The sequence below is a fragment of the Strongylocentrotus purpuratus genome, unplaced genomic scaffold (genome assembly GCF_000002235.5).
Source record: "Strongylocentrotus purpuratus isolate Spur 01 unplaced genomic scaffold, Spur_5.0 spur5_scaffold_16, whole genome shotgun sequence".
NCBI lineage: Eukaryota > Metazoa > Echinodermata > Echinoidea > Camarodonta > Strongylocentrotidae > Strongylocentrotus > Strongylocentrotus purpuratus.
The window spans coordinates 18,636,502-18,738,919 of NW_022145601.1; the positions used below are offsets into that span (position 1 = coordinate 18,636,502).

Sequence of the window (102,418 nt, forward strand, 5' to 3'; positions counted from 1 at the left end):
GCACTACTTGCAGCTACTTGCGCCCTCTATATAACAATGCCTAATCGGTGACCATTGCTCCCCCATGATCCTCTTTTTCTTATGTTAACTGAGAGCTGAGTTGATGAGATAACCACCTGTCCAGTGACCTTGCAGGGCAGTCTAATCCCTCCTATAAACTACGGCAGATAAGCTTTAAGGAGAGCGGTAAGATTGGTTTTCATGCAGAATGTTTAGCGATTGTTTTTGTTCAGCTTTCTGTGTGCCGATCAAAATATACACGTTACAATACCAACATGTAATATTCACATTGCATTTCCTTTTAATTTGGCAAGGGTTAAGAAATCTATCAGTTTTCTTGACACAAGTTATATTGTTACCCATTTAGTCTAGTTAAGGCATCAACAGTAACAAGAGGATAACATAATATGTCATATTTGGTAGACTTATGAAATACCTGGGCAGTTTTAATTTCCTCAACATTTTTCTCACTGCAAATCCTGATCTGTAAATCCAAGTCCAGAAATCCAGCTCTCTAAATGCTGCAAATCCCAATCTGCTTTGCTTATCTGTCAATCTGGTATCCCTAATCTGCAATGATGATCTTGAACTGCAAGTCCTAGTTGATCTGCATATCCTGATCGGTGTGGATCCTGATTTAAAAAAGTACGGAAAAAGAATGTAATTTTATGATACATTGTTAATTCACAGAGAATATCACACACTATCCAATAACATTGAAATTACTGTGTAAACTACCTTTGTCTGTTTTCCTGTTTCATTTCTTACATCAATTCCCATCCTCGACTTCATTTTTTCTTTTACAATTTTTTACATTGTGGACCATTAAAGCTCATCTGTACTAGTTTATAGGAGGGATTATAACACCCTGCAATGTCACTGGACAGGTGGTTATCTCATCAACTCAGCTCTCAATTAACATAAGAAAAAGAGGATCATGGGGGACCAGTGGTCACCGATTAGACATTTTTTTCTATATAGAGGGAGCAAGTAGCTACAATACAAGTACAGTACCTAGTACAGTGTGGCTTTAAGATATACAATAGATAGAATACCCCCTCCCCTGCAAACATTCTGATTTCAACTCAAACCTTTATTTAAATGCATAATCATTAATGTTCAATTGGAACTTGTTTTCAAACTAATTTATTTCAGTTCACTTACTTACCTTTTGATAACTTTTCATCACAATTTGGACAGCCATGATCACTAATCTTCTCGGTCAGGTCCGCAATCTAAAGAGGGGGCATTTATGAAAAGAAAATGATATAATATTTTTACACTTTTGGAGTACAACATTTTAATGCTGCTTGTAAGTGTCGGCGTGCATGGTGATGTAGATATACAGTAGGCTAGCTTGCGGATGCACCGTGCACTCCTGACGACGGATAGTCAACCTGTTCGAAACGTTGAGCCACTCATCCTCTCCAAGCGCTATAGTTCTCCTTATAACTGAGCCAAGAAAGATAACAGACAGTCCTTTTCAGGACTACACACCCCCAAGAAAGATTACCGAGTCAGAGTCCTTTCCAGGACTCCTCAACCCTCCTCTCTCTCTCTCACATGGTGCACCCGCAAGACTACTGTATAACATTTTATAAGGATATAAACATGGTCACTGACAGGTGGTTATTTCATCAAATAAGCTCTCAATTAACATAAGAAAAAGGGGATCATGGGGGACTAATGGTCACCGATTACCGGTAAGCATTGTTTGCTATAGAGGGCACAAGTAGCATTAACTTAGTGCAGTGGGGCTTTAAGGTAGATATGGGCCGGTGCTGCCTCCCTCCCCACCCAAAAAAAAATAATAATAATAATTATAATAATAATAATAATAAATAAATAAATAAATTTAAAATAAATCAATCAATCAAAAGGTGAATACAACTGCTACAATCTATACAATCTAAATGCAATTAATGATGCACATCATTTGTCAATGAACAACAATTTTACTCGTGATCGTGTCCATCTTTCATTCATAAATCAAATGAAGACATAACATGTTTGAAAATAGAAATGATTTTTCATACAAGAAAAAAAAGGGAAATTTGCCATAGCATCACCCGCAAACTAAAGTTGTCAATCCCTCAAGTATATACAATTTTGTGCAGAGGCCTTGCTTGGTTTCAGCAGCTTTGTCGCACATGTCTCTTGAAGTGAGTCAAGTGAGTTGGATCCACCTGTTTCAACAGCTCCCTTCTCCGATGTACCGCAGTGCGGCGGATTTCTCGGCGCCCAATTCTCGAAGAGACATAGTCTATGTCGTCTGCAATAAATTGAAAAGACGATTAGCGATGATCGATATTCATCTGTAAACTATCATGATTCCTGTTTCACATGATATTACACATACTTCACAATCAGTTCACATTGTCATGTCCACTTCGTTTTCTTTCGTGTCAACTTCCAACGATAACGGATAACGAGTACTTTCAGGGACTTTCAGTTGACTCGAGACAATCGCACCAATATTCAATAAATATCGTACTGCGGGTCCTACATGTTCAAATTCAACTGCGTACTCCTTTGACAAATGCATAGTAACGAACTATTTCATGCACCTGTTTCACGTTATTGAATTTCAATGTGTAGATTACATGCATCTAGTCACTCAAGCCAAATTGCTTGTCCGACCTCTAACAAAATAGTTCCTAATTCTAATATGATTATGCTACCGTCATTTTATTGATTTACAATAACTTGTAAATATGAATATAATTTACAAAATTGACCAATTAATGCGAGCGAGTATAGATGTACTTTTTCGTCGCCCTAGTCCAAAGGCATGAAGGGTTCAATACCTCGATCAAATGCCTACGAGACCGAGCTGTCATTTTTTTTAAATTTCCCTATATGAATGTTCTTTTTTTTTTTTTATTTCTTTCTGTCCTTATACATTATCTTTGATTATCTTCTTCCACTTATCGTAAGTACTTATGTTTTTTGGTCTAACTTTGTTTTTTTTTACTTTTTTTTCCTTCTTTCCTTTTCTCATAATTTGTTGAGTTCCCACTTTCAATTTATCTTCTGCATTTCTTTCATTTTCTTGTTTTCCTCCGCTATTTCTATGTAAAGTGTTATTTTTGTTTAACTGTATATACTTCTTTATACATTATCCCTTCTTTCATCTTTTATTTTCCTCCTTCTCATTGTTCATTCTCCCTTCTTCCTTTACTTTACTGATCTCTGAGACTGAGAAGTGTCTAACTTTGGCCCAAACATTGTCGAGCATGTGTGCTATATCAAATATCTTTTGGATTGGATTGGATTCCTTAAAAATGCTTTCTCTCATAATAATATTTATAAATAGCTTACCACTAAAGTCTCTATGCGCTATAATTATATATAAGAAACAAAATACAATGATAAACAATTACATATTAAACAAAACAAAAAATAATTAAAATACAAATTAAAATACATATGAAATATACATCAATGTGAACAGAGTAAGTTGAGCATTAAAATCAATTTTGAATAAATGTGTCTTGAGACTAGTTTTGAATTGTTTGACGGTCTGACAGTTTTTGACATGTAAAGGTAGTTTAATTTGTTCCAAAGTTCAGCAGAAGCTTTGCAAAAAAATCGATGACCATAAGAAAGAGTTTACTTCAAAGTACACGAGGTTTAATTTTGAAGATGACTTTAGATAGCATGAGGGCTTGTATTCCTGGAATACATATATAAGTTAAAACCAAGATGTTTGTACATAATGCGGTATCTATCACCGGCTTTCAACCATCCTTTTCTTCCTTTTCCCCCGCCTTTTCCTCATCTTTCTTCTCTTTCTCCTTCTTGTTCTTAACATTCCTCTTATTGGTTCCTCCGCCTCCTTTAATCATGAAGTTTCTTGCAGAGTATTTAAATGAAAACACCTCAATTCAAAACACTTCTCAGACACCCATCAAATAAAAGACTTGAAATCAATTAATTACAATAAGTAACTTACTAGTCATATCCGTGTCCGCAAGGTGCCATACCGGGCAAGGTGCGGCCTCGACAAATCTACGTTTGACGACCTCCTTCTTAGGTGTCCGAGAGTTGCAATGATAAGAACCGGGAAAAGATACCCCGAAAAATCTTCTTAAATCTTCTCCAGGACCAAATCACTAAAGCTATATCCTTCCACCTTCTAATGAATATTCATAACATAGACCATTTTCGTAAACGCATTCCAATTTTTTAATGTAACCAAATTTAATGCACAATCTTTGTTAAGTGGTTACAAATTATTTCATTCACCTGTTACGAATAAATGTATTTCAATAGTCAAAATGGGAATTGCATACATTACGTGTTGTTGGCGAGGACAAGTCATAATGTTTGTCCAACCCAGCAATAATCAATGCCATGCAATTCGCATTCTGACTATTGAAATACAATTATTTGTAGGTACAGGTGAATGAAATAATTTGTAACACGGCACTTAACAAAGATTTATACATTACATTTGATTACATTACGAAAATGATTTATTTGCAACTTCCTCCCCCCCCCCCCCCCCCCGGCCCCCCCACTCAGGTTTCAAAATGACCGCATGCGTGTTGCCAAAATGTCCTTTTCGTAACAAAAGAAAAAGGTCGAGCCGTATTGACTTTACACACCGGACTTTTGCTGAAAAGGGGGGGATGCTGAAAAAGGCTCGTATACAAAAGAAAAAGGTCGAGCCGTATTGACTTTACACACCGGACTTTTGCTGAAAAGGGGGGGTCGGTTGGAACACGCATATGCGTACCCTAAATAACACTGAGTGGGGGGCCGGGCCTCCCCCATATGGTTCAAAAGAACTCCCGAATCAATCGTTCATTTTATCATGGACCTATTACGGATGGACATTCATCGTGATTCTTTCTTTGATCCTATGATAGTCACCGCCTTCTGATTATGTGCATCTTAATGAGAACATTCAGCTGTTTTAACATTAACGACTGCGTAAGCATTTTCGGTCATTGACAAAGGAGCAGTTTCGTTCTCTTGGGTTTTGTTTGGATGATGTGGTCTGTAAGAGTGTGTCTTTAATAAAAGGATTACCAAAGCAAAGTTGAAAGCAGACGATTTTGGTGATATGAAATACTGATTCGCAAACATTCGCACACACCCATGGCCTTATAAAACAATTAGAGGGCCATGATCTTTATAAGCTCTATGCGTTGTAGATCTGGAATATTATGGGGAAATTGGGGAAAAGGGGATTTTAAATCACAAACAATCCAAACATAACCTACCTGGTAATATCAACATGTTTTTCAAAAATAGAACACAGTACATGGAACAACAATTTCCAATTATTAACCAGAACTGCACATCGATTTCCCATGATTTAAGCGATTTATTATCTTCTGCGCATGTATATTAAAATGTTTAAAATCATTATCTTGATTCTGTTCCGGCTCATTGGCGGTGACCCTCATGAGATCAAAGTGAAGAAACATGAACGGAATGTTATTGAAACGACATTGACGGAGACAATCACAATGAATTCGTTAAGAAAACGATGAATGTCCATTCGTAATAGGTCCATGATTTTATACAACTCGAACATGCTTTATTATATTTCTTCATCAGGTTCCGAGCGACATATTATTATGTCCACCTGTTTATTCTTGTAATTTCGTTTCTATATTCAGAATGTTAATTGCAAACGTGAGTATTAGGTCGGACAAACTTGGCTGACCTTACAAGTATTTAATTTATATTTTGGAATGTTTAAAATGTAATACATCGGATCAGGTGCATGCGATAACATATATTGTCACCTGACACGCCTACGATGAATGAAATACCTTTCCCCAAAATGGCGTATGTCTGCTCGACATAAAAAATATATAACTATTATACGTTTGAAACTTTTCATCCTCCAGTGAGCAGTGAATCCGAAAATTTTGGATCACCAACGTCTCTCTAGCTCATCCTCCTCCTTATTTTTCTTCGACATGTACATCTTCTTCTTCTTCTATTTCTTCATCTTCCCCTTTTTAAACTTTTCTTTTCCTTCATTCTATTTTCTACCTTGTTTTGTTGTGTTGTGTTGTTTTTGTTTGTTTTTTTGTTGTCCGTTTTTTTTATTCATCTAATTTTCATGCGAAATTCAGTTTTCTAATATAAACAGATCAGTTCGTTTTAATAATCAATTTATCCAAATTAATCTAAGAATTAAAGCTCGTCTGCACTAGTTTGGCCAGGAGGGATTAAAGGGATTAGCGTGGTCACTGACAGGTGGTTATCTCATCAACTCAGCTCTCAATTAACATAAGAAAAAGAGGATCATGGGGGACCAACAGGCACCACTTAGGCATTGTTTTCTATAAAGATGGAGCAAGTAGCTACAAGTAGTACAGTGGGGCTTTAAGTGTACCTCGCACAGTAGTAAAAATTCTGTCAAAGAAAGTGCCAAAATACCATTTTCGTAAAGTTATACAGCGCTCGCCAACGGACGAAATATTGCATTCACCATTATGCTAGGTATTGTAGGCTATGGTATGTGAATTGTCAGAATACAAATTGCAAACATAAGTTGTTGCTAAGTTATACAAATATTATGGCTTGTCTGACCTCGCAACACATGAATGCAATCTGCACTGTGACTGAAATACATAGCAGGCTCATAACAGGTGAGTGAAATAGTTTGTCATTAGATACTTGACAAAGAGGTATGCGTTTAACTCATCACGGAAAAGGCCTTTTCGATGGCACATTTCCCCTTTAAGCCCTCTTTTTTTAGTGACCCTTCATTTGATTAAATCAGTCACAAAATATAGGGAAATGATTACTAGACCAGGGAGGTGAAAGAAAGGAGTGGAAACTCTTTATTCAAACGCAGTCGTGAGATTCTAAAGCATAACAATGGGATGTGTAACATTCCTCTTGGCTTTGAAATTCCATGCTCCGAGCCGCGCTTCCACTGCAATTTTTCAAATTGAGTACTCCGCCCTTCCAATAATTTGTGTGCCAGAGTTGGTAAAAGAAAAATTAGATCCTGACAAAACCCAATATTTTAGGATAATGCGCTAAATTTTGCACGTTTTAATGTCCCTTTATTTAATCCATGATTTACAATCTTCGATAACTTTCAGTTTGCTATTGTATTTTCGCAGTTGGAAAAAAGGATGAAATTACACAAGTTTGTGTTCGCTTGTTCTACTCATTACACATTCAACAATTGATGAGAAATCATTGAAAGGGACAGCGAACAGTTGCAGTGATACCATTTTCTGATGTAGGAATTCTAAATCCTGAAATTTCATGCGCTCTTTTATCTCACCACCTGGTCAACAGTTGCAGATTAGCGCATAACTTTTCGGCGGCTTGGAGCATGGGGTCAAAGGATAGCGGCTTGATTCCCTCCTTTCACTGTGAATATGACGAACAAAGAAAGCGGACAAAATATACAGTTCCTCAGGTAGACAAAGGAACTGCACTGCACTTCACTGCTATTATGTAAAAATGTGTAGAACAGGTGAATATGCATGTGACACCTGTTCTACACATTTGTACATAATAGCAGTGAAGGGATGTTCATTTATCTACCTGAGGAACTGTATTTTTTGTCCGCTTTCTTTGTCCGTCATGTTTATAGTGTTTCTTTCACCTCCCTGACTAGACCTATTATTTTCTGGCTCTGAATCGAGAACATTCTCCTTCTTCTTCTCCTCCCCCTCCTTCTTCTTCTTCTCCTTCTCCTCCTTCTTCTTCATTTTCTCCTCTTCTTCTTCATTTCTCCTCCTTCTTCTTCTTCTTCTTCCTCTTCTCCTTCTTTCCCACCTTCTTTTCCACCTTATTTTCCTTCTCTTTCTTCTCCTTTTTCTCTCCCTCTCTATCAACATCATTACCATCATTTCCTTTGAAATATGCCATATGATTTTAACAAAAAATTTAACAAAAAAGAGTTTAAAAATCAGTTTAACTAATGAATAAAACGAAATACGAAGTCCAATTGAAGTCCAATTGAATTGCAATTAAAATATATTTTGATTGACAGTGCAAGTAACATTATGCAAACATATATAATAGTGGTAATAGTTTTAGCATTTCATAAGCATCATAAATGCAATGCCCATGTACAGTACAGCATTGTACATAACACATTAAAGTACTTACTGAACTTATAAACAGTATTGATAAGTGATAGAAAGATTAATTACTGAACAAATAAATTAAGCTAAAACGAAATAACATCATAAACGATGACGAACTTTCTTCTAACAACTAATAATTACTATCTCCATATATTTATTTCTTGTTTTTAAGGAATGTTCACTGTTTTGTATCAAAATTAAACATACATGTGTGGAATTACACAAAATCCTAAATATGGCATAAAATATATCATGCAATTAAAAGAAAATTAGGAGGGACAAAATATAATTACTGGCTTACTGCATTTTTTCAGTGAAGACGCTATTGTTGAGACAATGCTGTATTAGTCAAAATCCTCTTTTGGCCCCAACAAAATTGTTTGGCATTTATCGTCAATACTGTGATCTCCAAAATAAAATCCCTAAAATACAATCCCTAAATTGTGATCAAAATGCAATCTAAAGTGCAATCCCCCAAAATGAGATTTTCGGAATAAGATTCCCAGAATGCAATCCGGAATGCCATCCCCAAAATGTGATCCAAAATGCCACCCTCTAAATGTAATCAAAATGCGATCTAAAATGCAATCAAAATGTGATCTAAAATCCTATCAAAATGTGATCTAAAATGCAATCTGAAGTTCCATCCCCAAAATGTGATCTAAAATGCCACCCTCTAAATGCAATCAAAATGCAATCTAAAATGCAATCAAAATGTGATCTAAAATCCTATCAAAATGTGATCTAAAATGCAATCTGAAGTTCCATCCCCAAAAAGATATCCCCGAAATACCATCCCTAAAATTCCATCCTAAAAATGTGATCCCCAACTCTAGATGAACAAAAGGCAAGATTTTATAGTTTTCATAGGAGTATCAATAAAATATATACACGTATTGATGCAATACAATGCATGACTAATCCCTACAAGGACCTTAAAATACATCTGAGTCAATCATTTATACATTTGAAGTGATGTTTTCATTGTATAGTACATTTAGAATGCAGGTTAAATGATGACAGTAATATACAGCAACAAATTTTGATCATTGAAGCAATGCTCTCAATACATTGCACTTTGTAAATGTGGATTGTTCTGATAAAAAGGCTAAGAAAGGCTAAGAAATCAAAATAGTGTGATGACAGGAATGAAAATAATAATAATAATAATAATAATAATATTTCTGCTTATACAGTGTTTAATACATCACCAATGTACAAGTTTTTAAGCTCTTTACAGATACCCTGGTCATCGGATTCTGGCTTGCCCGCACACAATATATGCACTTGCTCCACTCCATGGGGAGCATTCCAGCACAAGCTACTAGGCTCCAATTGCTATTGGCTTTTGCATCCTACGGGGTACCCATTCAACACCTGGGTGGAGAGTCGCAAATGTAGATCAATGTCTTGCCAAAGGACATTAGTGCTGCAGTGGGATTCTAACCGCAGACCTTGTGATCGACAGTTCAGTGATGTATCCACTCGACCACGACACCTCTACAAAATACATGGTGTGGGAACAAATTCGTCACATGACCTAAACATATAATTGATTGTTAATATCACAATTATGAGCAAGAATGTAAATATTGCATGGTGGCATAAATAATCGCCAGAACTTTTAATGAAAGTTTTAAAACAAGCATTCTTTTTTCCAAAAGGGCAAGTGCTATTTTAACATGAAGATGAAGACGACTTTGATACAAATGGAAATGAAAATGGTTACAGCAGTCACCCAAAGAAAGTTCACAACAACTGATAATCATGGACAAATTATATATGGATGGAAAGATTTTCTCTTAAAAACACGAATAATTTGCTGAAACTACAGATATCATGGAAAGGCGTAAAATGCAATTTTGTGGCTAGCTGTGTCTCGCATGTGACTTCACGAATCTTAACGCTCTACAGAGGACCGCTGAAGGCAGAAAATCTGGATCTCAAAATTAACATTTTTGAGAGATGATTACTGCGGGCCCCAAACATATTTTGAAGAGGGAAGTTCTTACATTTGATCAGTACGGCTTGCCCTTCGCAATGATATGAATTTTGCATCAATTCAAAACCCTTTTGATTCTTTGGGTGACTACTTTTACATGACAAAACAGGGTGACAAAATCAGAGGGTACAGACACTTCATGTGTCATTGATAAATAATAGCACAACAATATAATTCACGAGTACTGTACACTTACATAGGTGAAGTAATGATTTTAAAAACATATATACATATCCTTACAAAGTTTCATCTACGTCAATATCTTTTAATAGCAAGTCAGATTGCTAAATTTTACGAGTAGAAAAAAAAGAAGAAAATACTGATAAAACAGTATTCTTATTTCTTTAATTCTACAATTGAGAGTAGAAAAGATATCAATATATCTACAGATGTTCAAGTAATTAAAACAACATTTCAGTGATTATTACAAACAATGCAAATTTGTAACAATAAATCTAACCTAGACCACGTATATTGAAGTCTATGATTTGCGACAATACACAATGAAGTGAACCTTAAATTAACCATACAGCTAAAATAAGGTGTAAAATTATTTTTTAAAGATTTTCACTAATGAGCTGTAATTAGGGCATACAATAGACACTTTATGTAGAGAATGCAACAAAAGTGATTTCCTTTACGAAACACATTACATATTCCAGCCTCCTTAGCTAGTAACGCCCAAATGAAGAACATGCAGATGAAAAAAGAAAAATTAATTTGTTAGTATACAACAAACCATGGGAGAGTTGACTGTAAATATGCCACTATCCAGTGCCTACCAGTACATTGCCAATTTGAGATTAGGATTAGTGATTTCATGTTTTGACAATTCAGACGTAGCTATTTATTTGTTAAATTTATTTCAGACTTACGCCAATTTTTTCTCTTTTTTTCCAGCTTACAAACATATTAACTTATTACAGAGGATAGATTGTCCAATTTTGGCAAGTAAAATGCTGAGATAATGCAGTTACAATGTTGAGCAAGTAAAAAATGAGCAAGTAAAATAATGAGGATTCTGATGAGTCCTAAAAAAGACCTAGTTTTGGCAAGTATTAAAATAATGTAACAATAGTTTTCCTCCTCTCACACAAAACATTTTCATTTTGCTTACATATTCATGAGATGTTTTAATGTGCACTGTGCGGATATCAATTTCTAAAACTGTATCCCTTCTGTATACAGTGGAAACTCCATAAAGAACTCTGATATATAAACGAGCTACCTGATACAGGTATCTTTTGCTGGTCCCATCTCTTTGCATTTTTTAATTTGTAAACCCGAAAAAAGAAGGCAATTTTTAACCATGCCCCTTAAAGAGATCTGGTAACTTTGTCTCAGATTCTGAAACAAAAGTCTGGATTTAGCCCATGCTGCAATGATAATTATAAACCTTTAGGTCAGTCAGGAACCCCATGACTTTTACAAGCTGATCGCCTGTCTGATTATCAAGATATTTATGATTGGAATTACAAATTTTGAAAACCGTTTACTAAACGGTTTTCATAACACTACAGTTTATTGTGGAAAACGAGTATGGTAAAACCGGTCACTCAAAGATATTTACTTTTTTGAGGCACTTCTTGATCATTTTGAAGCGCAATTTTTTTAGGGCTTCAATATTACATCATAAGACATATCACAAACACTGATAACACGTAGAGCCGCGTATCTCAGATTTAACATTGTCAGACGATCTCTTTAAAGAGAAGGTTGAGTTCTGGGAAGAGGTGAAAAATAATTTTGAGCGTTATCATTGTATTATGGAAGCGTGAAAGAACATCAGATAAAAAATGTTCCCTGAAAAGCATGGCTCTTCAAATGCATTAATATTCTAAATATGGCATGTACCATCATAAAATTTGGGACGGATTTTTATGCCACATGAACGTGTAGTCTCATATACATCTTTCTGTGTACATGCATGTAACTTTACCAAAACTGGGCCAAATTTCTTATCATTTTGATGAATCCTGGGAACAAATAAAATTTGTTTTTAAACCTTACTCCATATGTTTGTAAAGTCCAGGGGGTGTTTCACAAAGATTGTAAGTCGATCCTCTAAGTTTGACTTAAATATTATGGAGACCCATTTGTAGCCTAAAATGAAGTATATTCAAAAGCGGAAATTTAAGTACTTTATACTCTTTATAAATTCCACATTAAGAGCAAGAAATCTCCTCCATAATAGAAATACAAATCATTGGAATCAACATTTTATGTCTTTCAAAATAACTTTTACAAAATAGTTTCAAAGATGTGGCTATCAGCTTTGTAATTTTTAAATCCATCTTAGAGTTAAGTTCGACTTAGGATCTTTGTCAACACCCCCCAGGACTCTGTCCTCAGGTAAGAAGGTTTGTAAGTTTGAGTACTATTTCTTGAAATGACTATGAATCGAAATACTCCGATGTTCTCTGTCTCTCCAATTAAAAATGGACTATAAAGTTTTTTTTATTGCTGGTTTGGTCAAAAAGTTCTAGTACATGTTTCTCCAAAGCATTCTAGAAATAGAAATACATGTATGCCATGTTCTTTATCCGGTAAAATGAAACAGGGCCTGAGAAGTTGATTTTATGGTCACTTTGGTCAGTAACTTCTCATACAAGCATCTTGAAATGATTCTGAAAAGAAATAGTCTGTGACATAAAGGGTTGTACGGTTGGTTCCTTTCGCTAGTTTGGTTCAGTAAGTTCTGGTACAAGCATCTCGATAAGATTCTGAATAGAAATATTCCATGTTCTCTTTCTCTACGAAGGACACAAGCGCTGAGAACGGACAAAGGCCGTCTGCCGTCATTTTACCCTTACAGAATTGAACCTTGTCTGTTTGATCCTTGCCGTATGCCAAGACGCGAAGGAAATGTTCCTTCGACGTTGCTCTCCCCCACAGCTCAAAGACAACCCGGGATGCGTAGTGTGGCCAGCCTGGACTGGAGAGCTTGAGACCATCGACAATAGGTCGTATCGTGATGTCGTGACCCGAGTTGAAGACGAAACGGGGCTTGCTGACACCTTGGGTGATCTTGTACATGGTTCGGAGCATGTCGGTGAGCAGCGGTTGGATGAACATCCGCCCGACCTTCTCGTACGTGCCATCCTTGACGTGGGACTGTGAAACCCACGTTTCCTCCAGGAGTTTATGGTAGACGGCATGCTGTATGGGAGTAATGGTACCCGATGATCCGTAAGGATATGGCATGTTGTGGCAGACCAGTGTCGTAAGAATCTCTGCTACCTGGTTGATCCCTGGTAGTGTCGTTATCAGCGTCGTCCCGTAAAGGGTTTGCGCTACACTTCTCATCACATTCATGAACTTGGGGTTGCCTCGCATCAGCTTGGCGTGCTGCGCTTCCTTGTCCTTGATCAAGTGGTCCAAAGCCGGACAGGCGCACATATCCAACGGGCAGAAGTTGACGTTCGGTACCGTCTTAATCCGTATCGTATCGTTCAAGGTGGCTTTCTCAAAGAAACCATACATGAAAGCAAATGCGCTCTGCTGCGTCCGCAAGTTCATGGTGCTTTGAAAATTACTGACATCCCGAAGCAACTCCTGGTTCTGGACCAAAGTTCTCCCGTAGGCCTTCCTGAAGAACGTCCCCAGCTCCAAGTGCTGTAGCCATCCGATTGGCGTGAGTTGCGATTTCTTACATATGCCGTTATGATTGACCGGCAAGTTCTTGAAGGTACCTAATGCCCCTGTCATATCGCCTTTGATGATTTCAGCCTGCATTTGATCGACAAATCGCTTGAGAGTGTCGGAGGTGATCGTCTTGGAGGCCTGTTTGAGATCACAGTTCCACTGTGGATGCCAGTTGCTGTTGGGAATGTCTGCGAACTCTTGCATCGGTGTCCTGTCGCCATGGCGAGCTACCACGTAAGCAGCTTTCAAGTTGAACCCTGGCTTGAATTTACCTACAAGAACAAAAAATATTAACATAAGTACATAACGTCTCTGGTTTTCTTTCAGTTTACAACAGTGGCAGTCGAATAGGTCAGGTATCCCGACAGGATTTTGTTCACCCAATATCGAAAGTTCGGGCTATACTGCATAGCAACATCCCAGGAGGGGGGGGGCTAGGGTTTTGTATCCTTGTTGGGGAATGTGCCCCTGGCTTTATTTATTCTAAAATCCCCCACACTTGGTATTAGATCAATAATTGTGATGCTCTGAACTCTATATGCAGGGGAGCGTTTCACAAAGACTAAGATCGACTTTAAGTTAGACTTAAATATGGCAGGCTGTTAATGCCACTGTTTGCTCTCGCCATTTACTTGCATTTGTCAAGGGACGTACGAATGATGGTCACAAATCTACAGATTTGATTTTTTGATAATTCATTATCATAATGGTGAGAGCAAACACTGGCATGAATGGCCTCCCATATTTAAGTCCAACTTAAAGTCCATCTTAGTCTTTATAAAACATACCCCAGATAAGTTAATTCCCATTATATGACTATATCTATGGACGACCTGTGGGTTTTAAGTTGGTAATTGTGCTGCATGTAGACTAGAAATGTGAACCTGTCTTTTTTTTAATCATCAGTTGCAATGTTAGATAAGGGGAAAGTTTCCTAACCTTCTTCTCCAGTTATCTCTCTATCTGGTGGATTACAATATCCTGTTTTGATATTCTCCTTGATCCATCGCTCTGCCTCCTCCTCTTTCATTCCGAGATCCTTTACCTCTACCTCCTCGTATTTCGTTTTTTCTTTGTTCTTCTTCTTGGACTTATTTGGCTTGGAATCACCTGAGGGGAAATTCAAATGAAAGAACTATTAAAAGTATGAAATATTCATTGTATAGAATATAACGTTTGAATCATATACCCTTATTCTAGTTCCACAATGAAATTCAATGATAATAATAAAATAATAATAATTATTATTACGGTATTCGCCAATGAGAGCCTCATCAGTGACAGTACTGTTTAAAATAGTGGTCTTCTTGAGGGTCTGGCAATTATTATCAATTTCAATTTCAATTTCTACTATATTCCAGCAAACGCAAATATACATGCAAACCATATGAAAAGACATCTATATTTTCAATAAAATACACACACATAAAATAAGTGGAATGTATAGAATTAAGTTCATGTAAAATGTAATTTAAGAACAAAATCAATTGCCAGGTACCCATTTAAATCTGGGTGGAGAGTGGCAAATGAAGTGTGGATTGGGCTAATTTCTCTACATCAGAATTTAGAAGGCAATTTATTTTTTAAACTCAGGTAAATGAAGACAAGCCTACTAAGATGGAGCAAAGAGCTCCTAATGCCTAAGAACTACACTTCCATTCATCTCACCTGTTTTCTTTCCTCTTCCGTCCCCTCCCACCCCGTGTCCAGGGTAATGTTTTCCCTTCCCCTCCTCCTCTCCATCCTGCATCACCAAGACTCCACCGGGGTGATGCTGAACTCCACCGGAGTGATGAGCTTGAGCATTGGTCTCAACATCGGGGATGATCTTGGCATGGAACCATCTCGCCTCCGGATTCTCGTTGCTTGGAGTCCTGCCTTGTTCAAGCGTCAGCCCTTCATGGGTGAATTAGAAGGTTGGGAGAAAAGTAAAGGAATCCTTTTTTTTTTTTTTTTGGCCAAGTTCCACAGATAAATTATTGTTTCAGATTCCCCATGGCAAAACTAAAGTAACTCTTGGGGACCGTGCTTTTGCTATTGCTGCCCCCAAACTATGGAATAGCTTGCCAATAGAAATAAGAAGCACTCCATCTCTCAATGTTTTTAAATCCAATTTAAAAACTTATTTGTTCAACTGAGTGATCTTATTTTGTAGAATTTAGTAAAAAGGAGCTCTTAACCAGCGCAGCTGAATATATTTTTGTATAAAAGCTGTGCTATATAAATTTATTATTATTATTATTATTATTATTTAAACCGTTCAAAATTAATGAACTGTTTTCAGTGCAAGATTGATCTGTACCGTTCTTAACGAGGTTGTCATGGATAAAACGGGTGATTCTATAAAAGTAAAAAACCATAGTGTTGCACAAAGCAATCCTTTTTTTTTGGGGCCAAGTTAGAACTGAAAATCCATAATTTCACCTTTTTAATCAATAGATGGCTACATGTACTTTCCTCTGAGTTCAAATCATATGATGCATTTTTTAACTCTTTGCCTCAATATAATGCAATAATGGTACAGGAGATATATAATTTACACAATCACTCTCAAAAAGTTTGGCCCAAACACATTTCTTTCCCATTTTTCCTACTATTCCCCCCCTTTTTACAGGGTTTTTTATACTCACATAGGATGATGGCAACACAACAGCACACCAGCACGAGGCAGACGCGTGTCCTTGGCAACGATCTCATCACACCGGAGGGCTGCCTTGATTGGCTACGATTCTGAGAAGGCATGTCACCTGACTGTGTCACCTGACCATGTCACCTGACCATTGTTTGTATATTGCTTGGCTTATGTGTTTTCGAGGAGAGGCCTTGACACTACCTCATTTCATGCCCTGCATTAACAAACGAGAAAAACAGTCAGTTACATTAAAGGTACTATGTACCTTTTGCAGCCAACCTCAAATTCTGTAGAACTTTGCAGGAATTATGAATATGTCATGTATGTCCTATCTGTGACATTTAAACGTTAGCAGTGTCCTCATATTCAATTTATGCAAGGAAACCCGTTTACTTGCTAGACTTCACTATCAGACACTATTGAGTGACTGACTGGCTTTTTTTCTTCTTTGGGAATAACATACATGAAAAGAGTTGTAAAAGGTACATGAGCATTTGTCTACATCAATAACCCACTTCTTGTGATGGCCAAGATTAAACTGATTGAATCTTTGCGCAGCATAAAACGTATGACCATTCGGTACAATTGTCTGAAAATCAAGACCATTACTTTTGGGTTCTATAGCCCTAAAGTCAATTTGACAACTAATAGTCATTATTTTCCCACTTGAAGACATTTTCAAGCCCCACCTTTTTTTAGGGAAGTTCTAAATTAGTATTATCTTTCAAATGCAGTTGGAATTTAACTTTTTCATTTTTTGGGCCTGCAAATGGGACATAGTACCTTTAAAAGAAGAAAAAAGAGAATAATTAAAGAAGCTATTGCTCAAGATTTGCAGGCAAAAATTACAGGCTTGGCATCACAGAAAATATAATCTCTACATTTATTTCATATACCGTTATTTTTGTAGTCATTGGATTGTTGCTTCTCATTCAATTTTAAAACTTAAAATATAATATCGCTGGTGGTCAAAAGATTTCAATGTATTTCAGTCACATAAATATGGACATATGGACACCAAAAGGAGGCCTATCATTTGCATTTCCATTCTCACAAAGGTTTTAAAGGTCACAGTAGGGTCCAGCCCATACTACCTGTCATACCTGAAACAAATAAAAGCATCAGGAAAGTTGTACGTGATCTAAACAGTCTTTTAAAGCATCAAGTGGTTACTTTAATCAGAAAAATCAACCACAAGAAGATATCCACAGGAAATTGCTGTTTACAAGATTCTTTGAAATTATTAAGCTATTCACAATGAAAAGGATGACTAAAAAGGATGACTAATACTGAACAATAACTACGTGAATGAAGAGGTGGTCTACACGTTCAAGAGATCCCGATCCTGAGGGGGGGGGGGGTATTTATTGTATTATGTTCCTTTGGATATGACGTTAAACCATACATCAAATTCTTGGTACCCTACAAAACTTGCTTTATACTACCACACACAAGATTGCCATAAGGCAGGGGGCAGCCACATTTTAGAGGGATTTGAATTTCTGCAATGCATTAATATTCCTTTTTATTACACCCAAAATTGTATTATGTTCCTTTGGATATGACGTTAAACCATACATCAAATTCTTGGTACCCTAAAAAACTTGCTTTATACTACCACACACAAGATTGCCATAAGGCAGGGGGCAGCCACATTTCAGAGGGATTTGAATTTCTGCAATGCATAAATATTACTTTTTATTACACCCAAATGTTTCAAGGTCCTTACTATTAGAGAGGAGCCAGCCAGCCCCCCCCCCCCCCCCATCACCCTCATTTACTCAACTCCCTTGTGAAGTGCCCCTCATTTTTATGATTTGTCATTGTAAACACTTTTATATGATATATCTCATTTACAAGGTCGATAATTATAAAAACCAGTTTGATCATAAAAAGCTCTATTACAAGGGAAAACATATTCTAAGAGCAGTTACGTGTAATTTAAACATGAACATGAAATGGAACCACTTCATGAATGTGGTACCAACTAAATACCTGTCATGTAATTTTAGTTGGGTGGGGCACAGGGTGCAAGACTTGGAAAGCAATACATCGCAACCTGACAGCAGTCAAATGTCCTTGGCTTGCTCTAAAAACATGTCATAGAAACCCTAGTGTGGACAAAATTAATCTTTAGGAACAAAAAGGCTTAAAAAAAAAGGAAACAAATTTTGACACAGAGGAGTAAAGAATCATAAGATGGGACAAAATTTCGATTTTTCATTAAATCAGGTCAATGGTAGTTTTTTTAAACTTTAAACACCAAAATTATAGTCTTACTTCAAAGGAATATCCTGGATATAGTACAAACAGGACCATGAAATTCAACTTTTGACAAACATGCAATATCAATAAACATGTTTACGAGGTCAAACTTCACGAATTAGCAGCTTAGGTGATCGATACATAAAAAAATAATGTGCCCCGTCTACATAAAGTATTTGTACTCCTTTACTAAATTGTAAATGTTAAAGGCACCTAACATCATACATGGGAACGGCCGCTTGGACCAGGACAGCTAGAGACAGAAGAGAATGGAAATTTCATGAGGAGGGCTTTGTCCAACGTCTGGATGAACTATAGCCTGATAGATAGATAGATAGATAGAAAGGCACCTTAAAACTTTGATTTCCTTTCTTTCTTTCTTTCTTTTCAGGAGGGGGTGGGGGGGGCAGGGTTGCTTACACGCTTATTTGACACAGATTGTCAGAAATTATCTAAATTTGTTCCACTCCATCCCCTCCCCCCCCCCACCCCCCCCCCCTTAACTTTGATCAGAATCCTGCTTCCGCCCCTTGGTTGAAATAGGACATGAACGTCATGAAGCCACACAACAGTTTAATTAAAGGTCAGTGCAAATGTACCAATTCCATTATCGTTTTTACTGACAGCATAAATGGGTTGGGCTAGTTTGCTTGATCGTTTGTCAGGGATTTCAGGATTTGTCTGGAATTTTTCCCAATTTTGCTTCCAATCCCCCCCCCCCCCTTTTTTTTTTTTCTTCTTTCTTCTAGTATCCTGGATCTACCCCTGGGTGGCATTAGGACATGAAGCCACACACCTACTAGACAAAAGGTCAATGCAAACTACGTCATTAGGCCTGTTCTCATCAGCTTGAGATATCCCGCTATTTGAACTATCCCGATCGCAAATTATCCAGTTAATTTGGGTCCTCATCCGCCCAAAGTGCAATTAGCGGGATATTTGGTCGAGATAATCATCCCAAGATATCTTGGGCTAGTTTACAAAATATCCTGCTATATGTCTGGTGCATCTTCACCAGCCCGAAGACTCCAACTATGCGCGAACGCTGAGCAAAATATCTAGAGCTCGAGTTTCGAGCTGATGAAGACGCGATTTGTAACTGCAGAATTATTTCCCAAATCAGAAATAGCGGGCTATTTGGCAATCTGGAGCTGATGAGGACAGGCCGTTTACGTCACATCGATCCTCCCACATTGACCGCATACCTATCATCTAAATGCCGAGGTAATTAAGCTCACTCTAGCTCTCACGTGTCTCTGGACTCACATGGCAACATGGGTCACGTGACCATGTGCGCTAGTTGCTGCCAAGTTTTCCCAATGTAAATAAGACCTTACCCCTGCTGCCCTACATGTACTTGAACTATAATATTACCAAAGTTAATTTGTTATGTACGTTTTATCTTGCTGACATTACCGTGTACTTTGGACTGAGTTGTACTCGAGAAATAATATGGAGCATCATTTTTTTTTTTAAATCAACAATTCCCCCCCCCCCCCAAACCCCTTGTTTGTACAAGGGTGCTATGCAGACAGGTGGTAGGTAAATTCGTCTGTGGATGAATCAAGACAAGTTTTTTCTAATGACATCCATCTAAAAAAAGACCAATATACACAAAAGTGTACAGGTCATACATGTAGGTCAATCTAGGCATTGTTTGCAAAAAGGCATTGTTTCTTGAATTATAAACACATTCTAAGGGCTAGTGTTGAATATATAGATTGTCAATGTCAAATAGAGAATTATTAACATGTGTTGTGGAAAAAAAAAGTGAAAATAAAAAATGTTGGTACTTTAAAGTAGTCAATATCGACTTGGGGGCCATAAGGACATTCACTCTGTGCTATTGAGTTGACTTTGTGGCTGCAGACCATATGGATGACTTGATATAATATCACATTGTAGAAATAGGACTCACATAGAGAGGCCAATATTCATGGGTTTAGTACTTTAGTACTTGGAAAAAATGCAGTTTTCAATCATAATAAGGCACGAGAACTGCGATTTTTCTGGCCTGAGAAAATCTATAGAAATTAGATTAAGAAGATTATATTGCTACCAGTACAAAGATCAGAAGAACTCACTGTGCTCAGTAGGCTTACCAGGACAAGGAACAGAAATCAATTTAAGAGCTTATTGTGCTCAGATATTTCGTGTAATACAGGCTACAGATGCAATAGCTAATATTTCAAAGCTTAGGGAGCAAATCACCCTTAGCTCAATCTTCTTTCCCGGTTGTGTATTTCAGGATTTCAGTATGAGTGTGGAAGGTGATTTGCTAAAACCCTCGATCTCATGGTTTAATCTTTTGTACATTTACACTGTTTCGATCCTAAATCCCTTAATAAAAAATAAAGTGTAAACATTGTAATTAATAAAATGAGCAGTAATGTAGCACAGTTCAGTTCATTAACTTGACTTTTTAGAGGCATCGACACCCAATGTCTTTCCTGGACCAAAGATTTGAACATGTACATGTACATGTACATGCATGAAGCCACTGATTGTTAGTTCCTTTCTTGCTGTCCCTCTCATACTTAATCCAATGTATACTTTGTTATTAATTTTTCTTGTGAATTTTACCCTTTGTATTATGTTGATTTATGAATGTTCGCATGTGTTTTCTGGATTTTTATGAGCAAATAAATTGAAATTGAATTGAATACAAGATATGCCTCGAGATTAAGCCAAATGTTATCATCAGCAAAAGTTTAAGGAACTTTTCCAAACGGAGGCGGGGGGGGGGGGGGGGGGGGGACTAAAACTAATCACTAACAGTATGGAATGCATGAAGACATTGATTGTTTAATTAATAAAAGATATGCCTCACAACAAAGCAAAATGTTATCATAAAAAAGTTCAAGGAACTGTGCCGAATGGGGGACTATAGCTAATCTCTAATAATCAAACAATACATACATTTACATTGATTCTGTTATCATATTACTAAGACTCTTGATATGCAATGACACAGATAATAAACAACAGAACCCTTTAATATCTGACTTAAGTAGCTCTAGTTCGTGATTGCCATGATGCAACAGCCACAACAACAAAATGAAGCAGAGACCTGTTTACTAACATATTTCAATTCCGCATGTTTTTTGGATTACTTCGAATGATCGGGCCCTCGCGTCCGGTTGGGTGATCGCATTACACAACCTTTCATGAAACAAAAGCGGAAGATGACGCAACCTTTTATAGATCTGCTATAGAATTTTCACAAAGCGTCAGGTAAATCGGACCAGACCATTTGTAGATGAGGGTTTGTTTCACAAAATTACTCCCGACATTCGTGCCTCACACATACATGCAGTGCTAGAGGTCAATACGTATCAGCATCGACTCTCATTGCTTTGCTGGAGTGATAAACAGTGAGCTGAGTAAATTAAGGAACACAAATTATTTTTCTTTCTTTGTTTAAATTTGTAATCCATGGCATTAAACACACAATTTTTAAACTAGACCTCTAGATTCTGTATCTTACATTGGAGTGTGAAGTTACGAAATCCTGAAACAACACAAATGAAAATGACCAAATAGTCAGCTTGTTGATTGCCATCATACTCATACTTTCTCCCTTTTCTTTCCCTTTTCGGCATTTTTTTTGTTGGGGACCCTCCGTTTAGCGTTTAAACTTAAAGCGCCCCCTTCAAAGTTCAAGTCCCGCTCATGATACATGCCATCCTCCCCTAGTAGATACCTCACTGCTCTTTGGAGCTACATTGTAGCCACAATCGAACAGAAACACTCACAATTCACGTCATATTAACTCATACATAGTCATAGATTCATTCAGAACTTTTAATTTAAAGACTTCTTACATTACGTGATTATGAACACATGGGACTGCACTTTATCAAATAAATTTTTAAAAAATAGAATATTTAACAGTTATCCATTAAGGCTGTGGCTACTCTCTTCAGAAAATTACACACAAAAATTGTACTTTCATTATTCTTAGTTGCACAGCAAGGAAATTAGTTTACGATTTAATTACTCACTCTCAAATTGATGACAAAGCTTTTTATCGCTAAAAATACAACAGTCTACACGTCAGCTTACGTATTACTATTATTAGCAGACAAAGAATGATTCCCCATTTCGGTTTGGTATAGCGCCATCTCTCATCATATCACTGTACTTGTTCGTTTTCCATTCCCCCAATACATTCAAAGAGCTCTCCAAATTTGAAATGGGAAATGGCCAATATGAAAACAGTTTTTAGAAGGAAATCCATGGTATTTTGAGTATCATATAGTCTCCAGACATTATTTATGGCACATCAGAATATAACATGATAATGTTTACGTAATTCACATCCTCATAAAAGTTAATTAATACCGAGAAAGAAGAGTGTCCTTGATGTCCTAAGTGTAAACAGATAAAATGCCCTTTTACATTTTATTCCGTTCAGCAAAACTACAAGGGCTAAAAAGGCTGTAGCTCTCACTTACAAATACCCTTTCCTCTGTGTTTACATCAAGTAAGTTTTGAGGCCTTAATTTCTTCTTTATAATTTTGTTTGAATAAGTCACTGTAAATGATTTGGCTAGTATGCTAATATTGTAAAATTAGACTGCGCTTGCCAATGATTGCGAAAGGTATGTAACAAATTTTTGTGAAATGGGTCATATCTCAATTTCCCTTTCATACTTTTTATCGTTCTACCAATTTCAACCTTTGGGTTCAATGTCATTTCCTCTCTTTCTTCCTCTCTTCTCTATCTCTCTCTCTCTTTAAAGATATATATATTACTCTCACTATAACCTCTCACACTTCCCTCTTCCTTTCTCTCCCACTTTCTTCTCTCTCTCACTCTCTCCATCACAACATCCTTTCATTCTCTGTACAGAATTAACATGTAGTCATGTACATAATCCTTTCATTAGAATTAATTTCACCACAGTACGATGTCTCCTGCAAAGAACACCCCTGTAGCAGTGGCAAGACGAGTAAGAAAGTGACTAAAGTTTGATATATCAAAACACAAAGACAAATATTTCAATTTTCACATGTTTTCCATTATTCCTTTATTGCCATAAAAACACATTCTCTTCTCATGAAGAAATATTCTTCTTTCTTCATACTCTTCATACAATAGAACAAATGTACAACTTGTTATAATACAAACATGCTTTGCATTGACAAGCAGAAGATCACTCACTGGGGCAACACCCGAGACAAAATGCTGATAATACAACCCCAGTTTGAAAGTTTTATCCACGAAACATCCAAGCACAATTTATTTTGTATTTCTTTCATAAAAACAGATAATTCCAGTATGTTTACTGGAACTATCTAATATGGAAGCTCAAACAGTAATCTTTTCTTGTCAAAAAATAAACAAACGATAGTTGATAATCAGAAAAATATTTTTTCGCTTGATTTGGGATTTTCAATGATCATTATTTACTGTACATGTCGGGGGATCAAACATATTCTTATAGGGTAAACATGCAAGAAAAAGTTATTGTCTACTAAATGCTTTACAAAAGGTCTTACTATATCAACACATATGTACATGTACATATGTCTTCAAGTTATGTGGCTCTAATGATGTGTTTATTATGGGGTAAACAGTGTGAAATAAACAAATGGTACAGCTATGCCTTCCGTATACCTAGACTTAAAATTTATCATCAGTAAAAATAGGATTGCAAGGATATTTAAAGGTTAAAGCATGATACCCCGTCACCTTAATGAAGTGAATGCACCAAAATCATGAGGTATCACACATGTTTGTAAAAAAATGGAGATTTAACAAGAGTGAATAATTACATGCCTATAAATATATAACCCGACATTCCCTATCTTTGAATATTAGAACACGAAATCATTGATATTTCCATGGTTCATTGAAAAACAATTACGGAAAATCAAAAGGCACTTAGTATGGACATGTACTTTAACAAATGAAATTCTCATTTAAAACTTCCATCAGATGTATATTATCATCCCTCATTTAAGTCCTGAAAATCTGAAATGGCATCGCTTAAAACTTGGCATGATCTTTCAAAACAATTGTTGTTGTAGCTTGACTAGTTGTAGCGTTTCAACCTTCAACCTAAAGATTTATGTCTTCCATCTAGACTCGTTTCTAAAATAAAAAGATCTGCAGTGATATCATAATTGGAGCAGAACAGTGAACAATCCTAAATATGTATTGCGGAGAAACAGGCCATAACAGCCCAAGGCAGTATAACAATGCAGACTGTTAAAATACCCAACACTACATGTATAGCCCTTCGACTGACCTTGCATTTTAGACCCCCCCCCCCCCCCCCCCCCCCCCCCCCGAATGGTCACCATTTCCTTTTAACCACATCAGCTGATCAATTTCCTATGTGGTGATTAAAGGTGGTTTTGGCAGTAAGCAATTAGTCAGCCAGGTAGCCAAATTAATGCCAAAACGAGCGAGGCCGTTATTATAAATGATGGGCAGAGTATTGTGCAGAGTATTGTGCAGAGTTCGTGATACCCTTTCACCGATACCCAAGTACATTGTAAACTGAATGTATGGAAATATATACACTGTCATTGATGCTGAATACATGTATAATGATCTTACGTGCCAACTCTCATAAGCGCTACTTGTAAACTTCCACCAAAATGTACAAATACAGTATACTATACTATGGACAATATTAAGTAAACAAATAATACATCTCTGTTCAATTTCATGCAAAGCCGTATGGCCATGCACAACAGCAAAATGTAGAAAAATAAACTTATTTCAGAAAAATTACAGATGCAATGTAATATACATGTAAAGGACCCAAGAAAAAAAAGCTGATATGAAAGTTGAAACACATTCATATTATGTTACATTTGAAATTTTGAATGCACTTAATACTGACAATATTTTTAACCTCCAATGGTCTATTCATCTCACTTACAAGGGTACATGTTGGCCGTTTTCCTTAATCCTATGGTACAAGTTTCTCCTTACAGTTTAGTTTTGCCAGGTTTCAAAAGTCAAAACTAAAAACTCTACAGTACACTTTGTTTTCTTCCTCTCTCTTTCTCTCTTTCTTATTTCTTATCTTTTTTGCTACCTGAAGAGGTAGACATGTATAAAGAAAGAAAGCAGTCTTGGATTTCAATAATCATTAGAAATAGGAAAGGGACGAAACTACACGACCCCAAATGATAAACATGGTGCAAATATATGTTGAAATGTTTGATAAAATCAACAATAATGATGCATGCATTGCACGCACGTAAACGTGTATCTCATTCCAGCATAGTTTTCTGATAATGAACAAGCAGACGACACAGTTTGTTCCTTTGTATGTCAAGAGCACTGATTCCCACCAGTTCTTACAAGAAACTGCCAGGAAAGAACGATTTCGAAATAAACAAACCCAGGACTTTCATAAAATATGAATGGGAGCAACTGAGAGAAATTTTGAAGAAAAAAAACAACCATCAACAAAAACATACACGCTTTAGTTTGTCTAAAACTGGAGGAACGTTCTGTTCTAAGAACTTACACAAATTGCAGATACACATTTTCTGGCATTTACTTCCTTTGGTATGAATAAATTTTCATTATTGTATTAAAGAGAGGAAAGTAAAAACGGGTAACAAATGGACATTTTGTTTAAACATTACAAAATTTCATTTATTAAAAAGTACACTCCTAACATGATAGTTTCTTGGGAAGGGGGGGGGGGGGGGGGGGAAGCTGCATTGATTTCAATTCATAGTACTGATGGAAAATGTTCCAAAGTCTGTGAAAAAAACTATCACGTTTGTTTTGAGGTGTGACAAATTTCAAGCTGATGACATATTTCCTGTTTAGAATCCAACATTTTGAGAAAGATTTGCAAGTCCCAACATTGTAATCTCTTTGGATAAACAGCCAGATATCTGTCGGTTGTCAATGGCCGAGGTCAACGCTTAATTAAAAAGTGGAAAACAAACTGTCAAATACTGTTTTAATCATGTTTCTCCTTATCTGCAGCACTTGCATTATAATACACCGGTATACCCAACATATAAATGTGAATGGAAGGCTCAAATGAAGCAATGAGTTGCCTATATATAACATGTTTGTGCCCTATATATAAATTTGAAATAGAGTACAATAATACCATGTTGGACGTAACCAGATAAGACTCCCTCACCAATCCACGTTTAGTCCATTTTGTATAATATTCACATCAAGGCATCGTATGAAAAGGATGATAAAATCTCTTCAAACTATAGTTCTTTCAAGTCTTATTTCATTGTTCTTTTCTCAGTTTCTGATGTTTGGGAAAGCTCTTATTCCACTCTTGAGCCAGCCATGGATCCGAAATGATAACTTGGTGGTGCAAGGGCATTCCTCGACTTCAAAGACACCAGATCTACATGTAAATCCAATCCATGCCCACTTGGGGGCACTTCTACATGTATGTATCTCTCCATGCTGTCCAAGATCTTTCAGTGTAGAGAGCGATACTCGAGAGCACATCTTGGATTTGAACAAGGGTCGACTGAACTCGGCCACGATAGTTTCCAGGATGCTATTAGCTTGTAGCCAGATTGTTCGGCTGAATAGCTCTCCAATTCTCTACTGTCAACTTTCGCCGATTTATGCAGTCCGCCACTGTACGCGATGATATCCATGATGATCTCCATGATGATATCCACGAAGCAGCAGCGATCCTGCAATGTTCATCTTCCTTGCTCCATTCTTTCTTGCGGTTCCAGCCTTGTTCATTTCTGTCACTCAGAAAAATGCTGCAGAACCGGCAGAAACACGAGGAGAGATGCAGGGCCTCTATTGCACATGAATCCCTTGTTACGATGCTCGCGTCTGTTTTCCGCTCAACATCGGTTGAAAAGGTAGACGACGAACTCGTAAGTGGCCATGATGATGGCGGTGTTGGGGATCTGTCGGACGAGGTGCGTGCCGAGACCCCCGTAGAGCCCCCTGTACCTCTCTTCCTTGAAGATTGTGATTAAGGTCTGGAAGAATGTCCTGTACTTGTTCCCTTCTTGCCTTAACCTTGTCCTCGCGACCTCTGTGAGAAAACAAAACCAATACAAGAGAAGATGATAGTAATGACTTAAGAGAGAGAGAGAGAGAGCACCTATGTCTGTTGTAAACACTAAAAAAGAAGGTCGCAACTACACCATATCTTCTTTGTGACACAACAATTGAAGCACCAATGAAAATGTTGTTTACCTGGAGCCACAAGAGCAATAATTCTTTAACAATATACATCGAGTTAATGCCTTTGTGGCTCCACACGATAAAAGGAAAGCATATTATTTTCAATAAGGTTCCAATACATAAAGTGTTGTATTTATAACCTATGAAATCGGAATCTATAGATCTTCCATCCCTTGAAACAATGACTTCATGACACTTTTACCCAATGGATATAACCCAACCTGCTAGATACCATCATAATCAAAGAGCCTCAAGACCTAAGGTGCTTACCGTGAGGATAGGCCAACGTTGAGGCAATCGTCTTGGACGTAGCTGCCGCCCCCATGAAGCAGACAAAGTCCCAGGGTCTGCGGTCGCTGGAAGTACTGTAGTTTTGGGCCTGGATGAGCTGCTTGATCTTCTCGTATATCACAAAGTGGATCATCGTTTCTGAAAGCCCGGCGTAAGAGGCGGTGACACCCCGGTAGAAACCTCGCAGACCCTCTGTTTGGTAGACGTGCTTTGCGCACTTGAGCATGTTGTTGTAGGCAGGCCCCTTCCTGTTATATAGAAAAACAAACAATATTTACTATCATGCTGGAATATTGATCAAACTTGAATGGAATGCAGTATATCCTGAACTTTTGTGTGGTTTTCTTGAAATATCTGCAATTCTATAATATTCATAATTCAGAGGGTACATATCATTTAACATATATGCAACAATAAGCAACTACTTTCATGTACTTTTAAGGCATTTCTTTTAAAACCAACGACTTGTATCAACTAAAAGTCATAATGTAAACCAAATTTTCATCATTCTCAGACAAATTGATCAGCATCTTGTTAATTGAACAAAACACAATAGTGTGAGGATTAAATCAATAAAATGACCTTAATCAGCTGATCAACAGAATAAATTGACCTCAATCGGTTGATCACGTAAATAAAATGTCACGGAAGTAAATGATGCTTGCGAGTGCTCTCGACCACGCTAAAGCTTTAAATCGCCAGATGTTTCCCAGTATCACAACATATTGCAATCATCCTCCATGCAGCTCTACCACCCTGCTATTTGCCCCCTCAGACCTAGAGTGCGTAAACAGACTCTTATTCTGACACTTAAGACTCTCCATTACATTTTAAGATTGACAAGGGATTTTGGCTGCTGAAACTAACAACAGATCTAACACAAAATTACATTACTACAAATGCCTGTTGAAACTTGAAACCAACAACCAACCCAACATAAAATTACATTTCTACTAATGCCTGAGTTATTGGTTGATTTGTAGTCGGTTTATTGGTGGTCCTACTGGGTCATTGCCCAGCTGGGGGGGGGGGGGGGGCGAGTCATTGCCCTGGTTGGGAGATCAATAACATGATAAATAATGTACGTACCTTTCATCCAACTGCATCCTGGTTTTTACCATCCAGATGGGGTTTGTTAATGAACATGAGATGAAACCTGGAAGAGGAAAAAGAAGAAATAAAATATTTTACTCTACTCCATGATTAACAATTAAAAAAAAAAACATCTGTTCAGAGCCAGAAGGGTGTTAACTCTGTGTAAAATGATAAGTCAATGTCCTTCCCACTCTTAACATACAACCTATGTACTGAAAAATAATTCCATGTACAATCCCTATCCTCTAAGTTTCAAAAAGCTGGCCATCACTATAGACTATAGATACAAAGAATTATTGATTTTCTGTTCCAATTTAAGCTCTCCTTCTTGTTAATGATTTTCAGTCATACACTTGATACAAGCCTTTGAAGATTCTATTTTTATCATTCAACCATTGCCACAAATACAATGCTGCTAAGCCTCTCTGCTACTAAGAAGAGATTGAAGAGTATTGATGGAAGAAAGACTCGATAGGCTTACCTGCGGAACCTGCAGATAAGAGATGTACCAGGGATGACTCTGGGGTCAGACGGGAGTTGAGGAAGCTCTTTGTGTTGGCGTAAGCACCAAAGTAGATGGCCCTGCATAAAGATACAACCAAAAGAACATGCATGAAATATTCAGTCTGTATTTGTTTTAATTTGTATTATCATCAGGAAGTATTTTCCGTTATATTGACAGCAGTGGACACTTGACCGGGTAGAGATCTAGTAAATCAATAAAACACAATATATTATTTCAAATCTTACGTAATTTAATGGTGTCTTTAATTCATCACACTGTACTGTGTCATTAACTCAGTATACATTGTAGTGGACTGGTGTGTACATGTTTATGGTTGCATGTGAATCGTATTTCAAGGGGATTGTTTATCATAAACCTATTTAGAATTCATTTCACAATGATCGAGTATGTGGAGTAAACCAATTCAAGATTCTTTTTCAATAAACTTCATTCAATGCTTCATGAGAAAAAAGTTCATGCAGCAAGCTATAGGCCTCTAGGAATTTATTCCACCCCTTCATGTTGTAATACAATAACAGAGTATTTTGTTTTTAAAGCGATTATAAAAGTCTGAATAGTTTATATATTTATATACAATTTTTCTTTTATTGACCTACATTACTTCACATGACAGATTCTACAAGTTTGAAAAAGTTTGAAAAGTTCAATCTTTCCAAATCTAAGTTTGGAAAATTTCAAGGTATAACTATCGATAACAACAATGTAGGCCTACAGTGGACTCTCGCCTCTTATCTTATTTACACACAGCGTAAACACAACCCTGAATATTGAAAACAATCAAGTCAAGGATATCAAGGTAAAGTACATTTTAGTTTAATTAAAACTCTATAATTCTCTATCAGCGTGTATCTGAAAATAATACAGATAGCATCGAGTTGTTTGTTGACAATGTAGGTACATGTAGTTTGCAGGCACAAACCCTTGTCACTAGCAGTGCATAACAGTGTCTGCACTGTGCGACTATGCTGAGAGCATACTGCATTGGCTCTGTACTTTAGCTGACACAGTCAGAGACTGAGAGAGCTAATGTACATGTAGTCTAGAGAGAGTATGACCCTACTTTAGGCTTTGGATTGGTGGCAAGTATCAAATTAGAGTCTGTGCCACAGCAGACTACAGTAGTTCTCAGGCTTTAGGAATTGTGGTCAAGCATCAAATTAGAGTCTGTGCCTTGCAGACTAGGCTATAGGCCTCCACCCACAGATACTCCCCAGTGCGTAATGGAAGAAAAGTCCCATGCCCGCCTGCACACTGGCAAGGTGATATTCATGCACGCTAGCAAACACACTGAAGGACAGAGCTAGCTCGCACACACACCCTCAGCACCCTCTCCATTGGCTAACCTTGTCCATGCATAGCCTGCATGCCAGGGCTGGCTGTATAGATACCAGGGCCTTGCGCATGAGTGCACCGATTCAAAAACACTAATCAATAGCAAACTATTTATAAGAATTACATTGTGTGGGATGGCCGATGGAATGGAGGGTTATGTCACGTGGGCCTGCGTAGGGGGCCTTATGAATGGAATAATAAGCAATGAAATATGCAATGAGTGAAATGTACAGGGATGCTTTCATGTGTAAGAGAATGCGCATCATTCCATGATCACTCATAGTAATGATTAGTCAATAACAATCATGGCAATCATGATGGAATATTACACTGTACTGCCGACATGTGCTGTGAATCATAGGAAGAGAAAGGAAAAGGATGCATAAAGATATATAGAGAGAATTAAAAAGAGAGAGAGAGAGAGAGAGAGAGAGAGAGAGTGGGAGAGAGATAGAGAGGGAGAGAGAGAGAGCGAAAGAGAGAGCAAAAGATAAAGAAAGAGAGAGAGAAAGAGAGAGAGAGAGAGAGAGAGAGAAGGGGGAGGGGACAACAAAGACAGTAAGGAAAAGAGAAAGGGAGTGGAAAGGGGTGTGATGGAATATTACAGTGCACTGCTGCCAAGGGTGTTACAGATCCATGGAAGAAAAAAGAGAAAGAGAAAGGATAGATACTGAGGGTGGAGAGAGAGGGAGAGAAAGAGAGAGGGAGAGAAAGAGACAGAGAGAAATGGAGAGTGATAGAATATTACAATGGACATGTTTGCTGTCATTGTATGAATCACAGCAAGCTTTCTCAGAATCAGGGAATAATTTTCCTCAAATTTTTTGATTAGCAATTTCAGCCGATGAATAAATATTTCAAATGAGATTCTGTACATTTCTATGGAAGAAAATTGCTACACAAAAGATATTTTGTATAGCAGTCATGCAAAAATGCATAGCAAATTGCGATGCGATACCAGGAAAATTATTCCCTGAGAATGATAAGAATGGAAAAGGATGGCAATAGATTTTTAAAAAAGGGTGGGAGGTCAAACTAGAAGAATGGTGTCCACTAGTGAGGAGAAAAGAAAAAAACTTTCCAGGAAGACCTTTACAGTTGCCTAGTCAGAGTCGGATGTTATTCTTATAAACTAGAGCCTAATGGCTGAAACAGTTGGGACCCTGATGCCTGGTAAATCTCTACACATTGGAAAACTATGATAACATTGCATCAACTTTGTCCAAACCTTAAAGTTGTATACATGTAGTCATATTTTAAAATATACATGTACATGTACGTAATGCATACCTGCCAACATTTGAAAATGAGAATTAAGAATTTTTAGTGCGGTATGTCTTCGAAAATAAGAAATCTGTACACTTAACAGGCGTTCGCACATGCAGCGGCAGTGTATAACTGGCAATACGCGGTAAATCTGTGCAAAAAAAGCGAATTTAATCATGCAGCCCTTCAACGCACGCAATACGTGAACTCTAACATCACGTCAAAGGATAAAACAAGCTTAATTTGGCTTAAGCAACAACACCAAAAAAAAAAAAAAAAATAAAAAAAAAAAAAAAAAAAAAAAAAAAAAAAAAAAAAAATCGAAATTTTGAAAAAAAACAGAATATTCCGGATTTTGGGGTCTTAAAAATCCAGAAAATGGAATATTCCGGATTATTCGGAAGGGTTGGCAGGTACGCTGAATTCAATTCGGTGTAGCGATTGTCCAACACAGCTCAGTTACGGCAACATTTGACATGCATCGATCAAACTATACACAGTACATGTACGGTACGGCCTCGCCATCGCTGCCCCACTCCACTGGCACCGACTCACCTCCGGTACCGCACTGCAGCGTGCGTTCACTCTGTATACCATAGTTCCGACACACTTCTTCCAAATACTGGATTAGACAATTGAAAAGTTAGTACGGTACGGTAAACTCCATGAATCCATCAAGCAAGCGTATTCCTTGGGATTGGAAGACATTATAAGTAAAACTGACAAACTTTTGCAAGTTTAGTAACCATTCACGATCACACGTCGAAGCTAACCCGTTCGCTCAAAATTTATCGCACGTGAAGCGTGCATGTTCTTGTACATCGCTTGTATGGGTGTGTGTGTGTGTGTACGTGTATGGAAAGTACATGCCAGGCCAGACGCTACACACACACACACACATAATGCTGATCTCTACGCTATCGGTGGCACAAATACGCTGCAAAACCGTCATTACAAGCCAAATGAGCTTCTGCGGCCATCAACACACACACAGTATACTATACGAGAGCTTTCACACAAATCGCGGCAAATGGTAATACAAGCCCAATTTGGCTTAAATTTCCAAAATGCGGAATCTCCCGCATTTTAAGGTCCTAAAATTCCAGAAATGCGGAATATCCCGGAAAATGCGGGAGGGTTGGCAGGTATGCGTAATGTATCTGTGCTTCCAAAGGACTATGAACAAGAAACTTTGTTCAGGTAGATCAAAAATGGGGGCTAGTATTTCAAAAGAGTGAATTCTCAGTGGTTTTCTTCTCAAACATTTACTTTTTATGTTTACGAGATCGCCAACAGTCATTTTGTTCTCCAAAGAGTCCTCCTTTATCCACTATTTATATTTGTGCCTTAACTGCGCAGGTTTTTACACTGCAAAGAAACCAGAGGGATCCAGTTTGTCAGTTACAATACTCAAGCAATAATAACACCCCCAAAACTTCCCCTGCTAGTACGATTCAGCACAATATTCATTGTTAAAATATAGTCCTGTTGTAGCTGTATGTAGACCTTGATATTGTATTCACAATTGTGCTCTGACTCTGAACACACTGCCAGCACACTGTATTGTAGGCATACATGTAACATACTGCAAAGCAGCATCCAGTTACATGATATTTTTAGAGCCATAGAGTTATGGACCTGCATGGCTACACCAGGTATGCAAGATCAACTGCTTGCCAAGTTTTCCCTCGTTATGTACCTGTACTGTGCTTATATGTCCTTTACTAGTCTGTAAGCACCAAACCCAATATTGGATGCTCTATCGCAACAATTAAATACAATGGTAATGAGTCTTGAATAAAGCCTAACCCAGTCCCTATTGGTTATATCACAGCTCCAGTACAGGGCCTGTGGACGGCAGTCTCTGTCTTTGTAGTCTACGAGCTCAGACCTTCTGTAATGCATTACGACTGGCAAGAGTTTGTGCCTGCAAACTAGTGCGGTACACTGCACTGTAGTGATATCATGACATCATTAAGGTCAATGGCTAGTTCAGGTCAGCTTACAACAAGCAGCGGCCTGGAATCCGAGGTAAACAACTTCAGAAGTGGCATCTCTTTGTCAAGAAGTCAATGCTAAAAGGCTGTAACGAGAGCTTATTTCAATTTAAACAAGCAAGATAGGCTAAATACATGTGCTGTTTGAGTAACCTTCCCCTACTTCAGAAATTCACCCAACATAATCGGGTGTAAACAAGCATCAACTCCATTACAGTGGTGTTAATCATCATTACCCCAATCATCAGGTGATTCTTGTAAGTCTAGGGCCCTGATGTAAAAGTCCAGGGCAGTAGCTGTTTGTTCTACTCTTTGGAGAGGAATAAAAGCCTAGAAAATCAATACTTTGATATGGGGCACAGAGTATCTGGGCTAAATGCCAATCCAATCCATAGAATTTAGCAGTGTATGTTGTTTTGAAAATCGCTACCACAGGCCTTACAAATGAAGAGGTATAATCATGCAATTGCATAATTTAGGAATGCATTTAGCCTATTAAAGCATGTATAATTAAGTCATTAAAGTGATATATTATCTACTTCACCTGTTTAAAATTAGTTCATTTTCATATTTAAAAAAAAAAGTTTTATATCAATTGCTACTATAATGAAAATAACAAATATATAAGCCTCTGCATGCGTGCATCAATCATAAAATTTGACTCCGAGCATAAGCTTCATGAGAGACAGGCAGGGGGAAATAGACAAAAACAAATATAGGAGATAGTGGGATACAAAGGTGGGGATGAAGAAAGAAAGAGAGAGAGAGAGAGAGAGAGAGAGAGAGACAGAAACAGAGAGACAGAAAGAGAGACAGACAGAGGCAGAGAGAATGTGAGAGATGTCAGGGATAGATGGGAGGAGGAAAACAAGAAAGGGGGAGAGATGAAAAGAGAAAAGAGGGGAGAGGGAAAACAAGAGAAAAATTTGGTACATGTAGAGGGGAATTGTAGACAAGAGGAAATGGGGGGGGGGGGAGACAGAATGGAGAGGGAGCATTGGACAGGCGGGCACTCATTATTGGCAAGTTCCTGCCTTCAGAGGAGATATTGCTGTTAGAGATTCCGCTGATAATCCGATATATACAAAAAAGCTATTTCAGACTCGGCCTCATACGCAAGTGTAAGCTTTGCGCTTCCTTCATCATAAACTGGAGAATGACGAGGCTGTGATGCATGGACAACAACAAACAGCTACGCCTATACATAATAATGTTTATTATGTCTTTCGAGATTACTGATAATCAATCTGGACACTTTACCTTGGGACACATTGGATGTTATAATCTTATCCAGCTTGGAAGATAAACAGAGCTAAGAAATCATATCATGGTCAATTACTCAATTTGAAGATTAGCTTATGAGTGATTGTTCAAAATGTTTGTATTTCTCAGAGGAAACATACAATGCCCATGTAGCCTCAAAACATCTACGTCTATACCTAATAATGTTTATTATGTCTTTCGAGATTACTGATAATCAATCTGGACACTTTACCTTGGGACACATTGGATGTTATAACCTTATCCAGCTAGAAAGATAAACAGAACTATTTAAGAAATCAGATTTGCTTATGAACGATTGTTCAAAATGTTTGTATTTCTCAGAGAAAATATACAATGCCCATATGCCTCAAAACAGTTGCTCCTGCCGAGAAGATAATAAACAAATGTACTTTTTATCTACTTTGCAATCAAATTGGATCCAAAAGAAAATACAGGCAAATTACAAGGTCTTCCTATACAGTTCGACGTCCCTTGATTTCCCAGCAAGACAAAAAGTAAAACAATGGACTGCTGTTGACAAACTAAAGACACATACACTGGGACCTCTGCTCAACATAATACATGGCGCTATTCCAGTCTCCATGTTGTTGTGAGACAAAAACAAAAATAGACTGTAAGTACTCTTTGGAGGATGTAACGGGATGCTTCTACAAGTGGGATTTCGTGCAGGGTCAAGGGTCATGGAGACTTGTTACTAGCAAGACCTGGATTAACAAACATCTCCTCCAATAACACACAAGACTGTATGTCAATAGTTAATATACATCAGCAGGGGAGGGGGGATTTTGTGCTAAGAATATGATTGGGGGGGGGGGGGGTGGCATGAATGACCTCCCTTGACCCTCGCTGTGACTACAAAAATGGAGGGCCTACAAATGTACAGTACATGTACACTGTCAGCCTGCACAATGCAATGCTAGTATGTAGCCTACCGTATGTTCACGAGTTGTCGCTAAATGCGAGAAGTAGGGTGGATTTTAACCTCACATCAGCTTGGTCCCTGGAAATCAGTTTGGATTGTGTCCAACTCTGGAATGGCGCATGCAGATTTGAGGGGAAAAGGAAAGAGGAAGTTGCGTTTCCACTGTAGTAGCCATTAGGCCAATATACCATTATCTATCAACGTGATTCACATTGCGATTCTTGGTCTAACTTTTCAAAACACGTGACAATATACATGCAGTGGGGTCAGTTGAGCACTTCCTTCCATTGTACACTGTCTGAGGTATCTAAACTTTAAATTCACTTAAAAACATGCATGTACTTTCTCAGTGGTTCTTTTTCTCTTCACTTTGAATTTTCAACCACATAAGCTGATATTTTTAAAAGGCCAGTGGATTTCTAATAACAGCACATACTTCTTGTCACCACCAAGGTCCTAAACCGCTCTATTTTACATTATTCTGCCTGTGTCAAGTTGAGTCAATTCATCTGATCCCTCGATTGTTTACATCCATTTTGACATAACCCCAAGCTTCAAACGTTATCAGATTTTTGAAGGTAGGCAAGCAAATCTGCGCAATCAGAGAGGCCATACACACAAACACACAAAACAAAAAATTAATCATGCAATAGCAAATGGGTATCGCTGTTAATCGCTACAGTGGCCTTCAGCATTGTCATTTTGATCACAACATTGCAGTCATTGAAATGGTCACTATAGCAAATGCCAGTACGTAATCAGTGACCTTTACTGCTACATGTATGTATTCCATAGTAATTAGTAGCCCACAATCGTACTAAAATCAGATAAATCAAACAGCGATTAAAGGCCTGCAATGACGCAGTCCCACAGTATATTACGGCTTTAGTTTCTAACGATTATCAGGCGCCTTGAGCTTTGGCGTAATAATAATCTTAGACTTCCTTACCTGGACGGGGCGACTCCCACAAGAGTTGGTCCCAGGCCTTTGAATAATGCCGTCGCTCCTTCCGCTTCGATGATTTGCCTGAAACAAAAAGTTGTAAAGGCAATTAATTCTCGGGTCAGTGTCAACAAATTACAATTCATTTCCAAAACTGGTTTAATTATAGATTTACAAGGCATTTTTTTTGGCACATGTGAGTCTAATCTAGTGCTGTAACATCACGGATATCTCCAATTCCGTTTAACCGCCAGTCAAAACCGGACGGTTTTCGGTTAAACGATTTAAAAAAAAAAAAAAAAAAATTTTTTTTTTTTTTTTTTTTTTTTTTTACCGACTCTGTCGGCAACTCTCATTTAACTCTTATCGTGCCACAGGGCTAATCCCCGTTGTGCCAGGTTGTTTTGGAGATAATCTGATTAACGCGATGGTTCTATGAATGGCGAGTGCGAAACACACAGCATAGCCCAAAAGAAATGAACAATAACTGCTATTACGAAAGCGCCCTTGCACCCACATGGCACTCAATAGGAAGCGTGCATGCAGCCTCATGGCAGGCTATGAGTTGCGAGGTGCATTTAAAGGGGCCGATTTGTGCTTGTGAACTTGTCACAAATAATAGTAACAATGTTGTTTTTAGAAGAATGTGTAAGATCATTAATGTAAATTAAAAACAGTAGAGGACCTAGGACAGAACCTTGTGTAAAAGTTGGATGAATTATTATTATAAACTACATATTGAGATGATGAGATCTATTACAAAGATTACTTTCAAACCAAGATGACAGACAAATTGGAGTGTTGTTCTAGTTTTGGAGTGGTGAGTCAACACACAGATTACTGAGCTGGGAGACATTGCCAGGCATAGTGCCAGGTGGAGGGGCATAAATCGAAACTTTAAAAAAAAATATTAAAAAAAAAAAAAAAAAAAAATTATTAAAAAAAAAAAAAAAAAAAAAAATCGGGAAAACGAAACCGTCCAATTGAAAACGGAATCCGCCATGGGCGGTCGGATACCGGACGGTTAAACGTTTGACTACAGCACTAGTCTAATCTACCCTTGTATTGTATCGATAATAGTCATGGGTGTTATTTTTATTTGTATTCACATCTAATAGTTGAAAAGTTATCTTATTGTTTTCATTATTTTCCTTTCATTTTTCAACAGCTCTATTTCAGATGTGAAAAGCTAATTTATCGGAGGTCGGGGGGTTTCTTGGGTGGGGTATATTTTCGCCCTCATCACTTTTACAGCTACAGAAAATGATTTCCCAATGCTTCAGTTGTTACCTTAAATTATTACAATGCGAGGAAAATCCCAGGTCATAGACATCAAAGTAAATCTCAAACTAGATACAAACTAGTACAGGGTGTTAATACATTGACAAGGGTCCCATGTACACCCCTTTCCCTTCTGAACTTGTTGTATACTGCACACAGCCCCCAAATTGTCGCTTTCAACCCCAGAAAATTATAGTAAATATCATACTAATAGGAGCTCCAACTACTGTATTTACTTACTTGATACATTTTACTATGCTACCAGTTCTCCTTCCGCAGTCTTCGACATGGATGATACTGCCCCCTGTTGACACGGAGATGCCACCGGCCGGAAGCGGTCTTAACGTGGTGGTGGACGACTGGAGCCGGGTCTTAACAATTTCTAGAGGACATGTTATGACAGCTCCGACAGTACCACCAACCCTGTAATGATAGAAAAATAAGGAAGAACAAATTGTCGTTAAATATCAAGTCTTTGGTACCAATTTTTTTGAGAAAAGGGGCATTGACAATCAAATAAATCTGGCAAGAGATAATAGGGTAGTGACTTTAGTAGTTATGTGCATTTATAAATGCACTGCAAGTATCATCACCATCACCATTAACATTACAATTGCCATCATCGTCGTCATCATCACCACCACCACCATCATCGTTATCATCTTCATTATTATCAATTTAAAACATTTTCAAATTGGACATCAAGGACAACATGTCTGCAATGAGCAAGTACATGGAGTTTTGTATGTATTCGAGAAAGCAATTTCGATCGACACTAAAAAAAAAGATCTTTGATGAAACCATAAAGCTCAAAAAGCCCTAAAGTCCTTCAAAAAGGATTTTCAAAATTGAATACAGGGAACAAAGGTAAGCAAATGGATGTACACATGTAGTTTGATTTTAGAGAAACCACACTTGATGTAAGAGCTTTGAATAAAACCATGAAATCATAAACTTTGGTTACAACATCTTTGCAGACTTCTAGCGCATTTGCGTCACAATTAATCTAGGGCAAGTGTGATAAGACTTTATTGTATGTTAAGTGGTTCTAAAGTTCTAAACCTCATTTATCTCCCATGTCAGTTTTTATCTCAATTCTCATCTCACACTCAAAAGTCAACAGTTTATATTTTACACAAATATTGACAAGACACTTGGTGGATTGGTCCTTCATTATGTAGGATAGGTATTTTTTTTCTTCCAGGGGTGGGTAAACTGGTGGGGCAATTTCAAACATAAGTTAAAAATCCAGCATGTTTGTATTAAAAAGACAATTAGGTCTACCAGTTAACACTGATATTTCATAAATATTTTTGGTTGAGCTTGAACATTGTCATCTTGACATTAGCCATTAACTTGTTGCTGAATGCTGATTTTCAAACTTGTAAGATCCAGATGATCCCCTAAATACAGTCAAAATTCAAACTTGTACATAGATTTTCTAGACATGATAGACAGTTGTACTCTGTACTAAATAACTAACCACTGTCCGTAGTCGTAGACTGTACCCCGTAGTCTGTACTAGTGTAGCTGATTTTCAAATCTGTCTACAATTTACAAATACAATCAGATTCAAAATTTAAAACTGTCGCTATTACCTTGATGATTGATCATGAAATGCATGTTTAAAGTTAAACCCACTGTGTACCAAATGGTAACTAGTAGACTGGAGTCTCGTATACTTTCATAAATTCATTACAGCTGTGAAATGAAATATCAATTTTGAAATTGTTGATTTTTTGCAATTTGTTACAATTTCCTTCATTTTTTTTTTTTATAGGTCTAGGGGGTCTAGATCTAGATCTACTTCCAGTTCCACCAAAAAATCTGGGGTTATCGTGTTAGATGTCCACCATCACTCGGATCATAGACAGTGCACCACTCACTTAAACTAGACCTAGTGTCAGTTCCACATTTCATCACTAGAATCACACAGACGACTAGCAAGAAACACCCACTTGCACTGCATATCCATCCAGTGATCCACACATGCATCCATCCACTCATTGATGATGTCGTGATGACATGCATCCACACATTCAACATCATTGTTTTTAATCTCTCAACTAGTTCTAGATCTAGGCACTCCCCTTACTATTAATTTATTGCCTTAATCCTTTTTGATTTCTATAACTCTAGTACAAATCAAGCACATGGTTAAAGTAAACCGACTAGCCTGGCCTACACGCGCCTGAGCTCCGGCGCGGCAAGCCAGGCCAGCGCGCTACCCTGGAATTATTCGAGCACTCACCCTCCTGCGACTACATGAGTCATGTGTGGGGAAATGGTTGGTCGATGCATCGTTTCAGTTTCAGGCATAAGATACAAATTTCCCAAAGGTTTCTTCCAATAATCTGTCAATCTGTTCTTGAGAAAAAGTAGTCCGATGTCAGTGCTGGTGTTCCTTCTAAATGGTGAAACTAAGAATGATATAACGAAATCTGATCAATGTCGCAATAACACACACGATTTCAATCCAACGAGACTCGACTCGACTGCAAGTTGTACACAAAATTACAATGCATTGCAAATTCGTGTACGCTTCAATGGGAATGTTTTGATCATCACTGGCAAAGTTCACGTAGCACATGGGAGAAATATTCCGTCGCGCTGATTGGACGATCGTCGGTAATGACGAACAGCATGCACAAGGTTGTCTGTGATCACGCGGTAACTTGCTTCTGATTGGTCAAGCCATTGCTTTAGATACGTAGGGGTAGTGATTCTCCGAGGCTCTTTGCATGTTTCGCGGGTTCCTCCTAACTGAATTATGTGGACCATTCGTTCAAGGTTTGTTTACCAACATAATATGAATGAGTAAAAGTCGTTGAAGAAATCGCATTGCGAAGATGGAAAAGTTATTTATGGAAAAAACGTTCGTTAAACCGTTATTTCCATAGATAATGACGTTGAACGTTCTGATCGCGATTTGCATAATTGTCAAGTTGACTCATTTGTTTTGGTGATTGTGATTCATTTTTAATAAGGTGTGAATGACGGCTATATGCATTGAGGAATAATTAGAAATAGATCTTGACCGCTATGCTAAAATATGTCTGGGAAATCTTCTATTTTTATAGTTTATTGGTGCATTACATGTTTAGGAATCATTCTTGGGATCGTTTCGTTTTTAAGTTTATTAACGCACGGCTAGAAAATTTGAATCCCGGGCTTCAGCGAGAGGAGCGAGAGTAGATTCCACTATTTTCTAATAGTTTGGGTTTCAACTCCAAAACGAAGTTATCCTTAAATATGAAATTAAACTAAAAGAGAAAATTGCCACTCCCAAGCAGAAAATTAATTTTTATCTCGAAAGATGGGCTGTGCTATGAGACTTCCGTTGGGATTCACTACCGCACCTAACCCCCGACCTAACCGCAAGGGGGTTGAGACGGTGGACATGGATATGGATGTGACATGGGTGTGTGAGGGGTGTGTCTGCTGGGGGAGGGAGGGGGTGAGGATCTAGGGCTGAGGGAGTAAGAGGGGTAGGGAGAGGATGGGCCGGAGAAGAAATAGGAGGAGGAGGGGGATTAAGGAGGGGAAAATGAAAAGGAAGGAGTGAGGAAGAAGCTTAGGGCAGAAGAACTTTTTAAATGAGGATGATCAGGGGGAAGAAAAAGCCAAGAAGATGAAGTGAAGGAGGAGCCTTGAGACTGAAGAGGAAGAAGAAGCCTAGAGGAGAAATATGAGGAGGAAGGAAAATAGGAAGAAGATCAAGAAGAAAATAAGGAGGTTCGCAGGGGTTGAAGCAGAAGAAGAATTGAGATCAGAGGGAGGAGTTGGAAGAGAAAACAGTGGCTGGAAAAAGAAGGGGCAGAATGACTTACTTGAAAAGAGGCCAAGGAACTTGAAGGAGAAGTTGAAGAAAAAGAAGTAAAGGAGGAGGACATTATGTGGAAGAGATGAAAGAATAAGAAGAAGGAAGAAAAAGAAGAAGAAGCAAAGGCATGCAGGATGGAGATGAGGAGGAAGAAAAAGAGGAAGATGAACGCCCTTGAAGAAAAGGAAGAAGAAAGAGAAGAAGAAAGGAAGAAGAAAAGATGATGAAGGGTATGGGTATAACAACAGTTTAAATAACTGATTAGTACAATCATAGCGGATCCAGTGCGCACAGGGGAGGTGGCTCGACGTAAACAGCAAGTCCACCCCCCCCCCCCCCCCTCTTTAATATATGCAGTGCGTCCCAAAAAAGAACGAACCGGGAATTATCGATGTTATATAACTTGATCACAATTATATTTAGTAATTAATGACACCGTTTGTAAAGATTAGATCCTCCTCTTTTATTTAATGCAACTCATATGATGCATATTTTATGCATCAGAGTGATTAAAATCAATTTAAAGAATGGGTACCAAAAAGTCATTTTGCGACCGGTATCCGAAATTCACATTTCCGGCCAGAGAGTTCATTTTTTGCCCTTTTCCCTTTCATAATTATGACACTTCAGGAAAAATGAGCCAGGCATAACAAAATTCTTTTTTGTTTTTAAATTAATGCTTGTATTTCCATAATTTTCATTAAACGAATTTGTTTTCACTGGCTGCCTGCCGTAACAACAAAAGAGTTGACAAAAACTTAATGTATGCATGGCTGATCGTCAACGAAACGGAGTGGTGAGTAAAAATGATAAAAGCTACTAATTGCTAGTCTTTCGTCTTCTTTGTTGTACCACTGAGTTGCATCAAGTGAAAAAGGAGGTAAGCTTTACAGGTATATAAATGATTGGTAGTTATGATAAAACATCGATATTTCTCGGTTTCGTTTTTCTCGTACGCACTGTATATAATAATTATATATTACGCAATAATAAATAAAAGGGGAAAAGGGAGGAAACTGAACTAATTAGGCTACCCTTTTTTCTCGCTTGCTTGTCACAAAATTTACGGATTTGTGCCCCCTTCTGCTTGGGTCCTACGGTACCACTTTTAACTTCACCATGATAAACAAATTATAATACCAAACGAACAACAACAACATGTACAGAAAGATCCAGGGACTTTATTCACCAGCTGGCTGAACGCGGTGGGGGAAGATTATGGCCGAGAGATGGCGCTCTCTCAGTCACTGTAGAGCTTTTGGAAAACTACATGGGGTATGGACTATGTTGCGTGTTAACTAGTAATCCCACATAATTCCTTTTTTAATTAAACTACTAAAAAGCAGTATCCCTCTAGACAATAAAACACTTAATAAATGATCACATCCAGACAAATTGCTTATGGTTAAAAACTGGTTCTATATTCTATAATTTCACATAAGAAACAATGATTACAGAATTATCAGAAACCTCTTCTGTCTATCTTAACAGTGACAGACAATTAAACTATCACTAGGCCCTTGGTAGTTACTATTAATAATCAAACATAGACAACTTCCAACAGCACATTAATGTAAAGGAGACTCAACTTATAGGCACTATGGTATTAATGATTACCGCTTAATACAAGTCTCGAAATATCAGGAGTCCTGTTCAGTACAACTTAAGACAGTACTAAAACAAGTCAGTTAAATATCATTCACCCTGCATGAATAATAACAGTAAAGAAAATACTAGGGCCTTTAATCTAAGCTAGACAGCGTTTAGATTTACTTACATAGGCACGAAATATTGTGGTTCAAGAAACCACTAAACAAATCTCTACTTGCGTAGATCTATGTGTACGGAATGCACAACACGAGAATACAACAATATATCGGTGGATCTAGACTATAGCAGATCTAGATCAGTAGACCAGGTATAGGCCTAGAACTAGTGCAATTATAAACATGTAAAATATGTGTTAGTAAGCGTACGTACGCACTCAACAACAGGCACTCAGTCAGTCAAAATAAGGCATCACAATGAAAAACAATGCAAAGCATCAATCACAATATAATTAACGTTACGTGAGTCATCGGAGTTGAATTCAGAGTAGATCTTCTTCAAGTTCTAGATAGATGTAGAAACTAGCTAGTCGAAAACGGTGGTCGATGAGCTGGTTGTCGATCGCGTAGAAAATGCAGACGATGATCGACGCTAGATGAACGATAACGATGATGCATGAAGACGATGACTACGTCTACGGTGATGAAGACAATGATGGTGCAGATGATGATGAAGACAACGATGATGAAGACAACGATGATGAAGACAACGATGATGAAGACAGCGATGATGAAGACAACGCTGGTGAAGGCGATGATGTTGATGATGATGATGAGACAGTCAATCGAATACAATTGTAACAGGTCAGAATTGAACTGTTTTATAGTGAAAAATATATATCTATTTCTAATCAATATCTCCTCAGGAGGAAAGTAAGAAGTTTATATGTTTACAAACTTTGTACTTCAAAGAAGTATGACTCACACATATTCTGAGTAGAATTTGGCCAAAACATGACATTCCACAGCTATGAGAGAGTTAATGATGTATGGTCACTTGGTCAAAGGTTGGTAACTCGACCCCCCCCCCCCCCTTCCAGAACACTTGTAATAACTTAGCCAAACAAACCCCTAATTGTATACATGGATAAAGAACCCCCAAAACAAAAGACTTCCTGTTTCCCTCCCAATGATAAGACCCTTTCTCGGAACAGATTGTGTATAGCTAGAACACTGTGAGAGTGTAACTGTTATAAAGGAAGGCAGAGGTATTTGACAGATTCACTCCTGCATCTGCACCCCCATCCATGGGGCAGGCAGGGAGGTCGACTCTGCAATCTTTTGGTGTAACATGTCATTATATAGGTAAGAAGATTATTCTTTTGTTAAGTTGGATAATTATTGAGATAATTAGTACTTTTGTAGATGTATTCTGATGTTAGTTAATAACCTTGGTATCGTTTTAACGATATAGTTTGTGTTGAACTAATATGCATTATGTAAGGTGTGGCATATTATTTGTTTAATCATCAGTATAGGTTGATTTCGTTAGTGAGTTAAGCACTAGATTAAGATTTGGTAATAGTAATTTGAGATGATTTGAATATTACTATGTTATCGGTTATATTACTTGTAATCTTTAGGAGTTTTAGTTATATAATGTGTTGTTGAGGTTAACTCTGGATAATCGTATTTTGCAAGACAGTTGTAATTTAAAGTAATGTTTTAGGAGTTAACAGTTAGCGGATATAGTCTGAATCTTTTTCAGTTTTCTGTTGTGGAATATAATTCACAATGATTTGTATTGATTATTATTCCTTCAGGTGTTGACAAATTACAATCAACATGTGAGAAGTGCGAACGAGAGGAAACGGTCCTCTAGGCCAGATTGCCAGGGTGAGTGGGTTATCATATTCAATGTATAAACCACTAATTCAATGTAGTTTTAATTGGGAAATTATGTATGATTGTTTGACAAAGTTCACTTGATGGTTGTATTCATTTATTTGTTGGGAAAGTTATCCATAAAGATGGAAGAACTTTATTTGTGATTAGATACTTGTTATTTTCATGCGATATTGATTAAGTTTTAATGAATGGAATATAAACAACCTGTTTATCATTTATTATCATGAGTCGGCTTGACGTCATATTGTTGGAATGCGTATCTTGGATTCATGAACGAATATTATGTTTATCGCTATTATGTGTGTTTTTCAAACATGTCCTCATTTCTATTTTAATTGTTTTAACTTTGTTTATTGGTTCAGGCTTTTACTTTGCACCTGAAATAAAAAGAACCGCAACACAACGAATGGTGTGATCGAGTATTTTCTACCAGTTTCTGCGTGTGATCGGCGTGTTACAAATGGCGTAATCGGCAGGATTTCATCACTGCAAGTGCAAGCCCTGGCTTTCTGTGGAGCTCGATAGTTTTGGGACAACTTGATCGGACATGGACGTCTGGAAACGTGTAAATATGGATGTAGATTTAAGTTGTAGCGATTGTGTGTATTGTATGAGTGTTGTAGCTAATTAGCCAGTGTGCTGTTTAATTATAAGGGGCTACATTGTGTTTGTTTAGGGTAATTTTATTGAAATTATCTCGTAATGGAATACTTTAATGTATTCAGTTTAAATTGTTTTGGGAAAATTAAGGAATAATACTATTCATATGTTGTGCAGACTGTCGTGATACTGTGTTTGGAACAATCCATACCCCCTTTCGTATTTAATTTTGGCTGGTTGGATGGAGCCTCAAATTAAGGGAAGGCATACAAAGACACCGGTATTTTATAATATTGATAGGAGGGATAGCAGTACATGTAGGTGTAGAGCAGGTATGAAGCTCTAGCTTTATCCCTTATGAATAGTTGGAATATTCCTTTATTTGAACTTGTAAATTGTTGAGATTTTAAGTTGGTCTTGAGATTCGTTAAAGTTTCGGTAACTTAAGGATAAGTTAGGTTTAGGTTGTAGTGTATGTATATCACATTTATTGAATTGATATGCATGATGTATATTTGTTAGTTTAAGGACTGCTTTTGAAAAAAGCAGGGGAGCCCATGAACGTGAAATGTTGTTTCAGTTTGGGTCAGCAATTGTTCAGAGTAACTATGTGCGTGTGTTGTGTAATGGATATTGTATTGTTTTATACCGAGATTTCTGGAATGTAACTGGGATTTGGCTGGAATTACTGTTGGACTTAGTCGGGATAGAGTATTTAATGTTTATTCCGAAAACCTCGACACGAGACCGGAATCATTCATGGTAGAAATACTGGGGCGACTTTTAGGAACAGTAGGGTTTATCTCTCTACCTTTGTTTTCTGTTAACCTTGTAGAGAGGCCGGAAATGGCACATTGGTAGCGGAGAGGATTAGTCAAAAGTTATAAGATTTCTTTGTACATTTCAATGTTGAATGTTTGTATCTTAATTAGGAGTTTATTGAGATGTGAAAGGAATATCCGTAGGGCAAGGTTGTTACGAAATATAGTTGATAGTTTTACTGCTGTATTTGCTAGAGTGTGTAAATTAGGTACTATAAGGACGATTATTGTTTTTGTGTGTTTAGAATGACACAGGGTAGAATAATTGGGTATACATATACCATGAAAATCATCTGGCTTGTTGGAGATGCCTGTAATATGAAGATTAATGTTGATAACTAAGGTTTGGCAGTAGAGACTCTGGAACTGTTAGGATCAGTTGGGTAGCACTTAGATAATGTGAATGCTAGGAGCCTCGACATGAGACCAGTATTACATAATAAGGGGTGCTAGAATGACTGAAACAGTTGAGTTTTTGCACTAGATATGTTTTCTGTGATTCTCGTCATGAGACCAGAAAGTTCGTATTAGTGGTGCGCGTTGGCCAATAATGTGTTATGATTTCAATTTTTATATTCTGTATTATGCAAAAAGATTTTTAATCACATGGTTAATTTTGATTTGCGTATTGGTAATTAGGCATCGGTATTAGGATCAGGAAACAGCCATGATGGGCAGAAGGTATAGTGGGAATTTAATATAATTTTTGTTGTAGTCTGAGTGTCGGGACGACACTCAATTAAGCAGGGGAGTGTGTAACAGGTCAGAATTGAACTGTTTTATAGTGAAAAATATATATCTATTTCTAATCAATATCTCCTCAGGAGGAAAGTAAGAAGTTTATATGTTTACAAATTGTGTACTTCAAAGAAGTATGACTCACACATATTCCGAGTAGAAGCTATCAATTTGGCCAAAACATGACATTCCACAGCTATGAGAGAGTTAATGATGTACGATCACTTGGGCAAAGGTTAGTAACTCGACCCCCCCCCCCCTTCCAGAACACTTGTAATAACTTAGCCAAACAAACCCCTAATTGTATACATGGATAAAGAACCCCCAAAACAAAAGACTTCCTGTTTCCCTCCCAATGATAAGACCCTTTCTCGGAACAGATTGTGTATAGCTAGAACACTGTGAGAGTGTAACTGTTATAAAGGAAGGCAGAGGTATTTGACAGATTCACTCCTGCATCTGCACCCCCATCCATGGGGCAGGCAGGGAGGTCGACTCTGCAATCTTTTGGTGTAACATGTCATTATATAGGTAAGAAGATTATTCTTTTGTTAAGTTGGATAATTATTGAGATAATTAGTACTTTTGTAGATGTATTCTGATGTTAGTTAATAACCTTGGTATCGTTTTAACGATATAGTTTGTGTTGAACTAATATGCATTATGTAAGGTGTGGCATATTATTTGTTTAATCATCAGTATAGGTTGATTTCGTTAGTGAGTTAAGCACTAGATTAAGATTTGGTAATAGTAATTTGAGATGATTTGAATATTACTATGTTATCGGTTATATTACTTGTAATCTTTAGGAGTTTTAGTTATATAATGTGTTGTTGAGGTTAACTCTGGATAATCGTATTTTGCAAGACAGTTGTAATTTAAAGTAATGTTTTAGGAGTTAACAGTTAGCGGATATAGTCTGAATCTTTTTCAGTTTTCTGTTGTGGAATATAATTCACAATGATTTGTATTGATTATTATTCCTTCAGGTGTTGACAAATTACAATCAACATGTGAGAAGTGCGAACGAGAGGAAACGGTCCTCTAGGCCAGATTGCCAGGGTGAGTGGGTTATCATATTCAATGTATAAACCACTAATTCAATGTAGTTTTAATTGGGAAATTATGTATGATTGTTTGACAAAGTTCACTTGATGGTTGTATTCATTTATTTGTTGGGAAAGTTATCCATAAAGATGGAAGAACTTTATTTGTGATTAGATACTTGTTATTTTCATGCGATATTGATTAAGTTTTAATGAATGGAATATAAACAACCTGTTTATCATTTATTATCATGAGTCGGCTTGACGTCATATTGTTGGAATGCGTATCTTGGATTCATGAACGAATATTATGTTTATCGCTATTATGTGTGTTTTTCAAACATGTCCTCATTTCTATTTTAATTGTTTTAACTTTGTTTATTGGTTCAGGCTTTTACTTTGCACCTGAAATAAAAAGAACCGCAACACAACGAATGGTGTGATCGAGTATTTTCTACCAGTTTCTGCGTGTGATCGGCGTGTTACACAATAATGATGCAGTCGAGGTCAATAGATCAACTTGCGATGCGGGTCGAAGAATCAAAATGTCAAGACAATATATATCATATGAAGTCGATGATAAAAGGTTGTCAAACAATAATGCAAGTGAGAAAAACGTGAGGTCATATTAAATGTTCTATTCTCACTGCTGGTGAATTAAAGTGTCGTCAATGCTGAACATCGAGAGAGTCAAAATATATCTTGCAAAACGTACAAAATGTAAATAGGTGAGCACGTCCACCGGGAATGGTCCGGGGACGTAGCAGTTCAATCCTCGTTGGATACAATTTTCTAGGTACAAATATCAACACAATAACAGCATGTGTGTATACCAATATTAAAACAGCTCACTGATTCCCGCACAGGAAAACCAGAAGAGCGCCAATCAACTACAGCGCGATTGGTTCAAAACAAGCGCACATGTATGTTAATAAGGCACGTGATCTAAATACTTGTGAATAAATACGCGTACATCTATGTTAATTGGTCATGTGATGAAAATACTAATGAATAAACATCGTTATATAATAAATCGAGTTAAAACCAGTTCTGAGGACATGGCGTAATACCAAATCCTCGAACTCTCAATGACTTCTAAAGCGGCCATTTTGTATTAAAACACAATATGTATACCAGTGAATTATAAATGAATGCACTGTAACATTAGTCGCTACAAGCTAGTGAATTACTGCATTATTCATGTATTTACCTTGTTATTTTACCGTTTTTAATGTGCACGTTTCTCTCCAGGTAGAACTTTTGGTTACAAACTATTCAATTCACATGTTATACTGGCATCTCTATAGATGGAATCCACTTTGTAAACAATAGTTGTTGATTGTCTGGCAAGCCTCTGGAAAGCTTTTGAGATGTTGATCAGTGTTGTATATTCAACTGTGTGGTGTTTCACCGTTGAGGGCATTATCATGATTCAAAGTTCGTGCAAGGGCGTCACGCAAACCCCAGATAAAATATCTTTTGAAATATTGTTTTTTCCTTAGGGGGAGGGGGAAGGGCGAGGGCGAAGGGGGAGGGGGTATGCGAATAGACCGGTTTGCTAATTACATATTCAAATTTATGGTTGTTTCTTTCCTGCATGGGGACCTATTGTGATTCCATTAACCTGTCATCAAAGAAGGAACTAAAATACCTGGAATCCAGTCTCCATACATTACTTTTTGTTAAGCCTCGGGCAAGCTCGGTGATTGGTTCAGATATTTTGTTACTACAGTATTCATATTATTAGCACCTTTACACTTCATAAAACATAAGGCATCATCACCATCATCATCTACATCAATATCAACATCTTAATTATCATCACCACCATCACTATCATCATTATCATCACCATCATCTTCATCACCACGACCATCATCATTACCATCATCAAAATTTTAATCTTCATCAACACCACCATCATCACCACTATCATCACCACACCATCATCACCATCATCATTACCATCATCACCAGCACCATCATCATCATCATTAGGCCTAATCATCATCATCACTATCACCATCATCACTATCATTACCACCACCACCACCATCATCACCACCACCATCGCCATCACCATCATCATCACCATCATTATCACCACCATCATCATTACCATCACCATCATCACCATCATCACCACCACCAATGCTATCATCACCATTGTCATCACCACCATCATTACCATCACCATCGTCATCATTTTCATCATCACCATCATCATCATCACCAACATCACCATCATCATCAGAATCCATCATTGCCATCACCATCATCACCACCACCACCATCATCATCACCACCACCACCATCATCATCATCACCATCATCATCACCAACATCATCATCACCATTATCATCAACATCATTGTCATCACCATCATCCTAATCATCATTATTATTATCACCATCATCATCACCATCATCCTAATCATCATTATCATCATCACCATCACCATCATCATCATCATCATCATAATCACCATCATCATCATCATCATCATCGTCACCACCAAACTCTAATTTTAATCACTTCTATCACCATCACTGACATCATTGCAATTCCGCTGTCGTTCAAATGCGAGTTTGACACCAAAATGTCACACCATGAACCATAAAATCAAGCAAAGTACAGTTTTATGGGTGAATTTTAATATGATAAAAGCCACAACCAATACAAACATATTACCATCTTGCATCTTACCATACCCTTAAATCAGAGTACTGTATTTAATTTCTAGCTTCATATTTTGCATGATTATTTCATTCCAACCGAGGACACAAATCCAACAAAACACTATCTGTTTTTCATAAGATACATCAAGATAATAATGGCTATTGCTGTGTAGGGGGACATGTAATCTACTCCCTCTTTTTTTTTTAAGAAAGGAAAAGAAAACCTTAGGTAACTGTATGAACAAATGAAGACAGTTACCAGAAGAAAAATTCCCTGAAGTAGTGGAATACCTATGGCACTGTCATTCCACAAAATTATACAATATGCTCCAATATGAGATAAAGAGCACAGTACATGTATGCTACATGCATTAACATGTTTGTTCTTTACAAATTCAACATGTCAAAAGTAGAAATGTCTGCATAAAAATATGGCAAGGAATAAGTATTTGGTCACAAATTTAGCAATGGAAACTTGCAAAGATACACAAACTTGGTCATGCAGGAGTCCCCTGTGCAATGCAACACAGACTGTTCACACCAAATTCAGGAAAATTCCCTTCCACAAAATTCAGGGGAATTCCCTTCCTTGGGAGCCCGAAGTGATGGGAAAATATCACACTCAGGATAGCTCCAAGCATAACCTCTGAGAGAGAGCGGAGAATCATCATTTTTGTTTGAGAAAAGCTTTAATTTTGAGAAATATCCCTCACAAAGGTAGATCTTTTGAAGTAGGCGACTGGTACATGCATTTTTAAGTAAGACCTATCAGTCTAAAACCTAAACCGCACGACTGCTCATTTACCATACTCCACAGGTTTACAGGGAAAATCAGCAGACAACATGATTTTTTTTTCTCCCCATAACAACTCCCGCGAGACCATCTCTTCAGATCATATGAGCAAATTTTGGATATCGTTCTTCAAGACTCAGACAAACAGTGAGTATTCTCATTAATAACAATTTGATCCGAAGCATCTGAAAGCCCTATACATTTGAAAATGTACATTGGTCACAGTTGAAGAAAGATAATATCATTGGATTTTCTTAGGAATGTTGCGATGTCAAAAAGGGAAATATATAGATATTTGTTACATGCCGGCTACAGCCCACAAGACCGACAGCCCACAAGACCGACAGCCAACTAGACCGACAAAATCAGTCTCATGGTCCTTTTAGTCACTTTTGACAGAGTTCTGGAGACCGACGGCCGGCGAGATTGCTGTTCTTCTATCTTCCCTTACGTATTTCTTTGTTTTGTTTTTTTGTCTCATTGGCTGACGGTCTCATTGGCCGAATGTCTCATTGGCCGACGCTCTCACGAACCTCCCTGGAAGTGAGAATCTGTTTATGGGCATTGACAGCAAATGAGCTCTTACCGTAATTGAAGTAGAATTAAGTCCTTAAGATATCTGAAACAGCGGAAGTCCCTTTTCACTGTTATACATGTATCATAATACTTCAATAGTAATGATCCATTACTTCGTGAAATATACCAATCAATATGAAATCTATTCAAACAAAACGTAAATTGCAAACACACTGAAAAACATAAAACATATTTCTGTCTTTAAAAAATGATAAAATATAATATGGTTTAATACATTCAAAGTGTAAAAATATAATACAAAATTATCCCCCCAAAATTGCCAAATGTGTCTTATAAAGGATAAAACAAGCCTAATATGTAATATCATTTGGGGTTCTTGCTTCTCAACTAAATGAATTATTCTAATAGTAATTTTCAAATGCAGCTACAGCAGCAAGCAGAAGTGGCTTTATCATGTAAATCTATCAGTCAAGCCTGCACAGTATATGTACGTGTATAAAAAGTTATCTAAACTACTCATTTATATATTTTTACAATATGTTCAAAAGCAACTACCGTACTCAAGCATAGTGTGATTATTCTACATAGCACATTTATATATGTTCAAAAAACAAATTTATACAACCGTAACACCAAACCCCTCTTCCAAATCATACCCAATTCTAATAATATCGACACAGATCATTCCAATACAATATACCATTATCTATAATTGACTAAAACAGTCATGAAATATTGTACAGGAAACTGAGAAATCCCACCACCCACATGCTACTAATTTGACCAAATACCTCTACTCGTAGATAATTGGTTCGCTTGATTTTTGGTCACAGTAATTGTTTGTGTTCTACAGAATTAGCATGAATGCCATTTTTCGGTTCCATTTTTACTGAAATTTGAGAATGTCAAAGGTTCAATACCAGACTACAGTCAAACCTGCTTTTAAATAGTGACCACCTGTCTACAAAGACCACATTTTTTGTTTCCCTTGAAAATGGTTTCTCATTGAAACATGTACTAAAGGAACCTGTACATAAAGACCACCTGCCTATAAAGAGCACTTTTCTTGTCTCCCTTGGGTGGTCTTTATAGACAGGTTTCACTGTACCAGACTATAGACTTTAAGTCTTTAAACACGAAACAGAGAAAGATATGTATAAAGACCGCTCAAGGGAGACAAGAAAATAGGGACTCTATAGACAGATGGTCTTTCTATACAGTGCGTCCCAGAAAAAACAAAACCGAGAATTATTGATGCTTTATCATATCGTCAACGAAATGGAGTCAAGTCTTTTGTCACCTGTTTGTTGCTATGGCAGTCAGCCAGTGAAAACGAATTCGTTTAATCAAATTATGGAAATGCAAGCATTACTTTAAATCAACAGAACTTTGTTATTCCTGGCTCATTTTTTCTGATTGAGGTGTCATATGAAAGGGCAGAAAATGAACTTTCTAGAAATGTGACTTTTCCTTTAAAATTCAGATACCGCCCCGCCAAATGACTTTCGGGTACCCTCTTTTCAAATTGTTTTTAATCACTCATACATGGAATATGCATCATATGAGTCTCATCAAATGGAAGAGGAGGATCTAAGCTTTACAAATATGTGACATTTATTAATTATAAATGTCATTACCGGTAATGCTACGGTCACAAAGGTTCGTAAAAACGATAATTTCGTACAAATCTCCGTTTTTCCATTGTCTGCCCGAATTTCCATTGTCTGAAAAACGTTCGTATGGCGTTCGTAACAGTTCAAATTGGCATTTGTAACCAAGGCTTTAGTTATGCTAAAACATAGATAATTCTTGGTTTCGTTTTTTCTGGGATGTACTGTATAGAAGGTCACTAAAGCAGGATTAATTGTACTTTTTGATAAACGGTCCCCTTAAGGTATTGAAAATTTGCACAGGAGAGGCTGAATAGAAAACAAGGGTAAAGTAGGCAGTCCGGGGTGTGTATTTGTTTTTCTCTCTCCCTGATTCTTGAACGAAATATGGAAAGACAACCATAATAATTTCAAAAATTGCAGTTTCTAACAACCGAAAATTAGTACCCAGGTTCGATACAGTCTCCCATGTTAATATGGCTCTCTGTTTCTTGTATCCCTCGATTGTTTTCCGTCAGCCGGCATTATCTCATGACGAATTAAAGAGGGCGGCCTTTTCTCTGAACTGCTGTTGCCTGACCTTTTTCACTTCGGCTTCTTGCCTCCTCTCTTCCTGTTCGTCCAGAATCTCTTGATGGAATTTGCCTTCTTGCGTCTGTACTGCGATCTGGAAAATGAACAATCAAATCAGATAATTTAAAATATCTACTTGCTTAATCTCTGGGAGAATAAATTACTTCATAGGAAAGAGAATTGTGGCATTCCATGGTCGCCCAACGTCTCAGGACATGGCATGTAAAGAGAGAGAGACTTACTTGCATTGCTTTTGTCGAATTCAATTTTCTTTGTCGGCATGGCGGATCAAATTTATGGCCGTTGTCAACAATTGCCTGCAAGACATGATTAGTTAATTTCATGTGCAAGAACATCGCCGATGAAATGGAGTATAACAATAATCTATAAACACTGAAACAGCTAAAAGCAATGTAACAAAAATAACAATCTGGAGTTTGCATAATGTCAAATTCTATTCCGTTAGATATTTAAAGAGGAAAATCGAAGTTAAATATCATAACTATGTCGCATGTTATCTACATCAGCTTCTATGTCGACACGTAATCTTCTGACTGAAATGGTGTTTTGTTGACAATATCGTCCACATCGTCAAACCGACACCACATCGACTCCAAACCGACCAATACTTGGCAAATCGGGGTAACATGAATTTCTGATCGGTCTGTTATAGATCAGTCTCGCTGGTGTGACTTTTAACGCCACAAGGTGGTACAGGATTTTACAACGTTTTGTAGTTGTCTGCGCCATCAACTGCTGTCACAACTCACCCACTCACTCACCCACCCACCCACTCACTCACTCATTTATTTTAGAATATTTATACAGGATGAAAACTTCAGCCAGAGCTGCTTTTCACATTGGTCCTATATATACATGGTAACATACAAAATAACAATGACATAAAACATAACCTAAAACATATTATCCCATCTCAGTGTATCTTTGAAAAAGTTGCTTCAGGGATTATGATCTCTTCCAAGGTTCAGGATCCAAGACCAAACCTACCCAGGGTCCAAGACCAAACCTACCCAGGGTCCAAGACCAAACCTACCTTGGCTTCAAAGAAGTTCTTGGCCCCACTGACACCTTCTTCATCAACGTCGATCTCCGAGAGCTGGGCTAGTAGATTCAAACCGCTATCTTCCATCAATTCACCCGCTGCTGCCTTCCTGAAGATTAGTAGAAACTGAGAAGAAAGGAAAAAAGAAAGAAAAGTGATTAAATCCTATCTTCTTCAAATGTGCAACATTGGATTTATTCCTTTATTATTTAATACATCATTCACGTATGCCTTCCTGAAGATTAGTAGAAATTGAGAAGAAAGGAAGAAAGAACGAAAAGTGATTAAATCTTATATTCTTCAAATGTGCAACATTGGATTTATTCCTTTATAGCTCTCTATCCTCCTCTCCTCTTTGCCTATCCCTTCTTCCTTTCTCCCATTTATAATTTATAATTGTATTTGTTTATTCGGGCGTACCCATTACAAGCTATACTTATCAGGTTTCGCGCCTTCTTCCTTGTTATACAAGTTCTTTAATTATATTTATGTTCCTACTTATAAATTGTATTGTTTGGAAGAAAATAAATGTTCATTTGAATAAAGAGGCATGTATGCCCTCCTGAAGATTAGTAGAAACTGAGAAGAAAGGAAAAAAGGTGAAGCAATCAGGGGGTTTCAAAAAGATCCTAAGCATTTGTAGCCTTAAAATAAAATATATTCAAATGCAAAAATTCAAGTATTTTAGACTTCTCATGAATTCCACATTAAGAACAAGAAATCTCCTTGATAATAAAATATGAATGATTTGAATCAACATTTAGTAATTTCAACTTAGGATCTTTGTGAAACACCCCCCTGAAGTGCTGAATGTGAACGAACCTCCCTGAAACTGATCATGTCATCCAAATCCTCGTCTGCTTCCTTCATCATTGCCTTGAGACCTAAGTGAGTCTGAGGAGCTTCCAGCTTCTCCATCATGTACTTCAACTCCATCATGTCGATGAAGTTATCGCCACCGGTGTCGTACCTAGAGGAAAATGTAGAAGAAAAATATGGAAGAAAAACGACAGAAATTTAGTTTTTATCTAATTAATCTTAATCTAATATCGTGATCAGTCTTGTCTTTGGAGGAATAGGAGATATGTAAGAGGAATAAAAGATACCGGTATGTACCGTAATTAACGGTGTATTAACCGCACCTTTTTGCCGCCGAAAAAAATTCAAAATTTAAAGTTTCGATTTATGCCCCTTCACCTGGGGCTATGCCTGGCAATGTCTCCCAGCTCAGTAATCGGTGTGTTGACTCACCACTCCGAAACTAGAACAACACTCAAATTTGTCTGTCATCTTGGTTTGAAAGTAATCTTTCTGATAGATTTCAATATGTAGTTTATAATAATAATTCCTCCAATTTTTCTTCTATTACACGGCGTACCACAAGGTTCTACCCTAGGTCCTCTACTGTTTTTAAGTCGGCAAAAAAAAGTCGGCAAAAAAAAAAGTCAGGCAAAAAAAGGAAAAAAAAAAAAAAAAAATTGGGGCGAAAAAGAGGGGTGCGGTTAATACACGAGGGCGGTTTATACAACTTTAATTACGGTGATAGGAAAAAAAATCATTTTAAGAAATCTTGACGAATGTTGTAGTTTCAGGAAAATATTAAATTAAAAGACACAACTTAGTTTCAATTGATCAATCTTAATCTTACTTTGGTCAACCATTGGATCAAACTGGGGGCTGCCAGTTGACTGATATCACACACACACATAGGACACATTTGATTTTTTTTAGATTTTTTTTTAAATCGCTGAGGTTATGCATTTTCATGTCTAATGTCTAATGTTCATTTCTAATGGACCAAATGTTCTGAGACTCTATTCCACACTGGTATAAATAAAAAAAAATGTAATGAAAAGAATCATCAAAACATGAAATACAAAAAAAAAATATTAATAACAATATACCCAAAACTCCATGCAAAGAAATTGAGATACATGTATGTGTCATTGGGGTACTTTGTTGCTGCATGTGTCTTTTAAAACCTCAGGCAAGCCTTCTCAAGATCAATCTTTAGAGATATAAAATCCCCATGTTCATTTCTGGTATATTATTGAAAGTCAACAAATCCCTGATGACTCAAAAACATTAATTATACTGGGAATGCATGTACACATGAATGCTTCTCAAATCAAAAAATTGAACAGCGCCACCTTATGTCCTAAATCCTATATGAATCATAAATTTACGTGTAACATCATTCCGGTCTAGTGTCCTGTTTCAAAGCAAACAAATTGGATTTCTTTAGGGTTAAAGTCTTTGGTTATCTAGTGGTAACAAAATACAACATACACACAACCGACAATCTTAATTTGTTGATTAATTGTTTTTGGATGCTTAAAGATAAAGACAAGTTACGGTCATGCGATTGCATTGTGAAAGAAACGTTGTGGAATCAAACAGAAAAGGTTGATCATCTAGCATATAAGTATTGGTTTGTACTGCAAGGTTCTGGAATCATCTAAGTGATAAGAAATTTGGCCCAGTCTTTGTAAAGTTACAAGCACTGTACACAGAAAGATGTACGGTATATGGGACTACAGACACGTGCGCGACACGTGCGTTTATCTCTCACACACCAATAGATAAACTAATTTACCAAATATATCAATTAGTAGGCGGTTTCCCGGCAAATTTTTTATCACCATGTATTAGTCAAATCATATTCTTTCACATGATTGGTAATAAGAGCTTCCATTTCATTTTTTGAAATTAGGGCGTTTCCAATACTGGTCTTTACCTTTAAAACATTATTCTGAGGACCACTCCTGTATTGTGGCATTGTGGCTCAGTGGTTAGAGCGCCCGCCTCATGAATGGGAGGTCATGGGTTCGATCCCTGGCCGAGTCATACCAAAGACTTATAACAATGGGACCCCCTGCCTTCTAGCTAGGCGCTCAGCATATTAGATTGGAGAAGGGTAGTAATAACCAGTGCTCAAAATACACGGGGGCGGGGGGCGATTCGCCCCCGTGAGCTACATAATCGCTCCCGTCAGGTTGCTGACGGGGGCGATTGCAAAATTTAAAATCGCCCCCGTGGAATTATAAAATAAAGATTATCTTTTCTGTTATAGCTTTAACACAATATTGAGTTTCAATTTTCAAACCTTAAACCAATGAAATGGAACTTAGATTAGCGTGCAAGATTTCTCGTTTTATGAGTATAGGCCTATTATTACCGATTCAGCTCGCAGTGCAGTGCCGCCATCAGTAGTGGTTATAGGCCTACTGCGCCGCTAGTAGCGGTATGTGTGCACGCTGCCGCGCCATGTCTGCTGGAGCTGGAGGCGATCGTGCAAGGGCAGAAACATGGTCACGGAGAAGTTTTTTGTTGTGAAAGCGTTAACCGGCTGAAATCTGGTGATTTCAAATGACCAGCAAATAATGAACCTCGACCAGTAAATCAATATTAGAGACTTTTAGATTTGCACGATGAGAACGTGGACTGCAACGTGTGACCTCCTTTTAAGGCAGTGCCAGTGCTTAAAAGGACGTCACATGTGACTGCCAGTGCACGTCCACACAAATCTAAAAGTCCCTACTGAGAAGAAGAGGAAGACCAAGATGTCGTGGAATGATATGGTAAACATGGGCACGGGGGGGGGGGGTTAGGGGGTTTAACCCCCTCCTCCCACCCTCCGGCCCCCTTGGGCTGCCAAGTGAAAATGTGATATTAAAGCGGGGGGGGGGGGGGAAGTGAAGCGCCGTTTTAGCATGACTTTCTTTTTAACTCTTACTTTCACCTATCTCAGATAACCCTAAGTTTTTGGTTGCTGCTTTATATGTAGTTGATAATGCATGATTAAAATAAAGAGAGAGAGAGTGTAATGTACATTTGAAACCTTTTCTTAGCGTCTTAACCCTAAAAAAATAGCAAAACTATTTTTGAGGAAAAGCATTATACTGAATTTAATAAAGAATAATAGCTTTATATTGGATCATACTAATACTGATACGGGCTAAAGACAATGTGGTATTTGTATAGAGGTATTCCAAAATGATATTCTGATAAATCAACATTTGTTCTGGTATCATAAATGTATATACGCATAATACAACTGATCTTTATGATTTTTTAACGTGACATAGCTTCTTCTCCCCCTGCAAACAAAAAAGAAAACAAGGTTATTTAATAAAAGGATCATACAACAAATAATCATTGTGATTCAAATTGATGCAAGGATTTTTTTGAATAAGCAATGCTTTTCACCAGAATCTTCTTTGTAAAAACAACTTTTACAAATCTCAGCCATGCAAATCTGCCACTGTGTTGTAAGATCACTTTTAGATTAGGAGAAGTGCATTCTTTAATGAGTATTTTACATTGAATGGAACGTCTCAACTCAGTAAGCATGGCTGAGATTTGTAAAAGTTGTTTTTACAAAGAAGATTCGGGTGAATAGCAGTGCTTATTCAAACAAATATTCGCATCAATTTGAATCACAATCATTATTTGTCGCTTAATCCCTTTTAATGACCTTGTTTTCTTTCTCGTTTGCAAGGGGAGAAGAAGATATGTCACGTTAAAGACATCATAAAGATCAGTGTTGTATGCATATATATTATATACACAGGCCAGTAACAGCTATGTAGCTTGTAAATTTGTAAGAGGGAAAATGCTGATTGAAATGATAATGATGAAATAGCAAATAATTGAGGAGTATCATAGGTACCAATTCAATGGATATTTGTATAAAAAAGAGCCCCTGTGAGAAGGCTCACGGGGGCTCTTTTTTTGGGGGGAAGAGCCCCCGTGGACAAACAATTAATTTGAGCCCTGGTAATAACATTATGTTATGCAGGGCCCGCTGGAAGACCAGTTTCATAACTGAAGTGGCTACCCTGGGTAAATAAAACATTATTATTATTATCGTCATAACCCATAGGGATAGGAATCATCCAAAAATGATCTTGTTCAGATAAATCCAACCCCAAACTAAGGCGTACATTCCCACTGCAATATCTCAATACGTATATATTTTCTTGGGGTTTTACAGAGTAACGCTTCATCGATACCATAACATTTGAAAGGACAGGGCCAGCATGAGTTTTTAACTGTGTGCTGATCGTGGTTTAAATTGAAATGTTATTCTATTTTATTACATCAAAATAGATAGACTAGGACTGATTATTATACTAAAATGAGATTGGGAAGAAGTAATTTCACCAAGACATTTAAGAGAAAGAGAGGAAAATACAGATGTGATGAAACTGGTGACAATAGTGAAAGTTGACAAATTGCCATTATAGCACGGAAAGAAGAAGAGGAGGGGGAGGGGGAGGGGGAGGGGGAGGGGGAGGGGGAGGAGGAGGAGGAGGAGGAAGATTATAAGAATATAAAATCTCAAAAGCCATATGTAAACAAAGGTACATTTATAATTAGCCAGTGTTGCAATTTGTCATCAGAGCTATTCTAGAGCTTCCTAAAGCTAAACTGATCACATCTCCTGTTCATTTTCTTTGCTGGCCTGGTAGTGGCGCTCAAGGCGCTGGCCGTGCCGCAGAAGTATCGGTCATCACACTTTACCGACAGATGACGGTGTCACAGTGTGGCAATTTTCCAGCCGAATGACCATGAATGAGTCTTTGATAGGATGACTCACGCATCTTATACTCCGCTGATTGCTACAATTGGCATTGGAGCGGTCGGATATATATCTTCAAATACGATCAATAAACACACCAGATTGGATGCTGGTCAAGGATAGTTTGCAAGCAAGCACAATCCTCTGTCAGTCGTGAGTTTGTATTGGTATCATGCATGTATAACAAAGTTTCAGACCCATAAGACTGTTTACTAGGCTCAATGGGCACTGTGCTTTAATGGTCTGCAGGTACAGACTCTCATTTGACACTTAAACACAATACCATAATGTCTTGAGCAGAGACTAACTATTATTAACTGCTATTATTATTACAGGTTGATTTTTTTTAAAAGCCTTTGTGATTGCATTGAAAGGTACATTATTCTTTCACAATGTACAAGAAACTGGCAGAAATGAAGTTCATTAGTACCTTTAGTAGTAGTTAATGGTCTGCAGAATCCATTTCATACCTCATTGGTTGCAATATTATAGGGCAATTTTTCATATTAATCAAGGTCGACAAGCACAAGAAACCTGTAGAAAGTTGGGGGATCATTTTCTGTCTTCACTCAGGTCAAATCATTCAGTATTGCTATCACAACCAAAAAACTACAGCATTTGATGGAAAAGAATCCAAGTACCGTACCGGTAGATCTAAACTTAACTGATTCAGGTGTGTATTTTGGCAATAGGTTGTGGAATTTTCTTCCTTTCATTCAAAAGTAGACCATTGAATTGCATAGAGAGATTAATAACAGCATGGACACTGAAGTATTAAAGGTAAAGACCAGTTATGGTCATGCGATTGCATTGTGAAAGAAATGTTGTGGAATCGATCAGAAAAGGTTGATCATCTAGCATCTAGCATCTGCAAGGTTCTGGAATCATCAAAATGATAAGAAATTTGGCCCATTCTTTGTAAAGTTACAAGCACTATACACAGAAAGATGTATATGGGACTACCCTATATCTCTCACAGACCATGAGAGAAACAAATTTACCAAATATATGAATTAGTAGGCGGTTTCCCGGCAAATTTTTTATCATCATGTATTAGTCAAAACTTATTCTTTCACATGATTGGTGATGAGAGCTTCCATTTCATTTTTTGAAATTGGGGCGTTTCCAATACTGGTCTTTACCTTTAAAGCCAACCTTTGACTACGAAAAAAAAAAATAAGAACAGTGAAAGGACTCTTATTTGTGTCCATGACCGCTCTACATTCCAGAAAAGTTCTAGTGCACATATATGGGGATTGCCTATTTACGGTAGACTATTGCATGAAAGATTTGCACCTTATACGAAACAAGAAAATTCACATATCCCCAAAATTCTGTGTTTGTTATTTGTGATGCAATTACTTCACAGCTGGAAACATATTTGGGATGCAAATCTGTTAACACATGAACACATCTTGCACATGAAGGTTTTTAGTTTTAATCTTTTACTGTGCAGGTGTACATGTACGTGGCAAAGAAGCAAATGGGCAGCAAGTTTATATGTTTCAATTCCTACAATTTGGCTAAAGCTACATCACACCTCATACAGAACAGCTGGGACTTATTTTCTATCTGGAATATATAGGTCTACCAAGGTTTTCACAGTTATTCACACAACCGTTATTGGGAAAGTATAGTCCCTTTAATAGCCTGATTCTGTGCAATACAGAAAAACATCAGACTTATTTTGCTTCAAATATGTACATTTATTTGATGGCTACAGTAGCCTACGGACTACAGGGTGCTTATCAGAAGCATAGACTTATTTCCAGAAAAAAAACACAATGTAATGTAGCCAGTAAACCGGTTTAGTTACTCATTCAAATTTATGGCAATGTCTTTTCTTTGGACCTAGTGTCAAGTAATAACCTGTTATGAAAGAATGAACTACACTACTTGGAATCCAGTCTGCATACATTACTTGTTGCTATGTCGGGTAAGCAAGTCTCAAGCAAGCTTTTATGTTGTCAAGAACAACCTTTGTTTAAAAGGTATGCACACAACTTGAATATGTTAGTTAACTGGTCTATTTTCACCATTTACAAATGGTACCGTTCGCATCAGGTACATGTAGGGTTAGGGTTAAGGTTGGGTTAAGGTTGGGTTAGAGTTGGGTTAGAGTTGGGTTAGGGTTGGGTTAGGGTTGGGTTAGGGTTGGGTTAGAGTTGGGTTAGAGTTGAGTTAGAGTTGGGTTAGAGTTGGGTTAGAGTTGGGTTAGGGTTGGGTTAGGGTTGGGTTAGAGTTGGGTTAGAGTTGGGTTAGGGTTGGGTTAGGGTTGGGTTAGGGTTGGGTTAGGGTTGGGTTAGGGTTGGGTTAGGGTTGGGTTAGGGTTGGGTTAGGGTTGGGTTAGGTTTGGGTTAGGGTTGGGTTAGGGTTGGGTTAGGGTTGGGTTAGGGTTGGATTAGAGTTGGGTTAGAGTTGGGTACCGTTAGGGTTGGGTTAGGGTTGGGTTAGGGTTGGGTTAGGGTTGGGTTAGGGTTGGGTTTGGGTTAGGTTAGAGTTTTGGATATTTTGTAGAAACATGCCTCTTCTTATAATGCCTACCAGACTGCAGGGCGAATACAGCTAATGGTATTGTTGCTATAAAAATAAAAACAAGAACTGGTGATGCTTTCCTTATGCATACCTATGGAAGAATCTCACTAATGCATCCACAACAAGCTTGCTAATGCCTTGGGATGACAGATGGGCATTTCAAAAGAATCTCTCATCATTATTAAAGGTATTTACATGTAGTATGTCCCATTTGCTGCCAACATCAAATTCTGTAGAACTTTGTAGGAATTATGAATATGTCACGTATGTCCTATCTGTGAAAATTAGATGTTAGCAGTGTCCTAGTATTCAAATTATGCAAGGAAACCAGTTTTAATACTTTCTAGACTTCACTATCAGTATCGATCAGACTCTTTCCGTGACTGACTGACTTCATTCTTTTCTGTGGTAATAACATGCATAAAATGAGCTGTAAAAGGGTAAAAGGGTACATGAGCATGTGCCTACATCAATAACCCACTTCTTTTAATGGCCAAATTAAACTGATTGCATCTTTGCACAGCACAAAAACGTACAACATTCGGTACAAGGGTCTGAAAATAAGACTATTTACTAAAAGGATTGCAATACCTAAAGTTGGTTGTTATTTTCCCACAAAAAGACATTTTCAAGCCCTTTCGTTTTGAGGGAAGTTCTAAAATAGTATTATCATTCAAATGCCTGTGGAATTTAATCTGTTTATTCTTTTGGCCTGCAAATGGGACATAGTACTATGCACAATGTTGGTAAAAAGTTCCTCCCATTTTTGGTTTGTTTGTTTTCTTGTCCGGAGAACTAATACAGCACGCTATTTTTTTCCTTAGGTAATAAAATCAAATGCATATTTCTTTGTTATGTGCCTCGTTTAGAAATGTTTCTGGCTCCAAACTAAATATAAATTCCAATCTATACACCTTAATCTAGCGACAAGCTTCTACATTTGACTGTTACATATATGTACAGAAGCAGGGCCCTGGGAACGATTTTGTCACCGGGGGGGGGGGGGGGGGTAAGAGGACATACATATATTTTTTTTGGTCCCAAAAATTGATTGGAGAACTTGTGATTAATTTGGATCAATCCCAACTCTTTCTTTATTAGACAGTGCCCTCGATACGAATGACCAGGCGTTGTGGCCTGCACCTGTAATCCAGCTAAAAGTGGAAATTACAAACTGATTCAGCCGAGGACGCAGGTTCGAAACTGAATCACGTCTTTCGGATGGTGACGTTTAAAGGTCGGTCCCAGGCGTAAATAATCATATCTGATTGATAAACGTCTGTAAAAACCCAACACACACACACACACACGAACGAGTGCATTTATAGGTTCATGCTCAGTGTAACAATTTATACTCAGATTTTTTCAAAAGTTCCTGTGAAAGTTATTTGAAGGACTAAGGTTTTCCTTTTACGCCAAGAACTTTACAAAGGTCATTTACAAAAAAGGCCTATTGATTGGCGAACTTGTGATCAATTTGAACCAATCTCAACTCTTTCTTTGTAAGACAGAGCCCCGGAATCTGGATACAAATGAGTGCATTATAGATGTGCGGTCAGTGAAACAATTTATACTCAAATTTATTCAAAATCTTCCTGTAAAAATAATTTGTTGGACTAAGGTTTTTCTTTTATCCTGAGATCTTACAAAGGTCATTACAAAAGAGATATTGATTCATATTGATTCATCATGTTTAGTTGTTTTTTTGTTTCATGATTGTGTCGTTACAACAGTATTTTATACACCTCACTTTGTTATAAATACAGCACTTTGGAGACTGACAGCTTTACATTGTCTCCGAGGGACTTGGTGATGAGGATCAATACTTTACCAAAGGGTACTTGCGCTTGACTTGGTTTTGAACCGGGGACCTTCCTGTTATGAGACCACTGCTCTACCACTGAGCCATTGCGTCTTCTTATTGTTATTCTTGCATACATGTTAATTGGCATCTTTCATACCCCCTGTCCACACACAACATTTTTCGTGATTAGGCGTGATTAGCTATACCGTTTCGCGATAGTGATACCGTTTCACGATAGTTTTACGATGAAAATTGTGTGTGTGGACGCTCACTAACGATACGTCGTATAACGAAACTAGTCTAACGAAACGCAGGTTTGGGCATCGTTTTGAACTGAAACTCAATAACTAATCACGCCTAATCACAGAAATTTTGTGTGTGGACGAAACTAGTGTAACTAGTGTAACTAACTGGGCGGGGCTTAACGTGACCTCGAGCGAAAGGAGACCAGACCTCTCATTTCCCTTCCATTTCATGACCGCAGTAGCAAACTGCGCACCTATACGACATTTCGCTGTAGAGTTTCAGGATTACTTTCTTCTGTGTGTGGACATCCTGAAATTTATACGATGATTATTTATACGACGTTTCTTGTGTGTGGACACTCTGAAATTTATACAATGATTCTTTATACGACGTTTCGTTATAGAGTTTCGGGATAAATTGTTTTGTGTGTGGACACGCTGACAGTAGATCTCCTGATCAAACACAAGTCATCTTCAAGATTGAGATCTGATAGAATCAATTTAAGTAAACAGAATTCAATCAATCTCAAGTTGCTGACAGCTGATTCAACATTATATCAATAGTAATACAAATTTGAAGTAGACAAAATCTGAGATGTTATCTGAAATTAACATCTACACTGCAAAGAGTTACACTGGAAATGAATTATTACATAATACACGAAGCCAACAAGACAAATAGTTTTGAAATGAGTCAGATTTGAAAAGACATGTTCTTACTCATGATCGTTGACAAACAATTTGTAGCTGAAAAGAAGAGTAATGTGTTGTATTTATCAAGGATAATATACTGAGTATTTAACTTTAAAATTTAAGCTCCGAAAATTAGTTATTTATAGTAAGCCTTGCAGCATGACTTGAATAAAGTATGTGTACTCATACTGGTATCATTAATTGAGCATTGATTTTGTGTCATCATGATGAATATTTAAAATCAAAGCACCATTAAAGGCATTGTTTAACAATGTTTAATCTGAGATGCAAGGGCCTACATGTTATCAGAGTCTGTGATATGGTGTAATATTGAAGCCCTAACAAAAATTGCGCTTCAAAGTTATCAGGAAGTGCCTCAAAAAAGTAAAAATCTTTGAGTGACCGGTTGTACCATACTCTTTTCCCCCAATAGAATGTAGTGTTAGGAAAACCGTTAGGAAAACAAAAAGTGAAATTTCGATTTCCAATCATAAATATCTTGATACTGAGATGGCTTGTAAAAGTCATGGGATTCCTGACTGACCCTAAACAAGGTTGATAATTATGATTTGCAGCATGAGCTAAATCCAGGATTTTTTTTCAGAATCTGAGGCAATGTTACCATGTCACTTTAAATGAGTACCAGTAGTTGGGTTGGGTAGTACCAAAGTTTTGCAGACAAGCTATTCAACTTTCAAGACAAAGTTTGCCAAGCTCTTCACAGAACAGCTTTGGTCGTTATATTCCGCAGTCAATGAACAGGCCTACCTTAAATAAATTTGTTCTTCTCCAACAAGCAGGCCTACAATGAATAAATATACATTTCTCCAAACAGCTAAGTCTGGTAATATTTGCACTGGTCCAATACAGAAGTTTACAGACCGACTTGTCGATGGACTGTAATATTCATGGTTTGAGTGATACAAACATCAAGCATGTGACAACTTGGTAAGACATGTATACTTTACGTGCTGTCATAGCTATTTGGTACTTGGATGCTAGCTCATAAAATTAATGACCCTATTAATCCCCTATTAAGAAGCCTGTATGTCTATTGTTTGGTCAGAGGTTTGTGGGCTTATGGCTATTTAGAGCTAATTGCTTAATGGTCCAATGTATTTCTTTTATATAAATTATGCTTAGAATTTAAATGAATATGGGTATTTCAATGTCTTTAAACATTTTGTTATCTAAAATTCCTTTTATTCAATTGACAATTGTATTCATTCTAATCAAAAATAATATTACTGAGCTGTCATCAGTATGCTGATGTACCTTTCTTTTCCACTTCTTCAAACTCCTATCAACTCATTCAAATAAGTCATAAAATGCAAATGGTCTCTAAGCTAACAGCAGCAACACACAATTTTTTTCTGCAGGCATTGTCTTTTAGAAGGAATATCTCTAAGGATACGTGAGCACTTGAGGATGCCTCACATATCTAGAGCGATGCTCCCGGGCATCCATGGAAGCCGTATACATCAGATCATAATTGTCAACACGTCTAAGATAACGTGGATGCATCGGGATGACAACCGTCTTCCAAGGGATCAGGAAAGAGATTTGAGGAATCTTCTCTGAAGAGAGCCCTTCTTGTGTCTCACAGAGGATATCTGGTGAACCGAGATATCCACCACTCCCACTGGTTTTCAAGGGGAAGAGATAGCAGAGAAGGGGAGAAGGGGAGGCGGAGAGATGGAGGGGGAGGTGGAGGGATGGGGATGATGATGATGGAGATGGAGATGGAGAGAGAGAAAGAGAGAGAGAGAGCAAGAGACAGAGGGGGAAAGAGAGAGAGAGAGAGAGGAAGAGAGAGAGAGGGGGAGAGAGAGAGAGATAGATAGAGAGAGAAAACGAGAAGGAGAGGGAGAGAGAGAGAGAGAGAGAGAGAGAGGGGGAGGGGGGGGGGGGTAAAATAAACTGTGATATAAAAATTGTGATGTATCAGAGAGATCTCCCTCTTAAACAAAGAAAAAGAGAAAAGATAGAAACAAGAGAAAAAGAAAGAAACAAGAGAAAAGAAAAGAAAATAGATGAAAAATGATATGTGATAACATGAAGTGGCGACTCCTAAAGAGAAAGGGGCACACAGAGACCAATGTAATATGAACATTACAATGACAAAGAACAGCATTGTTTTTTTCCTGGTACCAACCAGATGCACAGGAAAATAAAACGTACTTCAAAATACATCTACCAGTCAAAATGAGAAAAGATAGATGAGTGACTATTTGACGAGGTATTCATTTCACGAGAGTCTGTCACACTTCTCGCTAGACTCTACCACCCCATGCTAATGTTTTTATTACATTAGTTTAATGAATTGATGTGCAGTGATACACGGTATCTGGGCCGAGATAAGCATGCAGCATGAATACATGATGATATCATAAACCGATTATTAGTCATATGGTGCTGAACTGCTGATTCTGACTCATCTAAGACACCGGCAGCATCACACAAGGCCGCTCAATGACATTACATGTACTGTCATAGGAGAATATGATTTTTAAAGATGGATGATCTGCTCAATCACTTGTTTTTTTGCAGATTTTTCCTCATTTTCCCATTTTTTCTCATCGGAAACACCTGCAGCATCGCCGATGCTCAATTACACTATGTACATTACATTTGTATGTATCATCATGCGAATACAATGTAGATGACATCTTCTTCTTTTTTGGTTCATGTATACTTCAAATATTAGAAGGCAAAGTAGTAATTTCCGAAGCCCTGGTAATATACAACTAAATACTGACAAGGACCAACTCAAAAATAAAAAATAAATTAAAAAATTGCAATAAAATAAAACAAAGCGCTTGAACAAACGATAACCTATGTGTCAAGTATCCAGCTCTGCTTAGCCACATTGCAATTTTTTCTCAGTAGACAAACAGTCTATATTACAGTTTTTTTCCCACTTCATGTGTTGTTATAATATATTCTTATTAATGATTTTCAATGTTACAATGTAATTGTAATAACACTTATCTTGAATGAGCCTTTATTGAGAAATTCCATCTTTGCACTTTCTAAAATATAGTCAAATATTGCATGTTTCACAAGCATAAAGTTTTTAAAAAAATAATAATTTGAGCAATTCCATCTAATACAGTAAAACAGTGCCTGTTTTTTACAAACATAAACTTCATTAAGTTATTTTAAAAAAACATTGTATTTCTAATTTGAGCGATTCCATTGAAGCACTTTCTAAAAGTTAGCCAGATAACGCCTTTAAAAATATATAATACATATACACTAAAAAGACTTTACACAGGTGAGAGTATGCAAGTCCATTTCTACAGATGCAGACTATCTCCATTTGAATGTGTACTCTTACTCACAGTGTACACCAACAGTTGTACACATATACACGGATGCATCGCAAATGACTAGATGCATATCAAACTAGAACGCGTTAACAACTGACACTTACAGGTTGGCTCAAAAAATCAGGACACGCAAAAGACGGGAAACGAACACTCTTCGTCAGGCAACTTCAGCAGAATGAGGAAGGTGCGTGACCTTGGTTGTCAGGTCATCCCCCCGACCGACGCATGCATAATTTCCCTGGCGTTCTCGATTTGAATCTGTGACTCATGGTGCGTCTATAAATACTTTTAGAAAGAGAGAGAGAGAGTCTCTACTCTCTATTTGAAGTTTTCTGACTGGGCTTGAACGCTATGGCAGCTAGTAGGAAAAACAGGCTGGAGTGTGGATTTTGAGCATGACGTTTTCACTTTTAAGTTTCAGTATCAAACATGAACAAAATTCTCTTTTTTTATTTATGAGATGAGATTGTTGAATAATAGAGTACACATGTAGTGCAGACCTGCCGACCTCTGGAGTTCAAAAACTATATTCTTTAATCCCAAAAGTTGTATTTTTAAAAAAACACGGATCAATGCCTATTACAGTTCCTACATACAGGAAGAATTTTGTTGTAAGGATCATTGATTGAATACATGTATGCATGATTTCGCCATGACTGGTGTGTTCGATGAACCAACGAACATCCCCAAATTGCTGATGTGAGATGCTTGAAAATGGCACACACAAAAAAATACCCCTCTTAGGAAATTGTATGAAAATTGTATGAAATACGATTAAATCGTACTGGTTGGCAGCTATGGTAATGTAGTAAAAGTGCTAAAAAAGTAATCTAAAAAACTCTACTGGTAAGAACGGGCAGTTCAAATATTCCATCGGTTGTTGCTATGTGAGGCAATCATTTGAAAGTTTTACCATGCATGACTGATATTAATGCATGCATTGTAACTCATACAGTTTGATAAATCTCAAGACAAATGTAACTTTGACTGTAACCGGGCATGGTGGCTCAGTCGTTAGAGCGCCCGCCTCATGAACGGGAGGTCGTGGGTTCGAACCCCGGCCGAGTCATACCAAAGACTTATAACAATGGGACCTTCTGCCTTCTAGCTAGGCGCTCAGCATATTAGATTGGAGAAGGGTAGTAATAACATATTATGTTATGCAGGGCCCGCTGGAAGAACAGTTTCATAACTGAAGTGGCTACCCTGGGTAAATAAAAGTTATTATTATTATTATTATTACTCAGTACTAATACCATAACACTACTTAACAAATACTTTCCAATGTTAACGAGAGGAAGAATGTTGAGCATATCTCACTCTTCTTATGTTACTCTATCCTCCTTTCCTTTTTACTCTTTCTTACAGCACATAGAGACATATTGTGATATTCACTATATAAGCACGGTCTATTATTATTTTTATCATTACAGCAGTGATAACACTTCACGATAACAATACTACACTAATGCATATTTACCTACAATGTAACCAAATTGCCTACCCCAGCCCCCCCCCCCCCCACCCCCTTCCAAAAAATCTAAACAATTCAAATAGGCATGAAAAGAATTGGCAATCATGAGACTAGAGAAAAGATATTTTCCAAAACATTGTCTCAACTAATCAATCAATCTAATAAACAAGTCTTTCCTTTTTATCATGGCTCTCAAAACAATGAAAGAAAATATTTTGACTGTAACTGCACCGCAACAAACACATCAGACTGCAAAACACTTCTCACCATAGAAAGCAATACATGAATTAACCCCTCAAAGTCAGTCGCACAAGGCCAAACTATTTCAAGCATTTGCTGGTATAGGCCAACTAGTCCTACTTAGACTAGCCTGATGACTTCAGCACAAGGACGGGATCAGTCAGGGAAACTGAAAATAAAATCTATGTCACGTTAAAGGTGGATATATGTTGCATTTGAGAGAGAAAACTCTGTTTTTTAATTCTAGCACATTGGCTGAATCTGATATCTCTCTTTTTTATTAAATTAATATTTACATTTTAGTAATAGCAAGAGTGTCGGTGATTATTGTTACAGGTGGACAAAATGCAAGGAATTAACATAAAAACCTCAAAAAGTAATTTAGCATTACGTTAAAAAAATACTGCTTATTTCAAGTTTGTGTGTTATGTGACATTTAGGCACTACTGCCAAATCTTCAATGTATTAAATATTTAGCAGTTGAATTCCATTTTTGCACATTTTAGTAATTATTTTAGAAATTCACAAAGTATGTACAACTGAAAATTTAAGAGAATTATTTACAGGAAGAAACAGGGTTGAAGAAAGCTTCAAATTTTAGCTGATTTTTCGAAAACTCTTTTTTGAGGACCTCTGTAAATGTTACAGAAAATATTGTCTGCTTTAAAGCCAGAGGGGCGTTAACTCATATAATATTTTGTTACCGACCTTTTGGCTCTTAAGAGATGACATTATATACATATTTCTGGCATAATTAGTCCTCTTATCAGACTATTTGTCTTCTTCGTTAAAAAGAAAAAAATAAACAGAGATCGCATGAGCGTAACTCCATTCCTAGGCCCTGCAGAAGTGCATACGTGTATGTAGACAGTATATCACTGGAAGTTGTAAAGCAAATGAATGATGACATGTCTATTGCGGTGTAGAAATTCAATACCCCATTGTCTTTATTGTGAATCGTGTCATGTTGTGGAGCCTCAGAAGCTTGAGGTAAGTGCCCTTTGACCCCATGTGACCTGTGAAATGTCTCAGTACTACAGTCAACATGCATGGGTGCTGCTGTAAATTTAGTTTACAAGAGGCATCTGGGTGCTGTTTTTTAAAAACTTGTTATCAATAATAACTGCCACAGATCTATGACAAATCCGCTCAAAGCCAATCAAATCTAAGGGTTTCAGTAGCGTACAACATTTATTGTATCTTGTTTAAAGGTAAAGACCAGTATTGGAAACGCCCCAATTTCAAAAAATGAAATGGAAGCTCTCATTACCAATCATGTGAAAGAATATGTTTTGACTAATACATGATGATACAAAATTTGCCGGGAAACCGCCTACTAATTCATATATTTCGTAAATTTGTTTCTCTCATGGTCTGTGAGAGATATAGGGTAGTCCCATATACATCTTTCTGTGTATAGTGCTTGTAAGTTGTAACTTTACGAAGAATGGGCCAAATTTCTTATCATTTTGATGATTCCAGAACCTTGCAGATGCTAGATGCTAGATGATCAACCTTTTCTGATCGATTCCACAACGTTTCTTTCACAATGCAATCGCATGACCATAACTGGTCTTTACCTTTAATATTGATAACAAGTTTTATGAAACAGGGCCCTGGAGTACTTTCTACAGCACCCTAGCATTCTCTGACAGGCAAAAATAAAAGGAAGGTTCTAAACTTTTTTGAGGCATCTTATCAATTCCAAAGGCGCTGACAGCATCCCTAGTACCCCAAGCACCACTGGGTCCCAGAGCTTTATTAAAATATAGGCATTACTATTCTCAAGATTTAGATCTCGGGTTACTTGCACTCCACAAATAATGTGACTTAGTGATGGATACTAATAATATTCTAGACCACAAAAAACCATAACCATCTAAAATAAAGATACAAAAACAACAAGAAAACAACAACACATACCAAAAACATACAGGCATATAGGCTATAATATAAAATGTGGACACAGTTAAGGAAGGGGAGAGGATTACCCTTGAACTTAGAGTGACCTTGTCGAGGAAAGCTGTAAATAAGAATCCTCTCCTGGAGGCAGGGTTTATAATGTATGGTTTCTATGGTAACTACAAACAGGTGCATGCTGGGCAGGCTAAAGGGGTATAGGGTATAGGGGTATGTATGGTGACATGGTGACCCTGGATGACTTCTAAAAATCCAAATTTTGTGCAAATTCATTCTTCTGGAGGTTTGTTCTATTCAAGCTCTATATGCAGTGTACTGAAAATCAGCCTCATGTCTTATAGCTAAACATTCAGCTAGAAAAAAAGAGTTTACTTTATCCCCAATAATATCAGATGCTAAGTTGAAATGTGAACACTGGTCTACACATAATGAGAGACCAGCAAGAGAGAAACAGAAACAGAGCACAAAAGGCAACACGCAAAAGACTAGTAACAGTTGTCATACCTAATGGTACAGCTAATTAATTGTTTTTAAGTCTTAATGTTGTTGCCTGGTAATAATATGATTGCTTGGCCCTCAGCTTCAGGGAGAACAGTACTATTACTGGTGAGGCTTCCCTGGGTAAACAAGGCATGTTATTATTGTTGTCATTATGATTAATATTATCATTATCGTTTTAATAGAAACTCGGGCAACACTTCAAACATGAACTTGATTAAGAACCAGTCTCCAGACTCCATTGTCCATATCAATTCAGAATGAATCTCCTCTCATGCAAATACCCTTGGACTACTAATTAGCCTGTATGACTAATTAGTAGTGAAAGGAACATTTCGACTAGAAAACAACATTGTATAAAGAAAGGTCGTATAAAAATAAACTACTTTTGACAAGGACAGCTGTCCAATCATTAGTGCATGTTCTCGATAAGCCTTGCCTGGTTATACGATTTTGGTACAATACAACGTTTAGACTAGAGTGGGACCCTGATTATTTATTGAGTTTTTGTTTGAAACGATACTCAAACATGTGTTTTATAATACAACGTTTCTTTAAAAGGCATTATTTTATAAGACGTTTCATTTTAAGACGTTTCTTACTTTCTTTAAAGTGTCCTTACAATCTTATAAATAGGGGTATTCCAAATTACGATTTTGTCCTTGTTTTGACGTAAAAAGGGGGTTAAATTTCACAAAATGTCCTTGAAATTGACCGCTAAAGGGGGTTATATGCCTTGGTGGTAACGGTCATACGTGTCACTCTTTGCAGGGGAGTGACCCCACCGGGGTTCAGACTAGAAAAAATGTAGTGCCTTTATTATTATATAGCTAAACAAAGAGAGCTGGTAGTTTGAAAGCAAGGTACGGACATAATCACAGAGGGATACGTTAGACAAAGGGAAAGGGGGGGGGGCACAGATGTCATCGAGAGAAAGAAAGAGTAGAGAAAGGGAGAGTTGCGTCCAGTATGAGAAAGCTTGAGGCAGGAGGATGACAAGGGCCTGTCTTCATCAGCTTGAGTTTGCCAAATAACCTGATATTTTAACTACCCCAATCGCAAATTATTCAGCTAATTTGCGTCTTCATCAGCCCACAGTTGCAATTAGTGGGATATTTGGTCAAGAAAATATTCCGAGGAAATCTTGGTCTTGTTTCCAAAATATCCCACTATTATTATTGTTGTTTTGTAATTAATTATTTTCATGTATCAGGCATAAATGTTAATTTCTATTCCGCCCTATCTCTATTCCCTTCTTTTCTAAGCGCATAGGGACTTTCTTTATGTTAGTGATATGCGCTATACAAATAACGTTCATTATTATTATTATTATTATTTGGGAAATATCGGGCTTATTTGATCCCGTTCGAGCTAGTTTGTGATGAGCGTATCGGTCTGGTGAAGACGCAATTTTGGGCTCCGGGATAATATCCCAAGTCTGAAAATAGCGGGTTATTTGGCAAACTCGAGCTGATGAAGACAGGCCTATAGAGGAGGATGATAGAGCTAGAAACCATCACTAGATGAAGACATTTCTCAAGCGAGACAAGCACCTGTATCCATCGCTAGCCGCTGTACAAGCTAATTTCCATAAGTACCCCCTGGTTACAATAACAAGAATTGGCAGCCTGCAAAAACAGTTATGTGTCTCCTGCACGCGTTTGTGCTGGCTTGCTTACATGTAGTACAGAATCCGGAGCGCATACATTATGTACAGTAGTCAATGTTGTGCGATAACTAAATAATTTATCATCTGTTTCGAGCCATAAAGGCATTACATGTATCTCACATGAACATGTTCAATGTACGTTGAATGTTCAATGTATGTTGAATGTTCAATGTACGTTGAATGTTCAATGTACGTTGAATGTTCAATGTATGTTGAATGTTCAATGTACGTTGAATGTTCAATGTACGTTGAATGTTCAATGTATGTTGAATATTCAAGTATGTTTGACCCTTGCTAAATTGATCACATATTGTTTTTTTCAAATTGGCAACAACAATATTTTTCTTTCAATCGCTACCGTGATACAATAAAATTCAATGTCTCTGAAAACAATATACATGTTCACGGGCAAGACTGTTGTTGAAAAGTTTACAAAAATTGCCAGTTTTGTTAGAAAATCAATCATTTTTTAATCTCTCAGACAATTAAAGTTAACACATACCACAGAATATGACAAATACCGGTACATCCCGTGTACATGTATATCGTCAATGCATCTATTCATTTATTGCGTCATTTATTTAACTTACGGTATATATTCATTTCCTGTTAGTTTAGTGTAGGAATACTGCATACTGGTAAGTCAGCTTTAAACAAATTTAGATGCATGTGTATAATCAAATTTGTTTGCCAAATTCCTGCAAGACCGAATCCCCTATTTTCCCAACAAAATAATTTCATTGTGAAAGTAGTGTTGGAATACTGCATAGATTCAACTTTATAAGATGTATATTTGTCAAATTAAGTTATTTGTCAAATTCCTGAATAGGTAAAATCCCCAATTTCCTTAACAAAATGATTTCACCTTGAAAGGTAAATAGATTTACCTTCAGTACAACTCAACATCCATGTCACTTCTAAACAAAGATTCAAAACAAGATTGTTTTTGGGTGGAGGATAGGTAAACCCCCTCTAAAAGGGAAATTCCCTAAAATTGTGCCAGCTACTCAGCGTCGGCTGATTTGAACCAATTCAATCATAAGAAGATACATGTTTGGACAAAAACGACTGTTCTATACATGGTTCATTGCATTGTAAATATTTGAAAGCAGTCTACCACTGTTTAAACCACTTCACCGGGTTTATAGCGCTATTTACATTATATTGCATTGGAGTACGCACCTTTTTATTTAGCTTGATTTACTGTGGAAGAAGTACATGTTGTACACTCTCAACACTCAAGTGTTTCATTGCGGATTTATGGTCAAGTACAAAGGATTCCTAGACTCCAATCTCCTATTCTTAAAATGAGGGGATTCCATGTAATTTGATATTCAATATTTTCCACATACATTTTAATGTACCAGTACATATTGTGCAATTGTGAACAATAGCCACTTTAGCCAGTTCAGGTTTAAACAGATAACTGCTGACGGCAGCCCAAGCAAGGAGAGCTCCAAACAGGGAAAAAAATTAATATTTATTTTTCGAGGGTTACTTTTCAAGCTTGCCTGCATGAAAATAACATTCTAAAATTTGTTTTGCATTGAACTCTATGCAAATTTACGGGGGCTCTTTTCTGATTTTCTTGGGCTCTTTTGGGCATTTCAGGGGCTAATTTGCATGTGTAATTTCTTTCTGGCCCAAAATAGACCAATCAAGTTGGTTCGCTGCTGCTCAGATGTATACATTTTTGAGTCAATTCATTGTGGAAATAAACATTATAATAGCCTCATTATTTTTCCTTCGGGGGGGGGGGGGGGGCAGTAGCCGAGACAAATTGAGAATTCTGCCATTTTCCTTCTTTTCATAACTATTATGTTTCACTTTCATATTCAATTGACTCGATTTAAATTCAATAATTTCATTATCAAACCGACTAGAAACATTTCCTCATGACATTGAAAAAAATGTCTTATTCTTAAAATGAAACTGAAAACACTGCATACAAACAGGATGTCACGGTCACGAGTAGGCCTACATACTGTACAAATGTAGTCTGAGTCTATATTGAGTAAGAAGAAGTATGAAGCTTCCTTTTCCTTTTGGATCGGACATATCTTTCACTGTAAAGGGAAGTTTGTTGAGATTAAATACCAATATCAACCAACTTGCCAATATGACAATGGTTCCTCTTTTTACCAGGATACACTGATATACAGTATTTGTACAGGTAATAGACTAATACAATAGCAGAGGAAATTCTACTGCTTGCAAGTTACAACATACAATGTACATGATGTGAGGAAAACTCAGCATTCTTCAAATTGGTAAAGAATTTATAGGGGAAGTCCACACTGGTATTAAGTTGGTTTTAACAAAAGTTGAAAATCCAGAAAAACAGGGGTGAAAGTTTGAGGAAATTCTAAAAGAAAATAAGAATGTTACAAATTTGTAAAGTTGTAATCGATCACAAACAAATTGGCAACTCTGCGACATCCTTGATTGCACCTCTCCCATTCGCACTGTACCATTTTGCGCGTGCATGTTTACAAATCCTGTAATGTGAGTGGATCTGTTCATTTATCAACACCCAGGAAAATGGGATTTTATCCACTTGAATGTAAAAAGCAAATAGGAGAGGAGGTTGAGGGTCAGTAAATTTGTTAAACTTTAAAACTGAAAAAAGAGTCTTGTCACTTCCTTACCCTCAGGCTTCAAGTTAGTACAAGTACATTGTGTTTACAGATCTATTCCGAAATCATTAGAATACAGTGTAGTTGCACTTTGATCAGACAATTTGTAAAAGATTTGTAAATCTTAGCTTCCCTGTGATCAATGGGTCACATGTGTTGAATCATAGTCTTGGTTATCAAACTATGTGGACAAATACATACAAAAATAAAAATCACTTAAGGCGAAACCGCAACATTTGTATCTTTACTGAAGATGTTAAGTGTAATGAGCTTCACTTTTCTGTAGCTTATTTAAATACAAGAGCTCAGTGAATTATATGCACAAGACCTATTTTTGGGGAGCAGTTGCCATTCATGTAAAAAAAAAAAACCTGGCAGTGGCTCTTTTGCGGCGGTTTACAACTTAACAAATTTGAATTTCTGAACAAGCCTCCACTGTGTAATTGTGTAATTGTGTAATATTAAAGTGACAGACATCTCAGTTAAGATCATTTTTTATTAAAAAGTTTACATTTTGCTTGGAGAGTACCAGTGAGGAGGGAGGGGTGCAAGAGTGGCAGGAATATTTTTTGTTTTAAAGCTGAATATCAGAAAAAAATTAAAGTAAAGATTTTTTATTTTATAAATCAAATTCAGAGGAGTTTCAGCATCTATTGTGTGTCCCATAGAAAATATTGAAAATCTATACTGTACTACTACATGTACAATACAAACTACAATATAATTCTGAATTGTAAACCAAATGGGAATCAGTGAGAAAAATACATGGGGGCTCGGGTGAATTAGCCCCCGAAATGCTAAAAAGAGCCCCCGAAAGTTTGCATAGAGTTCAATGCAAAACAAATTAAAGATTGTAATTTTCATGCAATCAAGCTTGAAAAGTAGCCCCTGAAATTGTTAAAGTATTTTTTTTCCCTGATGGGAATACAATCTCTATGGCAAATGCCTAAATACATTGATCAGTATCATAACAATGACCCCTCCCCCCCCCCCCCCCCCCCCCAAAAAAAAAACCCTCACCAACTGCCAGTAAACCCAGACCTGCCAACCCTCTGGAGTTCAAAAACTGTACTCTTTAATACCAAAAGTTGTATTCTTAAAATTAAACACGGACTGTAACGCGGAAGAAATTTTTTTTATGGATCATCGGTTGAATATGCATGTCACCACGACTGTTGTGTTCAATTACTTCAATGAACCAATGAACTATCCCCAAATTGCCGATGTGAGATGCTTGTAGGATACTTTACAGGACAGCGTAGGCATTTTGCCATTGAAAATGGCACACACACCAAAAAAGAAAGAAAGAAGTATTTCATTGAGGAAAATCGTACTGTCGTATTTGCTTCTAAAAATTGTACGAAATACAACTAAATCGTACTGGTTGGCTAAACCCTGTAATATTGTGAACTACTGTACTGTACATTGTACTCTGCAACCACCCTGGAAACCACCCTGGAAACCGCAGACTAAAAGTGAACATACAATAAACAGCAGTGGGCGAGAGCCAGGTCTTTTGTATTTCCTTCCTACACAGTGAGGGAGGTCACACTTCACTACCATATCTATTCTAGGAGGAAGTTCCTCTCCAAAATTCAACCCAAAGCCAGGTCCCCAAACAAAACACAAATATGTAGGCCTAGATACTAGGAATCTAAGTATCTTTAATACCCTGGGTTCAGCTACCAGAAGTTAGGACTTAATTCAGGAACTTTAAATCAATCTAGATCTAAGGAGACACGAATGAACGAGCTACCAGAATTCATGGTACAGATACATGTACGTGTACATGATCTAGCTACATGTAAATGGATATGATATGTAATAACAATTTACATAGTCTGAGCGTCGCATACAGAAACGATTTATGGCGAAAGGTTGTATAGCGAGCATCATTTCGAAAGAAAACTATTAAAATAAAGAGCCATGCCCCCGCTGCACCCGTAAGCCATCTCGTATGACAATCATACAACTGGATGGGGCTTATTAATATTAGTGAAAATTAGCAAAATAGCCCCGGAAATGCCCAAAAGAGCCCCAAAATTTGCATAGAATTCAATGCAAAACAAATTTTAGAATGTTAAATTCATGCAGGCAAGCTTGAAAAGTAGCCCCCGAAAAATAATTTTTTTCCCTGTTATGAGAGCGCACCGATCATCTGATGATTGGCTAGCTGTCATGTCATGCAAATATAATGTGAGCGCACAGCACAGGCAGTGATGTCGTCAATGTTTTTTTAGATGCGCATGTTGCGTCACTGCCTGTGCTATGCGCTCACATCATATTTACATACATTTACTCGTAAACCACTGACCTCCAGAGGTCAATGGTTTGTTTACCCATATATTAAAATGGCGCCCATGTCTGCATGCGCATTGTTGTAACCATAAAACGGCGTATTGTGACACTATGGTAGCTTAAAAGAGGAAAAGCATGAGGAAATACTCAGGATTAATTATGGAATATTGAAATGTTGCAAGTCCTTTTCTATCTGTTTTTACAACTTACACTTTCCTGTACCGGTCTTTATTTTAAACTGTTAATTCTGTGTTCCCAAAATAGACAGGGCTCTAGTTCTACACAAACATTATAGGGGGTCTGTACTGAAATGTTAGGGCCCATATTCACATAATAATGAACCCCATGTTAAAAAAGAGAAGAGTATGAATTTACAAATAGTACCAAAAAATAGAAGAAAAAAAAAATAAAGTGAAAGGCGTAAATATTCTAAAAAAGAATGAAACGCCGATAATACCAAACAACAACAACAACAACAACTTCTTAAATTTTAGTTTTGGGGCACAGGTACAGGCACAGCAGTCTTATTTTTTTTTTTTGGGGGGGGGGGGGGTGGGGGTGTATGTTAAGTGTTGAGCTCTGCATATATAAATACCGGTAGATGAACTCTGTACTTCATGAAGTTATTCAGCTGTCCTCTTTCAATTTGCAAAACCAATAATTGCACTTTTGCAATCTGCACCCTTTGAAACAGATTACATGTAAATAGATCAAATCTGATTGAGCTCATTTCCCGACCTTGTTCTGTCAATCTCAAAGATTTGTAGATGAATGTGTGAAATTAGGTATTTGGGTTATTGTATCACTACATATTGGATTATGTTTATATTTTTATTGACTCAATATACCCTTTTATAATTTATACAGTAGTTGGGTTTTTCTTTCACAGGGGGGGGGGGGGGGATGAGATTTAAAAATTTATGATCTGTATGCAATGGCCCCTATTTAAACTTTTAAATAAATGGGGGGGGGGGGGGAGTGGGTCCAATACAAAGACTCCAAAGTAACAAATTTGGGGCCTTTATGTAATAGATCCCTGGTAAAGTAAGCCCTACACAAACATGTAAAAACACAACACTTAGTACAGGAAAACCATTATTGAAAAACCTTTGTCTTTTTAGACTGCAATTTAAAACCCATTAAAAAAACGTCAGTTTTATAGTCATATTGCTTTCCATGCATGTGCCATGTACCAGTAGAGTTTTTGTATATTCATTCTATTAAAGCTGATAGATACGTCTACATGTAGGTATCTGATGACTACAAACAATTTTACTGGTGCAAATCCAATGTCTTAGGCTCTATAGCAGTAGGAATAAAATCTCTAGTCATAAGGGAGAGGGGGAGGGGTGGTACTAGCTACTATGTTTACATGTAATGTATTAAAATGCAAATGAAGTAGTACCATTCCCTTTGTTAAATAATATGAATATTAATCCAGCGATGGACCTATTGTATTAAGGAACGAACTCTTTGCAGTGGTGTACTGATGAACTATTGGAGGGCATTATAAGACATAGTCTTACTAAGGAGCCCGAAAAGACAGGTGCATACAGCCAGGTGAATACTTATAGATGCCAAACCCACTTCAAATCAAATGCTCAAGGTGAATTTGAGATGAAAATAAAATTATTTTAAAAAAGATCAGGAGTAAGATAGAACGGCATCTGCAAGAATCTTCAGTATTGAAGGAGGCAGATTATCTTGAAGAAGAAGAAGAAGAAGGGCATAGGCCTAGGCCTACACTACAGAAATGAAAGATAGAGTTAGAGAACTATTAAGTTTGTAAAATCAAACAGATAAGTTTTAAGATTATTTTTTGAACACTTAGGCTGTTGGGTGCCCAAAATCTAGGTCCTCAGAGATCAGGACCCAAAAATTGTAGAAATTCTACACAACTAAGGCTTAGCTTAAGTTAATAGTTTTTGATAATTGATATGGACTCGAAATTTTCAGTCCGGATCCTGAACAAAAAAATGTTAGAGTGGAGCTCTGGAACTTTATAGTAGCAAAATAGACCTTTATCTAGAGTCTATATTTTGGTACACTTTTTTAAACATGAATGATGAAGCATTTATTCCTTCTAACTTTATTTTCCAGCCCATGTTTCGTTTCAATTCAAAATCAAATCGAAAGACATTTTGAATTTGATTAGTCTAGAGACCAGTCTAGATCTAGTCTAGTCATGTTATAATTCATTTTTTTCTACTTGTAACCTGAAAAATACAGACTTAATTCAATTTTAATGACAAGACATCGAGAGCTAGTACTACGCCACACTTACTTTTTGAACACTTTCTCGAACTCTTTGATTTGTTTCCTGGTGAACTCCTTGAATTCTGTGTACACGTTGAACACCTGCACGCGGCGCGAGTCCCCCTGCTCATCCCCTTCGTTTATCCGATCTCGGCGGGCCAACTTCTGTGCCAATTCGTCGGTCGCCATACTCTCGCCTTTTACTCTTTTTCACAGCTTACGATGAAAAATCTTTAAAAACTACGCAGGTCCAACCTAGATCCGTATGTTAGCTACCCAAAATTTGGTCCGATTCTCGTCATATGAGGTAAAAGGGCCTAGAATTAACTTAAGTTATATCTTCTACTTTCTAACGTTCCCGTCTAGCTCCTCTTGTGGTTGTAAGGTTGTCTGAGCATGCATGCAGGAAGTAGTGTGTACGACGTACGTACAGCGCATGCATGCATGCAGCAGATACGCTTTTGCATATATGCAGCATGTACTGTGCAAATGCACGGTGTGCTCAAATGTATGGTGGCCCTGAAGGGACATCGCGAATAGACTAAATCGCGAAAAATTGGCGATAAAATTCACGATATTGTAAATTTTATCGCCAATTTTTCACGACGAAATTCACGAAATTCACGATATCGTGAACTTTATCGTGAAAAGTTCACGATAAAATTGACGATATCGTATATTTTATCGTGAAAAGTTCACAATAAAGTTCACGATAAAATTGACGATTTCGTATATTTTATCGTGAATTATTTTCTCCTGGCCTGGGCGGTTCGTAAACAAAACCAGCCCTAGCTAGCTTGATTGAAGACGATTATTATGACGAGACGTTTTTACGATGATTTCTGTGAAAATGGTAGGTTTAACTTCATATTATACTCTATTTGTATTTTATCTTTGACAAGATAGGGATAAAAGTAATTGCACAGCGGAAAAATTACCCGGTATGCAATTAATGGTCTAGATCATAGATGCACTCAATGGCAATGCATTTTCCCATACATTCATTTCCATGTTGTAATATCCTGATATAGAGTCTAGATCTAGGTCTAGACCTAGTATTGAGTTATGTAATTGATCTAGATCTCGATCTAGGCCTACTTTTATTAGTAGGCCTACGAACTAGCACACTCAATTTCTCAAACTGAGTCTACAAAGACTGACAGAGTCCATTGCAATAGCACACTCGTACTCGTCGACTAGACGCAAACTGAGCTGAGCTGAGCTGATTCAATTCGATGTAGATATTAGGCAAGCACCAGATCTAACTGTTATAGATCTACAAATCATGATAGATAAATACAAGGGATCGTTTAACAATGTTAAGTCTGACTCTGAGATGCAATCATGCATGGCCCTAGATCTATGTGTTATTTATAATATTACTAGATCTATGTCTGTGATACAGTGTAATATCATTATTTTATGACAAGATTAGGGGCGCTGGTCCGAGAATGAGGATCGTCTGCATAAACAAGGATATCCTAGTCGTAAAAACGGACAAATTGCGTTCGCGAACGTCTTTTTTTCATCGGCACTCTGCGGGTTTCAGGTTCCCAGCGCGGGCATCAGGATTCAGGGCATGCAAAAAAACAGATTCCTTGTAAGAAAATAACCCCAGTCTCCTTGGCACTTGTTCAGAAACGTGTCTAAAATTTGACCCGTAACTCCGGCGTGGAGATACCCTACTATAACATACCCAAAATGAAGTAAATATTCATTAAATGTCCATATAAGATCATGAGTTAAAAGTCGTTATGTTTATTACCTGTTTCGTGTCAATTTTTTTGTCATTTTTGGAGTATTTTTTGGAATAACAATGATATTACTAGATCTATACACTTTTTCTCAGGTTTCACGGCAAACCGCTGCACAATACAAGTGCAATAGTTTAAACATATTTGTGGCTTACACCCAGTAAATAAGATCGATTGATCGATCCGTAATTGAAAAACAAGTCAGAAAAAATCTTGGAACCAGCGGGATTTGAACCTGCCATCTACTGCTTGCCGGGCAGGGACTCTACCACCAGGCCATCACTGGTCCATGGCACAGTCACGATGAACTAGAAACAAATACCCAAGGGCTCTCCTGATTCATTCTGACTTATTAATATTCATTAGTCCGCCATAGGACAATAACTTTTATAAATGTAATGCTTCCTGGGAGAAATTTCAATAGTTTAAACATATTTGTGGCTTACACCCAGTAAATAAGATCGATTGATCAATCTGTAATTGAAAAACAAGTCAGAAAAAATCTTGGAACCAGCGGGATTTGAACCTGCCATCTACTGCTTGCCGGGCAGCGACTCTACCACCAGGCCATCACTGGTCCATGGCAGGTTCAAATCCCGCTGGTTCCAAGATTTTTTCTGACTTGTTTTTCAATTACAGATTGATCAATCGATCTTATTTACTGGGTGTAAGCCACAAATATGTTTAAACTATTGAAATTTCTCCCAGGAAGCATTACATTTATAAAAAAAAAAAAAATACAAGTGCAGTTCGATGGTGAGTTGCGGGCGGGCGCACGCCTGTGTGAAGTTATCTACCGTAATGAGGATCCGAGACATTACTTCACACAGGCGCGCATCCGCCCGCAACCCACCATCGGTTTGCACTTGTATTGTGCAGCGGTTTGCCGTGAAAAGGTGTAGGTATACTGATATCATCGTTTTTCCGAAAAATACTCCAAAAATAACAAGAAAATTGACACAAAACAGGTAATAAACATAACAACTTTTAACTCACGATTTTTATTTGAATACCTTGAATACCTTGAATACCAAAGCTTCTGGAAGAAAGCCGTCTCCAGCTGCCAAGCTTCCAGGTCTAACTTCAAGGGGGGGGGGGGGGGGGGGATGTCCCAGCTTGGCCGGGTCTTGCACCATAGTCATTTTACATCTGAATCTTGCTTGCTGGGTCATATCAGGATTGTCATAATTGGAGTGTCAACTGGGAGAAGGGTGAATGATATTGCTCCTTCTTCCAGTGTTTGGACATTTAATGAATATTTACTTCATTTTGGGTATGTTTTAGTAGGGTATCTCCATGCCAGAGTTACGGGTCAAATTTTTGATAGGTTTCTAAACAAGCGCCATCTTCTTTTATGGGTTGTCCGTCTTCTCGAGGATTTATCGCCCCTTATGTGAAAGTCTCTGTACAAAATTAAGTCAATGTAAAATGCATCAATAAAAACATCGAGGAATCCGTTTTTCGCATCACCAACGCGCGGATTGGAAATTGGAAACGTCTGCGAAAATGCAGATGATCCTTATTCTTGTACCAGCTTCCCTACTGAATATTGAAGCCCTAAACAAATTTCGCTTCAAAATGATCATGAAGTGGCTCAAAAAAGTAATAATCTTTGAGTGACCGGTTTTACCATACTTATTTTCCTGAATAGACTAGGCTCAGGCCCTAGTTTATCAAAACCGTTAGGAAAACGCAAAGTTTAATTTCGATTTCCAATCATAAATAACTTGATAATCAGACAGACGATTGGTTTGTAAAAGGCACGGGATTCCTGACTGACCTAACAGAGGCTAAGCTAAAGGTTTAAAGGTTTAAAATTATGATTGCAGCATGAGCTAAATCCATGATTTTGTTTCAGAATCTGAGGCAATGTTACCGAGTCACTTTAAGTTAGATCTATATTACTATTAGGTATTTACTAGTCTATTTAGTGAATTTCGGCTAGCACCCAGGCCAGGGGCCGGTTTCTCGAAACCGTCATAAGTCTAACTTCTTGACCAAATCAGCTTTAGTAAGCTACTTGTCCGCTACATGTTTAACTAAGACCTCTTTTCCAAGATTAAGGACAACATCCTGACTAAGTACTACCGTATGTACTTTTTAGTTGATGGGCAGCGAACTCGTAGAGTCCTATGATGCATGAAGTCTAACCGTAAACGCTAAAGGGTAATCCAATCACAGTGTGATTATCTTACCAAAATTCATCTCTTGGAGTGAAAAAAAAAGTGTTATGATGTTTTTCTTTTTGTTTTATAATGTGCAAAGTTTATCACTAGATTTTGTTTGCATATGTTTCTTTTATTATTCATTCAACAGATTACCTGGTTTGCATTCATGCAAGCAAGCCCTACAACTTGTAGTACAACTGCCATGTATCAACACTCCATACAAACCAGCTCAGGATGATGGGAACTAAGCTGAATGTATCCTTATTGAGTGTATGCGTTGAAATGATAACAAAATAAAAATTATCTTAGATAATGATGGGTTATAGATTGCTAAGCTGCTGTTACAGACACTGATGTTGTTTCCCTTCATATCCCTCGCATTCCCTTCTCTTTAACAACCCCTGGGGGCTGGCATAAGATGTTGTTTTCTTTATGAAGGAGTGTTACTACAGTCGAACGGCTTGTAATGCTTTTTTTTTAATTGTCCTTGCTAAAAACCTTGTTGATACATATGATAATATAGTTGGGAGAATTCCGGAATTAAGCAGATCATTTTTTCAAATTTTGATCATTAATGATAGCCTGTTTTCACTCAAACTTTCAGATTATCTTTAAATGTATATCGAGCATTGAAGTCACTACCTTATCACCATTTTCTCTCATCTGAACAATGTTAACAAGAACCTTAAATGAAGCTTGCACAAGAAATACTTTTATTTGTAAAGGTATGAACTAGAAATGTCCAATAGACACCAGTTTAAATATAAAAAGGACTACTTTATTTTTAAGACCTGTTAGAATTGTCAATGGAGAATTGGGCAGTTACCCTTTTTGTTTAAAAGTTGAAATGCAGTGTACATACCACATGTATGCTCATCTAAAGGTCTGTTAAAATGAGATCTGCTTACTATTCATAAGGACCGCTATTCATAAGGACCGCTATTCATAAGGACCGCTATTCATAAGGACCGCTATTCATAAGAACCGCTTTCATAAGGACCGCTATTCATAAGGACCACTATTCATAATTTGAGAAAAGGGTCATTATTCATTAGGGTCATATTCAAACATGTAAGAACCGCTATTCATAATCGAATAGGAGGGTTGCTTTTCATAATGTGAGAAGAGGGTGGCTATTCATGATGCGGAATGAGGGTCGCTATTCAAAATACGAGAAAAGGGTCATTATTCATAAGGACCGCTTTCATAAGGACCGCTAATCATAAGGACCACTATTCATAATTTGAGAAAAGGGTCACTATTCATTAGGGTCATTATTCATACATGTAAGAACCGCTATTCATAATCGAAAAAGGGGGTCGCTATTCATAATACGAGAAGAGGGTGGCTATTCATAATACGAGAAGAGGGTGGCTATTCATAATACAATAAGAGGGTTCGCTATTCATAATACAGAAAGGGTCGCTATTCATAGAAATTAAATAAGCAAACAGAATTATATTAAAGGTAAAAGTTTTGGTATGGGGTCGTGAATTTGGTTCAAATGAACATATTGGAAGCACATGCGATCCTACAGTATTCAGTGATCGTTGTCGCGGTTGAAATCAAGTTTAAAGAAGAAATTGTAAATAATAAACTCTCTATGTTGTATAGCTCCCTCTAAAGGTCAAGATATTAATTTAGCATTAAAACAATGTTTCTTGACTAAAATCGACCGATTGGCTATTCCCGTTTGGAAATTATATATCACAACTGCATATTCTGAGATGTTCATTTTAGCAGCTACCATTGGATGGCCGTATAGGCATTGATATTCAAATTTTCTCGAAAGCAGAAGTGTTTAGGGGCTAAATTTTCTAGTGCTTAAATGCATCCTTAGGGCATCCAAATATATCAACATTTTCAAGAATCGCTATCCGGCCATTTTCAAAATTCCCAAAACTTTGTATTACCTTTAAGAAAGGGGGGGGGGGGGGGGAACAAATTACAATAGGTGAATAGGATTGGGTTTTACTGTATTTTTTGTCACCACAGGAGCGGGGCAGATTCATAAGCTACATGAAGGTAATGGGGATGTCTCTATATAATCATCAAAGATAAAAGGTACAATATACTTTAAAAAAAGACATACCGGTAATACAGGGTACGCCATCGTTCGCATAACGCCTAACGGTCACAATATATCATATCTTAATGGCTTAAAATCTTGAAAATCTAACTTCCTTACTTATATGGAAAATATATCTTGCTATATTGTGTATAATTTATGAAAGGATGGTATATAACCAGGCGCGGATCCAGGGGGGGGGCCAGCGGGCCTTGCCCCCCCCCCCCAAAAAAAAAAGAGAGAGAGAGAAGGAAAAGAAGGGAAAGAGGGGAGAAAGGGAAAGAAAGAAGAGGAAGAAGAGTTGCAATTTTCCCGCCAACAAGTTGTAGTTCGGGGGGGGGGGGGCAAAAAGCCCTTGCCTCCCCCCCCCCTTCCCCCACCCCTTCCCCCACCCCCCCAAAACGGGGGAAAGGAAGGGAAAGGGAAATAGGAGAGCTAAAAGGGAACAAAAAAGAGGAAGAAAAAAAGAAGGGGAGAACAGTTACGATTTTTCCCGCCAATAAGGTGTAGATCAGGGGGGGGGGGGGGGGCTTGGTTTATTTCTAATTCAATAGCGGTGATTTACAAATGCTGCTGAAATGACATAATTTTCAGAGATTTTTTCCTCAATGTTTAGTAAATTATACTTTTTTATGCGTTTGTTGGAAAATGGCAAATTCATGAAGAAAGAAAGAAAGAATAGTGAATTAAATGCCTAAAACCCTTGAGCTTCGGGGGCTCCACCCATCAACCCCACCAGGGGCCCTAAGGCGGGCCCCTGCATGCTTATGTGGCCGTTATAAAAGGCTCCGTCCCGTGGACCCCCACGCCAATTCATGTCCTGCCAGTGTCACAAATAAGGTATCAAAATATGCTCAGTTGACTGTTATTAAATGCCTATACCCCCTGAGCTTCTGGGGCTCCACCCCCTGGACCCCACACCAATTCTTAACCTGCCAGTGTCACAAATAAGGTATACAAATATGCTCACCTGACTGTAATTATTGCCCAAAGCCCCTGAGCTTCAGGGGCTCTGCCCCCTGGAGCTAACCTAATTTGTGTCCTGTCAATGTCACAAATAAGGTATGAAAAGATGCTAATCTGACCGTAATTTATTGCCCAAAACCTCTGAGCTTCTGGGGGCTCCGCCCCTGGACCCCACGCCAATTCGTGACCTGTCAGTGTCACAAATAGGGTATAAAAATATGCTCATCGATGGTAATTTAATGTATAAAACTCCTGAGCTTCTAGGGGCTCCACCCCTTGACCCCCGCAGGGGCTTCTCCCAAGACCCCACGCCAATTTATGCAATGCTCTACCTAATCGTACATACCTACCCCCCCCCCCTCACCTACTTTAGAAATGTTCAGCGGGGCCTGCATGTAAGAGTGGGGTGGTGCAGATCTTTTTTGTCTATCCCCTTGACGAAAATTGTTGGTAATATGTACTTGTCCTAAGGGAATGCTGCAGGGAGGGTGGGCCGAATGGCGCAGCGTGGTTGGACTGATTGGGGGTAGGGGTGATGTACATTATTGTAGCACGCCTTTTTTCTTTATTTCTTCAAAACTGTTTGTTTTTAATAAATGTTTTCGACAAATATTCAAGGCCATGTATCATCCCCCCCCCCCATTGCTACGCCACAGCCATGGGAGTGGGGGTGTCCCCTTTTCAAAATTCCCCTTTCTTGTTATTATTTTGTTTGCTTATTTAATTTTTATGAATAACGACCCTCATTCCGTATTATGAATAGCGACCCTCTTCCCGTATTATGAATAGCAACCTTCTTCCCGTATTATGAATAGTGATCCTCATTCCGCATTATGAATTGAGCGAGGTTACCATTTCTATAATATTGGCATCAAGAGAACTGTACTGGTACATTGGTATGCTTACGAGTCTTAATGTTCTTTTAATCAGGAACAATGTCAAAGACCTAAATGTATGACCTTTGAAATATTTCAAGTCATACATATTTTCAAGTCATTGTAAATGTGCAATTCATTTGATTTCAACCCCAAAAGTTTTCTGCAATACTTCACTTTATGTGTAAACCATTGGTAGGATCTTAACACATGAGTAACTAGTATTCCAAAGCTAACCACTTGATATAATAGATGTTAAAACAGTTATTTAGTGTATATGTGGATGCTTTTCTAAGTTTAAACAAAAATTGTTTTGCTCCTTGATTTCACAAATTCTATAATGCACAGTACTTTACCAGATTGCCTCTTACGGTAAGCAGGGTATTCATGGAGCATTATCGAGATGGCATCAGGAAGAGAGGTATGAACTATGAAACAATTTTTGTATACGTGATGTTTTTGTATTTGTTATAATTTTATTCATGGATGTACCTAACCCGAAATATAAATCTTTCAAAAACCTGGAACATTTCTTAATAACATAAAACCAACCTTCATGTATCATTGCTTTGAATGGCATGCTTATAAAATATCTGATAATGCTATTGCATAATTTTAAATCAACTGTTGGGGGCTCCTGTTTATGTATCATTATATGATTGTTTTGCACATGTAAGCGTTGCTGGGTGGAATATTATTATAGTATATATTTAATTGTATTTAGGGTTTAAACTGTGATATATTTATCTTTCCCTTTATAGTGTTCGGCAGGTGAAGCGCATTTGTAGAAGCCTCGGACTTCGACGCCACTGCCCAGAATCATCTGAACAAGACATTGCCCAAACTATTTGTCCGATGCCCTCTCGCCTTATCCTTGCTGATCACACTGTCCACCACTGCAATGTCATCAAGCTGCTCGGAGTGTTTATGCAGTCCAATATCAAATTGTGTCCTTGTAATGCCCTTATTTAACTGTTTAGCAGCTCAATAAATAGTGTACATTCAGAGCTTCTTACTAAAGGTATTACAAAGTTTTGGTAAGGGGTCTTGAATTTGGTTCAAATAAACATATTGGAAGCATATACTATCCTACAATAATCAGTGATCGTTGTCGCGGTTGAAATCGATTCTAAAGTTATGAAATTATAAATAATTAACTTTTTATGTTGTATAGCTCCCTCTCAAAGTCAATATATTAATTAAGCTATAAAACAATGTTTCTTGACTAAAATCGACCAATTAGCTATTCCGGTTTGGAAATTATATATCACAACTACATATTCTAAGATTTTCATGGTCGCAGTTACCATTGTAAGGTTAATTGTTCAATTTTTCTTTGACAAAATACATCAGTACAACAGAATTTAATCAAATTGGGCAGGGATTATTCATGAGAAATGATAGGTTGATAGGTTGATAGGTTGTTGAGGAACCCCGAAAATGTCCATACATGTATATAGCAATTTCTTTACTTTGACTCTAAAACTTAATGCTGGCACTCAATAAAATTTGACATTTGAGAGGGGATCTGAATTTGTTTGTATTGATTACCTTGCCCCTCATGAGGACTCAGGGGCAGTGCTCCCCTAAGGGTCTCTTGTACGTAGTGTTGCCAGATGTTTATGCATGAGGGGGGGGGGGTATATTAAAAAAATAATCATCTGTGGTACATTTTCGATGTAGGTACCCAAGGGCACAAGTGATAATATAGTAATATAATATAGTAATTGATGTGGCCACTAATTTTACAGGCTCTGTTAAACACAAGGTCCATTGATCTCTTGTTATACATGTATGTTGTAATGAAGGTATTGAAATGATATTGATATGCAATTATGGTTCAAGGGGAAAAAATATTTGCGTTCATTCCAAAGTTTTCTCTCCACTATTTATGTAAATTGTTTAGGAATTGTTCAGCTCTCACATTGCTGAAGCAAATGGTCATTTGATGCCAAATAAGATACTCATATGTTTGCAATTTTCCATTCTCAAATAAGCAGGGGCGGCGATCCGGGGGGGGGGGGGGGGGGGGGGGGGGGGGGGGGACGTGTTTAGGGGGGATCTTTCCCCCCTGAAAAATTGAAAAAGTGAGAAAAAAGTGTATAGCAAATACTGACTAAAGACTGTAACAAACTTTTAGGCTCTGGAGGGCCCTAGAGTGCAGCGTTTATACAAATAAAAATGCAAAAATCTTCCCGCATAATATTCTTCGAAGTGTACAGTAAATATTCTAGAAAAGTGAAGTGTGAAAAAGGTATATTGCTTGTTTTTATACTATTCTTTTGCTAATTAAAGTATGTAATTTGTTAATACAACAAAACTTCAAAAACCTGTGAGGGGATAGTCACTTCCGTAACCTCTACCCTCTTGTTCTCTTTGCTCTCTCGCCTTGGCCTTATGATGAGGGAGGGGGGGGGGGGGCTTGGGGGCAGTTGCCCCCCTAATAAAATTCAAACTTGATTTATTTCTAACTCGATACCAGTGATTTACAAATGTTGCTGAAATGGCATGGTTTTTCCCTGAGCTTCTGGGGGCTCTGCCCCCTGGACCCCACTAAGGGCCCTATGGCTGGCCCCTGTTTGCTCATCTGACCGTGATTGAATGCGTAAAACCCCGAGCTTCCGGGGGGTCTGCCCCCTGGACCCCACCAGGGTCTCTAAGACGAGCCCCTGGATGCTCATCTGACCGTTATTAAATGCCTAAAACCCCTGAGCTTCATGGGCCTACGCCCCTGGGCCTACGCCCCTGGACCACACGCCAATTGACGCTCCACTTGCTATGCTCGCTTTGCTCTACCTAATAAAATACTTTAGCCTCCCCCTCTTTGAAAAACATTCCACGAGGCCTGCATGTACAATGTTAGAGTGGGGATGCAGATTTTTTTTCCCCCCCCCCCAACGTTTTTGTTCGTTATACGCCACTGCTCCCCCTTCCCTCGCATTTCGTCCCCCCCGGTCATGAAAAGAAATCGCCACCCCTGCAAATAAGCATTACCGCCAATTATGTTATTAAATGTACTTCTTCTGTTTTGTCTTACACACTAAATAGATGGGCATTTTTAAGCACATTTTTTAAATGTTCTTGAAAATCTATTACAAAAGCTGTGTGTATCAACTACAGATCTATTTTCCTATGTTCATACTTGGTTATACAGTTTATATTAAAATAACCTAACAAATGTTACCATAATCATGTTTGGTGTTGGTAATTACTTCATGTGTCAACAAACACTACACGTTTCAAGTGTAATCAGTTTTTGAGAGGTTTCAAGAAATGTAAAGTGTTAGCAGCCCAAATTTTGTGGCAAAAATTAACACACACTTCTGCAAATATTTGTAAAACAATATGTTTGAAGATGAATATTGATGACAGAATGCCCTATTTGAGTTTACTGTTGTAGGCAGAAAACCCCAATTTCAGTTTCTTAAATTTTGCAGCAGTTTTTGTTTCAATATCACTTTATTAACAATCATGATTATAGTACATACAGTTGTATAGATACTACAAGTAGAAAAGAGAAGAAGCCCAGGTCATGTATTATTATTAACAATGCAGGGCTAATACTTCATATTATTCATACTGAAATTCGTGATGCATAATGTAGACAAATATTAACGGACACGTATAACATATCGTCTGTTTGGGGGTCACAAGGGCCCTGACTCCATGTCAAAGTAATACAGATCAATGCCACTGTGGCTCCAAACAGACAATGTTACATGCATTCAAAATGAATAAATAGAATTTAGAAACAATATACACATGTATGTGACTGATATGTGTAAATTACATTATAGAGAGAGAAACAAATTAATTTTATCTGAACTCTACATTCATAAAAAAAAGCTGTAGAACAAGTATGAATGATGAATTAAGCATAACAAGAAACAGGACCAAGAGGAATGATAGGAAGCAGAAGGAGAAGAAGAAAAAAAGAATGAGAGAGGAAAAGGGGTAGGGGAAGGAGAGAGAAAGAGGGGCAGAAGAAGAAAGAGAAGAAGAAAAATAGAAAGAGAATAAAAAGAAGGGAGAAAAGAGAAGAAAGGAAGAAAAGGAGGGATCAAGAAACAGGAAGAAAAAGAGTAAGAATGTGGAATATGCATTTATTAAGACTACAGAAGGCTGTGGCCCTCCCAACATGGCTTATCCTTAGAGCAGTATATTGAAAAGGAAGAAGTTACTGCAATCTTTGATACGGTGTAAAATACGTTCAGAAATTATACAGACGTGTCCTTGTAACAAACACAATCAAACAAGATCAAATAATTGGATCAAATTACCATACAAAATGAGTGCTTCAGAGCATGTTTGTGGCTTTTTGAAATGATGTTGCTGCATATAGAGTTTTGGCAAGAACTGGATTAGGAGTTGAATGATCATGATCGATGATCGTAACTTGGTCAACATCCCAATTAATTCCTAATTTAATTCTTCCTTTTCTTTCTACTGTGATTCACGAGAGACCAGACAGCTATAATAAAAAAAAATAGTGGACACAAGATATATCATTTAAACCATGAGCGTTTATTCAAATCTGTGCTAAAATCTAGCCGGGAAATATTCCAATAACAGTCACATGTTAACAATTAAAGGGATCGTTTAACAATGTTAAATCTGAGATACACGGCCCTACGTGTTATCAGTGTCTGTGATATGGTGTAATATTGAAGCCCTAAAAAAATTGCGCTTCAAAATGATCAAGAAGTGCCTCAAAAAAGTAAAAATCTTTGAGTGACCGGTTTTACCATACTCGTTTCCCCAATAGACTGTAGTGTTATGAAAACCGTCAGGCGAACGGTTTTCAAAATTTGTAATTCCAATCATAAATATCTTGATAATCAGACAGGCGATCGGCTTGTAAAAGTCATGGGGCTCCTGACTGACCTTAAGGTTTATAATTATCATTGCATCATGAGCTAAATCCAGAATTTTATTTCAGAATCTTAGACAAAGTTACCGGATCCCTTTAAGGTAGTCTATTTATAAAGCGAAAGACTGCCGCTTTTCAAATTACACTACATTATCATCAAACTTGTCAAATGCGTTGATGTTATTGTCAATGATGATGAACCGACGATGTCAAAGAAACAATTAGGGTCTATTCTGTCGATGACGACAAAGGTAGAGTTTCTGATGATCTCGAAGAAACAAGATTTGACGATGTGGAAAAGAAGACCCAAGTTTCTGACGATGTCGAAGAAACAAAAAGAGACGATGTGGAAAAGAATAGCAACATTTCTGATGATGTGGAAGGTAAGCGTAAATCCTGACCTTCAAACAAAGAACGGAAATTGACGGTGTAAATATACAAACTGGGGTTTGTAAACTGGGGCTTGTATACTGTCAAACAGAAAGATGGCGTGGTCTTCATACACAGAAACGATGTCGATGATGGCGAAAGTAAAGTTATCATGATGATTATGAACGAAGAAACGAATGGTCGATGTCAAAGGTAGAGTTCTGATGATGAATGAAGACGGAAGGTCAATGTTGACGATAAAAAAGGAAAATGGCGACCTTCAAACAACCAAAATAAGGTTTTCAGCGCAAAAGTGATGATGCAGGCAAGTCGGTCAAACTGTTGCTTTATTGATATATTGCCGAAACAACACAATACAAAAGAAATATCACTGGATACTGAATGGTGCCAAATAAGCAAAGGTCCTCCCGTTACCACTTTCTCCCATTGCCAAACAGTACTGTTGATCGATTAAATCCAATTGCGTCACATCTATTTCATGCTTGTAGTCAGTAGCTCCTGCAATAATAACATAAAGAATACATTTTTGATTACCGGTACACAGAGAAACAGAATTTAGACAATTATTTGGCAGAGAGATTTTCAGGATTGAATACAAGTTTGATTTTGCTCCAGAAGTTTAGATCTATCACTGCATCAGTGTCACAAATTATCAATTATCTCCAAGCTCCGATACAGTTTTACATATTGTTAGTGTTACCACGTACGGTTAACAGTCCGTGTCTGCATGCATGGGCCTGGCCATGTACAATTTTTGGTTTTATATTTCTTAAATAAATATCTTTCAAACCCTGCTCTGCAGTTGCAGTACCATCACTCTGGAAACAATATCCGACCTAGGCCACACATATAGTTTCCTCGAGTTGCGTCAACAAAGGGTAAAATATCTTGGTCAGTTATCTAATTTGAAAACAATCAATGCTGGTGTTCCGCAAGGTACCAAACTTGGTCCGATTCTATTTATTGTAATGATCAATGATGCCTGTAATGATGTTAACTTACCAATTTATAAATATGTTGACGACTTAACGATTGTAGAAAGCCGAAAAGTAACATCTCAGTCTAAACTACAAAATGCAATCACTGATCTATACCAATGGTCAGCTAAAAATAATATGACATTGAATCCGTCCAAGTGTTTCTCTATGGTTATAACATTTATGAAAAATTGTGATGAACAAACTTCAATGTTCATTGGCGACAAAGAATTAATTTATGTTCATCAAGCCAAAGTCCTCGGAATTATTTTACAATCAAACCTAAAGTGGGATAGTCATGTATCCGATCTCACAAAAAGGTGTAATAGGAAGTTATTTATGTTTCGTTGCCTTAAGAAGTATGGATTGCCTGTAGATGACCTTTTACTAATATATAAAGGATACATTCGTTCGATTTTAGATTATGGGGTACCGGTTTTTAATGGTAATTTAACAAAAACTCATGTATATATTTTAGAACGTATTCAGAAAAGAGCTTGCAAAATCATTTTAGGACGTCAGTATGAAAATTATGAAGCAGCATTGGAAACGTGCAATCTATGTTCATTAGAAGCAAGACGTAAGCAGTTATGTATAGACTTTGCAAATGCACTTATCAAACACCCACAATTTAAAGAATGTTTACCTCTTAGACAACAAAGCACTTATTCTCTAAGATCTCAATCAAAGTTTAAACAATACCAATGTAAAACAAAACGCTTCCAGTGCAGCTCACTTCCTTACTTTATAAATCTTTTGAATAAAATGTAATATTAATATTTTTAGAATTTCACAGTCCATGATTGAAATATGTGAATGAATTTTGATAGTTTTTATCTCAATTTTCTGCAATACTGAATATTTCTTGCCATCTCCCCTCATCTGTAATGATAAGGTACCCTTTGTCTGTCTCTTCCTCTCTTCAACCCTCTCTCTCTTTCCGTCTTTCTCTCCCGTCCCCTTTCTCTTTCTTTCTCTCCTTCTCTCTCTTTGTCATCACTCCAACTCTCCCTCTCCTACACCTCTCCCTATCTCTTTCTTTTTTTAACAAAAATTTGAATCTGATCAATGAATGTTTATGAAATGTCTATATGTTTGATTATTGATTTATGTCATATGTTGTGTTATTTCAATTTGAATTGCAATTGTATTGTATATAACCTTGTGAAATGGATCGCAATTCAGCCATTGGCTGCGATGATCTTTTAATAAAAACCATTTCTATCTATAGCAGCATTAGTGTACTTTTTTGTATTACCTCTATGAAAATTCAAATCACGAGTCTACTTCAAACTTGCCGATCATATCAGTCACTTCGTACTCATTGTGTTCACGAGTGTGTAATTGTGTGCAATCGATTGCCCTCTCAGCACGTATGCAGCGCTGTAGAAATCTAGAGGTACGAGGTCAATACGCATTAGCATTGTCTACTCGAGTGACCTAGGCTAGGCCCTTGCTTAATTAGTAATTCATGTTGTGCAAGCATTTAAAAAAATATTAAAAATAAAATGTCTGCCAATGCAATAATCACTGGAGCCATAGAGCCTACGACTAAATCATCTTCAATACAATTCATACAATCATGCATTATTCTAGCCTAGATATCTAGGCCTAGGTCTGCAGCTGCATGCAGCTAGTGCACTAGAATGCTACTAATATTCTGCTAGCCGCTGCTACCTATTACTTATTAGTATTAGTTCTACATCAACTCTGTCAGTCTTTGTTGACTCAGTTTGAGAAATTGAGTGTGCTAGTACGTAGGCCTGCTAATAAAAGTAGGCCTAGACAATTACATTACTCAATAGATATTACAACATGGAAATGAATGTATGGGAAAATGCATTGCCATTGATTGAGTGCATCTAGACCATTAATTGCATACCGGGTAATTTTTCCGCTGTGCAATTACTTTTATCCCTATCTTGTCAAAGATAAAATACAAATAGAGCATAATATGAAGTTAAACCTACCATTTTCACAGAAATCATCGTAAAAACGTCTCGTCATAATAATCGTCTTCAATCAAGCTAGCTAGGGCTGGTTTTGTTTACGAACCGCCCAGGCCAGGAGAAAATAATTCACGATAAAATATACGAAATCGTCAATTTTATCGTGAACTTTATTGTGAACTTTTCACGATAAAATATACGATATCGTCAATTTTATCGTGAACTTTTCACGATAAAGTTTACGATATCGTGAATTTCGTGAATTTCGTCGTGAAAAATTGGCGATAAAATTTACAATATCGTGAATTTTATCGCCAATTTTTCGCGATTTAGTCTATTCGCGATGTCCCTTCAGGGCCACCATACAAATGCGACGATACAAAAACTAGTTTAATAACAAGTGGCTTTTTTAAGAGTCTGACTTAAGTGAACCAGCTCTGGCACGTCTATTCCACTAATGTTGTATCAATTTCTTTTTAAATTATATAGCAAGGTACTATATTCATATTGCTCTATTTCTAAAAAGGCTGAAAATTAAAGAAATAGTTGCTCGATTAATGTCTGTCATCAAAGACTAAGTATTTAATGTAATAAGATTACCGGTACAGAGGGAGATATGGATGCGAGAATCAGACCACAAATCTTTCATCGCTGAAATTATAACACAATTATCAGATATGACACCTTTCTGCACGCATCACCACATTGTTGACATCACCATTGCAACTCAATGAATAGTATATGCCTTCTTTTCTAGGATTGCCAGTCCCCTTTTTTTTCTCTTTTCTTTCCTCTTTTTGAAAGCAAATTGTGAAACTAATTGTCATATTCTAATATTAGAGGGCCCATTCTGCACTATTTCCCCCAAACACAAATTTATGAAAAAATGCAAAACAAGAAGGGACATTGGGATGTTTAAGATGTCCATAATAATAATAATAATAAAAATAAAAACGTTACTTACAATAGATTGTAATTCTGGGCATCGTTAAATGAAACCATCATACGTACATCTCATCGTAATACCTTTGTGTACGTGTTAAACTTTATAATACATGCATTACAATGGGTTGTCGGCGAGTGGTTTTGTGAAACGTTGAAGTTTGAATCAAGTCCAGGATTTTGTTCACAATGTCACCATAAAAAGCAATGCAGAACTTGTGTGAATTTATAAATGCAATGAGTTATAGTGGCTATATATATATTCTTGATACTAAAATGTCTAAAATAAGCGAAATGTAAAGTAACACCAAAGACAGTAAAGAGATATAAACATAGTGGATACAATCTCATTCTGATTTTAATATAATATGTTTCACATCATAATTTTGCAAGAATGTACCAATATACAATATATTCACTCACGAGACATGATCTTTCATTTGCTGAAAAATATACATTTACATCAACAAAAATTACACTACACTCGAGACAATGCAATGTACGATATATACCAACTATCTACAATTTTAAATCTAACACTTTTTTAGAATTATTTAACAATTTATTCAACATAATGAGATACAATACTACTGTTTCATCAATATATGTATTTAATATATTTACATTTTTCTTTATACATTTGAACATTTTGGGACACAATTTATTTTATTCTTTGAATACTAACTGCTTCTTTTTAAAAAAATATTCAAAAATCATTTTTGGCAATTATTGTTACTATTTTAATAAATTCTACTTGCAGTCATTTTAATAAAAGGTGCAAAACATAAAAAAAGAATTAAGTCTCAGTGGTATCTAAACGTGCTATACTAAAGGGAGATTCTTTTAAAAAAAGAGTTTTTAGGAAAATTCTTTATAGTCTTTTTCTATTCATGCAGAAGATATTATAATATACTCAGGAAAACTTGAAAGAATATCACTAAATCTTCTGTGTGAGTATTGCTTTTTGATGTTGCGGGCTCAATTTTTTTTTGAAAAACAGCAAAGTGTGGTTGATGGTGAAACAGAGTTATGATAGACCAAACCAATATGAAATCATATCTAACTTATTAATCTTTTCATAATACACGATATTGGCATACCATAGTTTGAGTTACATATGTACAGGTATCATTAAAAATACAGAATACAGAAATATTTCATTTGATCTTATCAAGTCATTTCAAGCAAAGTATCAACAGTAATTGAACACAATGTACATGATTAATTACGTAAAAATTAACAACTCTAAAAACCGGCAATTTACGAATAAATGAAATAATGTCTTGTGTGTATTTTGCCAAGTATTTAATGCTAGCTTCACTGCAAATATTGCTTGATTTTAGGGCTTTACAGATCGCTATGAAAGCGCATGCCGTAAAGCGGTAGGAAGAGATTTGTATGTCTCGTATGAATAGAGCAGGTACATGTCTATGAGGTCAATAATTTCATTACGGTTCTCATGAATTAAAATTCATATCTTGCAGATAAGGATGCGCGATAGCTCAGTCGGTAGAGCAGTGGTCTCGTAATCCGGTGACCCGGGTTCGAAAACCAAGGCGATGCGCTAGTGCCCTTTGGTAAGGCATTAATCCTCATTACCAGGTCCCTCAGAGAGGACCTAAAGCCGTCGACCGTCTGGTTGCTTACTTTCAAGCATTTATGCTTTCTCAGCAGTCAGGTAAAATAGCAACCATGCACCACCAGAGAAGAGTCATTCCTTTTAATTCTGCTCAGACATGATCATACATTCAACCTCAGGCGTGTTACAAAACTCAAAACCATTTGTGACAATCCAACCCCATCCTTATA

At 37.3% G+C, this 102,418-nt stretch overlaps 3 protein-coding genes and 2 long non-coding RNA genes across 5 annotated transcripts; 2 read left to right on the forward strand and 3 right to left on the reverse strand.

Annotated features, from left to right (window-relative positions):
• Window positions 1-11,996: 11,996 nt before the first annotated feature.
• Window positions 11,997-22,696, reverse strand: LOC583160 (2-phosphoxylose phosphatase 1-like). The gene is made up of 5 exons (XM_030986973.1): window positions 22,630-22,696; window positions 16,359-16,574; window positions 15,397-15,624; window positions 14,668-14,838; window positions 11,997-14,000 (listed from the first exon to the last, which is right to left on the reverse strand). The coding sequence occupies exons 2-5, from the start codon at window positions 16,468-16,470 to the stop codon at window positions 12,772-12,774; spliced, it is 1,740 nt and encodes a 579-aa protein (XP_030842833.1). The 5' UTR covers window positions 16,471-16,574; window positions 22,630-22,696; the 3' UTR covers window positions 11,997-12,771.
• A 931-nt stretch (window positions 22,697-23,627) lies between these two features.
• LOC115924553 (solute carrier family 25 member 36-like) lies at window positions 23,628-41,278 on the reverse strand. Its single transcript, XM_030986974.1, has 7 exons — window positions 40,980-41,278; window positions 38,969-39,151; window positions 37,454-37,531; window positions 29,659-29,759; window positions 29,172-29,238; window positions 28,062-28,330; window positions 23,628-27,639 (listed from the first exon to the last, which is right to left on the reverse strand). The coding sequence occupies exons 1-7, from the start codon at window positions 41,045-41,047 to the stop codon at window positions 27,443-27,445; spliced, it is 963 nt and encodes a 320-aa protein (XP_030842834.1). The 5' UTR covers window positions 41,048-41,278; the 3' UTR covers window positions 23,628-27,442.
• Window positions 41,279-45,104: 3,826 nt separating this feature from the next.
• On the forward strand, window positions 45,105-49,642 carry LOC115924554. Its single transcript, XR_004064352.1, has 3 exons — window positions 45,105-45,463; window positions 45,922-48,696; window positions 49,155-49,642. It is a non-coding gene; the product is annotated as an uncharacterized LOC115924554 (long non-coding RNA).
• A 5,308-nt stretch (window positions 49,643-54,950) lies between these two features.
• On the reverse strand, window positions 54,951-84,041 carry LOC752071 (EF-hand domain-containing protein D2). Its single transcript, XM_011676239.2, has 4 exons — window positions 83,679-84,041; window positions 57,289-57,436; window positions 56,458-56,592; window positions 54,951-55,497 (listed from the first exon to the last, which is right to left on the reverse strand). The coding sequence occupies exons 1-4, from the start codon at window positions 83,837-83,839 to the stop codon at window positions 55,360-55,362; spliced, it is 582 nt and encodes a 193-aa protein (XP_011674541.2). The 5' UTR covers window positions 83,840-84,041; the 3' UTR covers window positions 54,951-55,359.
• A 310-nt stretch (window positions 84,042-84,351) lies between these two features.
• On the forward strand, window positions 84,352-92,622 carry LOC115924555. Its single transcript, XR_004064353.1, has 4 exons — window positions 84,352-84,503; window positions 87,721-87,827; window positions 91,830-91,902; window positions 92,243-92,622. It is a non-coding gene; the product is annotated as an uncharacterized LOC115924555 (long non-coding RNA).
• The last annotated feature ends 9,796 nt before the right edge of the window (window positions 92,623-102,418 follow it).

Excerpts from the sequence above, each read along its gene's own strand:
- LOC115924553 (XM_030986974.1), bottom strand. The coding sequence starts at position 41,047 with ATGCCTGAAACTGAAACGATGCATCGACCAACCATTTCCCCACACATG. Across the intron at positions 39,152-40,979 it reads ACTCATGTAGTCGCAGGAGG|GGTTGGTGGTACTGTCGGAG; the intron begins GTGAGTGCTCGA and ends CTATCATTACAG. Across the intron at positions 27,640-28,061 it reads AACGTTGGCCTATCCTCACG|AGGTCGCGAGGACAAGGTTA; the intron begins GTAAGCACCTTA and ends GTTTTCTCACAG.
- LOC752071 (XM_011676239.2), bottom strand. The coding sequence starts at position 83,839 with ATGGCGACCGACGAATTGGCACAGAAGTTGGCCCGCCGAGATCGGATA. Across the intron at positions 57,437-83,678 it reads TTCGAGAAAGTGTTCAAAAA|GTACGACACCGGTGGCGATA; the intron begins GTAAGTGTGGCG and ends ATTTTCCTCTAG. Across the intron at positions 56,593-57,288 it reads ACATGATCAGTTTCAGGGAG|TTTCTACTAATCTTCAGGAA; the intron begins GTTCGTTCACAT and ends CTTTCTTCTCAG.
- LOC583160 (XM_030986973.1), bottom strand. The coding sequence starts at position 16,470 with ATGCCTTCTCAGAATCGTAGCCAATCAAGGCAGCCCTCCGGTGTGATG. Across the intron at positions 14,839-15,396 it reads CGGAAGAGGAAAGAAAACAG|GTGATTCCAAGCCAAATAAG; the intron begins GTGAGATGAATG and ends ATTTCCCCTCAG. Across the intron at positions 14,001-14,667 it reads AGAGATAACTGGAGAAGAAG|GTAAATTCAAGCCAGGGTTC; the intron begins GTTAGGAAACTT and ends TTGTTCTTGTAG.